Source organism: Emys orbicularis, chromosome 25, assembly GCF_028017835.1.
Source record: "Emys orbicularis isolate rEmyOrb1 chromosome 25, rEmyOrb1.hap1, whole genome shotgun sequence".
Lineage (NCBI taxonomy): Eukaryota > Metazoa > Chordata > Testudines > Emydidae > Emys > Emys orbicularis.
The window spans coordinates 4,326,112-4,467,802 of NC_088707.1; the positions used below are offsets into that span (position 1 = coordinate 4,326,112).

At 45.8% G+C, this 141,691-nt stretch overlaps 6 protein-coding genes and 4 non-coding genes across 11 annotated transcripts; 8 read left to right on the forward strand and 2 right to left on the reverse strand.

The window, feature by feature from the left end:
• The first annotated feature begins 6,775 nt into the window (after window positions 1-6,775).
• Window positions 6,776-11,338, forward strand: RPL23 (ribosomal protein L23). Its single transcript, XM_065422429.1, has 5 exons — window positions 6,776-6,873; window positions 8,459-8,542; window positions 9,192-9,320; window positions 10,792-10,905; window positions 11,206-11,338. Exons 1-5 carry the CDS (start codon window positions 6,861-6,863, stop codon window positions 11,286-11,288), a joined length of 423 nt encoding a protein of 140 aa, XP_065278501.1. The 5' UTR covers window positions 6,776-6,860; the 3' UTR covers window positions 11,289-11,338.
• LOC135894723 (small nucleolar RNA SNORA21) lies at window positions 8,996-9,128 on the forward strand. The gene has a single exon (XR_010562387.1). It is a non-coding gene; the product is annotated as a small nucleolar RNA SNORA21 (small nucleolar RNA).
• Window positions 11,339-14,326: 2,988 nt separating the features above from the next.
• SPMAP1 (sperm microtubule associated protein 1) lies at window positions 14,327-18,317 on the forward strand. The gene is made up of 3 exons (XM_065422466.1): window positions 14,327-14,533; window positions 16,993-17,092; window positions 18,160-18,317. The coding sequence occupies exons 1-3, from the start codon at window positions 14,327-14,329 to the stop codon at window positions 18,315-18,317; spliced, it is 465 nt and encodes a 154-aa protein (XP_065278538.1).
• A 2,243-nt stretch (window positions 18,318-20,560) lies between these two features.
• Window positions 20,561-20,632, forward strand: TRNAC-GCA (transfer RNA cysteine (anticodon GCA)). The gene has a single exon. It is a non-coding gene; the product is annotated as a tRNA-Cys (tRNA).
• A 268-nt stretch (window positions 20,633-20,900) lies between these two features.
• TRNAC-ACA (transfer RNA cysteine (anticodon ACA)) lies at window positions 20,901-20,972 on the forward strand. The gene has a single exon. It is a non-coding gene; the product is annotated as a tRNA-Cys (tRNA).
• A 3,551-nt stretch (window positions 20,973-24,523) lies between these two features.
• Window positions 24,524-36,666, forward strand: CWC25 (CWC25 spliceosome associated protein homolog). The gene is made up of 10 exons (XM_065422437.1): window positions 24,524-24,607; window positions 26,088-26,260; window positions 26,965-27,201; window positions 28,948-29,017; window positions 29,937-30,061; window positions 31,098-31,161; window positions 32,091-32,287; window positions 33,872-33,967; window positions 34,773-34,934; window positions 36,403-36,666. The coding sequence occupies exons 1-10, from the start codon at window positions 24,590-24,592 to the stop codon at window positions 36,515-36,517; spliced, it is 1,257 nt and encodes a 418-aa protein (XP_065278509.1). The 5' UTR covers window positions 24,524-24,589; the 3' UTR covers window positions 36,518-36,666.
• A 247-nt stretch (window positions 36,667-36,913) lies between these two features.
• PIP4K2B (phosphatidylinositol-5-phosphate 4-kinase type 2 beta) lies at window positions 36,914-67,358 on the forward strand. 2 transcript variants are annotated; one of them, XM_065422439.1, is made up of 11 exons: window positions 36,914-36,954; window positions 39,340-39,448; window positions 51,123-51,220; window positions 53,460-53,556; window positions 60,235-60,387; window positions 61,020-61,166; window positions 62,388-62,426; window positions 64,169-64,282; window positions 65,574-65,832; window positions 66,239-66,342; window positions 67,278-67,358. In XM_065422439.1, exons 1-11 carry the CDS (start codon window positions 36,923-36,925, stop codon window positions 67,356-67,358), a joined length of 1,233 nt encoding a protein of 410 aa, XP_065278511.1. In that variant the 5' UTR covers window positions 36,914-36,922. The 2 variants fall into 2 exon arrangements, with proteins under 2 accessions (XP_065278511.1, XP_065278510.1); XM_065422438.1 differs by lacking the exon at window positions 36,914-36,954 and having other exon boundaries at window positions 39,272-39,448.
• Window positions 67,359-72,476: 5,118 nt separating this feature from the next.
• Window positions 72,477-79,309, reverse strand: PSMB3 (proteasome 20S subunit beta 3). Its single transcript, XM_065422607.1, has 6 exons — window positions 79,200-79,309; window positions 76,726-76,910; window positions 76,089-76,196; window positions 74,657-74,834; window positions 74,035-74,129; window positions 72,477-72,598 (listed from the first exon to the last, which is right to left on the reverse strand). The coding sequence occupies exons 1-6, from the start codon at window positions 79,200-79,202 to the stop codon at window positions 72,550-72,552; spliced, it is 618 nt and encodes a 205-aa protein (XP_065278679.1). The 5' UTR covers window positions 79,203-79,309; the 3' UTR covers window positions 72,477-72,549.
• An 11,220-nt stretch (window positions 79,310-90,529) lies between these two features.
• On the reverse strand, window positions 90,530-90,603 carry TRNAN-GUU (transfer RNA asparagine (anticodon GUU)). The gene has a single exon. It is a non-coding gene; the product is annotated as a tRNA-Asn (tRNA).
• Window positions 90,604-121,017: 30,414 nt separating this feature from the next.
• Window positions 121,018-137,457, forward strand: PCGF2 (polycomb group ring finger 2). Its single transcript, XM_065422674.1, has 9 exons — window positions 121,018-121,129; window positions 122,195-122,291; window positions 125,933-125,988; window positions 126,775-126,825; window positions 126,951-127,059; window positions 127,845-127,893; window positions 129,685-129,780; window positions 131,196-131,276; window positions 136,944-137,457. The coding sequence occupies exons 1-9, from the start codon at window positions 121,018-121,020 to the stop codon at window positions 137,286-137,288; spliced, it is 996 nt and encodes a 331-aa protein (XP_065278746.1). The 3' UTR covers window positions 137,289-137,457.
• Window positions 137,458-141,691: the final 4,234 nt, after the last annotated feature.

Here is a 141,691-nt window from a genome sequence, read left to right on the forward strand (position 1 = left end):
GTAATAATTTAGTTATATATTATAGACTTAGAGAAAGAGACCTTCTAAAAATGTTTAAATGTATGACTGGCACGTGAAACCTTAAATTAGAGTGAATAAATGAAGACTCGGCACACCACTTCTGAAAGGTTGCCGACCCCTGTATTACACTCAGTATCACTTGTATTTCCATCCTGAAATTAGGTTTAGACACTCCCAGAATAAATTAAAATAATTTACTGCCACTAGATGAAAATGTCTTTCACATTGTGGCTCAATTGCTTTGAGATTCACAAAACCACTAGGGCTGAAATATAATAATATTAAGGGGAAAAAATGCACACGAGTTAATCCATTCTGATGACCACACAAGGATTAATTAAAAAGTTCAGGCACAACCCTCCTTGTCTTTTCAGCCCCAAATTGACTAGTGATTTTTGGATCCCTTTAAAAAAGGCTCAGGGGGGTATCTGGAGTTGAACCAAAGACTGCTTGATCTGCAGTCAAATGTTCCACCACCAGGTATACCTCTCCAGCTTGGAGAAGAGGGGGTTCCATGGAAAAAAAATTCCAACCAGGAACTGTGATATTCTGGGCCTAATAATTCATATATTGCAAATATGCTGCATCCAGCATGTAGCAGTGAAGAAATCAAAATAAAAAACAACTATTTATTGTTATGAATCCTGGCTTACTGGAGGTGCCCCTTATGGCTAAACCTGTGAAATGCTTCTAACATCAGCACCTCTCTGTGCATGCGGGATGCTTCTTAACGGCTCTCTTCTCTCTTCTGGGCTTGTCTCTGACCAAAAAGGTGGGTTTTTTACTGTGGGATAATCCACCTGTATTAGCTGTCTTGCTGTAAAAAAAAAAAAAAAAAAAAAAAAAACACCGGGGAGGCAAGGGGCTCTAGTTTTCTTGCAAGGTAAACGAGGCGAGAAAACCCCCAGGAGAGGGTATAACCGCTGGGGTTGCCTAGCTACCTCATAGGATCCTCACGCTTTTTACCACACATTGAACCCCCCACACACACCCTTTTAAGCAGCAAAAGACAGAGTCTGCAGCACCACAAGTGCCTTGTCTCCATGTAGGATTTCACAGTGAGCCTGGCTGGAAGACAGAGCCCCAGGGGGCAAGCCGCAGATCCCCCTGATGAGCCTCCTGCTCCAAGCGGCTCCTTCTCTCCCAGAAGGCCCCCCACGCACCCACCCAGGACATATGGTCATATACAAAGATCAGATCATGCTCCCCCTGCTGGACACTCATCAGGCTGTAGTGTTTGGCTCACATACTGAGCTCTTCTAAGCCCACTGAGTCTGAGCAGCATGTAGGTTCTCCCTCTGGCCTCTCGGGCTCACTCCTTGGATAGATTCCCTGTCTAGTACTCCTCAGAAGTGAGACCCTGTGGTCCAGGTGGTCTCTGCCCCCAGATCTGTACTAACCCTACAAGTTTCCCCAGCCTGCCTTTTCCCAGCACTCCCCCCAAAAAGCTGCTCTGGTTTACAGTCTAACCCTCTGGGGCAGTGGTTCTCAACCTAGTTACCACTGTGGGCCGCATATGCAGCTCTCTGTGTGTTATGTGGGCCGCATCCATACAATATATATACTGCCCATATGGTTCTGAGGATGTCACATGGGTCACAGCTGTGTGCTGACTGGGCCGCAAGCAGGCCGCAGGTTGAGAACCACTGCTCTGGGGACATGTGGCTGTTACAACAAGGAACTCAGAGGCTTTGCAAAGTAACTTCTTAAACACACCCACACGTTATTAATAAAGAACACATAAAACCCTTCCAGCTCTATGCACAAATCCGCATTCAAACCACTCCCCCAGTGTCCTCACAACACCAAGAACCCTGTGGGTTTTGATCAGTCCTTTGAGGGTCCCAAGACCCTTCTCTTCTTCTGCTCAGCCTTTAGGCCTTGTCTTCTTAGTGTGTTCAGGTCCCATGGTCAAAAGTCTCCCCTTGGGTCAGAGATTTTTGTACAGTAGCTTCGAACATCTCTCCTCTTGTTCTTCTGGGGCATTTCCACAGCCCTCCGGCGGACACTATGGGAAGAAGAAACAGTTTCCAATCTCTTTAGCATAGCCACTGTATTGCCAGGGCAGTTATTCCCACTTAACACCTCCTTTGATTGTTTGCAGTGTTGTTGTAGCCATTTTGGTCCCAAGTTATGAGAGATGCAGTGGGGGAGGTGATAGCTTTTTATTGGGCCAACTTCTGCTGGTGGAAGAGAAAAGCTTGGAAGCTTGTGAAACAGAAGTTGGTCCAGTAAAAGACATTACCTCACCCACCTTGTCTCTCTCGACATCTTTGATTGTCCTGTAGCTGCTTCCAGACAGGGTGTGTGAAATGTGACATGGTCCCTCCCGGTCAGCACATGATGGATTCAAGACACACCGAGGATTAGAGTTATACATAGCAATAGCGTTCATGAAATCAGTCAGAATTCGTAAGTTTTATAAAGGCCAAAAGGAACCATTAGATCATCCCATCTCACCTCCTCTATGTCACAGGCCGTTAATTTCCACCCAGTCCCAGACACCCAAAGACTTTAGTTAGACCAAAGCATTTCAGTCCCTAGGAAACAAAAGTGTATTTGAGGAAGAGAACAACAAAGAGACCCTTAGCCTTGAACTAGGGACTACTACTTAAATTGAAATCACAGGTTCTACCTCCTCTGTATAAACAGATCACTGCCAAAACTGTCACAACATATACTCACTCTTTCCCTCCTATTGCCATCCTGGGGCCTGTTTTCTCTCCACCCCTCCCCCTCCCCCTTCCCATACAACATCAATAATTCTGTTAACCTTGATGACAGCTACTTGTATTCTGCCAGGGAAGAATCAGGCCCAGACATCAGGCTGGCCTATATGAGGGACATTGTGCAGAGTTATCCCACTGGGGTTAGCAATATTGGGAAACCAAGTGTAGATGGAGCATCTACATGTTAAGCACTGTACTGCTTAGACCTGCCCTGCATGGGGTTAGACAATATGATGCTGGTAGCTTGGCCCCATGTCTTCACTGCCTTGCAACAGTAGAGCTAAAGGGAGGCAGATTATCTATTGAAGACCATCCTCCCATTATCTTCCCATTTTGGGGATAAGCATGTGCATTGTCGCTCTCCTTTCATTTGACAAAAACAACGAGGAGTCCTTGTGGTACCTTAGAGAGTAACAAATTTATTTGGGCATAACCTTTTGTGGGCTACAGCCCACTTTATCAGATGCATGAAGTGAAAAATACAGGAGCAGGTATTTTTCACTTCATGCATCTGATGAAGTGGGTTCTAGCCCACGAAAGATTATGTCCAAATAAATGTATTTGTCTCTAAGGTGCCACAAGGACTCCTCATTGTTTTTGCTGATACAGACTAACACGGCTACCCCTCTGAAACCTTTCATTTGACACACTCCCACTCTTCATCCACCAAACCCACCCACTTTGTTACTGAAGGCGAACATCTCTCTGCCGCTCTCACAATGAATAGCAATGAAACAGCCCTTACTGTGAGACTAAAGTAAAACAATGATTAAAAGGGATTCATTACTGTCACTCTTTCCCTTGTTAATTTCAATGAAAGATAAAATACAGCATGGAGAGACTGTTAATGAACTCGAGTGACTTTGCAAGGGAATGCTGCTCTTATTTACTATTAAGCTACATTTATTTAGTCTTTCTAAATCACACTGCAATTTGCAACAAGGTAGCACCCACCCAGGTGGCAAGAAACCTTTTGAGCTACACACATACTCTATCACTGACATACAGTCCCGCTGAAAGAGCTAATGTGAGGTATGCTGCCCAAACCCTACTTGTTAGAGCTTGTATGTTACTTCTCGCACTTTTCTCTGCTCAAATTACAGAATCTGTGATTCTACATGAGCAAATCAAAATCCATAGTTAGGGTTAGTGGAAAAAGAGCAAAAAAAAAAATCTAATTGATATGAATTGTAAAAAAGAATTATAATCTTAATTTGAATTTTTTCCCCCACCAGGCCCAACAGTGGATTTCGGTTTGGTTGTGAGTATTCACAGCAATGGGGACCTAAATCAAATGTGCCGATTTTGTAATGGAAAAAATTCAAAGAAAATGAACATTATTGTTTAGTTTTGAACTGAAAAATGTAATTTCAGTTTTTCAGGGTTTTTTATCTTAATTTTTAAATGATTGTTTTAAGGCGGATGGTTTGGGTTCTGCTTCCCACACAAACTTTCTCTCCTTTGTTTTTTTTTGAAAGCACCACTTTGTGTCACTTGGTTTTTGTTTGTTTGTTTTGTCTTTTCTTCCAGTGGGGGAAACATGGACACAAAACCCTTTTTTAAAAGAATTTTTGCCAAAAACCCCAAACATTTCCTTTCAACATTTTTTCACTGAAAAAAAAAGAAAGAAAAAATTTCAACCAAAGCAAAAACTGTGAACATTTGTTGTTGTTGAAAAAGTCATTTTTCATCATCTCTGCTGAAAAGAGGATTTCATGTATAGCTCTGTCTTCTAACTCCTATTGGGGCTGCAGAGTTACAATAACCCGATTCTAGCTTTTTCAAGTGTTTTCAGATGCTTATACTGGTGAAGAAGAGAGATCTTACCTCACCTGGGAGTGGGAGACTATCAGGAATCATTCCTGCCCCTCTTTATTTTCATTTCTTTTTCAGGTTCTAACCAATATTGTAGAATTTTCCTCCAAAGTTAAATCCCAATCTAGTTAGTATTTACTTAATGCCGGTGATTTTATAAAGACTGTTAAAAAAATAGCCCTGGTGCTAGGGCTGCCTGGGGCTGGGACTTGGGGCTGCTGGGGCCAGTGCTCGCACTGCTCGGTGCTCCAGGGCTGGCGGGCGCGCTGGGGCTGGGGGCGCTGGGGCCAGAGAGGCTGGGGCTGTGCCGCCCACACAGCGTTCTGGGGTTGGGGGCACTCGGGTGACCCGGGACTGGGGTTGGGGGGCTGGTGGTCATGGTGAGGGGGCTCTGGGCTCCGATGGGGGAGGGGAGGGGCAGGGCCTTGGCCAGAAGGGGTGGGGCCAGAGGCTAGCCTCCTCCAATGGGCGGTTCACGCGCTGCTCATGTGCGGCTGCCACCTTTGTAAAGTGCTTTGAGATCTGCTGAAGAAAAGTGCTATATAAGTCAAAAAAATATATTATTACTTGAACCCATAGCAAAGTCAAAGCCCTGTGTTTATGACCTTGCTGCCTGCTAGCGTGGCCACTCACACAGTCCCAGAAGACTGGACATTCCAGGAACTTCAGGCAACAGTGTGGACCTGCCCCCACTGGCATGCCTCATGTACCATTTAGAAGAATGCGCCGCTCTGACCCTGCCGGCGTGACATTATCCACACCGTGTGTGCAACATCATGCCAGCGCAGGTGGACCAGTGTGCTCTTCAAAATGGCACCCCCCATCAAATACCGGTTTTGTCACTGTACTAGAAGGGGACAAACCTTAGAAAAGCAGGACTGACTGTTTGAAAACATGAAGGACCTGCATCCTGCCTTAGAACTGAATGAGAGGTTACAAATTCCGCATTGTTACTTCACTCAACAGGCTTCTGGATGGGAAGATGCGATTGGAGGAGGCAGGGCTGGGAAGAGAAAAGGCGTCTTTCAAAACAAATCTATTTGATAATTAACAAAACTGCAAAGTGAATTCTGAAAACCCCCAAAAAGGGCTTCTTTACAATCTGTCATCCCTAAGTATATTGCAGTTATTTAGGGCCAGATTTCATCCAGATCCTGCAATACAAAAGTCTGCATTGTGGAAAAAAATCTGTTTTTCTGAGCTGCTGACATTTCACTCTGCAGGAACCAAATGTAGTTTCAATTGTATCTAGTCTCAGTTTTGATGCTCTGATAAATGTCATTTTTCCCCCTGTGATTATTTACCTTCTTTGGCAAGAGTCTCTATTTTCTCTCTGAGGTTTTAATTTAAGTCTGCTCCAGTTAATTTCCAACTCATATCCTGCAAGAGAAGTGCCACGGCCTTAGCTGTGACCTTCTCAAAATTGGGTTGAAATCGTAAGGCATGCAGATCTGCTGCACTTGATTAGGCCAGCAACACAGATGCTGAAACAAGTAGTGCTGCATGGCGTGATTTAATAGGCAGAGCCTTGAAAGAATACAAAATTTGTATCCGCATCCAATCCGCAAACATGGTCGACGATATAAAGCGGATATCCGCAGATTTGCAGGGTTCTATTAATAGGGTGGGTGCCTGCCTCTGAACTGATGCCCAGAGGGAATTGGGAGAGGGAGGTTTTTCTGTCGTTACACCGGCATTGGATGAAGGTAGGGTGACCAGATGTCCTGATTTTATAGGGACAGTCCCGATATTTGGGGCTTTTTCTTATATAGGTGCCTATTACCCCCCACCTCTGTCCTGATTTTTCACCCTTGCTATCTGGTCACCCTAGATGAAGGGGTGTTTGGATCTGGGAATAAAACTGAGGTCCTGCCCACCCCAAAGCACTTTATATCAGAGCAAGGTTGTTACCCCAGGTGCCCTGGCCAAACTCCAATGCAGGGAGGATTTTCCTTTGCAAATGCCCCCCTTCTCCATCAACCTACCACCAACCCTTCCTCCCTCTAGTGCCTGTGCCACGTGTGCTTGGTGGGTTAAGGATTTTACATAAATAGGCTGCAGTTCCCCACTTGCCTCCATAGGTGGCACTGTGGTGCACTGAGACTACCAGCGACGGCAGAGACCAGAGCGCCATTCCTTATCACGTGATGAGGGACTAGGGCGTAACTGCGTCACGTGTCGAGGGAGGTCATCGCCTCCGTGTCGTCGTGTGACGTAGTAGGCCTTGCGCCGTGCGGGAACTAATATCCCGGCATCCTTTGCGCCGCCCTTTCTCTTTTTTTTTTTGGCCCCAAGATGTCCAAGCGAGGTGAGGCCTTGCGAGAGCGGCTCCCACTCGGGGCGGGGAGAATCCGTCGCCATCCTCCGGCCCCACGGGTCACGCGGCTCCGGGACCCGGGGGGATGGAATAGGGGGAGCCCGGACTCCCTTCGGGGCCGGGTCTGAGGGAGGGAGAGAAGCGGGGATAGGCCCGCTGGGGACGGGGACTGGCGGGTCCCGCTGAAGGGGTGGAGGAGCCCGGGCCTTGGAGGGGGTGCGGAGGTTTGAGGCTGTGAAGGAGCGGGAGGGCCTAGAGGCACTTGGGGGGGAGATCGGTGGCCAGAAGGGGGCGTTGGACGGTCCATAGCGGGGGTGGGGGGGCTTTCAGGGTGAGGCCTTAGCTTGGAACGGGGAGTGCTGAGGCCCATGTGGATGAGAAATTAGGGTCGAAATAAGATCCTAGGTGCAGGGCCAATTTGGGGGGCGTGCGCGGGGGAGCTCAGGACCTGGGATTGTCCCATGGCTGGAAACTGCTCCTTGCACCTCGGCATGCGAGAGAAGGAACAAGCCCTGTAAGTAAGAGAAGGAAAAGTAGCTGAGAGATAGGGTGCTTTCCTTGGGTTGAGTAATGTGTTTGATGCCTAGAATCTACAGGCATGGGCAGGTTAAAAATACATTGGCCTGAGTGGAGCGTTTTAAATCGCATGTTTTAAAATAGCCGGTTTAAATAGGGTTTGGGACTGTTTGGATAATTGTGCTATTGCAATTTTAGATTAAAATTTATAGCAAATGGAGAGATCAGTCAGTGCTCTTTTTAATAATGCCCCTGCTGGTAGGGTATTTGATTTGAATTACGGTGTGATATAGGCAAAAAACAAAATATTGCCGGTGACGACCCTGGTGCTGCAAATATTTAAATAGATGTGTAACTTTATTCACATATAAGCATTTATAGCCTCAGAGACTAGAATGGTATATTCATTAAAAACTTCTCTTCCTGTAAAATCTGTCATTTCAAAACAAGACTGTATCATTGTTAACAGTGAAGATTTATTTAGCGTTTCAGTACATTAACAAAGTTGTTGTGAATTTTCTCATATGCCGTGGGCCAGAATTTTCAAAAATAGCTCCAAATTAGATGCAAATGTAAGCACTTGTAGTTGGGGTTTTCAGAAGTGCTTAATTTATTTAGTAGCACAAGTCTTCCAGTGCAGCAGAAGATGGTATGGGTTGCAAACATGGCACTGGCTATTTGCTTATCAATTTTGTGTTTGAGTTTGTGTTCTCCTAGTAAGGATGTTAATGTGAGACCTGAGCTTGTCTCTTTCAGTAGATATGAACAGCTTTCAGGGCAAAACTTATAGGAACAAAACCTATGTCATTTCCACATAAATGTCACTAACACTAACAACAGTTAGGAAACTAAAGAACCACCAGAAAACATCCACTTTAGATTGTAAATTGGGGGGAGGAGGGAGTAAAGAACTAGTAATACAAGTAAAAATGTGTTTCGGGTTCTAAAAATCACTTTAGATAAAATTATAGTTTAAATAAAATGTATTATTTTTAATCATGATTCATATCATCCCTGACATAGGAAAGAGGTTACAAATACTCTTCTTTTTAACCTACAGGACGTGGTGGTTCGTCCGGTGCGAAATTCCGTATTTCCCTCGGTCTCCCCGTGGGAGCTGTGATTAACTGTGCAGATAACACAGGTGAGTCTGTCTGGCTCCCTTCTGGAGTCAACATCACTTGTTTCTGCTTCGGCAGCCCTTCTGCCTTGTCTGTTTATCTGGTTAGGGTTTGTGTAGGTAACTGACTAAAGGAAGTTGAAGCCAGGCAAATTCGCACTAGAAATTAAGGTGCTAGTTTTTAACAGTGAGGGTAATTAACTATTGGAACAACTGGGTGGGCTCTCAATCACTTGGAATCTTTAAATCAAGGCTGGATACCTCGCTGAGAGAGATGCTGCTTAAAGTCAAACTGAAATTATGGGCTTGACAAAGAAATTACTGGGTTATGCCAGGAATCAGGCTAGATGATCATAATGGTTCCTTCTGGCCTTAACATCTGGGTATCTGTTAATCTGCTTCTGTAGAATTTAAACTTATCGCTCAATAATGATGCTAAAAAATGCATCCTACCTCAGAAGCAACAACAGCAGCTTCCCCCTTCCGAAAAGCACTTGCTGGGTCTGTGGTCAGTGACTCAGTGAGTTGTCGTGGAAGGGCATAAAAAAGGCATCGCTTTTGGGTGAGGTGGCGGCATGTGCTGTTAACTTCAATGAGCGGTGTGACAGAGATCCGTGAGGGGACATCTATTATGTGATGAGTTGGCTAATTCAAAATGTTTTTTTCCATGTAGGTGCCAAGAACCTGTACATCATCTCTGTGAAGGGGATTAAGGGGCGCCTGAACAGGCTGCCAGCTGCTGGTGTAGGCGACATGGTCATGGCTACTGTCAAGAAGGGCAAACCCGAGCTCAGGAAGAAGGGTGAGTGTTGGAAGTATCCCATGGGCTGTTCTGTAAGTGTCTGCTACAGACATGCTGTCCTGTAGGTTTAAGACCTTATGTGCCCAGATTTCCCACAAGGCAGTGCTACAAACATGATTTGTTTCTTTGGGGAGGGAGGTGGGAGTACTGTCTGGACACAACTGAGTTGTGTTTGTCACCAGGTATAACACAAACCAGACACACAAACATGGTTGTGCATGTAGAGTATGCTGGGTCTAACCTTGATGTAAGATGATCGCAGCATTGCAGCTCATACCCCAGACAGAACTAGAACTGACATAACAGCATGAGCTCATCAGGCCTCCATCTGCTGCTGGACTTCCTAGTCCCTCGCAGATTGCCCTTCCTCTGGGAGATGGAAAGGCAGCCCTTCCACATGGGAGGAGCAAAGCAGTTTCAACATACCAACAATGATGCTAGAAGTAGGCAGCCTTCTCTGAAGCAGCAGCTTCCCCCTTCTAAAAAGCACTTGCTGGGTCTGTGCTCAGTGGCTCCGTGAGTTGTCGTGGAAGGGGATAGCAAAACCTCACTTTTGGGTGAGGTTAGCAGCAGCATGTGCTGTTAACTTCAATGAGTGGCGTGACAGTCCTGAAAGTTCACATTCTGGTTTGATTATTAGTATATATATATATATTTTTTTTCAATTAGTCTTAAGTGTTTGGGGAAGGGTTTTCCCTGCTGGATGTCTCTGTGGGGAGTGACCTTGCGTCTGGAAATGTGGCCAGGTTTACCTTACAAAAGGCTGTTTGAGCACTGGATTAGAACATGAATGGTATTGAGTCACTCTGGTGTAGATTCAAGTGTAATATTGCATTGGACTAGTTTTTATTTTAATGGATATATACACACACACACGCAAAGCTGGGTTTTCCTTCTGAACCAGCGCACTGAATGCGTGCTCAGCAGAGAAGCGGTCTTAGCCCTTGTGAAACTAAATATCAAAGACTTTCAATCAGAGTAAATGGGTGGAGCAGTGTTTAGGGTGGAAACCTGCTTTAAATACTTGTCATAAATGTAGTTCCGCTGAAAGGCTTTGGCTTGACAGGCTGGGAAACTGCAGACCCCTTTGCTCACAGAGCAGACAGTAGGCAGGAGGACTGCTCCCACCTCAACCCTACTCTTCACGGTTTCTGTAGCCCATCCAGTCCTTGGCTTCTCAGATGAAGCTATCAACAAAAAACATTTTGTGACATGGATGCTTGGTGGTATCAGTCCCAGAGGCCACTGATGGTAATAACTTTGGTGGCAATCCCCGTACAACAGGAAACCTTTACTGGGACCAAAATCCCATATGCCCATCCAGTTGCCTATTGAGGCCTTGCAAGGGTAGGGCTCAGAAGAAGACACTTAGTGTTGAGCACAGCATTGCACCTGGGTGATTCCTTTTGAGTTTCTGCTGTTGGGCTGTACTTGGAAATTTAGGATCCTGAGCTTGCCTTTCTCCCTGCAGTGCACCCAGCAGTGGTAATTCGGCAGCGGAAATCGTACCGGAGAAAAGACGGGGTGTTCCTCTATTTTGAAGACAACGCGGGAGTGATAGTAAATAACAAAGGGGAAATGAAAGGTACAGACGGCAATCTATTGCACTGGACAAGAGCAAACTCATAAAGAATAGTGCAGCACAAATGTCTGCATTCCTGGCCCAAGGAGAGTACCACTGTCTTCAGGCAAAAGGACCAATCTATTTTTAGTGCCATGAAAAGTGGGTATCTTGGATGCTCCTGCAGAGAAATACTGATGGCTCTGTTGTTAACATGCTACATGCTGCCTGAACAGCACTCGCAGAAGAGGGATGTGGTCGGAGTGTAGAACATAAGCTCTGACTAGTTCTTAACTTCTCCTTTTCCTTCCCCCACTTTTACAGGCTCAGCAATCACAGGCCCCGTGGCTAAGGAATGCGCAGATCTGTGGCCCAGGATAGCCTCCAATGCTGGCAGCATCGCATAAACCTGCTCCATCCTCGTTGTAAAGATAAAATAAAAGTGGTTGCACCAAAATTCCTAATGTCTGTGTTGATACTGTAAAGCTTGGAATATTACCTCCCTGACAAACCTGGCTAAGGTGCTCCTAGCATGAGGGCTTGGCTGCCTAGGGAGAGTTTACCTTTACAGCTTTAGTCATATAGGTATAATACCCTGTGTGGATACACTTAAAAGTATGACTTTTTTTGTTGAGCTTAAACTCCTTCCCAAGCAACACAAACTGAACGACAATAAGGCTCTCTAATACCAGAATAAGAGTCTCCAGAAAGGGGTTCTGGGGGTATAACAATATCTGTTTAAAATCACCCCTACGGTTATACCAAAATGTCTTTCTTGTGTAGACAAGGCCTGAGGCTCCAATAGGAATATGGCAACTTGGCTTTAAAAGCTGCGACCCCTATGCACCAGGAGACAGATCTTCATGAAATAACCCATGACAGAATAATTTCCTTCGTATTGCAACTCTACCTGATATTTTTACATTTGGTACTACAGTAGAACCTCCGCTATGAACACAAGAGTTACGAACTGACCAGTCAACTCACACCCCTCATTTGGAATCGGAAGTACGCAATCAGGCAGCAGCAGAGTTAAAAGGAAAAAAATAAAAACATGTACAGTACTGTATTAAATGTAAACTACTAAAAAATAAAGGGAAAGTTTAAAAAAAAAAAAAAGTTTGACAAGGTAAGGAAATTTCTGTGCTTGTTTCATTTAAATTAAGATGGTTAAAAGCAGCATTTTTCTTCTGCATAGTAAAGTTTGAACATAGTATGACATGACAGTATTAAATCAATGTTCATTTGTGAACTTTTGAAAGAACAAATGTTTTGTTCAGGGTTGTGAACTCTTCAGAGTTACAACCTCCATTCCTGAGGTGTTCCTTCATAACTCTGAGGTTCTACTGTATAAGATGCTCATGACAGACAAGCTTTGTGAGAAAAGCACTGTTTGAGTTTGAACGACAGCACTGGTCGTTATTGGGTCTCGTGCGGTAGAGTTAAGCTCTCTCAGGAAAGGAACTTTCTTATTGAGAACTTGCTTAATGTGGCCCAAGGGCATAGCAGAGCCCACCGCTGCTGGAGGAGGCGATGGCTGCAGCATGTACTACTAAGCCCTAGGAATGGTGAAACAAGCTTGAAGGTGAACTAAGATGCGCTTCCTTTGACAAATAATGCCACATCACAAACTGATATGTGCAGACTTGAATTCCAAATACCTTGTAAGGATGAGCTGATGGGCTCTCTTTAACTTTTTAAGACCAGAGTTACAGCATTTAGGGTAAAACATTGCAAAAGGTGATAGTACAGGCTGCTACATAGTGCAAAAAGCTGCAGTCCTTCTGCTGTGATGGGGCATATCTTATCCCCAACCTTTTTTTTTTTTTTTTTTTGCTAAGTGCAGAATTGTGGATGTGAGACTGAATGGAATTGCAAATAAATCCATTTTCCTTCTTACCACGGTGTCAGTTAAGGGTGTGGGGGGTTTAACCAATATGCTTACACAACCCCTAACTTTCAAGACCTTAGGGTATGTCAACACTTATGGAGCAGACACCAACAAGTGGTTTTTTGGTCAGTATTGGAACACCACTTCCACAAAAATATTAACTATGGTTATGTCTACACTGCAAAGTTATCCACAAAACTTTTGTCTTTCACAGGTACTTAATAAAAGCCCCCCCTCAACCTCCCGAAAGACAAAAGTTTTGCCGACACAAGTGGCAGTGTGAACGTGGCTTTGTCGCTCCTGCTGACAGCTAATACCGCTCACGGGGCTGGAAGTATTTTGTCTGCAAAAGTGCCGACAAAGAGCATTTACACACGCTGACTTAGTGACAAGGCTATGTCGAGACACTAAAAGCTGCGTGGTGTAGACAAGCCCTATAAATGTTGAATGAAGCACTCTTCTGTCGACATAACTGCATCTACAGTGGGGGTTATGTCCACGTAGCTGCTTGATTATGGGTGTGATTGTCAAACCCCTGACTCTTAGTTATGCTGATGTAACTTTTCAGCATACAGGAGCTGGCCTGCTGGGAGCATGCATGGGGGGGGGGGGTTCCTCATGAAGTGTTAAGGGCTCCACATCTGGATCTTTACCATAGCCTGTGTGGGAGTGGAAAAGTCCTTCAGTCAAGTTAAACCCTACAATAATACTGTATGCTGAAAGTTTGGCTTTTGTAGAGCTTTGTAGGTTCAGCCCTTGTCAAACTCCCTTCCTGGTGCAGCCATTCACTGCACTCCCTGCAAGGTGTGGAAATAAATCCCTGATTCTGTTTTAATTTGCTTCTAGGGGCTGTCAGTTTCGGATTGTGCTAAACAGTTTGAGTGGCTCTGACTAGACCACTTCCCTACTGGGCGCAGTGCGGGGTTTAAAGCACCTCCATGCGACCTAACTGCTTTGCTTGGAGCAGAGCTTAGCCCCTTGCTGCCCCTCTCCAAAGGAAGCTTGGACTCCAAGGTGCAGGCACAGGGGAGGGTCCGGCCCTGATTTTCTGGATGGCTTGAGGTGAGCATGAGGGACCAGTTTACAGAGGTGCCCAGGTGCTGGACAGGGCAGCAGGAGGTAGGTTAGACTAGCCCCCCCGTGAGCTATGGACGAAAAGGGGAGCGGGGAGGCAGAGCCTCGCCCCGTGTTGCTTTAATCTGCCCCTCAAACAAACCGGCCGCCTCTGCTGGGGCTGGTACCTGGTAACACCCCCTCCCGCAGCCATCTGCGGCTGGCTAACAGCTGACTCCATCCCAGCCCCACGTGGCGTGATGGAGCGACTGGGCTGGGAGCCGGCCTTGCGGGGGCTGGTGATGGGAAGGCCTGTGCCCCCCCCTCCTCCTTTCCCAGCCGGGGAGGGCAGCTGCCCTGCAGCTGGCTCTGGGGAGCCTCCCAGGGGCGGCGCCCGAACGTAACAATGCAGGGAGCCGGGGGAGGGAGGCGGCGGCCGGGGCCTGGGGCTCACAAGGAGCCGGGGCTGGGGCCGGGGCGGGGGTCCTGTCTTTGCTCGCCATGGCTTGTCTCAGCAGGCGGTGTCTGCAGCGGCAGAAGGGCTTTATCCTGGACGGGGTGGCCGTGGACACGCTGGCCGGCAGCTACGCGCACATCCCGCCCAAGCTGTGGTCCGCCTTGCCCCCGTACAACGCCCAGCTGGATGGCCACGCCGCCAGCTACTTCGCGTCCCCCGGGGTCAAGTCCCTGCTGAAGAACACGGAGCAGGTACAGTGGCTGCCCGTAGCGACAGCCCGGCTCGCCGAGCCCCGGGCCTGGGAATTTCAGGGCTCTGGCTGGCAAGTAGAACTGGTTAGCTTAGCTCGCCTGAGTGCTGAAATGAATGAACCGCAGGGGGAGCCAGTGGCCATGTGATCATCCTGCTTCTGTCCCTGGTGGGTTGTGTAGCTACCATCTTAGTTCATGATTCTGTGTCTGTGACAAAAAATGGTTTTATTTGTAAGGGCAAAAACCGTGTCTGGCTCTTAGGTGGCTCAAAGGAGACAGAATTTTACACAGTCCATTAATGTCTATTAGCCAGGATGGGTAAGGAATGGTGTCCCTAGCCTCTGTTTGTCAGAGGGTGGAGATGGCTGGCAGGAGAGAGATCACTTGATCATTACCTGTTAGGTTCACTCCCTCTGGGGCACCTGGCGTTGGCCACTGTCGGTAGACAGGACACTGGGCTGGATGGACCTTTGGTCTGACCCAGTACGGCCGTTCTTATGTACACAGTTCTCATCCAAAGCAGGCAGCCTGCGGATCAAAAATGTGGACTATCCGGGAGCTGTTTGGTGAAAAGATGGTTCGTTTCTTTGTGGAAAGATTAAGAAATCCCACCATCGCAGCTTGCCGTTGCATATTCAATTGACAAATTTCTAACCAAATTCTGAACTAAAAACTAAATGTACCTTAGACTGTAAACTATTTGGATTCAGGGATTGTCTCTGTGTTCTGTTTGTACCATCCAGGCCATGACAGGGTTCCCAGGCAATACAAATAATAATAAAATGACCTGTAATTAACTTTATTAGAAGTCCATCCCTTCCCCCCCCTCAAATTTCATCTTTTCCTCTGCTTAGATTTTTGAGATCCTTGCTGTTTCTGACCTCACCATGGTTCTTGTGTCATTTTCAGTGAACTGTGATGTCAGAATGAAAACACCATACATGGTCAAACCAGCAAGCGGGAAAGGGAGAAGGAAAGTAATAGATTAGCAAAAATTAGCCATTTAAAGAGAAAACAGAACCATAGATGGACAAATTGATCTGGGTCCTGAAAATGACGCAGTTGATAAAATGTTGATGTCCAGATTTTGGTAGAATAACAGGCAGATCTGTGGCATGTTGGGTTATAACACTGTGGTTATAATTCAAAGAATGATGTGGTATTACCTCAGCCAATAGTGGACAGCAGTCTACAGCATAATTCCCTCTCACTCCTCTTCCCTAGCATAGTGTTCTCTCTGCTTAAGAATGATAGCTGCATCTACTTTAGAATTCCAGCTGAAGGTGGGTGTGGGAAAGAGAGAATCTCTAAATAATGGTGATTTTGTGGTTCTTTATGCAGCTGGGATCTTTTCTTGGTTGCTTAATATCAGATCAGTTTAAAAAAATAATGATTTTTGAAATGTTTTGGTCAAAAAGTGAACGACTGTTGCAGTCTGCGTGAAATTTATTTTTTAAAGAAAAATATACAGGGCAAGCTATCATAGTCACACATGATCCACCTGCGCTGACCTTGTCCTCTTGCTATCTGCTTTCTGTGCTGCTTACCGAAGCTCAGTGCTACCCAAGCCATGGTGAGAAAGCGAGATATAATGCTCATTCATATTCTTTTCAGCTAACTGAAATCGCATTTCATCTCAATTTACTGTTTAAAATCTCACTGATGCTTCATAGAAAACTTTTGAAATAATAATCCTTTGCATTTGTATGCACTGCATTAAAGAGCTTAACAAAGAGAAGGTTAAGGGGGAATTTGGTCACAGTTTATAAGTACCTATGTGAGGAACAAAAAGTTTGATAATGGGCTCTTCAGTCCGGCAGATAAAGATATAGCAAGATCCAATGGCTGGAAGCTGAAGCTAAACAAATTCAGATTCAGGAGGGCAGAGTAGATGATCACAGTGATCCCTTCAGGCTTTAGAATATATGAAAATAATGCCCATTGTGTCTTTCATTGTGCTTTGTACAATGACAAACACTGTTGGTGCTTAATAAATAACTTAGACCTGGTTCCTGCAGTCAGATCTGCTAGCATGGACACTTGAGTTACTTCAGTGATGAATCTGGCTCTGTCTCTTTAGAGGGAATTCTCTGGATATAGCCGATATTTTATGTATTTCATCTCATTAGGTATTATTGATTAAAGATATTTTCACAGCAGCAGGACTGCATAGCTTCAGACTCTGGAACAATAAAGCTCCTGTTTTCATGCACCCCAGATACATTATGAGTGCATACCCAGAGCTGTTTCTAAATGCAGTGCATTTTCACACTGTGTCCATGTGTCTTTAGAGACAGAACAAAGTCAGGTAGCTGGTTTGTTAGGTCCTGATCCGATGCTACTGAAGTGAATGGGAACTTTGCCCTTGACATCAACAAGACTCTTCATGCTGGGATTTAGGGATGAGCCAAAAATCTGGCTTTGCTCTGAGTTTTTGTTCTTTCTCTGACTTGCCCCAGCACCGAGGTGGTACATCCAGGGATGGTTGGATAGTGGATTATTTCCACATCTATGGGCCAGAGCAGAGGTACCTGAACAGGAGGAACTGGGCAGGTGCAGGTAAGACTCCCTTCAATAAGCTCTTCTCCAATCATCAGTTACTCTATGTATCACCTATTGGGTTAAGAATCATGAGATTTTAAAAGAATAATAAATATTGGGTTCTTTTTTTTTTTTATTGACATGCTTTCTGGTTTCATAGAATTTGGGGTAAAGGTGTCAAGTTTTCAAGCTTTTCTCCTCAATCATAAGGCTACAAACTTACATTCCTTTTAAAGGAAAGCTGATTTTTTTGTATAATCACTTGATTCCAGGAGCTGGGGCTTTATGCAAAAATCCCAGATGATAAAATTGTAAGAGTCGACAATGCTGCATTCCACAGCATCACTTGGTAAAAATTCCTTACTGTTAAATAAATATAATAGCATCTTTAACACACTTCACAAAGGAGGTTGCTATCATTTACCCCCATTTTACAAATGGGAAACTGAGGTAGAGAGACAGGACATGACTTGCCCAAGGTTACGCAGCAGCAGAGCTGGGAATAGAACCTAGGTCTTATAAGTTACAGGCTGGTGCTGTAGCCAGAGAGTACAGAAGTCATAAACAACTCACAAGGGGATGGCAGAGAATGCCCTTGGTGTGGGATGTGGGCCCTGCTTCGGGCCTTCATAGGTGGCACTACTCTGGTCCCCAGTCCCCACTCCACAAGTTATGGGTCTTGGGAAAACTATTGTAACTTAGGGCAACCCCCCCAGGCTAAGTGACACTAGGGCCCCAGACAGCACCAAGCTGACTTTGCCCGTCTTTCCTTTGAATTGCACCTCCATAGAATCTAAGCCTGTGTCACCTCACACTTAGGGCAGGTCAAATCGACACGTTGCTCTAACTGTCGCCAGCAGCCACTGGCCTGGACCCACCAGGACTCCCAGTTGCTAATAGCAGAGCTGAACGGGTTGTGGGGGATTTTTACTAAGTTTTCCCTAGCATCGACAAGGCTGCCGAGCTTGTGTGTAGCTTGCCCACCAGTCCAAGTTCGCTCAGTGGCCTGGGTGAATCGCTAGATGGAGCAGAACTGGAAAGGAAGGAGCTATAAAGATTGATGGGGCCAACTCTCTTCCCCACAGGCCACTCTTCTGAGCAGGTGGGCGGCCACTACAGCTTCCTGGCAGACGTGAAACCCATGAAGGGCTACAACGGGCGCTTTGGCTATCGTCGCAACACCCCGGACCTGCGGGTGAATTCGTCCTGCTTCGGCGAAGTCAGTGTGTTCCCGCTCCACTGATGCCGAACGAGCGGCTTCTCACATACCCCCGATGCCAGCCCCTCCGGGTGCCATGGAAACCTGGAGACACTGATTAGGAGTAAGAAACGGGAGCTACAATAAAATATTTGTTCTCGCTTGTTCTATTTTAACAGCTTGTTGTTACGGGTGATTTATTCGCCTAGGATACGCACTGTTGATGCAGCATCTGGGCTCCTGCTTTTACCAGCTGCTCTGGAACTAGGCTGACTGATGCCAGGTGATAGCGCAGGATGACTAGCTCATGCATGGGCTTCCCCAGGTGTTCAGAAGAGAATCTGTGGGACAGCCCAGACCTTCATCCCCAGGGAGACGGGGAAGATACTACCTGTAATACAAGGAGCTTTAATCTCTATCTATAGAAGAGCCTAGATAGATAATAAAACAGATGTATTTGACAACAGATCTTCATGTATACAGAGCATTAAAGGAGGAGAAAAATGGGAAAATATATTGTTCCTATTTGGCCAGGTGGATGACAACTAGTGGGCTCAAGTCCTGGGGAGAAGAAGCAGTTAATATTTTTATAGAACCCAGAGAGATGAAGACAGGGCCCCTACCTGGAATACCCTTTGAGTGGTTGCCTCGTGTTTGTTGAGTTGTTTTGGTTTGGGGTTTTTTGCTCTCTGTCCCCCCCGCACATGCAATGACATGGGCAGGCTTTTGAGCGAGTCAGCAGCAGGGTGAGGTGGTGGGAATACAGTGCTGAAAAGCTTTAAGGCTGGCCCAATGGAGTGCTCTAATCTAGTTCCATGTAGGGCACTAGAGCTGTTAACACAGGCCTCCAGTAAGCAGCAGGATGTAGTCTCACTTGGGGCTCCGTAGACTCTGAAGCTACCCCAGGGCAGATCTGGACTCCCCAGAGGTTCTAAGTTGTGTTACGCATGTTGCAAAGCTGGGCAAGGCCTAATTAGGCGATGCTATGGTTTCTTGTATAGCATGAGAACAAGGCCAGGGATTATATGGGCCTTGTCTATGCTAGCATGGGGGGGGGGGGGGGGGGTGTCTCCCACTATCACCACTGCGAGCACCAGTATAGACATTTTGACCGTCTCAGACCTGAAGTTCTGTGAAAATAAAACAGCCCTTGCTGCTAATTAGAGAGGTCACACCCAGAGAAAAAGCCCGGTTGTTTGGCTGGCATGAGGGAGCTGCACAGAGACATCTAGCCAGGAGTCACAGCTGGTCACCTGTCGGGCCCTGATCCTGCAGCTACAGCAAGATGGGCAGAACCCTGCAGTTGTATAGATCCCCATTAACTGCCCTGGGGCTCCATGTAGGCAGATGCAGCTGCAGCTGCGGGCTCAGGGTCTGGTATTATAAAGGGAGCTGGAAGAAATGAACTGATCCAAATGACATCTGGTAAATTTCAACCAGACAGTGCTTCCGGGTGGGGGAATGTGGGCCCCACTGCAATGGAAGAAAAAGTAAGCAGAGGCCTCTGTCAAAGTCAGGAACCCCTAGAGCCAAGCGTTGTACAAATCCCTGCCCTCAAGGAACTTGCAACAAATGATATATGAAGTAGAGGGGTATTTTAGCTTTTATAATAATCATAATTGTGATTCTCATCTCCCCCTTCCTTTGCTTTATTCTATTTGACTCATTACATTCTGCTCCACTAAACTCCTTTTTCATCCACATCACCTTCTTCATTTCCTTGCTGTAAGTTTACCTGAGGTTATTTTTGTGGTGTATAACCGCCAGCATGTTCTGCCCCAGAAATAGCTGCATTTCCATCACTCAGGTTGCTACAGAAGTAGATATTATAGTGGGTGTAATCACAGGCAAAGGATTCTTGGAGGCGGGTGATTTGCCAGCTCATTAAATATGGCTTGTGTGGTTTCAAGGTGTGCTGGCCATGAGAAAGCAAACGCACACAAGCCATTGAAAAGAAGAGAGATTTTTGTCATGTCATTGGTTTAAAGAAACAGAACTCATAGAGAATTAGAGCTAGAACTTTATTACCTCGGCCCAAGTGAACCCAATTCAAACTGCAGTGAGACTTTTTTTGGGGGGGGGGGGAGGGGGGAGTTAAATGCAAAACAAAAACTAATTATAGTTTGTATGGGCAGTATGAGAAATAATTACAGGTGCAGTGAGTCTGAGAAATAGCTACTGGCACAATGAGTATAATGAACCTATTACAAGAAATAGTGAAGAATAATAATGTGACAGAACCAGTATCTGTAACTAGAATTACCTGTCACCTTTTTTTTTCAGCAGGTGGGGGTATAGCTCAGGGGTAGAGCATTTGACTGCAGATCAAGAGGTCCCTGGTTCAAATCCGGGTGCCCCCTCATTTTAATCAAAATAAAGACTTATTAGTTAAATATTTACTTTTGTATGCAGTCACTGTGGACTGATTTTCTTTTATTAGGTTTCAGCCAGTGACAAAGATATAGACCACTAGTGGAAAGTGGAGTAACAATCTGGGACTCCTTAATGGAAACATGGACATTAATTAAAGTGTATTTCATACTGCAGAACTGAATTATATGGCTTCAGAGTCCGTGGGACCACTCATTAATATGAAATGATTTCCATCAAATTAATACTAAAGATAAAGGGGGTATAGCTCAGTGGTAGAGCATTTGACTACAGATCAAATAGTTCCTGGTTCAAATCCAGGTACCCCCTCTCTTTTATTTATCTACTTCTGAAAAACAAAAAAAGACAATGGGTCTGTAACTAGCACTGTTTTAGTAGGTTCACATTTTGCACAGAATTACAAAATTTAACCTCAAGATACCCACACCTGTTCATATCCATGATCAAAACGACCCATTATTTGTTTAAAATCACAAACTAAACAACAAAACTATGAATTTCTGGGCAATATTAGTACTTCTACTGAATGGAAAACTGCAGGAATTTGACATTGGGTAGTTAAGCACCTACTTAAAAATATGTTTTAAAAATGCCACTGGTACAATGGGGCCCTGATGTTCTTGGTCTTAAACCTCTAGGTGCTATTGTAATAATAATTAATTGAATAATTAATACACAGCTCCAGAACAGTAGATGATGTACATGGGCTGATGGTTGAAAATGATGTTTTACTCACATTCTTCATCAGGAGATTCACTGTAAGACGTAGGTTGGGACAAGGTAAGTTAGAAGGCTTTGGGGGGGATTCAGTAACATATCATTTGATTTTTTGTAGAATACTTTTTTAGTGTAGGTGGAGGAACATCAAGAATGAACTCTGAAGGGTCAGAAAAAGAACTGGGGTCACCCAGATTTGGGCTGGGGAGCCTCTTGATCTTCAGTCAAATGCTGTACCCCAGAGCTATACCCACACCAGTAAACATGCTATTGACTAAGAGCTAAAAGAGATTTTTATGTGGACAGCCTAGTTAAGAATAATGAGTTTTAAGAATAATTTGTGGTTACAAAAATAGAAGCAAATAGAATAATCAACTGGAACTTATTACAATAGCTCCTTAAATATATTGGGTGAAATCCTGGCTCCATTGAAGGCAATAACAAATCTCTAATTGACTTCAATGGAGTCAGGATAGCATCCACTGTATTTACGAAAAACCCGTATCTTCTTAAGTCACCTTGCATTAAAATGAACCAAAGCACGTCATCTTTCACGCAACCCTCTATACATGGGAAGATCATTTTGAGCTCGTCTGCTGTCCTGGCCACATGTAAGTCCCCTTTTAAAGTCCTACCCCATCCTGCCTATACTGGGAGCTGATTGATTTGTATGAGTTGCCTGTTGTTATTCCTCTTCCCTGACATCTGTTGTTAGACTGGAAGCTCTTTGGAGCAAGAGCTGTTTGGAAAGCAACCAGCATAAAGTGGGTGTTAGCACAAATAAATACATTTAATAATAAAAATTAAAATGATTCAGGGATGATCACCATAAATAAGATCACCGGTTCCTATCTACCATTGGCAAAGGGGGGTATAGTTCAGTCATGAGGCATTTAATATCAGAGTAAGAGGTCACTCATTCAAACGCATAGGTGCCCCCCGAACAAAGACTGCTTTTTCCGATCTTCTGCAGAAGTCTCAGATACAAAGAAAGGTGAATGTATTAGGTCTCGGGTTCAAATACAGTGCTATATTTCTGACCATTCCAGTGTGTTCAGGAGTTGCTCAAAATGGCAATGCTTAAAATGAACGTAAAGATACAAGACACCTTAGTAACTCTGGGCTGTGCCTCTTTAAGATTGTGATGCTACAATCTGATGAGTCCATGGAACAACCAACTGGAAGTTATTAAAAGCTCCTTCTTAAATATGTTCGATTTATTAGATTTATTCTGAAAAACCAGCATCTGACTAATGTATCTTTTATTCAAATCAATGGAGACAATTTGTAGTACCTAGACATAAGGCACACATTTTTAATAGTGAGAGTAATTAACAATTGGAACAACTTGCATAGGGTTGTGGTGGATTCTCCATCAGTGAACATAAGACTGGCCATATTGGGTCAGATCAATGGTCCATCTAGCCCAGCATCCTGTCTTCCAATAGTGCCCAATACCAGATGTCATCCAGTCTCAGGTTCTAGCTGTCAAAGGTTTAAGGACACCCAGAGCATGGAATTACATCCCCGACCATCTTGGCTAACAGCCATTGATGGATCTATTCTATATAAAGGTAGCTAATTCTTTTTTGAATCCAGTTATACTTTTTGACCTTCACAAAATCCCCTTGCAATGAGTTCCACAGGTTGACTGTGAATTGTGTGAAGAAATACTTCTTTCTATTTCTTTAACTCACATCTAATTATTTTACTGTTTATTAAAATGAACAAAGACCATTCGTAGTAGCTCCTTTTGACATTTTTTCTTACTGTCCCCTTTAGTGAATGATGGTATCAGTTCTACTAAATTGGAGTCCTAGACAGATAATGGACTTGCACTGTAATCTCTGGGAGAAAGATAGAGACCACATCTGCAGCAAAACATCAGTTTGTAGGCCCAGAGCCGAACAGTAGGGCTAGCCATACTGTAGTAATAAATCATCCAAGGCTTTGTCTTCACTACACTGTTAGCTCGAAATATAACTTGAGTGTTAGCCTAAACCCGACTCCCGTCTTCCACTGATGGTTCACGGCATCATTACCAGGCCGATGAGCCAGCAGAGCCACACCTGTTCCCCAGCTTGGTTTTCCTCTCATATCACCTGAGGATTCTTCTTGTGGTCCCCTGATCGCCCCCTCTGCTACTGTTTCTTAGGCCCTAAGCCCTAGCTCCTACTTCCCAGGCCCATAGCCCCCCCCCCCCACTGGTTCCCCTCCCAAAGCCATTCCCCCCACACTTCCCAGGCCCACAGCCCCTCACTAGGTCCCCTCCCCAGACCTGTCCCCCACACTTCCTAGGCCCATAGCCCACCGCTGGGTCCCCTCCCCAAAACTGCCCCCCACATTTCCCAGACCCATAGCCAGCCCCCCACCAGGCCCATTCCCAAACTTGCCCCCCACACACACTTCCTAGGCCCATAGCCCACCTCTGGGTCCCCTCCCCAAAACTGCCCCCCACATTTCCCAGAGCCACAGCCCCCCCACTGGGTCCACTCCCCAAAACTGCCCCCCACATTCCCCAGATCCACAGCCCCCCCACTGGGTCCCCATCCCAAACCTTGCTCCCCACTGGGTCCCCTCCCCAAACCTGCCCCTCACACTGCCCAGGCCCACAGCCTTCACTGGGTCCCCTCCCCAAAACTGCCCCCCACACTTCCCAGCCCCCCACCAGGCCCATCCCCAAACTTGCCCCCCCCCCACTTCCTAGGTCCATAGCCCACCACTGGGTGCCCTCCCCAAAACTTCCCCCCACACTTCCCAGACCCATAGCCCCCCACTGGGTCACCTCCCCAAACCGCCCCCCACTGGGTCACCTCCCTAAACCTGCCCCCCACACTTCCCAGACCCATAGCCAGCCCCCCACTGGGTCTCCTCCCCCCCCCAAACCCTACCCCCCACTGGGTCTCCTCCCCAAACCTGCCCCCACACTTCCCAGACCCATAGCCCCTCCCCAAACCCTGCCCCCCCACACTTCCTAGGGACACAGCCCCCCATTAGTTCCCCTCCCCAAACCCCGCCCCTCCTTCTTGGGCCCAAACCGCGAACCCCAACACGCCCCCAGGCGCCGGGCCTCCCCTTTGGCCGGGCCGGGGCGGGGCGCAGGAAGTGGCGCCATCAGCCGGGGCCCCGCGGGGAAGGACTCGACGCCGGGAGCTGACGCGCGGCCGGGCCCGGTAGCGGTAGCGGGGCGAGCTCGAGTCTCCGCCGCCATGGGGGGAGGAGACCTGGTGAGGGGCCGGGGCCGGGGGGGTGAGGGGGAGAGCGGGGCCCCTGGGGCGGGGGATATGGGGCTTGGCCCCTGGGAGCCCCCCGGGGTTTTGGAGCCGGATCCCCCTAGAGTTTGCTTGGGCGGATTGGGGGGTGCAGGGTTAAATTGGGGGGGGATCTCCAGCCCTGGGGAGAGGGGCGTTGTTTGAGATGGGGGGGTTGTATTTTGAAAAGCCGTTGCCATTATGGTGCATCTCCCCCCCCCCCCTTTGTTGGTAATGACTAAAGCCATGGAGAGAGTCCCCGGGTAACTCGGGGATGCTCCGCTGCATGGCAGTGGCCTCTTTTCATCGCTTTGCTATCCAGGCCCGAAAGCGACTGTTCAACGAGAGCCCAGCTCCCACCCCCATCTCGCCAAGTGTTCGCGCCGGGGCGTAACTTGAACCAAGCGAGTTGCCCCGGAGCAGGGGGCTTGAATTTAACCGTAAACACACGCATACGTGTTTGCAGGATCAGGGCCCAACTTTGGTTGTGTGGGGCAAAAGTGAGAGGAAAGGGCTTGCGACACGTTGTAATCTCTTCGAGTGTAATCTCTTTGGGGCAGGGACTGTCGTTTTGCTCTGTGTTTGTCAGGCCCTGGTCCACAGCTGGGACCCTGAGGTGCTACCACACCTTCAGATAATAAATAATTATTCGGTTTGAGCATTGGCCTGCTAAACCCAGGGTTGTGAGCTCAATCCTTGAGGGGGCTACTTAGGGATCTGGGGCAAAATCAGTACTTGGTCCTGCTAGTGAAGGCAGGGGGCTGGACTCGATGACCTTTCAAGGTCCCTTCCAGTTCTAGGAAATGGGATATCTCCATTAATTTAATTTAATTTAATTCCCTAACCCTCTGCCTAAAACACAAACCAACCCTCCCTTTGTTAAATTGAGGTGGTAAACAAATACCAGTGCCTTGGAGAAAAGGGACTCTGGAAGAACACAGCAGTTTTACAAAACCCCAAAGGTAGAATGCAAAGTTAAACCCGCACTTTGATGTTTAAACCTTTGGGATTTTTTTCAGCTGATTTAAAATCTGTGTCTTGTTTGCTGCTCAGGCACTTCAAGCGCTGGTTTAGGTGAAAGTGAAACTGTTTTGTCTGTTTTTATTGGCCAATCTGATTGATTCCCCCCCCCCCCCCCCCAACCCCCAGGTAAAGACCTAAGCCTGCTTTCCTTGCACGATTACAGCTCCCACTGAAGTCGGGGGAGTTGAGAGGGTGTGTGGAATGCAGGAGCAGTCCTTAACTTTGCTCGCTAACCTGCCTTCAATATTAATAATCGAAAGCATTCAGAAAGTAGATGAGGAAATATTTGTTAAAATATGACTTCTGTGCCCCTTTGATTCATCCTCCTGGCGCCCCTTGTGAGAAGCTTGTGTTCCCGTTTCGCAGAGAGACTTTGTGGGTCTGGGATATTAGCTTTCTAAAAACTGCTTGTACTGGTTCCTCTTCTCTGTAGAATCTGAAGAAGAGCTGGCATCCCCAGACTCTGCGCAATGTGGAGAAGGTGTGGAAGGCAGAGCAGAAACATGAAGCCGAGCGGAAGAAGATTGAGGAGCTGCAGCGGGAGCTGCGGGAGGAGCGAGCCCGGGAGGAGATGCAGCGCTATGCGGAGGATGTGGGAGCAGTCAAGTAAGAGTTAGGGGGTGTGTGGTTTTGTCCCTTGAAAATCCTGTGTGCATCATTTGTACTTGAAGTACTTTGTCACCAGGAGGAATTTCTGAATGGGGACGTTCTAGTAACACATTTCTTTTAGGACTTGAGTCACAGCTACCAAATAACTAACTTTCCTGGCTGTCACATTATAAACTGTAGGTGCCATAAGAAAATGAAGATGCTTGTTATAATGGGCCAATAATTACTACTTCTGGTTGATTAGAATAGAGCTCTCCATGTATCTTAGAGCTGGGAGATAATTCCATACTGGGAGAAATTTCCTAGCAATGAGATCAATTACCCTGTGGAATTATCTCCAGTTGTCATTTAATAATGGACAAGGGCTGGAGTGTAGAGAATAATCCTGCTGTGACAGAGAGATAGATAAGACTTAGTCCTAATAGGTCCCTTCCATCTAATTTCTAAGGCCCTAATCCTGTAAAAAATTTACCATAGGCATTTAACTTTCCACCCTGTGAATGGTCCTGTTGACATCAGTGGGATTATTTGCTGCATGTAAAGTTCAGCACCTGCGTAGGTTTTTGCAGGATCAGCGCCAAAGATAGGGGGTTAAGGTCGGCTTACTCTAAAGCATTTTTGCTCGTCTTTGCAGAGAAAAGTGAAACTTTAGAGCTGCTTGGAAGGAAAACAAAGTAACATGGAGTTTTTGCTTGAAACAGGAAAAAAGAAGAGAAGTTGGACTGGATGTACCAGGGTCCCGGGGGTATGGTGAACAGAGAAGAGTATCTGATGGGCCGCCCTGTGGATAAATATGTCTTTGAGAAGATGGAAGACAAAGAGGCAGGTTGTTCCACTGAAACAGGACTTCTCCCAGGCTCCATTTTTGCCCCCACAGGTGCCAATTCTGTCCTAGACATGGCAAGCAAAATCCGGGAGGATCCACTTTTCATGATAAGGTACTAAATGGGATATTGACAGGGACAATTAACCTAGGCAGGTAGTAAGTTGTGATCACTGCTTGATGATTGGCCAAGAACTGGGGGAGGGATAGATCAGTGGTTTGAGCATTGGCCTGCTAAACCCAGGGTTGTGAGTTCAATCCTTGCAGGCGCCACTTAGGGATCTGGGGCAAAATCAGTACTTGGTCCTGCTAGTGAAGGCAGGGGGCTGGACTCAATGACCTTTCAAGGTCCCTTCCAGTTCTAGGAGATCGGATATCTCCATTAAATATTAAATATAATATAAACTGCACATAGCTCATCTGTTTTAAGACTCATATTCTGTTTGTCACCCCGTATGTCCCCTGACCACTTGTTTCCTTTATCAACCTGTTGTGTCTTGTCTTTCAGACTAGAAGCTATTTGGGGCAGAGACTGTCATTGACTATATATTTGTACAGTACAATAGGGACCTGGTTGAGACTGCAAAGTACTTCTGCAATACTAATATTTGATCTGATTGGCCTGCAACTGTTTAGATTTCTCTGCTGACTCTCAGAGATGTTGCATGCTATGATTTGGAGTCTTTTTTTGTGTTTTCTTGCTGTATTCTGTTAAGCAAGAGGATTTGAGCAAGGCACAATTTGACGTATGGTTTTTCCAGAAACTGAAGATTGTCTAGAGATCTTTTTGGTTCCTTTTTCCTAAATGTTACACTATTAAACACACACAGACACACACACACACACATCCAAGCTTCCCTTTGTGGTTTGGTTTTGTTTATTTCAAACTTGTAAATACCAAGCACTCATTTGCTTTCCAGGATAAGAGCCAGATCCTGCAAACACTTAAGCATGTGAGTAACTTTGCATGTCTGAATGGTCCCATTGAGGTCTGTGAGACCACCCGCATCCAGACAGTTACTTGTGGGCTTAGGTGTTTGCAGGATGGGGGCCCAAGCTGTATCCTGCTGCCCATGCTGTAGCCCGATGTGAATGGGATTTTAAGCAGTTGATGCCCTCCAATAAGAAGGTGTAAATTCTAAATCCTTCAGTAGGAAAAAGAGGCTGCATTTTCTACAAGGCTGTAATTTTACATCTAGCTCTGGTGTAAATGATTGTATCAGAGTTGCATAGAATTAAATCCTGTAGCTGGATTTTGAAAGAGACTGGATAATTTTATGACCAATAATCATAGTTATGCCTGCAAAGGAGTGCTGTATCTCATGCTGCAGGTTGTAAACTGATTGCTCTGTGACTCTAGAAGGAATTTTACTTCCCATGGGCAAGACTTCGCAATTGTCTGGTTGCATTACATATATATTGCTCTTGGCTGAGGTATCAGACATTCACCAGTGTCTCAGCCAGGATGGATGGCATCGGGACAAGTCAGTTCCTTAGACAGGACATGATGGAACCATGGAGCCAATATACACAGGGATATAAAACAGTTTCTTGATTGACCTTGCTAGTCAGCATTTCAAGTTGGAAAAAAAAAAACCCCAAAGGCCCCGATCCTACAGTTGGATCTGTATGGTCGCACTTACAAAGTCTGCCGTAAGCCCTAGTCCAGCCAATACACACATGCATAACTTTACTGCCTCGAATAGCCCCGTTGATTTCAATGAGACAACTCCTGGTACTAAAGTTAACTATGTGCATAAGTGTTTGCAGAATCAGGCCTTGATTTGTGCTTTGAATTAATATTTCATCTTTGATGTTATTAATGTTCTTTGAAAACCCCAATGTTGCTTATTTTTGTTAGGAAAAGAGAGGAAGAGAAAAAAAGGGAAGTTTTGAATAATCCTGTAAAAATGAAGAAAATCAAAGAACTGGTATGTATTCTTTCACAGAAATCAGAAGCAGAATTTGCATTGAATTGAGTGAGAGCAGAATTGGGGTCCAGAAGAAACACTCTTTAGAGTAGTGGCTCTCAACCTTTCCAGACTACTGTACCCCTTTAAGGAGTCTGATTTGTCTTGTGTACCCCCAAGTTTCACCTCACTTAAAAACTACTTGCTTACAAAATCAGACATAAAAATACAAAAGTGTCACAGCCACGCTAGTACTGAAAAGTTGCTGACTTTCTCATTTTTACCATATAATTATAAAATAAATCAATTGGACTATAAATATTGTACTTACATTTCAGTGTACAGTATATAGAGCAGTATAAACAAGTCACTGTATGAAATTTTAGTTGGTACTGACTTTGCTAGTGCTTTTTATGTAGCCTGTTGTAAAACTAGGCAACTATCTAGCTGAGTTGATGTACCCCATGGAAGACCTCTGCGTACCCCCAGGGGTAAATGTTCCCCTGGTTGAGAACCACTGCTTTAGAGAGAGGAATTTTTTTATTCCCTGCCTCCTTTTGGATAAGAACAAAATAAGCTCTTTCATATAGAAAGTCTCTCAGCAACTGTTTAAAAAAAAACCCAACCCATGGGCCATGTTATCTTTCCCCTTTCACTTATTTGTTACATTATTGTAACAAATTATTTTCATTCTAGATTCTCTTGTCACAGATCAGCTATGCCAAGTCACAAAGACAGTGAGGAGGACTCAGTTGGGCTCCATAGTAAAAGTCCCTTGCCCCTTCATAAGAGATTTTGCAAAGTGTGTGTTGTCCTGAGACTCTTTCCATACAGAATCTAATCTTTGTGCAGCCACCCATGATGGTGACTGTCTAACGACCGTGCGAGCTACAATGATCAGCACTGATTTTTTTTTTTTTTTTTTTTTTTTGCATTATAGTTGCAAAGCAGCTTGGAAAGAAAGGAAAAAAAGAAGAAGGAGAAGAAAAAGAAGCACAAGAAACGCAGACATCAAAGTTCTAGCAGTGAAAGCACCAGCAGTGACGACGGGCAAAGCAGAGCGAGGTACGTTTGGGGGCTGTGTTTTTTTAAAAATCTCTACCCAGCCCGTTGGGTTTGCATATAATATAGGAGGGAAGAGAGTTCACTCTGTGACTCTTAAGGTCCCTAAGGCGGCTTGCTGTGCTGCAGTTGACTGCACAGTCATGTGCGTTTGGGCAGAGTTGAACGTAAACCGCAACCTAATCCTGATTCCTCCGCGTCTTGTTTTAACAGGAGTAGTTGGTATATTGTAGTTTCCCTCCCTTTTTGCTATGCCAGCCCCAGGTGCCATTAACGATAAAGATCACTGTTAGCACAAGATGAAAATTGCTAACCAAAATGTTACTGCTGAAATCCTCTTCTTCACCCTGCATTCTCATCCCATCACCCCAGTCCTTTGAATCCCTGCTCGGCAGTATCCCCATCTTACCGAAAGCCCATTCAAGCACCTTACCCTGGCCCTGCACAGTTTTGCCGCCGCCTACATCTCTGCTCTCACTTCCTATACTTTTACTTGTACCTAATACCTATACAATCCTCTTGTTTTATGACTCCATTCACCTCTCTTGTTGCTCTCATGCTGCCCCTATACTTGGAATTATTTCCTTCTAATCTGTCAGCCCCCCCCCTTTTCAAATTCCGTTTTAAACCCCATTTTTATGAATCTGATATTTTTCATCAGTCTCTGCACAACTGACCCTCCCATCCCTGGCCTGCTGTCTCATTTCTTGTGCTTTTCATTTACCTTCTCTTTCCCTGTCCCAAAGAGCTTATCATTTAAGAATGTCTTATTCTGCTTTTGTAAACCACTCGGATCATGTTGTGGTCCTGTGTTATCTTTAGTTATAACATGGTGATTTGGGGGGATGATACACGAACCGCCAGTATCATTGAGGGGACTACATTTTATTATTTTTAATATTTTATGTAGGGGAAAAACAAATTGGGAAAACACACTCCAGATACATACCTGTCATGTTAGACTGTTGGATAAACTCTGAAAGGTTTAATGGCTACAGTGGATAGAAGCCAAAGACCGTACTTTAATTTTTGTGTTTAGATCCAAGAAGATGGATAGTTCTTGGGAACCTGTTCATCCCAAAGTCCCAGGGTACGGCTTACAGGTAGGCACACGTGCTTCTCACAACGTACTGTCTGTAGAGTGTGCCCATGTAGCTGTTAGGAAAGCATGGCTCTAGAGATGACGTAGTGGTTTTAGGCTCTGGAAGAGGACAGTGAGAAAGGAGGTGGTTTTGTGGGTAAGCTCCCATTGGGACCAGAGATTCAAGTCCCATCAAGGATTTTGTCCTTCCAACATAGGTGCTGGAACTGGGGGTGCTGTCGCACTCCCTGGCTTGAAGTGGTTTCCATCATATACAGGGTTTACAGTTTTGGTTCAATGGCTCTCAGCCCCCGCACTATACAAGCTGTTCCAGCGCCCCTGCCTTTCCAGGTGGATAAGTCAAGTTCCATTCCATTTACTGTGCCAGGGTCATATGTTTGTCTGACTTTATATCATGCTATTTAAGCACCTGGGGTGATATAGTGGCTCCATTGAAGACAAGGATAAAACTCCCATTGACTTCACTGGATCCAGGATTTCACCCCTTGTCTTCCAGAAAAGGCCTTAACAACCTAGTTCTTATGTGCCCGCTAAAGATCTAGTGGGGCTTTTCACAAGAGCAAGGATTTGCCCCAGTTTTTTTGGCAAAACGTTCTTGTCCCCTTACTGTTCTGGTTAGCTGCTGCACGCCACACCAGAAGTGGCTGTATTTTTGGTGCTCTATGTGTGTAGTAGTAAGTGCGTTGGGATGCAAGGCCCTATAGAAATATATGTTTAATCTGTCTAAAACCACTGCAGTGGACTATGTACAGAGAGACCTTCTTGTGAATGGATGGAGTTGTAGATGATGCCTTTAGCCTCTGTCCCATACATATGCATGCACTTTGCCTAGCCTAGCTCTTTCTGCCTAACCAGCACCATGCCGGGGCTCCCATGACTGTTGTGCATTTAATTGCTCTCTTTTGAATGATGTTCTCTTCCTAATTCCAGAGTAGAGACCCTGACCACAGTCACCGGCCTCGGCGCTCTCCAGCTGCTGGCCAGGAAAGAGCCACCCACAAACACCGAGACCGCGCTAGGTCAAGGAGCCGGTCCGGATCTCCTAAGAGAGACACTGGCAAGAAGAGTACAGAGGAGGAAGAGTCTGAGCACAGGAGGTCAAGATCTCCTCCTAGACATGGTGAACAGTGAGTGTGAAACCTTCACTTTGAAACAGATTAAAATAAAGGGCATGCATGGCTTCTCTCAGGGGAGGAGTTCTCAGAAGTCCGTTGAATGCTCAGCAGCAAAATTCCTCCTATTACCCCAACAGCCTGCTTGTAACTCTTTCCTAATGTTTCTGCAGCGTTAATTTCTCACATCACTTTATCCCAATGACTTGAAATTAAAGCTGGTGGAACTACGGATGGCTGGCTTTGCATCAAGTTCAAGGGGTTGCCTTTGTAGCTGTTGTACAGATCTCCCAAACCACAAACAGGGCTTGGGAAGCATTTGATTTTATTTAGTAAATAAATTGTAATCCTTGAATTATCTCTTTATCCCAGAAATGAACAAGGAGAGACAGGGTAGGGTGAGACTAGGGTGACCAGATAGCAAGTGTGAAAAATCGGGACAGGGGGTCGGGGGTAATAGGAGCCCATATAAAAAGAAGCCCCCAACTCGGGACTGTCTCTATAAAATTGGGACATTTGGTCACCTTAGGTGAGACACACCATGCAGAGAGAAGTTGTTTAAATTTAATCATTCTTATGGTGGAAAGTTTTTCCAAATATTCTCACATCACTGACACTCCCTTCTACTTCTAAATCCCTATCAACCCTTCCCCCAAAAAAGGAAGTTTAATAAAATCTTCATCAAAATTCCTACCCCAAACAGGGTTGTGATCCCATAGAGGAAGAACTACCAGAGACTCCATGAAATCCACTAAGGACTTTGCTCTTGTTATCAGTTTTACATGGAAGGAGCTCAGATACAAAGATGATGGGTGACCGTATAAAACCCTAAAATAGATTGTTAAAGGGACATTGACAATTTGGAATCTGGTCAGTTTTTTTATAAAATCGTTGCAGCCCCTGGTCTCCTTGCCACTCCTTGTATTCTTTAAAACTTTTTTTCTTTCCTGTTGCTGTGAATAAAAATGACCCATACAAACAAGCAAAAGGGGAGAGCAACTATTTGGGAAATCAGTGAAAGCAAGTTTACTCAAAGTGCAGCCAAATGCACAAAATAAACGAGCGGAGGAATTTTTTTCCCCTCTTGAATCTCTTTCAATTATAGTCATTTTAGGGGCTTTTTGTTTTAAAAAAAAAAAAAAAAAAATTCAGGCAGTGTGATTTTTTTTTTTAAGTTGATAGTGTCCCTTTTAAGTATTGTTTGAGGGTTAATATGATGTCACTGGCCTTAACAAAATATTTGGTACCGCGAGATGCTCTGAAAAATGATATATGAAGCAATTATTGTTATGAATCTTTACTTCCACAGTCATTAAGTGTTGATAAACCTTGGATACTAGTTATTCCCTGCCGGTGCAAAAACTTGAATTGGGTAAAAATAAAACGATAAAACCATGAAAATAAACTAAGTATAAACATTAATTTTTAAAAACAACATCCATTCTGCTGAAAGTGACAGATAATGCACTTGGAACTATAGGAGAGCTCTTATTTCAAAACGCCAGCAATAGTCCTTGTGATCTGATTGATACAGGAAGGGGTTATAGGTATGTTGATATTATGTGCATGTGGTGTTAAAAATTCTTTCCTGGGTTACAGGTACAGCACCAAGGTGGACAGGAAAGAAAAGGAAAGAGCTAGGAGCCCTTCCCCTAAAAAAGGATACCGACGACAGCATGCTTCAGGGTATACTAGGTAGGCAAAATGTTGCACATGTGGCACCTTCATAAGGAAGCTGCCCATGCTGATCCTAAAATAATAGGCAGTGAGTAATGCAAAAACAGAATTCTATTAACTAGAATGGACCAAAGGTGAATGGAATGAACCACAGCAGGACAGGTGAACAGTCCGAACAGTGTTTGATATTTCCGAGTGTGTTGTATTTTACCATCTTGAACTGCTTCCCATTGCGATGGATGTTCTCTTCCTGGCTACCAGTTGTTCACATGCCATGTACCAGCCTGCGGGGGCGAACGTGAAGTCATTTTATCCCACAGACTGGTAGCTAGAAGCATTCTATATCAAGGCCATCAGGATAATGTGATGCCCCTGTTGATGTCCTCTTACCAAACAGTTTAAAAAACAAAAAGGCTTGGATCTCATTGGGCCATGGAGGGAAGGAGAATAGTGAAGATCAAAACACAAAAGACATTCCACTTAAGTATGTGCTTAAGCACTTAGTTGAATCAAGGCCCGAAAGAAAGCTGTGTCAGAAATGCCAAGAACTTGAGGCTCAAACAGCTGTTATGGAAAACATCCAGGAGATGGGTGGCTATGTTGCCCGTTTCTGTCTTATAAGGAATGAGGGACCTTCTTGAGTATGTTCATACTTCAGAGCCTCAGCAAACAAGGAAGTTCTCCTATGGGATTGCTGTGTTCAATAATGTAGTGGATTGTGTCCTTGCTATGAATAACTTCTGCAGTAGAGTTTGGGGATGGGAGAGGCAAGGGGGAGGGGGAAGCTATCCTAATTAACAGCGCTGTTTCTGCCTCTCAACAGAAAGCTCTCCGCAGAGGAGCTAGAGCGTAAGCGTCAGGAAATGTTGGAAAACGCCAAGTGGCGGGAAGAGGAGAGAGCAAACAATGTCAGGAGACACCGAAAGGAGGAGGAGCGGGAACGAGAACTGGAGAAACTCAGCTCCCGAGATGGGAAATTCCTACAGTGAGTGTCTTGCTAGCCCACTCCTCTAGACGAGTTAAACGCAGGGAATAGTCTCCCAAGGGAATGGGTGAGACAGCAGATGAGACATTTAAAATTAGACTCGACAAAGACACTGTAGAGAATAATCCTGCACTGGCTGCAGGATGGGATGAGGTAGAACCTGATGGAGCTTCTCCATCTCTACTGTCTGATTCCATGTTGTACAGTAGAACTAAGGAGGTTTAAATGTGTGTTTTTTTTTTTTAATCTAACTCTCTAAAAAAGAGTGATCAAGACTTTCATGGCTGCCTAGTCATTCAGTGCAAGTTATTTGTGGAGCACTATAGAATCGCATGGTGCTTTACAAGCAGATAAAGAAAAATTCCCTGTTCTCAGAACAGGCAATATCAAGGCCTGATCCCACAAATTCCCTGTACACAGACCTCCAATGGGAGTCTATGTGCAGAGGGCTTGTGTGATTGGGCCCTAACTAGATCAAGAAATAACAGACCATGCAGGGTAAGGGGTGTTATGAGAGAGGGGCATCTGTGAACACAAGGGGTGAGATCCTCCCCCCCCCTGCTCCAGGCTCTTTATGCTGGGTAAGAATTGGAGTGTTGGAAAGTGGCTAGAAAGCCCCATATCGGGCTGGGGAAGGATTCTCCCAGCGTGGAAGCTGAGGAAGACAGCTGTGTAGGTGTTTTCTGAGGACCCGCTCACAGACCTGGGCATAGGGGGTGTGGCAGGAGTGGTGTATAAGGCAGGGCTACTGTATACAGTGCTGTAGCCCAAGGAGCCCCTATGAACTGTCTGAATTATGCTGGAGGCTGTTCTAGCCCCTGGAGCAGCAGAATTGGGAAGGTACAAAGTAGCTTAAAATCACCATAGACAATCCTCCTGGGCAGAATCCAAAGGAGGAGGGTGGATTCCTCCTTCCCCCTCTCAGAGCAGACGAGTTGACAAATTTGGCATTTTGTGCGTGACTTGAGGGCGTGAGAGGAGCACAGGATATTGTTTAATAATGTGGCTTGAGTCTTAAAGGTAATACGTCAGGGATCACAATTATCCCTTCTTGTCTGTTGCTAACATCGCAATTTACAGCATGAGCGGTAGCATTTGAGTTCCCAGAGGAGCACTGCCCTGGTTTGGGGACAGATTGCTTTTCCCTCTTGCATGCTTCTCAGAAAGCAGCAGACTCTCCTGTGACAGATGCATTGGTAATTAACAGTTCTGTTTGAAGGTTGAGGAGTAATTGGGAACCTCTTAAAATCTATACAGAGAAACACTGACCCTGCATATATGTTATTTAGTCTGTCACAGGCTAAACTGTAGTCGTTCAAATGTTCCAATGCAGACTGCATTAGGAAGCAGCAGCCTATTTCCTATTCTAGCTCATGCATGAGAGTCCAGGAACAATGAAGCTTTACTGGAAAGCCAGTAAAATTTAGACGGATGATCTGATTTTCTTTCTCATTCAATTCTTCTGCAGCCACATAAAACTGGAGAGTGCGTCCACTTCCTCTGTAGAGGATCGGGTCAAACGCAACATCCATTCCATCCAGAGAACACCAGCTGCCCTGGAAAAAAACTTTATGCAGAGATGAAACTTGCTCTCCTCCTGCTGATGTGCTGGCTCACGAGGGCTCTTTCAGAACAGTTCACAGGACACTTCTTCTCAGAGGGCAGCTGCCCCATGCACAGAGGGATCCTCCAACAACCTACACAGATTCCTGCAATGATACTTACTCTGTGAAAGGGAGCTGGACTTCTCTATATCAGCACAGAGTTCCTTGGCCTTCTAGCTTTGTGAAGGCATTTATACCTAGAGTATTACATTGCAACAAGCTGTTTGCTGGAGTCACCCTCCACCCTTGTATTCTGTTTTTAACACTTTGCCAGATCCTGCTTCCTGTTGCCCACCTAAACCAGCATCCATTTTTAATACTGTTCTCAGACACAAATTTCTGGTAACTAATTACCAGACTAACTGGGCAAGTTGACCTTTTTCGATGCTTGAGAAAGGATCTATTTTATCAATGCTGTAGAATCGGCCATGGGTACAAATTCATCTGTGGCATAACTCTGCTAACTTCTGTGAAGTGACACCAGAGACAGACTTAGCTTGTTTAGTATTCAGTATCACAGTTTGGGAATAGGCAAGGAGGGTGTATGGAGTTAGTTTCAGACGTATCTGATCTGTGAAATATCTGTAGAAATATGCCAAGTTGCTCACAAGTTTGAATGATGTGTGTCAGCAAGGCAGAGACTTGAGTGAAAGGAAGAATAAACTGAAACAAAACTCAAACAAGATGCAGGTAATAGAATAAAATATTTCTCTGGGATTTTGTACATATACATGGAGTAATGGGCTTAAGTACAGGGGTGTATCTGACTAGGCTTTTTTTTTAAAGTACTTTTAAAAAAATCTCTGACTCATTTCCAGAAAAGAGGGTTAGATTCTAATTGCAGGGAGCACTGTCAATTCATCATTTAGGGCCAATTAGCAATTAGTGCAATAGGTTACAGCAGCCTTGGAAAACCGTCATAAAAATGTCCCCTCCCCACATTATGATGAAAATGAGTATTGCATTCAAAAATAAAACTGTTGTGTTGATAAGCAGGCAAAAAAAATTTGCAATGCTGAGTAACAAAATTCTGTTTGCTCATGTGTAGAAGGGGGAGGGGGTCATTATTTGGAGGCTGAGGGTAGGAATGTGAGAGACTGAATTGGGGATTTCTCCATTTTATGAGGGGTCAGGCAAATGTACTTTGTAGCTCAGAGAGCAAATTTTCATGGCAGTTTTGCAAAGCTGATTGAAGTACTCTCTTTGAATTGACCACGCTGTATAAAATGTTTTCCTTTGGCAGATGATTATTGCTCTATAGTAGCTTACTGCTGGGTTATTCTAAAATTAGTGCAAATGGGAGTCAGAAATGAACCCATTTACTTTAAGCAACTTTTAAAAATTATATCTAAAAGACAGTATTTCTCATACCCGCCTTTGTATATTAGCACCGTGAATCCTTTATCCTTGTTGTGTTACAGCAATGGGTTTTATTAAATGTTGTGTGGCCTGTTTTACAACTGTGTGTTCGGTCTCATAGCTCATAACCACTTTTGTCACAGAAACAACAGGAGGCACTAGCAGAAAAAGCTCTACTGCGAGAGACAGAATTAGAATTGCACAGAGTGATTGGAAAAGGCCATACCAAAACATTCTAGGTCTCCTCAAGCATAAATGAGATTTACACTAAATGAGTAGCCAGCAACCTTAAATCCTTATAGCCAGGTAAGGAAATAAACCAACCAGCTGCCATTATTAAATAATCAGAGCTGGCTAACAAACTACAGATGTGTCCATCCTTGTAGTTGCTATGATGGCACCCTGTCCTAAGAGAAAGCCTGGGCTCACCCTCTGCCTCTCTGGAAAAGCCACGGGTATTTTGCCCGTTGGCCCCTGTCATTTGGGGGGTGGGAGGGGAAAGAGAGCCTCCCCTGGGGAAAGTGACATGCTCCCCTCCGTGTAGGCTGGAGTGGGAGGAGAGTGGCAGCTCCTAGGTCTCCCCCTTCCAAGGCGGGGATCTTGGAGGAGGAGCTAGGGGGGCCCCTAGTGCGGCACGTGGAAGATGAGGAGGGAGGAAGCTGCCAAGCGCCACCCCCCATGTGCAGCTGTGCCCCTTTCGCTCGCCCTTTAAGAGTGTGTGTGTGACATAGATAGCAGGCCATTCATAATTCCAGGCGCTTCGCTGCTTATTGGCTACAGCCGGGCGGGGCGGGGCCTGACGTAATACGTCACTCAAATTGGGCGAGACCATCACTGGCGAGAGAAGGAGGGAGGTATTTTTTCCGTCCCCTTTCTCTACCTCGCCCCTTCTAGCGGTTCCCCCATCAGCCCAGCATGTCGGATGTACCCTTAGGGTTTCCTAGGGGAACTCGTCTGGGACTAACCCTGGACCAGGCAGTGGCTCCCCCTCTTACACTCCTGCTCTCAGTACCCCTTGCCAGTGTGGGGAATGGTACATCCCACTCCCCTCCTTCTCAGGCCTCCGCCATCTTGGCGCCTCCTCAGTGCAGGAGCCGGAGCGGGCTCGGCCGGCTATAGCGGCTCCTCCTTAGCGGTGGAGCGAACCACTGCAGGGACGGGCAGGAGGGGCAGCTAGCGGGGCGGACGGAACCATTGTGGGGAGAGGGAGGAGCGAACGGGCCGGACCGAGCTGGCAGCAGCGGACGGCTCCATCGGGCGGAGGGTGTAGGGGTTCGGGCGGAACCACTGTTTTGGGGGGAAAGGGAGGTGTAACGGGCCGGGGCGGAACCATGCGGAGGCGCTGCTAGGGAAGGGGGGGGGGGCGGATCCGCCATGGCCTCGAACTGCGCGGGGGGCTCGTCGGCGGGGGGCGCCGGGGCGGCGCTGGGGGCCGCGCTCAGCGCCAGCAAGACCAAGACCAAGAAGAAGCACTTCGTGTGTCAGAAGGTGAAGCTGTTCCGGGCCTCGGAGCCGCTGCTCAGCGTCCTCATGTGGGGGGCCAACCACACGGTGAGGCGAGCCCGGGATCGGGGCCCCCATCCATCCCCTCGGGGACCCCCCCAGTGAGGAGACCTCAGCCACCCCGCCCTGGGGACAGCCCCCCTCCTTGGGACCCCCCCCATAGCCTGGGCTCTTCCCGCAGTGCCCCTATGGGGGGGGGAGCTATATCGTGAGGAGACCCTGCTATTGGGGTTGGGGGCGTTTCCCCATCCCTCTGAGAGTACCCCGCCTTCCCCAGGACACCCTCATCCTGGGGGGCAGCCCCACGGTGAGGGGATCCCAGGCACCTCCCTGCCTCAGGGATGTCTTCCATCCCTTGGGATCAGGGCTCCCACCCCGGACACTCCCACCCCATCCCCCTGGGGATCCCTGCACCCCAGGAACCCCCCTTTTTCCTTGGGCATCTATGGCTCAGGTCTCGGCGCTCATCCCGTTGTTTTCCTCATCCCCTCAGGGCTCTGACGCCTCACAGCCCAAGGACAGGGCCCCCCATCTCCCTGGAACCAGGAGGTCCTGCTTGGGGGGGGGGTAACAACATGGTGGAAAAACCCAGAGCGCCCCCCCCCGATATCACCCTGGGATCCCCATCCTCTCTGTGAGAGGCCAACTACACAGTGAGATCCTAGGAGACCCTGTGTCTCTGGCCCTCCCATTCGCAAAGATCCTCCTGCCCCTCCACATCCTTATGTGGGAATCTACCCTCATGTGGTTAGCCAGAAAGGACTCTTGGCCCCTCCCCTCTACTCACACACACATTGGAGATTCCCTAATGCTAAGAAACCACAGAGCCAGCCTTAGCATCCTCATGGTAGGGTCAGATGCACAATGAGGAGATGCCAGGATCCGGTTCCCATTCATTCTTCCCATGGAAACCCTCACCCCAAACCTTGGAGCCTGTGCTGAATGTTGACAATCTGTGGGCCATGTCCCAGGTGAGATCCCAGGGCACTGGGGGCCATAGATTTCCCATGGGGATGGAGTGACACCTACCTCAGGTGGAAGCTGTGGGGGTTGACATGAATATCTGTGAAGCGCTCGGAGCTCCTCACCTGTTGCAGTCTCCTTTGGATCCTGCTTCTGACAGCTTCATACCTTACTCAGTAAACTTCTTCCCCCAGCTGCTGTGATTGCACCCAAAATCTTGCACCGTTCTCCTCATATACCCAGATGGGCTGGATTGGAAATGACTGCCTCATGGCTGTAGCAGATAAACTGCCATGGGAGCAGTTAAAGATCTGAAATCCATCATCCTAGTAGAATATTCTTCTGATCATGGTGTCAAGTATCAGAGGGGTAGCCGTGTTAGTCTGGATCTGTAAAAAAACGACCGAGTCCTGTGGCACCTTATAGACTAACAGAGGTATTGGAGCATAAGCTTTCGTGGGTGCCACAGGACTCTGTCGCTTCTGATCATGCAATTCCAGAAACCTTTCTCTCCTCCCGTCCTCACTTCAAATTTAATGTACTCCTTTTCAGGGCTGGGAAAACATTATTCCTTCCCATGGAGTGAAAGGGCCTAAGCTATCCATTCCTGCAGAACTTAATTTGCTGATTATTATTATTTATAAAGCTTTCTAGCTCATATGGTGGTGAAGAAAACCTCCCAAATATGACTGGATACATGTTGTCTTCCTGAGTCAAAAGATGCTCAGGTGTTTCTGCTGCTGCTCAGAACTTTGCCAAGAAGCAGTCTAATGAAATTAACAAGACTTCCCTCAGCTTCCTGCCTCCATTAGAAGCAGTGAAATTAACAAGATTCTTATCAGTTTCACTTGCTGCCTCATAGTCACTGGAGCAGTTGCCACTTGGAACTTCTTGGTGGCCCTGGTCCTTTTTTTATTGGCCCTTGGCTATTATAATGAAACTGCTGCCAGAAACTGCAAAGCTGCATCCTGTAGAGCCAGCAAAGGGTTTGGAAAATATCAGTTGTGACCCTCCTCATCCCCACCCACTGACAAACATCTGTGATTTCCTAATGAATTGTTGTCAGTTAATTTTGATTTTACTTTGTTGCCACTGGCCTTGTTGCTGAGAAGGCATTTAGGTGAGGCTAAAACAGTTGGAGCCCAGTTCCACCATTGTGTAAAGCAGATCATAGTCTACATTATTTTTATTTGCTTTACTAATGAGCAGTTGCTCATGCAAGCCTGTGTTTGAGGAGTCCTCAGAATAGGGCATCACAGAGTTATTTGTATATGAGGTGGAATCACTTATGTGCTACAAACAAATGAATTAGGCCAATTCTTTTCATGCAGCAACTGTCTGTAAACAAGGCCCATTGCAAATGAAAAAGAACAGTTGAACCTGTTTTACAATTGGCCAGCCCTGAACAAATATTGACAGGAAAGCACCTTTTTTACTTTACAATTAGAAAAGAAATCTGCCCAGCTCTTAGGATGACAAATAACAGAAGCTGGAGTGAGGGAAGTGCTTTGAGAGAGTCTTGTCACTGCCCAGCGCATGGACTAGCCCAATTGGGCTTACTGAGAGTTCCTGAAACTAGATAGTGAGGCATATAGTTATGAGTTTTATTGGTCACGTCCACTGCCTGTGTATTTATGCCACAGTTCTACCTCAAGTTCCAAAGCCCTGTCCCAGCCTGAACTGGGCATGGTATAATATGTAGGAAGGATTCTCTGCAACCCAGTCTCTCCTTTGGTTGTTCCAAAGGCTTGGTTAGAAATCTGAAGGGATTGTCCCCAGGAAGTTATAGGTCACGCATGGAGTCCTATCTTCCTATCCAAAGGTATTGAAACAGACTTAGTGTTTGAATATACAGTACTAGGTTTGCATCCAAGCACAGCAGTTGTCCAGGATGCCTTACTGGGCACTGGTTGTACTGGTTGGTAAGCTATCTCCGCTTCTGCTGAATCGATCCAGTACGAACAGGAAGCCACAAGCATGGCTGCATGAGGACAGCTGCAAATCTTCTTAATTCCATCCTATGATGCATTGTCTCTCATCTGACAATGTACCCGAAGCTCCTGCTCATAGGCAAGGCCCCATAATATGGCAAGCAGAATCTTGGTCTCTGAACCACTGTAGAGGAAATTCTGCAACAACTCCAGATGTTTGGGGGTTTTTTTTAAAGAGATTTTTATGAAATATAAAAATGAATAATATTGTTCCAGTAGCCCTGTGGCATTTATTTTGCAACTGTGGAATAAAAATAAATAGCTGGAGGTTTGCTTCAGTGGTCAGCAGTGAGAGTGTTAACGGTGTTGGCAATGTCACTGCCATCTGTAGGTTTCAGAGTTAACTGCTTCTTGCGATGAATGAGGTGGGTCACACCTAGGGTGACCAGACAGCAAGTGTGAAAAATCGGGACAGAGGGTGGGGGGTAATAGGAGCCTATATAAGAAAAAGCCCCAAATATCGGGACTGTCCCTATAAAATCAGGACATCTGGTCACCCTAGTCACACCTCACCACTCCTATTCAGGCTGTGTGCTCTCTAAAGTTTAAGTATATTTTCAACGTTATCTTTGCAACTATAAGGGCTAGAGACATTTTTTTAGAAGCTTACATTCTGGAGCTGCAAAGGATGAACTCGGTAGCTATATAATACACGGCCCTATCGGATAAACCCTTTGGGAGTGCCCGAATGTGTTGGTACAATCGTGATTGTGAGGGTTGTGTCAAAAATAGTTGGGCCAAACTGTTCCATGGACAAATCAGACAAACAACCATTTTATGCAATCCGTCTGCTTGTTTTGTAAAGATGCACCCTGGGGTCCATTAACTTATTCTGGTAACAGCTAGGCCTCCCTTGGGTTTAAACAGGCTTGCTGGCAGCTGATGCAAATACAGTGCATGGTGGGCAAAAGTAGATGATGTGTCTGGAGATGTTAGTGCATGGAGATTGGGAGTTATTTTTTACACCAGTTCAGGCTATAATTCTCTCTAACACGGTCTGTCTTCATCCATACTGACTGTGCTAAACCACATTTAAATTGAGTGAGTCTGAACTGGTTTTTGATTGTATTTTGATACTTTGTGGCCCTGTGTAGACAGGACCAACAGTAATGATGGTTGGCAGCTGAATCTTTGAACCTGACAGCTGCAGTGGGGGGAGGAAGCTTGTTTTTGCCTCCCTTCCTCCCCCCACCCCCCAAAAGAAGTGTGAGAAGTTATGCAAATAGGAGAAAGAGAGAGAGCTGGAAAGATTCTGAGTCCCATTTGTGAATGGCTCGTGAGTTGCATTGAAGAATTAAACCATTTTAAAGATGGCATCCTTTGGAGGCTGGCCACAGATGCTGTTGTCATGGCTTTTGGGGGAGATCAGAAGATTTAGGCTTTTCATTGCTGGCTTTACATTTAGTGTCCCTCCCGCACATCACTTCATAGCCTGATTGAAAGTGTTTGTGTAAGGGGTGGAGGAGAGGAACACCAAGACGGGAGGTGAAAATGTTAAATTGTGATGAGATTCTTGGAGGGGATAACTACACTTCATGAAGCAACAGTGTTCTGTGCAAGTGGTGAGACCATAGTTCTCATTGTAAGGTATTGGTTGTACCAGATGACAGGATTCTAGTGTTTGCCAGTGGTGGTGAGTGTCTCTCCCTGTTTCTACATGTTGAACAGCCATGTCTGTGCAGCTCAAGTTAGCCTTTGTTCAGCGAGATGGTAGCTGTAGATCTGTGGCGTTTGGTGGGAACAAAGGGCTGGCTTCTGATCTGGTGTAAGCGGGTGCACCTCCATTTAAATCTGTATATTCATGATGCTGTCTCTGTGGATCTTGCAAATGGCAGCATTCTCTCGTCTTGAATCTCCATTTATTGAATGAAGCACCACCCAATCTCACAGGATTACTGGGATTTTGTGCTCAGCCAGTACACAAGGCAGCTCTTTGGTATTCAATCCAAATAGTAAAACTTGGATTTGCAACATACTGTTGTTTTTGGCGTGCCATATAAACTCTGGCCACAGAGATGCATCTGCTATATACTGTTTTGAAGTCCACTAAACTGATGCACTCAACCTACCATATGCCAATATTCATCACATCCCTAATGTTGATTGTTTCTTCCCGGGCTGTAATTGACCTTTAGGAAGTGCGGTGTATGGCAACAGGATTGATAACCAGCATCAACGATCTTTGCCATACTGTGACCCCATGTTGCAACAGAATGTATTTTGGAACCTTCTCTTGAGATAATGAGGGGAGAAATAGTCCAGTGGGCTGGATACTGTGAAAGTAGAATGAATTATATTGTTAAAATAGAATGGATTAAAGAAATGCTGTATGTTCCTTTAAGCAGGAATAAGGAATGTTGAAATATAGTTGTCAGGAAGAGAAACATTAAGGTATGAAACAATGGGTCCACTTAAGCTAATGGTGGGACATTAACAGGAGATCGGTAATAGTTAGTAAGGAAATAAGATATGTATATCTAGCCCCAGGTAAACTTATCAGTTCTGCTTCCTTTTGTTATCTTGTTACGTTCGTGCCCTTTTATCTGTATAAATAAGATAGTTTGAGTCTTGCATGGTGCTCACATTATCTGGGTGTATTAGCAGAGCGTTTTGCTAATAAACAGAGTGGTCTGACAAATTGTGAGTCCTGAGTCTGACTTTGACAATACTGACCACGGTTCTGCTCCTCGCTCTGCCACAGATTGACTTTGTGACCTTTGGTAAGTCACTTAGTCTTTCTGTGCTTCAGTTCTCTGTCTATAATAATAGCACTTACCTGTTTCACAGGGGTCCTGAGAGGATAAATACGTTAAAGACTGTGAGACAGTTACTGTGATTGGGGCCATATAAGTACCTAAAATACATCAGAAAAACTCGACTGGGTGATCTCATGGCCTGCAACCCTAGCATATTGGGCTGCGATTCCATCACAGCTCACAAGCTATTCAAGATTGGGCCAGGTCAGTGGAGATCTCTGAGGTGCTTCAGGAAGGGGTTTGTTCAGTGTCACTAGGAGATGCTCGTCCCTTAATCAAACAATATCCAAGGGTGGTGCTAGGGGCTGTTTTCCTGCAGGAGGTTCCATCTCTGGCATGAGCTGTAGAACCAAAACTTACTGCTAATGGTTACGAAGAGTTCCATGGCATAATCTGTCTAATTAATCACACTTCAGCTCAGGAAAACTATTTTCTCAAACCAGCCCACACTTAGGGTTTCAGTTATGTACAGTATTCTTCTTCACTTTCTGTCCTAAACCATTGCACCGTATTGCGGTCTGCAGTTGAGCGGTTGTATTCTGCTCCAGATGTGGTCAGATCTCAGTGCTGATGAAAGTGATCCCTACGTATATCCTTTACCTACCTCATGAGGGTGTTGTGGAGCTTGATTAATGCTTGCAAAGCAGTTTGTGTTCCCTGGCTGAAAGGCACTAGAAGGGAACAAAGTATTTTTTTATTTTCTGAGCAAATTCCTGCTCTAAAGAATTCTGGAGAATAGACTTGGATACGCCGTCATTTAGATCTTGTTTGTAAACAAATTGCGTTGTCCCATCAATTTACTAATGGTAATTGCCACTTTGAGGCTAGAGTCAGGTTTTGAAATGAAATTCTGCTTTTCCTGTTTATCCTGAGAACAGCTGGCCCTGAACTGCACAGAATATTGATGTGTCTTATTGAATAAGAAATCACCCTTGCTAATAAGGATGAGTTACCCACTGCAAATAAACCTAGAATCCTATTGATTACTGCTGCCCAAGAAGTCAAGGCACTGAAGAGCACCACAGCTTGCCCTGCCTGTGTATTTACAGAGCAACACGAGCTGTTTTTATTTTATCTCGTACAAAGGAGGAAATTACATGTCCTAGTTAGTGGTATTGTGCTTGCACTCAGGTGAAACCAGAAGCGTTCGCTCCTTGTTGCGGTGACTTTGCCGTTTGAGACATCGTCAAATAGTTCGATCTAAAGTGTGACCTACTGCTAAATTCTGTAATCTGCCCTCCAGATTCTCATGTATCTGGTGGGTTTTGTTTTAAATTGATCATGATGATGACTGGCATGTGTCATCCTATTTAAATCAGAATTCTGGGGAAGGGGATCGATGCCAGATTGACTAAACCCCGGCAAAAATGCAACAGACCAGGTACAGAATGGGCAGCAGCAGCATATGCCCCTCTTACTGGCACTCCTTTACTGACCAGAGCTGGGGGGGTTGAGTGTCCCATTTGAGTCTTTACTTTGCTGTGGTCTCGCCTGGAATGAGAATAGAAAGTCCAATGGCAATTTAAAAAGGCATAATGGGCCCTGTAAAGTGACAGTTTATTTTTCAAGACCGCCCAAGAACTGATTTCTTCTAAAAGGTCTTTTTTGGTGGGAGGAGATGGGGGGAGGAGAATGGTTGGAAACAACTTGTAGAGGGCCAACAGTGTGCCAGGCATTTTACAGACAGGGATGAAGGCATCCCTGCCCTGAGTGCTTATGGTCTAGGACAGTAGCTAACATGTATCGATGGGATTAGATTAGTCAGCAAATGCACTGACTGAAAGGTGAATCTCAGTGTCTCTTTAGTGAACATAAGAACGGCCATACGGGGTCAGACCAGAGGTCCATCTAGCCCAGTATCCTGTCTTCTGACAGTGGCCAATGCCAGGTGCCCCAGAGGGAATGAACAGAACAGGGAATCATCAAGTGATCCACCCCGTCGCCCATTCCCAGCTTCTGGCAAACCGGCTAGGGACACCATGCTACGGCCAGCACATCAAATCTGTCCCCTTCTCCCTCCACTGGCTTCCCACAGAATATTGAGTCAGGTTCAAAGTCTTGGTTCTCATCTCCATGGCGTGGGCCCAGGGTATCTAAAAGATTGCCTAAAACTCTGAGATAAAAGAGTGTGGCTGATAACGTCACTCCTCTGGCACAAAGGGAGCTTCTACAATAAGGGTAAAGCTCGTCCGTGCAGGAGACAACTTTCTCGGGGGTTGGCCCAAAACACTAGAATGGACTGCCCCAGGAGACAGGGACCATCACAAACCTCGCCACCTTCTGTGCCAAGCGCGCAGTTCTTTGATTTTGCTTTCTCTAACATAAATTCATAGTAACGTGCGTCTGCACACACTCCTCTCCTTGGGGAGCGGATGAAAGAACAGACACGACAGATGTTAGTCACCTTGCTTAATGCACTGTTGGAAGGCACTCAGGTACTATGGTGATGAGAGCAGTATAAATACGTACGTACTATAGCATGCCTTTGTAGTTCCACTTTTATTTGGCCAAGATTTAACATCTAGTGTCTCACTCCTCTGAGAGGACTATGCTTAACAGGCCCTTTGGTTGGTCTTTTTAGGGGGGACTTTTAGAGTTCAGTGGCTATTAGCCAGGATGGTCGGGGTGCAAGTCCGTGCTCAAGGTGACCCTAAACCTCTGACTGCCAGAAGCTGGGAGTGGAAGACTGGGTGGATCGCTCTATAGTTGCCCTGTTCTAGACACTCCCCCTGAAGCTTTGGTGCAGGCCGCTGCCAGAGACAGTATCTTGGGCAAGATGGACCTTGATCTGACCCAGCAGGTCCGTTCTTATGTTCTTATGACTTGGTGGGAAAAGATGGATGCACTGAAAACCAGTAGTAATGGTTCTGACTTGAGCTTTCAAAGGCAATGTGAGGCCAATAGGTTTATTTCCTGTCCTTCAAATCCTAAAAAAGGATGTAAAATATGGCAGCTATCTGTTCTAGTAACAAGGTGTGCGGGTTCCACTAGTCAAAGGTCTGGGATTTGCTATATTCAATCCTGGACTGCTGCCAAGAATGAGGGACCAGTGGAGACCTGACATAGTTTCAGAGGCAAATAGCTTGTGAACAGCCGGGACTAAAAACACCTGGTCAGCTCTTTATTCTGTTGATCACTTTGTAAGGTAATGATCCTCTGATGGCCCTGTCATCTCAGGGCAAGTCACTGCCCATGTTCAGTATGGGATTGTAATACCCTCCTTTCAAGGGAGCTATGAAGCATAAGTAACTCAAGAGCTTTGAGATCCCTAGAAGGAGCTATAAAAAAATGAGTGGGAGGGGAGTGTTAGCGAGGCACCAGGAGGGTCTTAGGATCTTTAACGCAGACCAGCGTAAATGGGGGAAGGTGCTTGGGTTTAAACATCCAATCCAAAGAGCAATGCTTATAATAATGCAACACCCCAGTACAGCACCTACCCTCTCAATCCTGGATGTCAGGAGTTCACAGAGGGCAGCGTGAAATACCGGTGTCTAAATGTCTGACCACATCATTCTGATGCCTTTAGAGGTGGTGCCGTGCTACTCACGGTGTGACCGCCTGGCGCTCATGAATGGTTGAGCTGTGCTCCAATGCCTTCCAGAATAAAATCACACCCCGGTAACGGCTAGTGGCTGTTCTCCGCTGACCCTCAATTCAGTGTCCAAAAGCTGGTAGCGGGGTCCAGTGAATGCAGCTGGCTTGGCGAGGAGGCTGCCAGCGAAGGATTTTTCCCTTGGACGTTGACGCTCTGTCCTGTGGGGCAGGGCGTGCTTTGAATGAGCATTGGAGTAGCCCCGGTGCAAATCACACCTGTCAGTCGAAAGGACTGTACCAGGTAAAGCCACTGTGGCAGTAGCCAGGAGAGACAAAGGTCAGGCTGAAATCTTTTTGCCTCCCATCAGGGAGCAGTTCATACATAAATCTTCGCCATCTCCAAATTCCCTTTTCCTCGCAGCCATTGGCTTTGGATACCTCTGTGGCTCTGAAGAGCACTGTAATGTTGCCTTTGGCGCTCTTTCCGAGATCTGTTCTAGAACAGGCAGATTATGACTTGCCAGCTCTCACCATGGCGCAGGATAAAAAAGGGCTGAAAATGGGTATGTCTCAGGAGAGGCGATTTAGTAGTTCCCTCCTACTAGGCAGGATAACTTGGAAGCTGCAAGCAGCACCTCTTATTAATGCAGAATTGAGGGTCTGCCACACCTCCCACCTGGGCCATCTCCTTTCACTTTGCACTTCTACACACAGCCCTCGGTATCTGCCTTGTCCGGGATCAGGCTTTCAGGAAATGCAGTGAGAGTCTCCGTCTCTTCGCTCCATTGCAATTTACAAATGATAGGCAGCGTGTAACATTATTTATTCATTCATCTGTACGGTACAACAAAGCACTTTATGTAAGTGGGTACCATCCCCTGATGCTGCTACAGAGTAAATACTGGGCAGTGCTTTAAAGAGCTTCTGCTTTCAAATTTTAACCAGACAATGGCCCTTTTACTTTCTTCCCTCATTGCTGATTCCCAGGGTTTTTCTCTTTAATAGTTCTCTTTTCCCTTGGTAACACACCTGATTTTGCAGTGAAAATGCAGTCCAGTGTTTGATCCCCCAGTTCTTTATGTGCATTTCTTTCATGGGCAACAATGGGAACAGAGATGTGAAAAATACTTGTCTGTTCAGTGATTGTGTGCTAAGATATTAGAACGGTTTAGATAATCCCCTGGCCATCTCTCTAGTGCCTTCCATCAGCAGATCTCCATGTTCTTTGCAAACAATGAATTAAACCTTGCAGTCTCCCCAAGAGGTAGAGATATATCACCCCCATTTTACACATGGGGAAACTGAGGCACCCTGAAGTTAAGTGACTTATCCAAGGACTCTGAAAGAGTCAGGATCAGAACCCAGGTCTTCTGACTCCCAGCCCACTGCTTTAACTACAAGGGCAGGCTGCTTCTCTTCAAGTATTACCGGATTGTTGCAGGCACATTTTAAAATAACAATGGTAATTGAATTGCGGTGGAATTACTTTGTAAATCCACTGTGTTAATACCAGATCAGTGAGTTGGGACTGATGTGGCCACTGTGTCTTCCAAATTAACGAATAACGATTGGACTTGTCGTAGTCTGAGCAAACTTTGGGGTTTAGGTAAAGCTGAAATGGAGGGCATTGCTTAGCGAGCCATGCTTGCGAAGAATGCTTCAATGCGTCACTGAGGACAGTCACACTTTGATATTTCTTATCACATTGGTTCATTTAGCATATTATAGCCACATTTAGCCCCCCCGTTGTTTTACTACAGGCTGTTTCAGTCCCTGGTGCAACAGACTGAATGTTCATACATGGCTTTCTCCAAAGTCGCTGTTCTGCAGTGTGGCAGCTGAATACCCAATCGCCTGATTCCAGATATTCCTGTGGTTGCCACACATGAACAGAGAGCCGATGGAGTGATTCATTCTTTGGGGGAGTGTGGGATAAGAACTACAAGAGACAGCCAAGGAAGGAGCTGGTATCGCTGAGACAGCTGTATTGGCTAGAGAGAAGCAGTCCAGAACCTCCGTCACTGTCCAACCCATTATTTATAACAGTGAGAACTAGTTATGGAGTTTGTTGCCAGTGCGGCTTTTGACCTAAAGAGAGAAGAGTGTAAAAATAGAAAATCTGAGTGATGCCTTGCAGGACATGGTTAAATCTTCGTTCTCGAATCCCATCATGGGTGATCAATAGAAGGTTAACAAATTGTAGCTGCCTTAGAATAATGCAGAGCAGAGGTTGGCTGGAAACGCACTTGCCACGTCATTGTATAATGCCCTTTTAAACTTGAAACCACAGTACTTTCCAAGATCTGTTCAGCACAGAAATATGCTATAAAAGTTGAATGAATTGTATCGCTTCCAAATCCGTTTCTAGCAAGTATTCAACAACATCCATAGGTTTCCGGGGTCACCAGTAAACCCACTGATAATGACAGGGGATCATGATTCAAGTTTGAGTCTTGTTGGTTTTCCTTTCTCTTACAGATCAATGAGCTAAGCAATGTCCCTGTCCCTGTCATGTTAATGCCGGATGACTTTAAAGCCTACAGTAAGATTAAGGTGGACAATCATCTTTTCAACAAGTAAGTAGGTGTGGTTTCACCTCCCCCACCCCTCGCTGTTCATTGTCTGTAAAGAGCTTCTGCTCTCCCTGAGGATTGGCAGTGACCAGTTCAGATGTTTCCATGTGGAGAGAATGTGGCATGATTTGAAATATGCTCACCTATGTGACATGCCAAACCTGCGAAGCGGGGAAGTGGGTATTCTGACTGTCAGTGGCATGCTGTCTTGTGGTTTGGCCTTGGTCACTTACTTGGTGATGCAGAGGTGCAGTCAGTGCTGTGATAAAGAAAAGCTATCGTTGTAATCACAGAGGGGTAGTTGCTGGATTGGGTTGAATTTGTTTTAGTGCTCGTGGAGGGCTGTTAATCCCAAGGCTGAAGTTCTCTCTCCTCCTCCCACCCTGCCTGACCTGTCTGCCTCAAACCTGCCCCAGAGAGACTACCTCTAGGAGAGTATGTGTGGGGGGTTCATTCTGCACGATCCCTTGGGTTCTTTGCCTCTCTGCTGAGGTTGCTGACACGGGAGCCAGTTGCTCTGGGGGGCTTTGTGATGTGGACTCTTGTCCTTGGGAACTGGACGGAGACCACCAAAGATTCTGTGTTTGGAAGTGCTCCGAACCAATAGATGGAACTGATATCGGGAGTGGCAATATGTTACCTGGCTCTGAGCCTCCCGTGATGCCTCAATTGAGGGAGAGGGATGTGCGAGAGAATCTTGCATTATGCATTAAGAGGAGCAAGACTGGAGCAGATTCATCCACTCTCCTTTGTCTCCTGACCATTAACCACTTGCCAGCGACTGACCTCCTCCTTACCTTGCTTTATAAGTCCCGAAGATCTGTTCTGAAACTAGAGGACTGGTTTCCCCAGCTTTTCATCTTAAACAGTCATGATGTATTACAGGGTACCTCTGCCCAAATTCGCCTCCGGGGACCAACTGGTTTCTCTAGACACATCTCGGACTGTACGTTCCGTTGCTTGAAAACTTTGTTCTGGATTAAGGAAGCTGTGCTGTGCAATGGTTAAGGCACGGAAACAGAAGTACGAGACCTGGATCACTCACTGTGCCCATGAACAAGTCATTCCACAACTCCATGCGCCAGTTCCCTTCCCTGCAGAATGGTGAAAACGATGCACGCAGCTTCTAAAGCACTGAGAACCGAAGTGCATTGTGCTGTTGATTGGAAGTGCCACAATACAGTTGGGAATGTGGACTCTGAGCTTTTGTGTGAGACTTTTTTTTTTTGTGGCCTTTGAATACAATCCTACTATGTTTTTCGATTAGGCTTTCATAATCATAGAATCATAGGACTGGAAGGGCCCTCGAGAGGTCATCTAGTCCAGTCCCCTGCACTCATGACAGGACTAAGTATTATCTAGACCATCCCTGACAGGTGTTGGTCTAACCTGCTCTTAAAAATCCCCAATGATGGAGATTCCACAACCTCCCCAGGCAATTTATTCCAGTGCTTAACCACCCTGACAGTTAGGAAGTTTTTCCTAATGTCCAACGGAAACCTCCCTTGATGCAATTTAAGCCCATTGCTTCTTGTCCTATCCTCAGAGGTTAAGAACAACAATTCTTCTCCCTCCTCCTTGTAGCAACCCTTTATGTACTTGAAAACTGTTACCATGTCCCCTCTAGTCTTCTCTTCTCCAGACTAAACAAACTCAATTTTTTCAATCTTCCCTCTTAGGTCATGTTTTCTAGACCTTTAATCATTTTTGTTGCTCTTCTCTGGACTTTCTCCAATTTGTCCACATCTTTCCTGAAATGTGGCACCCAGAACCGGACACAATACTCCAGTTGAGGCCTAATCAGCGCGGAGTAGAGCAGATGATAATGATTGATAAAAGCACACATCATTGTGAATTTACACAGTCCTTCGCAACCATGTAAGACATACACCCTCTCCCAAAGAGCTTGCAAACTAAGGACCAGATCCTGAAAACACTTACCTACATTAGTAACTTTTCATGAGTTATTATTTATTATATGTATTATCATAGTGCCTAAAACCTACAGAATTGAATATGACCAGTTGCATAGTACAGGTAAGTGTTTGCAGAATGAGGCTATTAGGGAACACGCAGAACAATAATTCATGAAAACACAAAGCTGAGAATGGAGGAGAAATGAGTAATTGAAACACATCCGGGGCTAGTGGTGAAGTAGTAGGAGCTTAGAGCAGGAAAATAGCTTTGAAAATTGTACTACAGAGTTTGCTGTGCCTGAATAACGTCTTGCTGTCTGTCCTAGGGAAAACTTGCCAAGTCGTTTTAAATTTAAGGAGTACTGCCCCATGGTGTTCCGAAACCTCCGCGAAAGATTTGGGATTGACGATCAAGATTATCAGGTACGGGGGGAAAAAAACCACTTGTGGAGATTGCAAGAGTTTAGATATTTGCAGCGTTTGGTTTTGCAGGTTTCTGAAAGAGCCGCAGTGGAAAGGAGGCGTGTCCCGTTTGCAGGTTTGGGGGCCTCTTCAACAAAGTGACTGCGCTGAGTAATTATTTTTGCACTAGGGTTTTATCAAGATGCTCTGTGTTTGGGACCTGTCCTAACAGCACAGCTGTGACCATTCAGACCTGTCTGAGATGTGGGGGCAGGGAGGGGAACGGCCCATTGTGTCCTGCAGTTTGGCTTAAATCCAGTTGTCAGAGTGGTTGCAACTCACTGGGATGTAATGGAGCCTCCCTTCTTATTTGTAGTTTTTAGCTCTAAAGAGGTAGCAGATACTTAACAGGCAGGGAGATAAGAGGCCACTTAAATTAGATAAAACAGATTAAAAAAAGGAAGGCTTTGATTGCAGCCTGACCTTTAGCAGTATGAATGTCAGGTAATTAAAACATCTTATCTGTGCAGCAGTGGATAACTGTTGGCATCGTGCCAGCAATGGTCTGCTGATGCGTATCTACATATTCTTTGAAACCTGCAGCATTGGAACAATGTATTGATTAAGCCTGATATTTGAGTGTGTTTTCGTGTATATGATCTCCTTGTAAAAATTCTCTCTCCCCCAGCACTTCACCCACTTAATGTTTTCTGGCATCCTGGCAATATTTTTCAGAAAGATCATCCCAATTCTCTCTCATTATGTCTCAGTTCTCACCCACCCTCCTCCGGCGAGTGTCGAGGCTAGTGTAATGAGATTTGTTTTCTCACCCCAGACAGCATTGGAAGCAAAGGTGCAATTGCTGCTATTATTCCTCCGGATGACAGCGCAGGGCTCATCAGGAGGGGGATTGCGAGCTACTCAGTCCAGTTTCTAGTCTCCTACTTCAGGGGCCCGGAGGGAAGCATATGTCAGTAAAACGCACACTTGGTGCTGCTCTGATCCATTGTTGCCGGCATCACCAAGAGATCACGCATCGAACGGGCCATGGAAACGGAATACCCCTGTAGAATGGATCTGTCCAGATTTGAGTTGATATATTGCCCGTGGGCATCCTGGTGGAGGTCTGAGCTGCTTGTATTGTAGCTGTCCTTAGTCCTTCAGTCTTCAGAGCTGTCAATCCAGCATCTTTCCTTAGCCTTACATTGGTTAATTTGTTTAAAGGTTTTCCCAGTTATTTTTCTATTGTACGAGTCAGGTCTCGTTTCTACAGCAAGGTAGCTTCATGTCCTGTAAGCCTTATTAGGAGCATGTTGAGAAGAGAGACAAAGTGGTTACAGCATGAGACTAGGAGCCAGGGGAGCATGCGTTCTGCTTGTCACTCTGCTACTGTCTTGCTGTGACCCTGGGCTTGTCACTTAACCCCTCTGCCTTAATTTCTTCACCTGTAGAATGAGGTCTGTGGAGCACACTGAGATCTCTGGATGAAAAAGGCTGTGTAAGCGCAATTCCCTCCTCTTAGGAGCATGATGGGGCTCTTGATGAACTTTATTTTGAGGGTTTTTTTCTGTAACTATATTTCAGTAGAAGCCTCTTTCCCGATACCCTTCCCCCCACTTGTTAGACTCCCTTCTAGTCTGCTGCCTTATTGCACACCCAGTCAGAATGGACACACACAGGATGTTTTCACAGAGCAGAGCAGATTTCCTATGGCAGAAGCAACAGTTTTCTTTGCTTCTCTTCTGCAAGAGACTGTTCATCACAGTGAGAAATAAACAGTGGCTGCAGTTCCATGGCCACATTTCACCCTGCTAGCTCTTGTGACAGCCCATCTGCTGCTTTGGAGATGGAGCAGAGGTGACTATAAAGAGCGATCCTGTTGGAGGATGAGGAGAGGGGTGGGTGTGTGTGTGTGTGTGTACACGCACGCACATGTACAAGGAGCACACTGGATACTTCACAGCTACAGCTGAATGATTAACTCTGCTGCACACACAATCTCCGCTGGAAGTTGCTTGTGATGGAAAATTCCTTTCATCTTATCTCCTGGACATTGTGTTTTTCCGGTGCACGTGCTTTCTTGAGTTTTGGCCCTTAGGAGAGTAGACTGGGACTTAGGAGATCGACGTTCTATTTCTGGTGCTGCCATTGGCCTGCTGGGTGACCTTGGGCAAGTCACCTCACTGCCCCGTGCCTCAGTTTCCCCATCTTTAAAACAGTGGGGTAATAATACTACCCACCTTTGCTAAAGCACTTCAAGAACATCAGAGTGGCCACACTGGGTCAGACCAATGGTCCATCTAGCCCAGCATCCTCTCTTTCGACAGTGGCTGGTGCCAGATGCTTCAGAGGGAATGAGCAGAACAGGTTAATTATTGCATGATCCATCCCTCATCACCCAGTCCCAGCGTCTGGCAGTTGGAGGTTTAGGGACACCCGAAGTTTGGAGCTTTGAGATTCACTGATGAAAAGTGCTCTACAGTAGACGCTTGTTTGCAGCAGCACCTGGGAAGAGCAACCGCCGCTTACGAGCAACGTTTCCCCGGGGAACGTTTTCCCTACTGCGAATTGTCGACACTCCCCATAACAGCAAGAGCCGTTTAGGAGCGACACAGCAAAAGGCATTGATATGTTGCTACTAATGAGCATCTAGTGTATCGGTTACACTTGGTTCCATCACAAATAAGGAATTTCTCTAACAAGGTGCTGTTGGGTATTTTTCATAACTTTTTATTTAATATGATAAGCTCTGAAAAGGCTTGCAACAGAATCCTTTCCCCACACCCTGTGCCCCCACTCTGCTCGCACTTCATCTCTTGCCTGCACATTGGTATGAGAAGCAATGGAGTCAGGAGTAAAAGGCAGGTCTCCTGCACTCAAATCTCCGCTCTGCCACAGATTCACCGTGTGAACAGGAATTCTTACGTACATCTTAGTTTCCCCATTGATAAAAATGCGGATATTCTCAAACCACCCAATGAAATCCCTTAATGTTGATAAGGAATTTTGAGATCATCCAGTGAAAAGCAGAATATGTGTAAAGTGTCCAGGAATCCTGGGCTACTGGTATTACAAAACCAAGTGGAAAAAATTGTGCTAAGGTCGTTGACGTTGCTTTTTAAATACTAAAGATGGAAATGCCCTAGTGCGTGTCTGCGCGCTCATACTGGTCACAACTGCCTGTCGTCGTACTGCTAACGGATCCACGTCCGCTGCAGTGTTTGGGGGCTGTGTACTCGGAGCAGGAGGATCGGAGTTCTCTCCCTGAAGTCACTGTGAAGGTCTGAGTGGCTGTGATGTGCAGCCTAGTGATGGGGTCAATAGGCCATTGATTTGTTACAGTATCATCTTTGGAATCTCGGTGACATCTGGAGAGAACCCACATAAGCCAGTCACTAGAGATGACTAGTCCCTCCTTTCAATGGTATGGTCTACGCCAGCCTTTATTTTTTTCCCTCCTGCTGTCAGACATTCTCTGTACAGTGATTGCCTTGTACTGGCAGAGGAAGTGCCGCTGTCGCCCAGCCTGTTGGCATGATTTCATGCCAGGCTTTATCCAGATCTTGAGGCGGAAGGTTAGACAAAGCTATCCTAACTCTAGCTGAGGTGTAGCGGGTTGGCTGTAAGAAATAACTGTGTGGGTGTTGGTTTCACACAATTCAATGTGCCTCTTACATCTGTTTATGTGAAAGTTGTTAGCTGCTTTCTCTCTGTCGTTATTTTTGTCCTCTGGCTAATCTGCCTTAGCATGTTTTTATGTAGCCTAGATGCTCTTTTCTTAGGAAGTGATTCTGAGTCATACAGCGTAACCTATCTGGCAACATCATTATTGCGTCACTTTCCTCTCTTGCCTAATCTGTCATTTATGTAGTGTCTGTCACTCTGCAAGAACCATTTCTCCCATCTCTGGGGTGGGACAGCGTCAGCTGTTTAACAGCACTCCGTTGGACTGAGGCTGTGTAGGACAGGAAGTAAAGAATGCTGCATTCAGCAGAAATGTCAGTGGCGTTCCAGGCAGGTAGAATGTAATTATTTGAGTGGGAATTTGGCCAGGAAGCTCTATTTTATCATCCCTACTCCATGGGGGAGAGAGAATAAAGTAAATCGGAGCGTCACGACAGGATCTCTAAATGACCACAAATGGTCAGGATTTCGGCTTCCTGTCTCCTCTAGAAGAAGGGAAGTCGGCTTGATGGTGGCAACTGCTCGGGTTTTGAGATGATGCGTGTTGGCCCACACAGCACCTACTAAGCTGCAAATGTCAGCAAGAAGCAATTCCCCCATGTCCCTCTCCCTCCCCCCACCCCCGCTTTCCCTGATGGTTTCTAGGCCATTGGCAGGAAGTGAGTTTTTCCCCTTCTGCATTAAAGTGAGGTGCATTTAAATGCTTCCTTCTAAAATGAAAACTCTCTCCTCAGCTTATTTTTTAGTTTGCAACTGGAAACCCCCCTAGTTCGCAGCAGGCTCTGTTTGCCTACATGTCCCATGCTCCACAGGAGCAGAAAAGCAGGCTCCCTCTGCTGGTATGCTTTCAAAAAGCTCCGTGAATGGAGAAGAGAGAGCAGTAGTAATTACTGGCGTAAAAATATGTGGTGGTGATGTGTGTAACCGGGATCCAGAAAAGCACACGTACGTTTGGCGACATAGCATCCTTCATCCTGATGTGCATTTTGAAGCACACGCACAGGTGTAAGGATTAGCTTGTGTGGGTAGATATAAGGAAATAGCAACATAAAATGGAATGCTTCAGAGTCTAGTAAAATGATGATTTTGCTCATATCCATAAAACTATGTCCAGGGCTGCGGAGGGAAGGAAAAGAGTTGAACTTTAAAAGCGGAAGGATGGCCTTGTAGCTAGGAGAGAGATCAGAATTCAGTTCCTGATTTTGCCACAGAATCTCTGTTGGACCTTGGGCAAGTCACTTCATCGCTCTGTGCCTGAACTGCCCAGCTTGTGAAATGGGGAGGACAATCCCTTCCCACTCTAAGTATCAAGTTCTGTGGGTCTTGTCCAGTCTCTTCCTGTGTGTGTGTGCAGCACCCAGCACGTACACAGGGTATGGTAATAGAAGCGGGAAAGGTGCAAACCAGCTGTTCTTGCAGAGCGGCTGCAGTAATGGGTAAGGGCAAAGTGACAAACGCTTGTTATGTTAGTTCGTTATGGATTGAGGAGGATGTCGGTCTGACAGCTTAGACCAAATGCTCAGCTACAGGCGTGCAGCAAAGAGGGATGGGGAAAGAACAGAAGCTGACAATCAGTTCCCTGCCAAAGTTGCTTAGACTGCAAGTTCTTTGGGGCAAGGGCTGTCTCTATTTGTGTTGGTTTAGTGCCTCACAGGATGGGGCTTGGGCCTTTGATGATTTAATATTGTGGTAGCACCTTATAGTAAAGACACCAAAGAAGCTTTTTCTAAAAAGGTTTGACTACACTAAACTTCTAAAAATGTCCCACTGGTACAGTAGTGGTGAAAGTGCTAATGTAGACCATCCGCTGGCATTTTGACCACCACATTATATAACCCTGCTTTCCGTGTATAGATGACCTGATGATTAAAACTCTGGCAGCCACCAGAACCCTGGCTGTCCCAGAGCTGTCCCCCACCTCGGCTATCACCAGCAAAACTGGACTAAGATCACAATGGTGGGAATCCTTAAGGGGTAGGGAAAACAGTCTAGAATAGATACGTCTTCTGTGGCTACTACGTAAATTGCAGTTGCCACATTTCTAGCACTCCACTGTATTGTCTTTCCTCAGGACTTGAGGCTGTTTATTAAGTGGTGTGGTCAAAGGATGAAACAACTTAATTGCAGCCTTGTCGCAGAACATTATTGTCACGGATTACTCTACTCGGCAGTTCCGTTTGGATTTTCCAGTCTTGCTGTGAGGATTGAGAGAAGCGGCTGCGTCTTGTTCCGAAGGGTGGGGACAGGAATATAAAGGAGAGCTCCTCTTGCATGTTGGAAGAACAATCCGTATTTCTGTTCTCTGGGCCCTTTGGTCAAACTCAAGAACAAGAATAGCAGAGAACGGCTTTGGGTTCCAAGGTGACCTGCCGAGGATTTCTAAGCAGTTAGGTGTGTGCCAGTTGTTGCTGCTTTACGATGGATCGAGAGAGAGTGACCTTTTAAAAATTCCTTTAATCCTACTTGTTTTTATACCCTGGACGTATCAGGAATGTCCAATCTGTCCTTGGTTTTGCTGGAGAAACTTGAAGGCGTCTCTGACCATGTGTATTGTGAGACCTTGCATCATCACTGAAGGGGTGAGAGATGATGAATCTTTAGGGAAGACTTCCTTGCTTCAAAATGTGTGTTAATCACTGGCATTAAATGTGTGTTAACAAATTGATGGGCAAGCTTTTTAAAGATGGAGGCCTAAAATCAGGGTGCTGGATCCCAGATCTAGGCACCCAAATAAGTGGCCTTGCCTTCAAAAGCGTTGAGCATCTAATAGCTCCCATTATTTGTATTACCGTAGAGTCTAGGAGGTCCAGTCACGGACCAGAATATTAAGTACTAAGTGCCGAGGTGCTGTACAAACACAGAATACAAAGGCAGTCCCACTGAAATCTGGTTATCCTGGTGAGAAGATAGAGAACTGCTGGACCTGTTGAGCTGATGCCTTGGCTTTAAAAGGGGGGGCCTGCAGCTCGTTCCCCTCTCCTCTGATAAAATCACACCTCTTCTCTCCCCCTTCAGAACTCCGTAACACGAAGCGCCCCAGTGAACAGCGACAGCCAAGGGCGATGCGGGGCCCGTTTCCTGACCACCTACGACAGGAGGTTTGTCATTAAGGCAGTGTCGAGCGAAGACGTAGCAGAGATGCACAACATACTAAAGAAGTACCATCAGGTACGGTGAGTCTAGAACCCTGAGGAGAGGGTGGCAGATAACGCCTTAGGGGCTCGTCTGATGCATGGCAGTGGGAGCCTGATGAGTTGAGACTAGTCCTTGGATTCAAGTGGAACGGCCATAGCTTCAGCTACAGCGCGGGGCAGCTTTTGCGCGGGGGAGGTTGTATGGTTAGAAACTGGATGTTGCCAGTGGCTCCAGGTTGTCTTCTGTTCTTTTGGGAGCACAGTGGGATTTTTAACTTCACCTCTCCCCCAAAGGCCTGGCCCTCCTAACAGTGTAAATATCCCTGCTCTGCAGGCTTGCCAATGCTCGAAAGCTATAAACCGAGACCTCTTCCTAAGGTTCCACGTTGGATTAGGAAAGCTTTCCAGATGGATAAGGAGGGGAAAATGCTATTTTGCAGAGGGGGAAAAAAGTAATCCGGGTCAGCTGCCGTGCATAGAAATGGCTGCTCCATTCTGCTGCTCTGCTGTGTTTTAATGTGTCCTTTTGCCTCCCTTGAGCAGAGATATAGGATGGCCATTAAAAAGCCCCATTCTCAGTTGGAGCTAGACGCTTCGCTTCTCTTTGACATTGTGCACTACCTGTAGTGTGACTTCCTCTTTTTCCCTCCCTCCTCACCCTTTCAGTTTATAGTGGAATGCCATGGGAACACCCTTCTCCCTCAGTTCCTAGGCATGTACAGACTCACCGTGGATGGAGTGGAAACCTACATGGTAGTCACCAGGAATGTATTTAGTCACAGGCTGACTGTGCATCGGAAGTATGATCTGAAGGTAAGGGTTTGAAAGCGGCCAGTCCGTACATGGTCAGTACCTCTCCCTGTATAGGAGCCCCTTCCTGTTTCTTTATGGAGCGTTCTTAAATTGTTTTTCACACTAGATCAACAAGGTCCTGACTTTCTTTTTTGCTGAAGGACTTTGTCAAGCTTTGGTGGACCTGGATGGGGACACCTCTTGAGGCTGAAACATGAGTGGCATCTGTGCCAGCCCCTAGTTGAAGAGGGAAGAGATACTGAATAAGTCCCATAACTCAGATCCAGGACCTTCCTATTCCGCTAAAGCTTGACAGCCCTTCAGCTCCAGCAGTGCAGCAGGGACCTGGTACTTCTAATAAAGAGCCTGATGGTTGATTTCTGTAGCTGCTGAGGCTAGGAAGTTCTAGGCACAATGTGTTTTATCTCCTACAGCTTGTGGCCAAGACGGGATTACCTTAAGGGCCAAACAACACTGAACCAAAGTATTCACTTTCCTTTTGTTCGCATGTCACTTGGGTTCATTGTGTTTCTTTTCATCCTGCCTTGTCTGCACTAGGAGAGATGCATATTAGTGAGCTGAAATCCCCTTCTTCATAGTGTAGCGGGGGAGCTGCCTTTCATCAAGCAAAGGTCGGAAGCTTTTTGCACCTGTGTAGTTCCTGGAGGTGCTAATGCAGAGAGAAACCATGTGGTCCATTGTCATGGACGTGAGGAAGTTGAGCCTTGAAAGTGTGGAAGCACAAGTCTGGCTCAGGGGGTTTTGCCATTGACTTCAATGGGGGGCAGGATTTCATCCTCACTGTTCAAAGCGTGGGTCGTAGTGAGAGACGGGTTCACGTAGGGATTCAGGTATTGGGCCATCTAGCCCAGATTCCGGTCTCCTATAATAGCCAGGACCAGACGATTCAGAGGAAGGTGCAGGTCTCTCTCCTCTCGATCAGGTATATTTTTAAAATCAGGGCAACACATTGCATTGCTCAAATTACTGGATGTAGTAGAGAGAGACTGCGAACGAGGGAAAAGGGAACGCAGTCTCCAACCAGCTCACACCATTGTCTGACGCCTTTATATTGTGTGTTTTTAAAATATATTTTGGTGAGGTTACCTCTTCATCAGGAGCAAAGAAGCATTTTAAAAAAATAAACTGAGTCTTGTACGTTTACCCCTAGTGATGGTCAATTTAAATTCTGCCGATGGCTGCTCCTGGTGAATTATGTCCAACTTCTTTTGTTCTTATCAGGGCTCAACAGTCTCCAGGGAAGCGAGTGACAAAGAAAAGGTATGAATGATACTGCTACTTTGCCTGTCCAGGAACAACATTTCGTTCCCTGTGGTGCTTACCAGGAGTCTAGGCAGCTAATTGTGTCTCCGTACCAAAGGGTTAACGAACCGTGAAACCTGGTGACAAGCTAAACTGCTGGTTCAGTAGAACGCTCCCCTTGTCTGTACCAAATTCCCCATTATAGCAATTGTGTGTTAAGCCACTGCACAACCTTTTGGGGACTAAAGTATTAACAAAAAAGCAAAGGGCTTGCCTGACAGTCTAGGTGTGGTACAACCTGGTCCCCTTGTTTGCCAGGCTACTGGCGCTGCCAGAGAAGTTACCTAATAATAACTTCACATAGGGTACATTTTCGGAAGTGCCTAAGTCCCACTGAAAGTCAGTGTGACGTAGGCTCTTCCAGAAATGTTGCCCATTAATGCCCACAGCATGCCAGGTATCTCGTAGACTAATCTGAAGCCAAAGGGCCAGATTGGGAGTTAGACACCGAACTGGGATAGGCACTTTGGTAAATCCCACTAAGCACTTACCTACATCTTTGGGTGTCTAAATCCCTTTGTAAATCTAGTCCAGATTCCCTTCTCTAAAGAGTTTCCAACCTAAGGCTCCAGTCCTGCAAACCCCTGTGCCCATGCTTAACGTTACTGCCATAAATAGTACTAGTGAAATCAACGGACTTACTCATGGTAGTAAACTGAAGCACATGCGTAAGGCTTTGCAGTAAGTATAGTCCAGGGGGATGAGACATAACAAACAGCAAAACCACTTAGTAGAGCTGAGCACACCTTGTTAAGGCCACGCTTTTTTTGTTTCAATTTTTTGGAGCTGTCATGATGATCTAAGGAGCAGCACTTCACTCCCGCAGGAAGGCTGGGCCGGAAGGCTGGATTGGTTGCTGACAGGGTCTTTGAGTGGAGAAATTGGAGGGATCCTGGAAGGTTTCCTCTCCTCGCTACACACTAGCCTCCCAAAAAGTTACAGATCTCTCGCACAAGCCATAGAGAATTCCCTTTTCATAATTAAATCTCCAATACCTGGGCATAATCTAACCCCACTTTACAATTGCCCCGTTGTGCCTGGTTATGTGGGGTTACTCCCTATGATTTCTTGTCTGACACCACATAATATTTATATAAATTGCCGTGGATTGCCATGCCATTCTAAGGATGAAAGCATGCAATTCCCAGCTGTACATGCAAAGGGTTTGTGAAACTTAATTTCTTTAATATCCATGAGAAGCACTTACATTGCAGAAACACTTGGTCCCCACTACAAAGTCCTCAAAATGCAGTGGATTGATTTTCATGTAATGGCTGGGGGAGGGGAGCACTTGTCTCAAGATTTTCTAATCTGAAAACAACCACATGGATTTTCCTTCTATTTGTGGGGTTGGCTAGCCCCTCCTTGGCTGAGACTGTTTATCGAGCTTTCAGCCTGAAGCAACTATTTTTGGCAGCCTTTGAAATGAGCTGCTAACGGTATCTCTGTTGCCGCCTCCTCCCCCAGCTGGAGCCAAGCAAACGGACTTGCTGATAAATGCAGGTGTTTTGCTCCATGCCATTTGCAGGCGTATGGGAATGAGCGAATCTCTTTGCTTTAGAAAATTGAGTCAATGCAGCTTCCTCTGTTTCCCATTGCCATGTTGATCCAGTTGATATTTTGCAAAAGAATGAAACCACCAATAGCTGTGGCCATTGGCATTAGGCTCAGGACACCTAACGCAGTCCTCTCTCTCATAGGCCAAGGATTTGCCAACGTTCAAAGACAACGACTTCTTGAACGAAGGCCAGAAGCTCCACGTTGGAGAAGAGAGTAAAAAGCACTTCCTCGAAAAGCTAAAGCGGGACGTGGAGGTAGAATTGAAATGGGGCTCAGATTGTTGCCATGAACAGGTCTCCGACAGCTGGGCTTTGTGACCCCACAGTCCCGTCCGTCTCCCCTCCTCCCCCGCACCCTCTCGGCCAAATGGTACAGTAGCTGCATTATTTTTGAAGTATCCATCCTCTATTGCAATTGCTATGGAGGAGACTGGGAAATGACGAGGAAGAACAGGGCAGAGAGAATCTCTTGTCTCCTCCCAATCGGAATGCATTGGAAAACACCTTAGTGAATACATGGGGTGCTTTAGGAATACTCATCTGACCCAGTAGCCCAAGGCCTGTGGTTCAGCTATTTTGTTATCCTGTCTCTCACGGTGTCCAGCACTAGGTGGGCCTCTTGGCTCATACAGCATCGCCCCAACTCTGTGTGCGTTTGTGTATCAAACGCTGGCCGCCTACTGGATGCAAATGTTTCAGCAACCTCTCTGGAGTTCCACCTTAGAAGGCCCCACTGGCTGATTCCACGTTGGTTAGCTGGCTTAGCTCTACCCACTGTTACATCTTTTCTGTCATGATCCTCTCCCCATCCTGATGTTTTCTTCCTTCCTTTCTAAACTGGCAACACCCCTCAGTCCCTCTGGCTCGCTATAGGTAACCAAGCGCCTGTATCACACATTGCAAACATTTGGACTGATTTCCTGCCAGATGGAAGCAAGTGCAGCATCTATCCCCTGAGTGTCTGAGAGATGAGAGACTGACTGTATTTGATCTCGGTCTTTCAGATGGCCCTGAACAGACACAGCAGGCCATTCCCGGTGCTGCAGTCCTTTGATCAAACACACTGTGATGGTCACTGGCTGTCTCTGCTCAGAGTGCAGAGGTGTTTTCTCCTCTCCATGTTGATGATGCCGCCAGTTGGTTTTATTGCAGTTGGGTATCTTGATGGGATCACGTTTATATAGACACACTGCTAACACCCTTCTCCAGCTGCAGTAGCACTTCTATAACCCCTTTCCAGGCAAGGCCTTCAAACCAACGAAATGTTAAGCATTCACAACCGAGCTAGAAATGGTCAGAGCAGGGGACTGAGAGTCAGGATTCCTGGGTTCTGTTCCCAGCCCTACTGCCAGCCGCTATATGTCCTTGGAACAAGTCTCACGTCATCCCAAAGCCAGATCTAGAACCAGACTCTCCCCTCTCTGCTCTAGTCACAAGACCATGCTCGCTGGAGGCAGCACTTGCTGAGGTTTAGGTAGCGTTGGCTCATGAGATGTGCCTTAGCCAATTGAAATGTCCCTATGCTTTTGTTGCTCCCTCCTCCCAGTTTTTAGCTCAACTGAAGATCATGGACTACAGCCTGCTGGTGGGCATTCATGACGTCGACCGGGCAGAGCAGGAGGAGATGGACGTGGAGGATCGGGCCGAGGACGAGGAGTGTGAGAACGATGGCATTGGCGGGAATCCTATTGGCTCTTATGGGACCCCACCTGACAGCCCCGGCAACCTCCTCAACTTCCCGCGGTTCTTCGGGCCTGGGGAGTTTGACCCTTCAGTCGACGTATATGCCATGAAAAGCCATGACAGTGAGTGAGGAGGGGTCTTGTTATTTGGAGGGGCAGGAGTGTGTCCTGTTGTGGGTGGAGTATGTCCAACGAGAACTAACCCAGACCCCCTCCTGGGAACCAGTCCACTTGGATGTTCAGTTCCCTTGTTGTAAATGGTAAATGTTTAAACTCCATGGAAACAAGACTTTCAGTGTGGGGTGTAGATGTTTCTAGAGGGTATGTGGGTCTCTGCTCTGATGTTCCCAGTAGTTCCTCTGTTCTATCCCTTACAATCTCCAACCATTTACAATCTGCTTCTCCCACCTGCCTGTTAATTACATTAAAGCAGATTTATATACCCTATTAATAGAGGTGGCTGCAGGTGGCTTTTCAAGTGCTGCTGATGTAGCTTGGGGGTATGTTAGAGACTTTTGTGTCTTCTCAGGTGCCCCTAAGAAGGAGGTGTATTTCATGGCCATTATAGATATTCTTACACCATACGATGCAAAGAAGAAAGCTGCACATGCTGCCAAAACAGTGAAACATGGGGTAAGCAGGTCTCTCCTCTGACAAGTCCGGGTCGCTCTCGTTTTGTTTGTGGTGCTGACTTTTGAATAATTGCTAAAACCAGTTTTTCAGGGGCCTGGAAATTCCCCCACTGCCCATGAGATCCTTCCATCTGCAACAGAACTGATCCTTAACCTGGTGGTATCCCTCATTAATCTGTTCACCAGGGCTGAGCCTCCTGTCCCGTTGTCTCTGACTCAAGGAGCAAGGGCTCAGGTCTCCCCCTCTTAGCAATACAAACAACAGACACTAAGCTACTGGGCCAGACCACTGAGGGAAACTTTCATTAGCCAGATCTCCTGCTCTTTTCCGCAAGTGACTAGTGCTGGGCAAGGTGCCAGCTTGCCGGCCCTGAGGATTGCAGTCTTCCATCCCCAGAACAGTTACAGAACAGCCAACATGCCTCAGAGTTGACCTGGATAGAACCGCCTCTAGGATGAGAGGAGAGATCAAGCTCCTTGGCCGATTGGCTTCTCCCTCTCTGCTCAGACTACCAACATGTGGGCCTGCTGCAGTGGTGCCTGGTGACCCTGAACCACTAGAAAGTGGACTGACACCCAGCAACTTGCTTTGCCTAGGTCACCAAACAGCCATCAGGCAATAACTTTAGGTCACTACCAAAGAGGGCTTGAAAGGAGCTGGCAAGTGGGTAGGATATGGAGCCTTTCCACGCATTCATCTCCTGAGTAGAGCCCCAGACTTAGACTTAAAGCAAATTCCTTCAGGAGTCCAGTTGTCATGGAGCTTGGAACCCAGGTAACTTGTGGATTCTTGTTTGTGTGATTCTTGGTGCTTAGCTGTGCTGGTACAGTAACCTCCTGCTGTCTCCTCACTCCCCGGGGCTTAGCCTGCAGTTATGAACAGTCCCCTGCAGCTGCCGCAGTGCTGCCTTGTAATCTGTCCTTTGTGCATTGCAGGCCGGGGCGGAGATCTCCACGGTGAATCCGGAGCAGTACTCTAAACGCTTCAATGAATTTATGTCCAATATCCTGACATAGTCACCTTCTACCTTGAGCCAGAAAGGAAGAGAAGAGGGGCTACTTCCAAGCAGAGAACACAGCCTGTGACACTAAAACAGACACTGTAGCAGCACGTGGGGTATGAGTGAGTGTGAGCGTGTGGCACTGTATGATTTACAGGAAACTAATCTAGGTGCATTCTCAAATATTCCACTTGACCCAGGTGGAAAAGTGGCTTTTTTCCTTTTGTTACAGAAATGCCCAAATAGAGATTTGAGGCTTTTTTAAAAAAGAGAATCGAATTGCTGCAGCAATGCTGTTCATAATGACATTTTCTCCTCTCTGATCAAGAGACGCCAGTAAGGATACCACGAATGGCTGTTGAAAAGGGGGAGCTCTAACCTGTAGCTTGTGTTAAATAAGAGGAGAAGCAACACCTAATTCCACAAACTGCTGTTCTTTTTAATGGACAGTTTTTTTTAACAGAAAGCCGTACAAACCCTTTTATTTCCTTCTTGGTAGGAGTCGGGGGGGAAAAAGTAGTCTGCCATTTCAAGGATGAAAATGTTGAGGAGCTGCTGAACCTTAACTAGGTAAATTCAGGCTGGGAACCTTTCTTTTGGGGGGTGTTAAAAATTTCTTTTACTTGAGAAATTAACGTCACAAGAAAGACGAGGGAAATGAACATCTACCAAAGATGGTCACTTAAGGCATAACTCATAGAAGCTAAAAAAGTAGTATGAAAAATACTGGATAGCCACAGAACCATCATGCTTAGGATAGGCGGCCTGGGAAGATTCCATTGAAGAAGAAAATCACGTTAACTTATTCTGCAGGTTTTGGGTTACATTTGGCTGTCTAGAAAAAATGACAATTGTTAAATCTCCCTGCCTCTAAAATAGAGCTGACGCATGACAGTTCTGCCAGTGTTAATCTAGCTAATGTTCAGAGTCTTCCTAACTCATCCAATCCTGTTACAAGTACTTGAACTGTTGCCTGAGAGAGGTTTAAAAAACCAACCAACCAACCAAGTCAACATGAAGTGCATCTTGAGAAATGTAAATTGCTGTCAGTTTGGAGTGTTGGTAGTTGTGACTGTGTCCCCAGTTCCACTGCTCAAGAGGACTCCGAACTTGAGCCGTATTTGTCTACGCTCCGCTCTGCTCCAGGTCCATAACTCTAGCTGGTAGAGTGAGTCAATGGGCATAAATGACTGAACACTTCCTCCAGATATTTTTCCCCCTAAGGAATCTGAACTGATTTGCGTGATTGAATTATGTCCTATTTGTCTCCAGACTGCTTGTAATATTTTTCACAGCCAAGCTTGTCGAACTTGCTGTAAGTTTAATTAGTTCTGCTGCAGAACAGTTGTCTGTTTTTTTTTTAAGCAGGATTTAGCCGTTTTGAAGAGATACCTTGCAGTTGACATAAGTTGCTTATCTGCCTTGAAACTGTTTTCACAAATGCCTTTGTTTCAGGAATAAGCTGTTAGAATGTTTGTGTCCTGTGCTATAACATGTGCTAGTTTGCTCTGTCGATTCGGTCCTGTGTGAGAGATAGGTGGTACTCATCGTGTCCTGGTAACTAACTAGACTAATGCTAGCTGTGATTGGATTCTGAATGCGGGATGACTTTTTTTTTTTTTAAATCCACGTTCCTGAGTGATTCCACAGCTCTTAGCATAGGGGATGACGGGGGATTTGTCAAGACTGAAAACTAGGCTTAGAAGAGTACATTGTAAATATTGTTTAAAAAAGGTCTAAAACAAATCATTGGTTTTAATGGGACATGAAACTTTTTGTTCATTCATGGGTCATTCCCTTTGATGGGGGACAAATTTTTTTATGCCATTGTAATCCATTGTCTTTGTGTAAATTTGGGGAACTAACATGCTATTGTCTGACACCCTGGTAAGATTCTCACACATCTTAGGGTGTTTGGCTGACAATACCACAAATCAAGTGCAGATAAGAGAAAACGTAGAGGGGTGAAGAAGGATATTGGTTGCTTTCCTCTAAACAAAAAATGCACTTATGTCTGTTGTGAAATAGGAATTAAATACCGATCGCGTTTTACTCTTGACAGTTTAAAAAGTCCTGACCCTACAATTTTGGCCGAGTAAGTTTGCCACTCTCCTTGTGGGAAATTAGTTGAAACTTTAGTGTGCTAGACTTATACATATGCAATTTTTTTTTTAATTATGGTAAATAGGGAAGTAAACTGCAGCGGGATATTTTTAAGTGGGCAACCCAAGGACCGTCAAAGGATGACGTTTATGTAACTTGGGGCAAAAAACGGATTCACTGGAACTTGGTAAACAGCTGAAATCAAAACGAGTAGTTCTTGCAGCCAATGTTACAAAACACATGACGCTAAGGATTTAAGATCTAGTGATTTCTTTTCCCACTCTAGATAGGGAGCAAAGAATCCTCTGTTAGACCCCCATTTGGTTGTCTCAATGCCTCGAGTGGTATAAAAGCCCTAAAAATATCTATTCACTTTAGCACTTACCCCATTTTGCCATTTTTGTTGCCATACTGTGTGTGTATATATATAAAAAATAACTAAATGCAATTTTATCATTTAAAGATGTATTACCCAGGTATAACTTTGTTTAACATAAGCAGTTTGTATATTGTTTACATTTTGAGAGGTAGCATTATGTTAAAAATGCTAATTTTGTTTCTAGACAGTATTTTTTTGTTACTATAAGAGGTGAAGCTGCAAATATTTGATTTGTTTTTAAAAGGGACTTTTGCTTTTGTTTGTTTTAATCTTGATACAGAATTCCTTTATTCTCGAGTTCAAGTATTTAACTCCCCTTCCCCTCCCCCCCCAATCCTGATTTTTTTTTTTTTTACAACTGCCTGCAATAGCTTAATTTAGTTTGTCTGACTGTGTTCGAGGTTGCTGAATGTCGATATACTTCTGCCTGTAGCATGTGCCCTCCCAAATCACTTCACACTGAAGTGCATTGCAATTAAAACCATAGCTCATGTGGAAAACGATGCAGTCTTCAGAGCTGTAGAATAAACTCTAATAGCAGGTCACTTAAGAAACTCCAGCCAAATGGCAGGAAAGTCTCTTTGCTAACATGCTATATCTTTTTCTAGAGAATGCTGGGGAAAAGGAAAAAAAGCTAGGGTGGAGCTGGAAGATAGTGGGGGGTGTGCTGGAAGTGAGAACATTCCCTAACTTTAGGAAAAATTAATCAGGGCAGGAGCATTTCTCTCTCTCTTGCTGCACTGGGCCTAACCTTACCTGGCCAGTCTCTGGTTTCTTTTGTGTACAGACTGATTGTCCTGGTCATACACCTACAAGAGTGGCAAGCAGGGGTGGTTATGGAATTCACTTCTCAAAGAAGACGTGTGTGTGTATGATTCTGTTTCCTCCCTCACTATCAAATCTTTTCTACTTATCACTTAATACAGTGCCTCTAATGATGCCCTAGTTTTGATTGTAGTTGCTTTAGCTAATTATGAAGCTCTAGGGGGTGGGAGTGTACTTTAAAAAGGTCAACTGGTGTTTGACTTAATCCCAGAGGGGTCAAATAGCCTTGGAATTTTCAGCTGAAAATACTGGATAGGACCAAGGACGTTATGAAAATATTCAACATGTTGCCATTTGTTTAAATATGAGATGGCATGCAATTTTCTTTATGTAAAACAATGCACTTTTGAGGTGGATACAGACTTTATAGCATGATGAAGGGCCTGCTCTTCCACTTCCAGGAAAGCTAACTTGATTTAATTTTTACTGACAGTAAAAATTAAAAGTGTGTTTTTAATAATGAGGGGTGCTTGCTGTTTGCCCGTCTGGGCAAAGAATGACTGCTTTTCCTGCCAGTGGCTATCGGAACTGCCTTCAACTGTTCTAAACCCAGTAAAACTAGAGGCATAAAATTGTAGTGTGACTAATTATGGAGAAAAAGTCTTTTGCTGGGTGATTTATATTCTGGCTTAAACCTATGAAGGACTCCCTATCCTATACTTACTGTGCAGAGGTGCCCCACTTGTTGCTGTAGAAAGGTTGGAGTTTTTTTTAAACTTGAGGTGGTATAAACAAACATTTCAAAGCTCAAGGTGTGTGCGCTGAAACTTTGTTGCACCATCCTATAACTAATGATTCAAAACATTGTTATAATAATTGGAAAACATTGCAATACCCTCCCCTCCTGCTTTTCAATGCACCATTTCCAACTTGCCTACCAGTTTCTGTTGTCCTCGTAGAGCTTATTTTCAATTAGCCATGACTGACTTTCCTTGACAGGTGTAATTAATTCTTGTGTAATAGCACCAGTAAAAGTAGGGGAAACCCAGCTTTTGGTCATCTATGATTAGAGTGGTTTAAGTTTACCACTCAAATCTTGTGCTGTTCTTTGTTTAGATGTATGATACTAAATGCAATTGGATTGAGCTGTGTTAAATGAGCCTATTACACACAGGTCCGGGGTGGGGCTAATCAGTGCAACTGAAAAAATGTGAATAAATTAAATCTAAAACTAAGAAAAATGGAGCATTCTAGATTTTCACTGCTGTTTCAGTTTTTTTAAATAGGAATCAAGTCCTCTGTGCTTGTCTGTTTGCTAGGAGCAATTTGAGAAACTTACTGTTTTGAAATGCATGCATGTTACAAGATGAGTCTCAGCCAGAAAAAAATAAAATTAAAAGTTTGTGTACATCATTGTCTAATAAGTTCTGATCTTCCTGGTGTGCCTGTTTTTACTGTAGCCAAGCTGTGCAAAATCAGATTCCTATCCTCTGCTGCAATTCCAAGTACAGTTTTACAGGTATAATCCCAGTTCAAGTAAATACTGTTTTCTTCTGAGCAGGCCCCTACTAGCTGTTTTGTAAGAATCTCACTTTGAATGTATGCACAGCTGGCAAATGGGACATGAAACTAACACTGCTGCCTACCCTAAAAAGCAACAGCTTCAGCAGTTTACCACTACTCTTAGTATTCTCCAGCTTGGATGATAGCGAACTCTGTTCCAACCATACAGCTAAAAACCAAGCCTTCTCATTGTGGTGAGGGGTATTGCAGAGTGAATAAATCCAGATTCTCCTGTTCTGTAGTTAATTTGTAATAAGTGTACTTGTTACATGAGGCCTGCATTCTCTACCTAGAGTGTATTGACTCAAGAACAAGCGAGCCCCATACAATAATGGAGAGAGTTTATTTAAAAAATTCAAAATAGCCTGGCATGTGAAACAAGCACAAACTTCTGAGGCTAGTCCATGCGTGCTTTCAGTGTCCTGGTGGTGATCTTGTCTTTTTCACTGCAAAAGAGAGGAGAGACAAACTACCACTTCATCCTTCCAAAAATGAGGTGGAATGTTTCTATGTAATGCAGTAACTCATCAACACCCCCTTCTGATCAATTCTAAATTTCAGGAAATGTTCTGGGTGTTAAGAGGTGAGAACCCTATTGATCTGGAGAAGAATGGAGCCCTTGCCAGCTATTTCACACAGCCCAAGCTTCAAGCAGCTCTGCCGTTAACTACTGGTTGATAGCACCCATTATTGCCTTCCAGCGTAATACCTCATCTCTGCTCATACTCCCAAAAAGAGTTTAACGTGTCAACACCCTGACTCTTGTCTGGGGGGATAAGAATGGTTCGGAAGGGTGAGGGGAAGCTGGCACCCAGGGAGCTTGGAGGGAGACAGAGAGGGATGCAAGAAGCCCCTGCTGTATGCAGTGAGCTTGGCCTACAGCTGCTACGAGATGGATTTTAAGGTCAAAAGGCATCATTGTGATCATCTAATCTGACCTCCTGCACATTGCATGCCCCAGAACCTCACCCACTCCTGTAACAGACCCCTAACCTCTGCTTGAGGACTTCAGTAACTCAGATAATGATTTAAAGACTTCAAGTTACAGAGACTCTGCCATTTGCAGTAGTTTAAACCTGCGAGTGACCCAAGCCCTATGCTGTGGAGGAAGGCAAAAACCCAAGGGTGTCTGCCAATTGTACCTGGGGGGAAATTCCATCCTGACCCCAAATATGGTGGTCAATTCGACCCTGAGCATGTGCAATGCCCTAGTTTTAGAGGTCTCCCTACTTATCGGAGACCATGTAGATTGGCTGCTAGATGTTCATGAATAAATGGCTCCCTATCACGCATCCTAGCACTAACACCTGTGCAGAGAGACGGGTTTGAAATAGGTCACTGACACTTCATTCTCCTCCAGAACCTGCAGGGGTGAGCCTGAGCCACATCTCCCACTACAGTTTCAGATGGAGCTCTAAACAAGTCCCTCCCTTCATTCGCTGCTTAACAAAACTAGTTTTATTTCCTAACACAATGGCTGGGACACTGCTGAGGACGCAGTAGGGAGACACTACTGAACATAAGGGTTGGCTGACCCAGCAACAAGGCAGCTTTTAGTCCTGTGTGGAAATCTTGAGTTCCACGGTGGCATCTCATTTCATCTCAGTGTGAAGTAGTAGCACTTCCTGGGTGCAAATAATCATGACTGAAGGAGGGAATGCTGCTAACAGCAGCTATGCTAAACTCTTAATTTATTATCACTGGTGCTGCTGCAGCAAGGTAGGTTAGCAATCATGGGAAATGTAAAGATCTAGTGTAGACAAGACGTCACTAAAGAACGGCAGAGGTCAGGCCTGGTAGTCATTCCTTGACTGACTTAAGGCTCTGTGTTTAACTCTGCCACTTCTCTCCATGGGAAAGAGACTGTGTGAGCTGTACTTACATGATATGCACTACCACACCCATGCCAGACACCGCATCTCTGTCCACTGCATTCAGCATAGCTTGTGAGATAGTTTCAAAGAGGTGGTCTGGCTCCTGAAAAAAGAGGAAGGGAAACTCTTTTAGTTGGCTTCTATAGCTGAGCTACTAGGGGTTGGGGCAGTTCACCTAACTAACAATCTGACCCTCTCCATGCCCAAGAGAAACTTGACTCGGGATCTCGCATAGTTCTGCCAGAACTTACCGTAAAACTTTTACTATTGTCCATCAGGGGGGTTAGGGCACTGGCCCAGCACATGGGAGACCCAGTTTCTATTCTTCACTCCACTCCAGACTGCTTGTGTAACTGTGGACAAGTCACTTAGCCTCCCTGTGCCTTAGTTCCCTCTATGTTAAAATAATGCTTCCCTACCTCACAGGGGTGTTTGTGAACATAAGTACGTTAAAGATTATATAGGGGTTTTCATCAGTAGTCTCAAAGCACTTCACAAGGTAGAGGCATTATTATATAACAGGAGTAGCCTGAATTCCCTGTGTCCAATTTAACAGCAAAGGATTCCAAAAAATCCAAGAATCACTTGGAAGTTAAACAACTACACAGATCTTGCCACCTCCTCACTCACCATGTCAGGCTCCCAGAGAGACTCACACATGCCATACATCTGCTCTGAGCAGGTGCCACTGACAACAAAGTCATCTGTTATCATGGGACAACCAATCAGGTCCAGAGAGCAGATGAAAGGTTCGTAAGTTACGGGGTCCAGTCCAGCAATAACTGGCTCTGTGTAATAGGGTCCAAACCTGTGAACAGCAAGGCTAACGTTAGAACAGCCTAAGGATGCAAAAATTTGAAGTAACAGCAGAATTCTAACTCAGTAGGTATTTAAGGAAAGTGTTTATTCCATCTCAGGTGTTAGTAGGAGTCTTTCAAATTAGTTTGGAATTACCCAATTACTGTGTTAGTACCTCCTAACTGTGAATGGACTTTTATTTCAGCAATATTTCAGTGACAAAAAGACACACTGAAATAATCTGCTTCCCCATTGAAGTCAAAGTTTCAAAAACTTTACGATTTCCAGATTCTGGTGTTTAGGCAAATCAATAATTGTAGGAACAAACAGTTTTGATCTGGGTTCAGGAAAAAGTAAGTGGTCCTTGTATTTCAAAAGCAGGTGTCCTCTGCATCCATGAGCACATAACCATCATGTTTTGATGTTTTAAGTGGTGGGGGAGAATCTTTAGATCCCACTGGCCTGCCTCCAAACAGCCTTCAGCAATAGAAATGTGGTACAATTGGAACTGAGTGTTATTTATAAATATCTTACATTTGTTCTGCTGGGGGTTGATCTAGAAGAGAATTCCAGGTCATTTCAGCACATTAGAGAATTTGCCTAACTCAGAATGCCTGATCTACGAATCAGAGTTTACTTAACTTAACTCCCTGATAATATTCTATGCGAAAGGCGATTGTCAGGAACACTTTGATTCAAGATAGCAGCTTCCTGTTTATTAATTGTCACTCAGTGTGCAACTCTTCTTTGTAATAGTAAGAATCTAGAAACAACCGAGCTTTCCTTAAACATTGGACCCAAACTGAAACCAATTCCAGGGACACAATTTCATTCCAAAAACTCTTCCCCTCTATGCTGTTAACTATCCATCTCTCTAGTGAATGCTTCAGTGACCTAGCTCTTAAGTCTTTGGTGTACGACACCCATACAATAGTTATGTCTCCATTAAGGTTTCCCATTACTGATAACTGGTGCTGCCGAAGATGGCTTACTCCTGTCTACACATGTAGTAAAACTATGTTCAGCACCATTTCAGAAACTGGCGGAACTATATGGTTTATTCACAGTCTGAGTCCATCTATACGTGGAGTTCAGCAGTGTTCATCTCCAGTTCAGCTACCACAGTCAACGTAGGTAAATTGTCTTTGCCGACACTAGGAAAATTAACATGCCTCTCGACTCCTCAAGAGTCGTAATTTAACTCCATTAACCATGCTCTGATTTCAGTGATATTTGTAGAATGGCTCAGCTGTTTGATATTTACCGTTTCTCATAGAGTAGGTTGGCCACCATACTCATGAGAGTTTGGGGCTTGATCTGTCTGCCTTCCTTCAGTTCATAGAGATTCAGCCTGAACTTCAGCCGCTGGGCACTGCAGATGAGATCAGAATCCGTATTAAAATCACATGCATCAAGACCTCTTCCATCCTCCCAATGGCTAATATTTGCTACTAGAGATTAACATCTGATGGACACATGATGCAGACACGTATTTAGAATGCATGCACATATGCATTTCAAATGTGGACATCTGGTTCTCACTTGCCATGTGCTCTTAAGAAATCAGACACAGCTTTGATTTTGGAACACAGTGGATTTTTTTTTTCTTTTAAGCAGGGCACAATTAGCCAACAACCAATGTTGCTAGTCTTTGGCACTGTGGAGAAAGCATGTTTTCAAAGACTTTTGGGATGGTTCAAGAATAACCCCAACAGGACTGACTGGAGTGGGGTTCAGAGAAGGTAAGTCTTGGTATTCCGGCAGCCCACACCTGGATGAATAGACAAAGATACTACCTAAACATCTGTGTGTAACATATGTTGTGTCTTTATAGATATACAACAAACTCCCTTCCTACAGGCCAGGAATATCAAGTGTTCACAAGAGAAGATTCCACTTACACTGTCTGCACATCTGTGGCAAGCCCAGCCAGGCCGATATATAGTCTATCTCCCATAGGGAAAATCTTCTGAAAGTCTGTGGTCACCATCTGAGCCTGAATTCCAAACCGTCTGTCCGATGCAATGGCCACACAGTTTTTCCCCTTCATGGCCATTACAGCCCCTCCATTATAGGACATAATAGACTATAAAAGAAAAAAAAGAAAAAGATAATTTTAGGGTTCAGTGGACATTTATAGTACACTCATTAACTATACTACAAGAACTAGCATCAATAGAGCCATGCAGCTTAGCCAAGACACACAGATCAGATAACACGGCTGGAAGGGATCCCCTGAATCAGTTACACTCTCTTACACTGCATTTGCTTAGGTCTGTCTTGTACAGTCTGTGCTAAATCTTCAGATCGTTTGGTCAAGTACCTTCTAGAAATACCTGCAGGTCCTCCCAGAGCAAAGTTAGCCATTATCTAGCTGGCCTCACTGCTACAGAAAAGCATCAAATATCTCATTTCCTTTAACAAATGCCAGTTATACTGATCATAAATAATTAATTCCTCATTTGAAGTCATTTTCTCGCTGGCACCGTATTTTAACCATAATATTAGGTTCTCCAATTTTTAATTCTTATTTTCGACTGCAATAAGGCTTACTGCAGTACCAACTTAATTACCTGATCACCTCATGCACATGCTGTATGCACTTTCTATGTATAAACAAGATATTCCTGAGACTGAATCTGTGGCTATAAAGGAAGCTTCATGTCCGGGACCACAGATAAGCTCTCCTCACCATTCAGAATACCAAATAAACTCCGAGGGCAAAGCCCTTCTCTCCTGCTCCCCCTCTCTAAAACATTCTGTTGCATGCAAGGCCTAATTCTCCTTGATGACATTGCAGAATGTGTTGTATCCAGCACACCTAGTCTGCTGTCCATCTGATTAACAGAGAAGTGGTAAGTATCATTATTTCCATTTTCAACAAAAAAACTTCCCCAGCAGACTTAATATTGGCTTATTAAAGCAATATTTTAAGCAATCCATCTAATGCAGGGGTTCTCAAACTGTGGGGCAGGATCCTATTTAAATGGGGTCACCAAGGCTGGTGTTGGCCTTGGGCCCCAGCAAGTCTGAAGTCCAAGCCCTACCACCCAAGGCAGAAACCCTTGGGCTTCAGCTTTGTCGGGCAGGCTCCGTCTTCGGTCCCCCGTCCCGGGGTCGTGTAGTAATTTTTTTTTTTTTGTCAGAAGGGGGTCAGGATAAAATGAAGTTTGAGAACCACTGATCTAATGTAACAAAGCATAAAACTCTCCGGTGCTTTGGGGCCAACCATCACAATTGAAACAGCATCAATGAAAAAGTTTAAGTATCCTCCTAACTGAGGACATGCAGTAGGAAGACGGGAGACAGTTATTGGTGTGTAACAAAACACAGCGGCCTGAACTTCACTGTGCTATGCGCTCTGTGAACACAGAATAAGAGGCAGTCCCCTGCCCCCAAAGACCAGTCCTCGGTATAAGCAAACACAGCCCTATTGTAGCAGAAAGTAACAAGTGCTGCAGGGTTCTACACACTAGTTTTGCTGTAGCACCATCCAGCCAAGAATCTCAATGCAATTTACAAACAGCAGGCCCCTCGGTCATCTGCTAAGCACTGAGCAGGGAAGCATCATCTCCACCTAAAAAGGGGTAAAGCGACGTGCCCAAGGGCCAAGACAGAAAAAGAACCCAGGACTCCCTGATTACAGCTCATATCACATGGCCACTAAACACCCCAGGGGGGCCACCATCCCCAAGCAGCCACTAGGGTCTCATCCTCCCCCACACCCAGACAGGGCCACCACCTAGATCTTCACCCCACCTCGCCAGGCCAGCCCCGTCCCCAAAGCCCCCCAGCCTCCCTCCCAGCAGCAGATGCCCAGACCTCCCCGGCTTCCAATCCTAGGTGTCCCTGCCCGCCTCGGGTCCCCCCAGACTCCAGCCCCGGGTCCCCCAGCCCCCCCGCCCCCCCAGACTCCAGCCCCCCCGGGTCCCCCCAACCCCCCCGCCCCCCAGACTCCAGCTCCCCCCAGTCCCCCCAAACCCCAGCCCCGGGTCCCCCAGCCCCCCAGTCCCCAGCGCCGGGTCATCCCCCCGATCCCCCCCAGACTCCAGCCCCGGGTCCCCCAGCCCCCCCAGACTCCAGCCCCCCCGCCCCCCCAGCCCCGGATCCCCCGCCCCCCCCCCACCCCCCAGACTCCAGCCCCCACCAGCCCCGGGTCCCCCGGGTCCCCCGCCCCCAGCGCCGGGTCATCCCCCCGATCCCCCCCAGACCCAAGACCCGGGTCCCCCCAGACTCCAGACCCGGGTCCCCCAGCCCCCCCCAGACCCCGGTCCCCCCAGCCCCGGGTCATCCCCCCCGGTCCCCCCGGACTCCCCTCCGACCTCCAGTCCCGGGTCCCCCCCCAAGACTCGGGTCCCGGTCCCCCAGGCCTCACCATGGCGCCGGTTGACGAGAACACCACCAACGGCAACGATTCTGCCCCACCACCGACTCCTTCCTGGCTGCCGCGCTGCGCACCCGAACCCGCTACCGCTCCGAGACACGCCTCCCGCTCTTCCCATTGGCGGGCAGCGCCAGTCCCCGGGACCGCTGCCTGTTGGAATTGGCGGACCTGCGCCATCAGTCACGGGGCGGGGCGGGGCCAGGCCTGGGGTTAAGGTTAAGGTTGGTTGAGAAGAGAAAGGGGCGGTGTGAAAGCGAGAAAAAATGAAGAGTCATAGCGAGCGGCGCCCGCTGGGGCACGATGGGATCGTGGCGGACTCGGCTGAGCCTGCAAGGGCGGGCGCACGCGCAGCTGGCTGCATGCATTGAAGGCTGCATGGCTGCATTGCACATGTATGTGGCGCGCCACATCTGGCTGGCTGGCTACATGCCTTGGTGCTTGCGCATCAGACTGGGCAAGTCACAGGCTGGCCAACCGCAAATGCTCAAAAATCACGAGGCAGCACCCCCCCCCCATTCTTCCCCCCCCCCCCCCGCCAAAAAAAAGATGGACTTAAAAATCATGAGATTTTTAACATGATATGCAGGGTTCCTTTCCTTTGCCTTCAGGGGTCTCAGCTTTTGAGGTGCGTTTGCTTCACATTTGCAAGTTTTTCTCTGCAACTGTAAGGGCTAGATGCAAGGCCTAATTCTCCTTGATGACATTGCAGAATGTGTTGTATCCAGCACACCTAGTCTGCTGTCCATCTGCTTTCAAATAAAAGCTGAGATTCTCACATAACCCACTCAACTCCAGGAGCTGCCATTTGAAGAAAAACACTAAAATTCACGAGACTCACAATACAAGCATGTTTCAGAGGGTAGCCGTGTTAGTCTGTATCAGCAACACCCATTTTTTCATGTTCTCTGTGTATATATATCTTCCTACTGTATTTTCCACTCAGTGCGTCTGATGAAGTGGGTTTTAGCCCATGAAAGCTTATGCTCAAATAAATTTGTTAGTCTCTAAGATGCCACAAGTACTCCTCATTTTTTTAAATAAAATCATGAGTTGTGAATGCTGCATTTACGCATCACTGCCTGTATGATGCAGTATAGCTGGCGATGCAGCTGGCTAACTATGTGCATTGTTTGCTGCTGACTGCTTCATATATTGCTGTATGATTGGCAGGATAGAGGTCAGGTCCTCTTATATCTGGAGGTTGCATAAAGAATCCAGAAATATCTGAGAGAGATTTCACTTAGTCTGCTAAAATGAAAGGCCAGGACCCAAAGAATTACATTGTGATAACTGTAAGAAGGGAGACAGATAAACAACACCCAAACCTTTACAGCCAGAGATCTACAGTTATATGGGTTCCATTGGGTTGTACAAACAAATTCAATTAGCTACTAAAATAAACATTTAATATAAATGCAGAAGCAAGAGAAAAGGAGTCTCTGGATAAATACAGGTGTCTTTCTATGGCTGTTTATTATTTATGTGACAAATAAGCATATTTTTCTTCACTTGGACTTGATCCTGGAGACCTTCCTCAGTCAATATTCCCCTTGAAGGCTGGGCCTGGGAATATATTCAACCCTTGATGGTACGTTCTTATCTTTCAACTATGTGATTTTGTTAACAGCATTCAAACTGAAGGGGCGATGGGGAAGGCTTCTCTGTCTCTGATGCAGTTTATACCCTTCTCCACATTTTTGGATTCTGCTAAATCTACCTTTTCCAAGGTGTCTTTTGCCTCTTGCCTCTTCTGATGAGCAAAGTAGCTGCCTTTGGGATGCACCAGATTATTTTAAACAGTAAGTATTTTTTTAAAGAAAGAAAGAAAGAAAGAAAGAAAGAAAGAAAGAAAGAAAGAAAGAAAGAAAGAAAACAAGCGTATTTCAGAGAAGGAGTCCCTAAGATCCTCCTAAAAAGATATTGGCCCAGATCCTCAAGGTATTTAGGTCAGTGACTAACTCCTATTGACTTCAACATGATGAGCATTAGGCACCCAAATTGCTTTGAAGATCTGGGCCTTTAACCTCACTCTGTGCATCATTTACTTCAAAGGCTGTTTGGATTCACAAGGGGTTTGGAATACAGTTTATTTGGTGACCTTGAAATACAGTGAATTAGATGGGGGTAACATTGAGCCAGAACTTGCATAACCTCTCTAGGATCCAGATTTTCTCGTGACGGCCCTAAACCACAACTTCACAAAATCTTTGGAAACTTATTAGTGATAACTTCTCCAGCTGCTCCTGCACCTCATATTTCATGTACCTATGCTGCTTCACACCACCTTTTGAGCCTGCTGCTGTGGGAACACTTGGAAACATTTGAGTTGGAGCTTTTGTTTAAAAAAAGAGACTCTTGTTACTATTGAAGTGTGGCATGGAGATACAGAGAGCAGCTTTGTTGGAGACTAAACAGAAAACACTATTTCTGACCCTATGACTGCACTGTTTTCCTTTTCATGTCAGCATCTATTAAACTGCAGGCAAAATGTGTGGGTTTTAAAACATTTCTCATGTAGAATTTCCCCTCTCCCTCTCTCGCCTCTGGCATTTCCTAGTGGCTTGAATTCCTGCTATTCCAACACTAACTCTCTGTGGCTTTACGCAAGTAACTTGGGGGCATACTTTCAAAAGAACTTAGCTCCCCTGAAGGATATGTCTACATTTGAGCAGGGAGGTGTGATTTCCAGGTCATAGAGATGTACCTGCACTAGTTCTGCTCCAGCTAGCACCTAAAAATAGCATTGTACTCATGGCAGTAGGGGTGGCAGTTTGGCCTAGCTGCTCCGAGTACGTACCCAAGGCGTTGGGCAGGATTGTACTGGGGGCAGCTTGCCCAAGGGCTATTTTTAGGCACCAGCTCTGCTCGAGCTACTGTGAGTACATCTCTGTGAGCTGGGAACTGCACCTCACAGCTCAGAGGTAGATGTAGCTTTAGACACCCAGATAAATGGTCAGATTTTCACCAGTGCTCAGATCCTGTTTAGGCACCTAACCAAAGTGGCTGGATTTGCACAAATGCTCAGTGCTCTGCGGCTCGCAGTGAGAACAGGGAGAGGTACTGTGTGCTGAACATGAGTGCACATGCAGCTGTTTCATCTAGGTGCCTGAACAGGATCCGCACATGTTCAAGAATCCGTCCCTTGGTCCTTCTCGCTTCTCCCATCTGTAAAACCCGAATCCTTCCTGCACATCAGATGTAACTTAAGGGCACAAACTAGACTTTGCCATGCCTGTCCGTCATGCTTCTTGCCGGAATGGCTACCTTGTTGTGTCCCGATAATGCACTGCTTTTTGTCTGCACCTGTCCAGCTTGGGTAGCCCTCCTGGCAGTTAAAACACCCAGTGGCATCACTCCTGAGGACATTGGAACAAACAAACCTTCCCACCACATCAAGGTGCAGACTTCCGGGAAGGATCTGTAAACCAGGGGTAATCATAACAACCCATCTCACAAGGGGTTGTGAGCGTTAATCAACCACAGTAAAGCTGGAAAGTTGCTAAATATGAGCAGTACTTCAGGATCCTTCCTCAGCCCACAACTAGTGATGCTCATTATTTAACGCCAGCAAGGATAATCTCTGTACACCCTTCTACTTCCAGTTGTGTCGGAAGAGTCATCAAGACTGTATTGATTTGGATTCTCACATGCCATGACAGCCCGGCGCTGTGGGAAGCAGGGGCCAAACAGAACACTTGGCCCCTCCAAACAATCTTTAAGGACCTACAAATTATTGTCAGAAAGGCCAAAGTTTGTACAAAGTTACTCTATATTATGCAGTGAAACAGCAGCAGATTGGTGAGGCATCATCCTTTATATAAACGATAAATCACAGCAAAATACTGTGATGCATGCATCCGACAAAGTGGGGATTCACCCACGAAAGCTTATGCTCCAATACATCTGTTAGTCTATAAGGTGCCACAGGACTCTTTGTCGCTTTTTACAGATCCAGACTAACACGGCTACCCCTCTGATACTTGACAGCAAAATACTGATGCAGTAGCCAACTTTTCCTTTGTAAAAACTCTTCAAAATCCAAGATTTTCCCAGGGGGTCTAACTAGCTCCTGGAAGGTTATTTGATTTTTCAAATAGCAATATCCAGGGGCCCCAAAATACCCACTCACACCCCCCCCCCCCAGTCATGGGATCCTGCACCAGACTGACCCTATAAGGCATGGAATGCTTTATGTAGTTACACACATGGGCTCAGATGAAGGATTGTTTGGATGGCTTCCTGCTTCTCCTGAACCTCATACCTGAGCTCTTGGTTATGTAGGCTGGATATTCGTCTTTCCACCACCGGGAGGCAGCAGCAGCAGTCCTTGCTCCCAAGCTCAAGCGACACTGCTGGGGGCTAAGGGGTTGGCTGTTGCCATGGCGTTTTGCCTATTGGATGGAACAGGGTTTTGTTTGCATCAAGGCTCTTCTTGTCCAGATGACATATGTTCACTCTGTCTGCCCCCCCCCCCCAAAGGCGAGATTTATTGATCAGCTCGCAGACACGAGGCGGTAATAAAGTCAAATACTGGAGGGGGTGGAGGGAAACCAAGGCGCGGCCTGGAGCAGTAAGGGAAACAGACAACCTTGCAAAACAAGGGGAGGGGAAAGGGACCTTCACTTTCCGTTGCATGAGCGAAACCGCAAAGAAAATGCCAACCAACCCGTGCAATTATTGATGAGCGGTGCAATTAAATTATTGCAATACAAATAGTCTGCTCTGCTGTGAAATGATACCCGAGAGGGGCTGGCTCCTGCAGGCTCTGAACACTTTGCCCCCCCCCCCGCACCCCCTCTTCCAGCAAAGCACTGAAGCACAGGCTTCATTTTAGGCTCGTCTCCAAGGCAAGTTTTGCTGGATTGGGGCCAGAGCGCAGAGCTCTCTTGAGGATGGAGAGACCTGGCTGAATCGAAACGTAAAGAAAAGCGGAAGGGTTCTTCCCCAACGAATCTGTCTTTCACCTTGATTTAACGTAGTTCCCCCTCGTTTATTAGTTATCATTATTACTGTTTCATCCTTATGTGTAAACATTGCCCTGCATGCAAGATCCCGCACAACCGCTCAACACACGGATGTACATCAAACGTGCCTTTGGTCTATTTCAGGCTGCTACTTAATACCATCGGAGGTAGGCATTTATTTCAGGCTGCTACTTAATACCATCGGAGGTAGGCATTTTTCGGTCATTGAAATGTACAAGTGTATGTGTTTCATTTAAAGCCTGAACAAATGTATGCACCTTCTTGGGGAGGAAGTTTCCTACCCAGCTATGCTGATATGTCAATCAGACAAAAACGACAGCATTTTTTTCTCCTAAACGAAGGCTTTTGTTTGTAAAGTGCAAAACTACCGCCATGGGATAAATCTGACTTCTCTTTATATACCTAGTCTGACAGAAAATATGGATGTAAGATCTGGGACCATTATCCAGCGATTTTATATAAAATCATTAATCTAGTCTATTTATCGATCCCCCATACACACTCATCTATCTATCTATCTATCTATCTATCTATCGATCGATCTATCTATCTCCATACACAGCCCACTATCTATCTATCGATCTATCTATCTCCATACACAGCCCACTATCTATCTATCTATCTATCTATCTATCTATCTCCATACACAGCCCACTATCTAATCTAATCTATCTTTCTATCTATCTAGTTATAGAGCCTCTTGTTTTACCAGATCTGACTTTTTGGGTCAATATTTTTGGGGAGGATCGGGCTAGGTATATGAGAAGTCAGTTTTGTTGAACTATTTGATCAAATCGCTGGATAATGCACCTAGATCTTATATTCTTGACCTCCAGGGCTTTCCCCCGCCCCAATAGGTGGTGAAATTAGCATCATATTATTTTCTTTGCCATTTATGCAGTGAATATTTGCCTCTCTAAATACCTAGTCTACAAACGGGGCGGATACTGCAGTCGGCATTGGGGTAGATTTTGTGGCTTGATCTAGGATTCATCGATGGATGGAAGAAATTCCAGTAATGGTTTTAGGGGATGTGATTCTTAGCACTGAATCCAGATTCCCAGGGAGGGGGCTCGCTGAGCCGGTTTCATCATGCTGGGAATACCGTTGATTTCACGCCACTTCCTTTGCATCTCTCGAGTGTGTCAATCCGTGGCTTAGATTCTCAAGGGTGCCCCGGCTATCAGGGAAGAAATGTGGTTTGGAGTTATCCCCTGGGCCCGGAGCGGCGCGGCTTGAACCCAAGAGAAGAGCTCGGCGTCTCTGATCTTTTGTGCCTTCGCTGGCAGCGGGGTGCGAAGGCTGGAAATGAGGCTGGACTGGCTGGAGCTCAGGTTCAAGGTTTTAGTGGGATTTTGCAGCAAACAAACTTCACGCAGGCGCGTAGGAGAGGGACAATACTGAGTATCCGGGCCGTGTCTTTTATGAATGAATGGGAGCGCGATGGGTTCTAACTGTCGCTTCCTTTAAAAAAACAACAACCCGAGTTCCAGGTTCTAATTCTCACCAGAGGGTAAAAACAATTAGAACAAATGTCCTCTGAGCTCCTTCTGCCTGGAAGGAGACCTGAGGCGAGAGGGGACGGAAATGCAATGATATAATCTATGATTTGATATATTTAATTCAATCCTGTCCTTTCGGGGGAGGGGGGGGAGGAGAGGACATTGAATTAAATGAACCAACAATGGTATTTATTTATTTTTTACAAAGCAGCTGAGAAAAGGGGAGTTTGCGCTCAAAGCCCCCAGAAAGTTCGGATGAGAGAAGATGGCAGAAAATACATTTCCAGGAGGGAAAAAAAAGAGTGTCAAGCTAAAAATAGTCTTCATTTTAAAGAAGGAGTACTGGATAATGTCAGTGTCATTCTCTCAGAAATGTATTGTGCCACAAAGGGACATAGCTAGCTAGCTAGATAGATATTGGGGGTGTGTATGGGGATAGATAGATAGATAGATAGATAGATAGATAGATAGATAGATAGATATGGGGGTGTATGGGGATAGATAGATAGATAGATAGATAGATAGATAGATAGATAGATATGGGGGTGTATGGGGATAGATAGATAGATAGATAGATAGATAGATAGATAGATAGATAGATAGATATGGGGGTGTATGGGGATAGATAGATAGATAGATAGATAGATAGATAGATAGATAGATAGATATGGGGGTGTATGGGGATAGATAGATAGATAGATAGATAGATAGATATGGGGGTGTATGGGGATAGATAGATAGATAGATAGATAGATAGATATGGGGGTGTATGGGGATAGATAGATAGATAGATAGATAGATAGATAGATAGATAGATAGATAGATATGGGGGTGTATGGGGATAGATAGATAGATAGATAGATAGATAGATAGATAGATAGATAGATAGATAGATATTGGGGTGTGTATGGAGATAGATAGATAGATAGATAGATAGATAGATAGATAGATAGATAGATAGATAGATAGATAGAGTTAAAGGATTGGGAAATAGCAAATGCACAGCGAAAGAAAGGAATCCCAGCAAGAGAAATATAGAAACCTAAAAGAGACTCCGAGACAAATGAAGAGATGGGTGGGTATGTACAGACCACGCATGGGGCCTGATCCGAAGCCCAGTGAAACCAGTGGCAAGATTCCCCTTGACTTCAATGAGTTTTGGATCGAGCCCTTAGTAACAAATCAGCAGAGGTAGAGAGGAAAAGTGGCGGAGAGAGCGCAAACAAAGAAACGTGTCTATAGGAGGGAGGGGAGGGCAGATCAAAGGAAGCTGGATAACAGAAAAAAGTAAAGTCCCCGGGGGGAGAAATACCAGATTATTTAACTCTACGTTGATAAACCCACCCTGTAAAAATAGGACTGACCCAGCCCTGAGCAGAGAAACGGGTTCAAAATAGTCCAGAACCTGGATACAACTCTCATTGGGAGCCTTAAAGAGCCCCGGATCGGGCCAATTGGATGCCCTTATATATGTCATGCCTGTGTGTGTTTGCATAGGGGTATGATTGGCGCTAGACACCCACGGATCCCTGCACGGGCGAGGTGGGGGGGGGGGGGCAGGGATGGCCGCAGAGTGGACAAAGAGAAGGACAACATAAGAAATAGCAGCTAGGTCTAAGGGCCCGATCCTGCCTCCCCCCGGGGGATCTCAATGGGAGTTTTGACTGAGCAAGGATTGGCAGGCTGAGTAGCTGTAGATAGGGGAAAGGGAGACTTGAGAGGCAGACAGGAGGCTGGGAGGATGATGGAAACAATGGGGGGGCGGGGGGAGAGATGGTCAGGAACAGGGAAGACAAAGGGAAAATTCAAATGATCTCTGTTCCAACAGAATCTTATGGAGCCAACAAGGTGTCTATCCCATAGGGTATGCAGGGGCTGGGGATTATACCAAGATCACCTATGGGCAGAATGTCTGTATTACTGTGACCCTAGGGGCTATGAGGATCTCCTCCAAGACATTCATCTTTCTTTCTTCTTCTTTTTTTCTCTTGCTCCCCTCTGTTTCTTTCCTTTCTACGTATTTTTTCCTCTTTTATTTTCCCTTTCTTTCCTTTTCTCTCTCTGTCTTTCCTTGACTCCTCTCTGTTTGTGTGTGTACCTAAGTGGCTACTCCAAATATAACCTTAGGTCCCCATCCTGCAAACGACCCTACATGTGCTTTCAAATTTACTACAATGAAGCTCCTGAATCCTGGCAAGTATCGGGGGTAGCTGTGTTAGTCTGTATCCACAAAAACAACAAGGAGTCTGGTGGCACCTTAAAGACTATCAGATTTATTTGGGCGTAAGCTTTCGTGGGTAAAAAAACTCATGCATCTGAAGAAGTGAGATTTTTTACCCACAAAAGCTTACACCTGAATTCTGGCAGTCAAGTGTTTGCAGGATGGGGACCCTCACATTCAAAACCAAGGGTTAAAATCCCCTTCCATGTGAAAGCCTGCAGGCCTCTGCCATGGGAAAATAGTTGTCTTAAAAAAAAAAAAAAAAAAACCTCCTTGGAAAACAAATGCACAATAATATGCATTTTAAAACAATAAGCCACAGACCACTGAGGGGATAAAAAAAATCCTTGTAAATGATGCTGCCGGATTTCTTTTAATGCACAAGTTAAAGAGAAATTTGCTTCTCTAAAGGGTATTGGGTTTCTTTATCCTCCCCCCTCCCCCCAGCTCTCCAGTGTTCTGTAGGAGACAGGATTAAATGTTTAATATAGAGGAGTGATGTTGTGCCAAACGGAAAAGGATCCATGTGTATAAAACTACCTCAAAATGCACAACAGATTAGGCAGCTTGGTTTAAATGAAAACTTCAGGCTTGTTTATGTTCACACTGCTGAAAGGGACAACTCTCTTAAAGGGACAGCCCCCCCCCACATCTTTTCTTTTCTTTTCTTTTTCAAAGCAGGTATGTAAAGTGTTTCCCACTTTAAAGTGTAGCTCTCAGACTGTAATCTAAAGGCCACAGTGTATCTGGGACTGGGAGGAAACCTCATACCTTAATGCAGTTCACTGAGAAGAGGAAAAGCATCAAACGCAGAAGCAGCTAGATGGAAATATTTTGTAAAGCCAGACCTAAGCAGTCCCATTGTTCCTCCCTTTTGCATATTACTGGGCCTCTCTGTAGGAAAATATTCCATGCTGTAAACTGAAGAAATAAACAGACATTGTGATTCTCTTCCTGGGGAGTTGCTTTTCTCTTTGCTTTGTGAACAATATTTCATAGATCCTGAAGTCAGAAGGGACCATTCTGATCATCTAGTCTGACCTCTTGGATAACACAGAATTTCACTCATTAATTCTGACAATAGAATGAATTATGCCTTCTTGCTTTAAAATATTAGTTTTGGATTTTTAATAGCTTTATTTCTTCCTTCTTCCAAAACAACAGAGATTCCCCCTGAAAGGACATTGCTGTATTTCAGGCCCTTCATTAAAACACAAATCTTGCCCTATTAGTTTCAATAGTAAAAAACAAATCAAGTGAGGGCAGAGGTTGGTTTGTTTTAAACGGGCTTTAGGGGGGAAAAAAGATGTTTTCAAAATAGGGCACTCGAATTAGATAAGGTTGGAAGTTCCGTAGCCTCTGCTCCTTTTTTCTTTTATTAGAATAGTTATTGCTTTCAGGTCTCTGATCATTTTATTTTTAATATCCTGCCACTCATATTTTCTTCTTCTTTGCAGATGGAGATGCTTATTTTGAGGGAACCACATGTTTGTATTACACGTTAAATGGTCTCCAGAGACCAGATTTCCAAGCACTCAACGCCTACAACCAGGGCCAGATTTTCCAAAGAGCTCAGCTCCCAATCCTGCAAACACTTCAGGATGTGTGTAACATTACCCACATGCAGGGTCCCATTGACTGCTGTGGGTCTTCCCCAGGCCCAATCCGGCGCACACGCTCCACTTTAATCCCAGCCGTAGACCTGCTGACATTACAGCAAAGCACAGGTATAAATGCTGGCAGGATTGGCTCTAAATGGGAGCTGAGCTCATTAGAAAATCTGCCCCTGACTGTGGATTTTGGCAAATTTAGGCCCAGATTCAAAAAAGTCTTTAGGCACCTCTCTTCCACTGATTTCAAAGTTAAGAGCCTAAATATCTTTGTGGATCTCAGCCCTAACCCCGTCTCCTAGCAGGCCTGAAAACCACTGCAGTTAGATTTTTTGGTGAAGTCCTCCCTCCCCCAATTTTGTTATTTTCTGGAGGGGGGGGGGGTTGATCATAAATTCAGGGGGGTTGAACGTGGTAAAAGGAACCTGAACAGCAAGGCTAATCTCTGTGACAGCCTTTCCTTCCCTTCTCTGGTAAGGAAGGGGCACCCTTGATACTCTTAGGCACAGGAAGTGCCATTAATATTGACCAGAGTCACCTGGGACTAATCGCTGCTCAGAACTCCCCAGCTCCCCTCCTTTCCTGGGGGTATGGTGGCAGCTAAAAGAAAACCATCTGCAGCCCCTCAACAACTCTGCACACACCAGCTTCCCAGCCCCCTCTGAGAATTGCATTCATTCATCTTCCTCCTTATAGCTTCTGGGGCTCAGGTTCCTACAAGGATTCAGCACCCATTGATTTCAGCCTAAATACCTTGGAGCTTCCGGACCTGGATGTTTGAGACCTTCTGTCCCCACCCCATTACACAAGGGGTACCTTGAACTCACTCATCTCCCCGCAATCCCTGCTCTCTCTAGCTGCGTAGCTGCTTACAGGGCGAATCCGGTTTGCAAACGCGGTTCCCTACTCCGCGTCCTTTCAATGCAACGCAAATAAAATCAACCCCCAAACGGGAGCCAAGACTGTAAAAAAAAAAAAAAAAAAAAGGACTGCTTCCCTTCCCCGTCCCTGGGTGGGCTCGAACCACCAACCTTTCGGTTAACAGCCGAACGCGCTAACCGATTGCGCCACAGAGACTGGGACGGGAGCGGGCTTGGCGGCCAGCAGAGTCAAGCCCTAGCAACGCTGCCGGTGGCCACTGGGGGCAGGAGAGACAGTCACCCCTTCCACGTCTGCACTGTCCCAGGGGGAAAGAGAGGGACAGAGAATCGCAAGACACAGGGTAGATGTTTTACAAGACGGATTCCTACCGAGATTTAGGCTGCGTTTCAGTGGCATATGCTGCTGGCCTGGGCATCTTCGAAAGGTCTTGCTAGACACCCTCTAATTTTACACCTCAGAAATCTCTCTCTTGACTTTCCTGGAAGAGAGCTCTGCCTTTGGCTGGGATTCTGTCCTTTCCCGACTCGAGCTGAGTGAAAAGGTTGGTTTCAGGCAGAACCCTCGGTTGCAGTTTGAATGGGTTACCTCTGTCTGCATTCATAAAGTCCAGAATTACACCACTATGTTGTGCCACTGAGTAATAAGCAAGAACTCCCCACTGAAGTCAATGGAGGAGCTCTGCTTAAAAAGAGGGGGCTTGATAAAAACCCATGGAATCATTTGGAGACAGTCGATTAGATCTTTTAACTCAGGATGCGTCTGACGAAGTGGGGATTCACCCACGAAAGCTTATGCTCCAATACATCTGTTAGTCTTAAAGGTGCCACGGGACTCTCTATTGCTTTTAACTCAGGATGGGCTCCCTATATTATCCTACCCAGCTTCGTCCAGTCCAGTCCAAACCCGCAGGCTGTTTCCTAGAGTAGAGCACAGAAGTATGGGCAAACTGAGGAGGCAGGCAGCCAACCAATCCCTTTATGATTGCTTCTGGGTTAGAATCAATCCATCGAATGTAATTAGGTTGCTTTACAAATAGCCCAGCGTTGCGGGAGGAAAGGGGAGTGTGATAAGCCTTTTATAAAAGCCCTAGATAGATGTTCTCCAAAGAAACTTGAGGCCGGATGATTTTAGATCTTGGCTTGTCCTCGGTGTCAAAATATTAGTGATCACATCAAAGCAAGCTCTTCAGGAGAGAAGCGCCCTTAAAACCGAGCTCACTGATGTTTTGGGGGTAAAAATAGCTAATTCCATGGGATTTTCAGAAGAGCTCAGTTGTTCTTTAAGCACCAATTTTTGAAAAGCTCAGTACATTGGGGCCTGAATGCTGTTGAGCTGCTTTGAAAATCTGACCCCTCAACGGTGGGTGATGAGAACTTGAAAAATAGGACTCTGGACTCTGTCCTGCAGGCCACAGCCTTTTAAATAAAATCATTTGCAAATTATGACTGGGCAAATTATGATTTAGTGGGCCACCAAATTCCATTGTGAAAGAGAGAGAGCAAACCAGTCTGAAACCTGTAACATACTCAGCTAGTTTTCTCTATATTGTGTTAAAAAAAAAAAAATGTGGTTCTGGGTTGTAGACTTCTACTAAATCCAAAGTTACTTGTTGTGACCCTCTGCAAACTGGAGCTCAAAACGGAAAAATGATGAATAAATATTAAAAACAAATACCTAATCATTCTCAACACTAACATGACACTTTTCATCCTGAGATCTCAAAGCTCCTGGTAAGGATTAATTGGCTAAACCTCACAGCGCTCTTTTGAAACGGGGAAGTACAGTGGTATAATCTCCATTAGGCTGAGAGGGAAACTGAGGCATGGAATTACTCCGTGAATTGGGTCAAGATTACAGAGCTGCGGTAAAAAGTATTACTCCCGGGTCTCAAAAAGCCGCTGCCGTTAGGATTCGTACGCCTGACCCCCGGGGGGAATTCGATTTGTAAATAAGAAAATCAAGATTTGTTTTGATCTGAATTGACTCCCCTTACTCACATTCAATTAGACATAACAACACTCTAGTCCATCTAATCTCATTCCTGGAACAATTAGATACCCTCAGTCCTATTGGGACATACCTGAGGATGGGCCAGTTTGTGCGATTTTTAATCAAGCTCAGCTCCTTTTCAAGACAGAGGACTGGCCTGGTGGTTAATTCTGTTAATTCTAGAGTCCTCTGATTTTCCTATTTAAACGGGGGATCACTCTCCAGTTACACAATGCAGGGCATTCACTTCCCTGGGCATATTTCATGTATGCAGCGTAGGTGTGACATTTCAACACACTGAATATAAACCAGTCTTCTGTTATTATGTATTAGCATAAGCACACTCATCTCACCCCTGCTCCTTATTAAACCAACAAAAATACATGGTACATCATTGACTATCCCTTTGCAAGACAAGTAACACCACAGCCCCGCTCTTTTTCTTATTGCCACTTTGCACGTTTTATTTTTTTCTTACCATGGGAAGATTGAGTAGAATTAGAGGCCATTTAAATGCACGTTTGGTGCTTAAAGCCTGTTCCCATTGAAGTCAAAGGAAAAGTCCCATTGCTTTCAATACTGCCCCTCGTCAGAACCCTACATGGGGAGGGTCTCTTCCATTCTCTCATGACCTGCCAGATGAAGGCTGCTTGGTTTTCATGGTTCCATTGGACAGTTTCAGAGCAGATCATTGCACAGCGGTACATAATTGCACCCTAATTTAAGAACTCTAAGTCACCTGCAGACAAGTTGTTAACAAGTTTGTTAAAATTTCCAATTCAGGAATACAGAGATTGCTGTTGATCTATCATAATCAATCATATCAATTCTCAATCCACACACACAGAAATACCACATGTATGCATAGATACAGAGAGCTAGAAAGACTGATAGATATGTGTATGTAGGTAGATACCTATATGAGCACATATTGTATATACAATCACACACATGTATAGAAGGAGAAAAAAATATGCATATTTCTATACTCCCAGCTAAATTCTTCAACACGCATAGATAGGTGATTATTTGACTGAAGATCTGTTTTACATGTCCTTATATCTATAGCGATCTAATTAAGATTAATTAAGATTAAGAGCTAATTAAGATTAGCAACAACTCCTGTGTTCTCTAGATGCAAATTACCCGGGGGGGGGGGGTGTGAACCAAGCAACAGAAACTATCTTTCTTTGGTTCACCTAATTCATATTAATTTGAGTTACAGTATTTTATTTAAAAAGCAACAGAGGGTCCTGTGGCACCTTTAAGACTAACAGAAGTATTGGGAGCATAAGCTTTCGTGGGTAAGAACCTCACTTCTTCAGAGGCAAGTATTTTATTTGCAACTCAGGAGCTCGGGACCAATATCAGTTTTAGATCGATCGATCTGAAATTGAGATTAGTTCTGAGTTCTTGATCGATCTGTCCTTCTAGCCAAGTGTCTGTGCAAATATCTGCAGTGGACTAGATAGATTCCATAACAAATATGTCCATGTCTATGGGCATGTATAGTTTGCTATGCACACAGTGTGCGGACGAATAAAGCAACTCTTTGATTCACCCTTTAGAATTGCTCTGTATATTTTCCTAGCAGGAGGCTCCAGCAGAGAGCCTCCGGTTCCCATTCCACCAGGGCCCAAGAGGAGTGACTAGCCCCATGGCCTCGAGACGAATGGAGCGTGTTTCCAATCAAATGCTCTTTGCCTGCGCCCGCGCCCGCGCTTAGTTATTCCTCAGGCAATTTTTTTATTTCAGAGCGTGGGTGAAATTAAAAAAAAAAAAAAAAAAGTAGAAAGCAATGCGTGTACCTTCACTGTGTTACATTTGGATTCTCCTGGTGCCTTTAGTATGGATCCTGGTTGCAGAATGGGACTGGCACAAGGGATTTAGGCTCTGATATATGTTTGCACACTTACGCACGTGCTTAACTTTACTCGCAGTGGTAAACTTAAGCACGTGCGTAAAGGTTTGCAGGATCGGGGCTTTAGACAGTATGTAGAAAACGTGTTTATGTGCTCAGAGCACACACACATATCTATCTACCTGGATAACTCACTCTGTTTGGGAGACAGACTGCAATAACACGAGATGACAGATCCCTTTTTTCGTCTGGGCTTTATTTCCTGGATATGTTGCTCCCTATTTAGAGTAATTTCGACCTCGGTGCTTTCTTATATAAGGATTTCTTTCTCTTTCAATTCGCCTGCTCCTGGAACCTTACCCAGATTCCGTACTGACTGAAACATATTATGGGCCCGATCCTGAAATCCTGATTCAGAGAAAAACTCCCACGGAATTTTGCCTGGATATGAACTGAGAAATGGAGCCCCTAATTAAACATAATTAAGAGCCCTTTTTATTTATCAAGTAGATTCAGTTCTATCCAATTTATCCCTCCAGAGGGAGCGGTCAGAGAGAGATCAGGGAGGAGATATAAGTACATTACAATATTTTTTCAATTAAATAAACACACACACACACACGATGAAGGAAGTATATAGAAATGTATGATTTTCCCCCATACAGAATGGGAAGTGTGATATAGAAGCAAATAACAAAGGTTTATTTAAAATTGAGTTTGACAGAATAATTATTTGTAGATACAAGATGAAGATGGGACAAGGTGAATGATCTCTTGTTCCTATGAGGAACCAGATCTCTCTGTCATTTACCCACACCTCTCCAGGTTGAGTGAAATCCTTGCACCAGTTAAGTAAGTGGGAAAATCTCCCACTGACTTCAGTGGGTCAGGATTTCAACCCTAGTGTTTGTTTCCACGGTGTTAGTAGCCCCTCTTTCCACAGATCAGACTAGGGGCAAATCCAAATCTTGTCTTCTCTCACATCGGTGTCAATCCGGAGCACTGTAAGGAAAGCTGGAAGAATCTGTCTCAGAGAAATTGGCAAATTCTCCTCCTGCTTGTGGTAAACAGGATATGAAAGAAATGGCCCGATGCTCATCCTGGAGACCGTATGGTAAATATTTCCGAGACAATCCTTGAAAACTAATTCCTGGGAGAACCTTGAACAATTGAATGCACACACTCACAAGGACACACACGCACATAAAACACCAACACACACAAATCATCGACCCTGATAGACAGCCCATAAAACACACACACAAACATACACAAAACACCTCACAAACACAGACACAGAAATATACACACAGAACAAACACACACACAAACATACACAAAACACCTCACAAACACAGACACAGAAATATACACACAGAACAAACACACACACACAAACACACAAAACACCTCACAAACACAGACAGAAATATACACACAGAACAAACACACACACACAAACATACACAAAACACCTCACAAACACAGACACAGAAATATACACACAGAACAAACACACACACACACACAGAAACATACACAAAACACCTCACAAACACAGACACAGAAATATACACACAGAACAAACACACACACACAAACACACAAAACACCTCACAAACACAGACAGAAATATACACACAGAACAAACACACACACACAAACATACACAAAACACCTCACAAACACAGACAGAAATATACACACAGAACAAACACACACACACAAACACACAAAACACCTCACAAACACAGACAGAAATATACACACAGAACAAACACACACACACAAACATACACAAAACACCTCACAAACACAGACACAGAAATATACACACAGAACAAACACAAACACACACCCAGAAACATACACAAAACACCTCACAAACACAGACACAGAAATATACACACAGAACAAACACACACCCAGAAACATACACAAAACACCTCACAAACACAGACACAGAAATATACACACAGAACACAGAAACACAAACACACACACATAAAATCCCACACAACACAACACCATACCCCCACTCCTCCCATCACACACACTATTAAGAAAGTCTCCTCAAAGTCAGGAATGAGACCCCTTGATTGTATTGGACTCTTTGAGACTCGGTGGGAAAATCTGGAGAAGGATCTTGAGTGGCTTTTCTTGCTTTTGAGAGCTGAAGCATCGAAGTCATGAATTCTTCATCCACTGTCCTTATTGTTTCCCTCCCAAATGAAGAGAGAGATCAAATAGACCCGCCTCTTACTGTCCACCTTACTGGGTTGTTTTTAAAATTAATACGTTCTTTCTTTTCAGCCAGCAGGCAGCAGGAGTGAGGAACAAAGCAGACCCCGCACCAGCCACTCGCCTTACAAAAATAGAGCCATATTTAGTCAGAGGAAGGGCCGGTTCCAAGAGGTGCCAGCTCTTGGACCCTGATTGGGTGGAAGACTGCATCAGCGATCTAAATGCAGCCAATGGGCTCCTGCGATTGAATGCGCATTTTGCCAGCAAATAGGGAAATCACGGGCAGAGAGATTAGGGAACCGAACAAAAAGCAGTTCTGCTAATTTATGATGTTTTTTTAGTGACTGACAGAGCCACAACAGGAATTATTTGGGGGGAGGGGGGAGAGAGGCAAAAATTATGCATATAGATACACAAAGATGTGTTAAGTATATTATATTGTGTCTCATGTAATCTGAGCTAGCTTTCTGTATAGACCAATACATAGCTAGATAATGTTATATACACAGATACATACACTTGACTTGTGTACTTAGATAAATATATGTTTGATAGATAGATAGGTGTGTGTACTTAGATAAATATATGTATGATAGATAGATATGTGTGTGTACTTAGATAAATATATGTATGATAGATAGATAAATACATATGATGCACACACACATTCCTTTTCTATATATGTGTGTATGTATAATAATGTACTCTATATTGTAGACATCAGTGAAAGCAACTGAGAATCTTGAAGATCCATTTGCAAACATTTGTGTGTGCATAGGCATAGTGAGATGATTATAGACAAGCAAACATGTTATAACATGTATTCATGTAATTGTCTAATTGTAGCTATTTGTCCATCTAGCTAGACTGGATTGGAAAACAATTATGTACATAGATACACAAAGATGTGTGTGCGTGGACATTATAAATATAGTTGTGTCTCATGTAATCTGAGCTTGCTTTCTGTGTAGACAGATATAGAGCAAGATAATGTTATATACACAGATACATATATGTAGTGTGTATAGATAGATATGATATATGTGTACAGATAAATATGCATGATGTATATACACACGCACCTTTTCTATATATCATGTGTATATCATATATACACACATCACATATCATATTTAGCTAAGTACACACACATCAATTATATGTATCTGTGTATATAACATTATCTAGCTATATATCCATCTATACAGAAAGCTAGCTCAGATTACATGAGACAATATATTTAACTTGTGTGTGCATAGCTAGATGGATAGTTATGATGTGTGTGTGAGTACAGTCACAGAAACACACACACTCCCTTTCTATATATGTGTGTATATAATAATGTGCTATATACAACATACAATATATAATATATACCAGCACCAATGAAAGCAACCAAGGAAGCTTGAAGATCCATCTGTAAACTTTGATATGTGCATAGGTATAATGAGATGATTATATATAAACTCACGTGTATAAAACGTGTTTATATCATTGTCTAGTTCTATCTATTTGTCCATCAAACTGGATTAGATTAGATCACACCCACACCCCTCAGCTTCCTGAAAAATGATTGCTATTCAGAAGCTGAAGGAGAGCATTAACAAGGAGACTGGCTGGGTGGGTGACTTTCCTTGCAGGCTGTCTCTGCCAGTTTGCAGTGATGGGCATAGATCGATGAGGCCGACTTGCCAGAAGCCACCAAAAATGTCGAGTTGGCAACTGAGTGGAACCCTACCAGTCTCTTAGGAGGAAGGACCGGTTTGAATGGATCCTTAATCCATTTCGCAGCAGGCCACCTGCAGGTGCCAGTGTCTTTGAGATATGACCTCGCGAGTGTATGTGGATATGTGTGTAACAGAGAGAGAAAGGTGTGTGTGTGTGTGTGTGTGTGTGTGTGTGTGTGTGTGTGTGTGTGTGTGTGTGTGTGAGAGAGAGAGAGAGAGAGAGAGAGAATTTTAAAGATTTCTGTCACCAGATCAGGAAACCCTTGTTTTTCATTTTCTCTCTGTGTTTTCCGTAAGACTTTTTAAAAGAGTCATTAGGTTTCGTTCCCTTGTCAGATGGTGAACACTGACAGGGGGACACTCTCCCAAGCAGTTGGTATAACACTCCATGGTGCTCGGGATAAGCCACTGAGAAGGTTTTCATTTCCCATTTGGAGCCACGGGTCCAGAAGAAAGAGGGCCTCGATCCTGCACCCATTGAAGCCAATGAGGGCTTTGTCATTTACTTCAATGGGAGCAGGATCTGGCCCGGATATTTGCAGATTGGGCGGTTGCTTTATTTCGATTTGCCTCCTAAACAGGCAGCTGGTGCCCTAAAAGAACTAGAACATGAGAAGCAGCAGCATTCTGTTCAGATGCCACCCGGAAAGGGCTCAGGATTACCCGTAAAAAGAACAGGAGGACTTGTGGCACCTTGGAGACTAAAAAATGTATTTGAGCATAAGCGTCCGTGGGCTAAAACCCACTTCATCGGATGCATAGAATGGAATATATAATAAGAGTATATATATATATATATATACACACATACAGAGAAGATGCCATACCAGCTCTAAGAGGCTAATTAATGAAGATGACCTATTATCAGCAAGAAAAAAAACCTTTTGTAGTGATAATCAGGATGGCCAATTACAGACAGTTGACCATCTTGATTATCACCACAAAAGTTTTTTTCCTGCTGATAATAGGTCATCTTCATTAATATACTCTTATTATATGTTCCATTCTATGCATCCGATGAAGTGAGCTGTAGCCCATGAAAGCTTATGCTCAAATAAATTTGTTAGTCTCTAAGGTGCCACAAGTCCTCCTGTTCTTTTTACGGATACAGACTAACACGGCTGCTACTCTAAAAAGGATTACCTGTGACACCACCCTCCCCATGTTCATGCCCCCCACCCAAAGCCTTCTTGCCAGCCACCTTTTTGCTGAGTCTGGGGCGTTCCTGTCTGTCCCGCTGATTTTCTTGATGTTCGCAGGCTGAGTCCAGGTGCATTGTGGGCGGATCTGAACTGTGGGCTTGAACCAAAATCAGACGGGGCTGGGTAGTACTTGTGTATGTGTTAAACATCCGGTCTGCACAGGGAAATATCTGTTCTCAATGAGGATCCTTTAAAAGGTATCACACCATCGAGGAAAGTAGACTCCAAAGACCGTGTCTCGGCAAGGATCCCAGACAGAGCTTTAGTTCAAACAGCCCCATGCTCACCTGTACACTAATCTGTTTCCAAACAGCCCTGTCATTAAACCAGGATGCCCTTTAACAACTTTATGGGGCAACAGCGTTGGGCTGTGTTTCCTGTCCCCACGTGTACCGTGGTTTAGAACTATAATCTAACCGGTTTAACTAGGTCAGTAAAGAAAGAAAAACAAACCACTGCCTATAAATTGGGGAGTTGATACTTGGTCGCTTTAGCAAGAGGTAAGGAATGTGTGTGCGTGGTATGTTTACGATTGTGTGATGACGCCTATATATTTATATATTATGGACACAGGTTCGTGTACACCCAGATACAGCCCTGCTCTATGAAATATTCATAGAGGAATCAAGGGAAAATAGTATCGTTAGGCTTATCTCTCCTCTCACTCCCCGCTCCCTCCGACCAGCCTCCGACCCCTGTTTTCGGAGTGACAGCAGAGGAGGAGAACAGCTGTCACCTAACTAAGATGTTTAGATGTTTGTTTCCTTGCTTGTTTATTTCATTGAATTTGTTTATTTCATACAAACTCTCTGGGTTTGCCTCAGTGGAAAGTTCAGGGTTGGTTGGGGGCAACCAACCACCACTTTGTCCCGCAGCTCCTGCTTCTCTTCGCGGACATCTGGCCAAATGCCTTTTGCAGATCTCGCTCTCTCTCTCCCCCCCCCCCACTCCCTCCCCCCATGCATCGCATCCCAGCACCTCTCCCTGGAGGAAGACATCACAGAGTCGCTTTACGTGCAGTTTCCCATCTCAGGGCACCAGCTCCTCAAACTGGGGAGAAATTACGTGGACAGCAGGACCGAGACTAAAACCTTAGTTCTTGGCTTCTTTCCTGTGCCCAGGGTCTCTGTGTGTGGCGGGGGAAGATGAGATATCTGGGGATCTTAGCACCTCTCCAAAGTATGGATGGAGTTAAGACAATAGTAAACTATTTAAAAAGCGACTCGCGTTGCTGACCAATGCCCCCAGGATTCTGGGCTCCCGGCACCCCAGAGAGCAGGAGGGGAACCGGCAGATGTGGGAGTCTGCTGCCTCTGACTGGGTCTGGTGCGGTCTGAACTCACCCCGTTTACCAATCTCCCTTTGAAAAGATAGTTTGTCCCGAGCGATTTATACTATATGGATGTAATTTAATCTATGAGAGAGAGCGAGAATAGACAGTTCCCACATGAGGGGAAATTAATACATTTAGCGATGTTAGGAAAGAAAAGAAAGAAAGATACATGGGGGTGGATGGGGATGGAGAGAGAGAGAGAGATTCACTACAAACATGCAAAGCAACCTTTGGTTAGATCCTCAGCGGGTAAGAAAAAAAATGTTATGCCCGTTTACACTAGCTGTGCAGCAGATGGGGTGCCTACTCCCCCGTCCTAAAAACGGTGTTGTTTGAAATCAACCTGCAACACGTGCAGGGTAGTTTGGGTCTCTTGGAGATGGGTCTGCCCCAAGCCTGGCGCCTCCCGCAGACTAAGGAGATGGACACCGACTGCAGAGCCCGCTTCGCTTCCTGAGCCTTCTCTGGGTCTTTCCTTGGAACCGATTTCCATTCGGTTCCCCATCCGCAGCGGGGATCCCGCACCCGAACGCCAATCGCCCACCGCAGTTTGTGCTTGGAAGGAAGCGAACGCCCTAAAGCCCAGTTAAATACCGTGTTATGTTTTGCTAATTGTGGCGGGGCTGTTAATTGAGATAATGGCCAATCAAGGAATTTCATTGTAAGCGGAGCCCGACTGAATCCCATGGAGCCTCCGAATTACAACCCCCTCCCCGACATACACGCGTGACTGCATCCCACGCCAGCTATTTCCCTGGACTCGAGAGCTGACTCTGCTAAGACCTCCTAGAGCCCCCTCCCTTTCCCCAGCAGCCATTGATGGGGACGGAGGGATGAGTCTAGACAGGCAACAACGGATGAGGAAGACCCAGAGCCTCACGTCTATATATAATCATAATAAAAAAAACCCAGACACAGCTTTGGCCAGAGCTCTCAAGGAACCATCCAGCGAGGCAAAAGGAAACAGTTTTCTGTAGCCCGGGCAGGCTGTGAACAATAAATCATACAGTTAGAGTTTTATTGCCTTTATTTTATATCTACAGACCGTCGCGCCAACAAGCAGCCTCTGGGGGGGGGGGGGGGGGAGAGAAAGCTGTGGCTTTAAATTGCAGTAAGGGCTTCTTTACATACAGGTCAGGTGGGTACCCCAAGCCGCTTGCACGTGGACAACGCACGTGGCAGGCAAGGCCAGTGGCTGAGTGCTCCCAAGGAGTGGTGGGGTTGTATTTGCAGGGTCTCTGTAGCCCGGTAATGAAACCGGCACAGATTTCGACGTCAAGGGCGCGTTTGCCAGTAGAGCATGGGCGTGCGTCTGGGGAAGCGGCTGTGAGACAAAACACTAGCTAGAAGAAGGATTCTGCGTTTCATGAAACGGTAAAGACACACCCAGAGAGTCAATGTATTAAAGAAGCATCCATTAAATGTGCAGCTCCCACTGTGTGGAGAACCGCCCCCCCCCCAAAAAAAGAGAGAAAGACTCCACCCCAATAATGCATCCTGTGGATACAGCCGAGAAAGTGAACATGACGAGATCTGTATCTTTCTCCGCACGTCTCTATTCTGGCAACCCCTAGAGACGCACATGATTTCCCTCTCTCTCCCCCACATACTAATGACAATAATAAAAGCTGCTTACAGCAGACGCCAGTCTGTGGCTTACCTTGTTTTTTTCAATCCCACAAGAGATTAATGCTAAAAAAAATAACCGACAGTGTCTCTGTTTACTGGGGTGACGCTAACTTTCTGCAGTCCTGTGACCAAAAAATAAAAAAAAGTGTTCTCTTCTATAGTGAGCTGCACATATATATGTAAACGGCGAGAGAGAAATACATTGGCTTGTTGGTCTCATTAGATAGACAAATGCAAGAGAAAACTGACGAGAGGGAAAAAGCACCTTTCCTTTAGAAAATCAACAAGGAGTCCAGTTTTTGTGGATACAGACTAATACGGCTACCCCCTGATACCCTTGCCTTTAGGTCACCCATCAGAGCTTAAATGATAACACAGCTGAATCTAACGACCAGATCTGCAAACCAATGGTAAGTTTTAGAAATCAAATAAGAGGAATGCACAGTGTATACTACAGATCTGACACAGAGTTCTGATTACAATAGATCAGTGGTTCTCAAACTTTTGTACTGGTGACCCCTTTCACACAGCAAGCCTCGGAGGGCGACCCCCCTTATAAATTAAAAACACTTTAAAAAACATTTAACACTATTATAAATGCCGGAGGTGAAGCGGGATTTTGGGTGGAGGCTGACAGCTCGCGACCCCCCAGGTAATAATCTCGCGACCCCCTGGGGGGGTCACGACCCCCAGTTTGAGAACCCCTGCAATAGATTTTCATTTAGCCTGCTTATTAAAATGTCATCTTTATGCTGGCACTAGCTTGCTCGTCCTCTCCCTAAACGCATGTGACGTCAATATGTAAATTCCTTTACAAAGATCCTAAAAAAATCCATCCCACTAATCAGGTGCCCTGCCATGATTATTTGTACGCGGGGCTAATTTGACAAATGAATTATATTTCCCCCCTTTTCAAGAGAAAGAAAGTAGAAGCTGTGGGCTAAAGTAGTTTAGATACTGTTTTGATATAATTGTTGCCTCGGCATATTATTTCTCTCTGTCATAAGTAAAAACACGAGAGAATAAAATAAAATAGATGGGAACCAGTTACTTTTATGTTATAAAGCTTATTAAAGAGTTAGCAACAAATGTATAATCATATGCAAGTTACTAAACTGGTGGTTTTGGCCAACCAGAAAAAAAATCCTTTGTTATGGAAGTGACCTTAATTAAAAAAATATGAGTTTTATTCTCGTCCAGAATATGTTCAGGAAAAGGACACAATGCTAGATTCTGGTGCTAGATTCTGCAGTCAATTGGGACGTGTCGTTCTAATTTTGCCAACAAAAACTTCCCAGCTCGTAAAATGTTAAAATGTACTCGTGTCAATTTCTTTTTTAGGAGTCATGGGGAGAGGAGTTTGGGGTGGTGGTGGTGGGGGGTAGACTTTATTTTCTGAATCTTTGCTTTTGGACAGTGTCCACTTAGCCAAAAGAGGTCCCTGTTGTTTGCAATCACTTCATGCGTGTGGCTTCATTGCCTCTTGGAAATATACTCCCCCGAACGAATCAATTTTTCCTTCCTCCCACTTTTTTTTTCTCTTTTAGGTGAGTTTCTTTTTTAAAGTCTTCTCCCGTCTGAGAGCACCTTGAAGTGCAGAAGAGACTCGATCAAGAGCAACATCAGCAACAGCTGTTGACGTAAAGAAAACCTGGCTGCTCACATGAAAAAAAAAAAGAAGAAGAAGAAGGAACAACAGAGAGAACTTTTGAGGTTTTAAGAGGCAAGATAAAGTTACCGCAAGGCCCAGAAATACACTTATCCAGCATTTGGCGCCTCCTCACAGCAAACTTCCGCTGATTACAGCTGCAAAATAGAAACCGATGATGCCTTCTGGTTTAAGATCGAAAACCAAACACCCCATCTGACAGCACAGGAGTAACTGACAAGGAGCGGCAAATAACCATGGGAAGTCTAGAGCCAATAAACAGGGACAAGTGATACTTTTTGATGCAGTGGGAATCACATAAAAATGTAGCAAGACAATAGGCTGAAAGGAGTATCCTGGTCATCATAGGCACTTAATGTTTGCGGGTTTAAATACATATCGTCGACACGTGTTATGTGTATACATCTTTGTGAGTGTGTGTAATTCTAGAGCTTGATTCAGTTCTGCCCTTCGCCTCACGCCTTCATTTAAACCCCCACCACATGTACAGTCCCTTCGCACTCCTGTCAATGAAGACACGAGGTAGAGAACAAGGCTAAAACTGACCCCGACGGCTTGGGGCGCAAACAGGGATGGGAATGAAATTGACAAGGCAAGTCGAAGTCCTGCTTCCCCTTGGATGACCCGCTCCCCCTCGCTCCCTTTGGCAAAGGAGAAAATGAAAGGAGAAATAAAGGAGTGGAAAGGTCTTTAGAAAACCCACCACGAGGCAGATCTAACAAAACGAAGCGAATGGGAATATTTGAAAATCTGGTATCGAACACAGGGATGGTCGCATGGTAGTAAGAATTATAAAGGGTAACAGTGAAAAGGGGCACGGGGGGGAGGAGAAAATCTAAAGTCCTGCCTCTGTGGTTTAAAAACAAATGCAGGGAAGGAGACGGGTTATTTGTCTCTGAAGGCTGGACTTTCCCAAACTTCAAGATCGTCTCCAAAGAAATCACACGAAGTTGTCGACAGCGGGTCTTTGTGCTTGGAACTTAATGCGTTGGGTTTGAATCAAAATGTTCGGGGGGAGGGGGGCGAGAATAAAGCCACGTCCTTTCACAACAAATCCCTCAAATTGTCTCATTTCATCCCTGGCTCCTTTGCTTTATTTGATTTGATTCTTTTTATTCGTGAGCCTGTTTCTTGTTTTAAGAGAGACCGCAACAGTCGTCTGGGAGGGAGAATAAAGACGTGTGGGGTGTGTGTGTGTGTGTGCAGAACTGGACAATCTGGAATATCCCCGTGTCTCTGCCTTCTAGGATATGTCACCGCCTTTTAAATCTATTTCCCTTCATGGTGTACTCTAAGCAATGCCTGGCTGGTCTGTGAATGGATACAAAGCGGAGAGCAAGGGGGAGAAATATATATACACACACGCATATATTTTTCCTTGTGCAAAAAAAAAATCGTTTGCTTCGAGATTGTAACGAAACAGAACATAACTTGCTATGACACTAGATTATCTGCTATTTTTTTTCACCTTCCCCAGACATGAACGGCAAAATCCGGGAGCAGAAGGGCCGGGTCTCATCAGCGACCCCTCCCTCCCACCGATTTCTTCCCGCTTATGATTCCGATTGATTGCCAGCCCCCTGCCCCTCTTTCCCCCCCACCCCCATGGAGGGAAAAGCGTAGCTGCTTTTGTTCCGATTGGAACCTCATGTTTCGTAGCTTTCCCAGGTTTCACGACTGCGGCTGGGTCTCTGGGCTGGGGTTTGCCTCGGCGGATGCTGCCGGTTGTGTATTGTCAGGATGCTCCGGGGGGCGGATGCCTAAGGGGGGGAAAACAAATCTCAGTTTTTGTCTCCCCCCGCTTGCACCTCAGCCCCTTTGCAAACACCCTAAAGGAATGAGATCACGTGAGGCAAAAGGGGGCGGGGCCAAGCTCTTGTCTGGAAGGAAAAAAAAGCCATTTTGTGCCCCCCCCCCTCCCATCAGATCCCATCAGCAGCTACACAGACGCGTTTCTTCCAGCTCCGCCGCTTTGGCACAAAAAAAAAGGAAAGGAAAGAAAGGGGGGGTTTGGGGGAGCTCGCTGTTTTCACAACCCTGCTCGTCCCCCCCCCCGAAAAGATCCGGGATCAGGTAGGGACGCACCTCCCCCTACAATCCCTTTTGCCCTGTGGGGTGTTGGGGGGTGGAGGGGGAGGGAATAGATCTCTCCCTCCCGCCCCCCTCCAGGGAAGGACTCGAGTCTGCGGGCCATGCTGCAAGCTCCCTGCCTCGGCTTCTGTGACATCCTCTGTCTTTCGGGGGTTGGTTTTAGTTCCTTCCTTTTCTATTTTTCCGCTCTCTCTCTCTCTCTGCTTTCAAGATGGCCGATCGGTTTATTTGCTATCCATCTCCTGCCTGGCTTCCTATCTTTCTCTTTGTGCTGCTGCTGCTGGTTTTCTGGCAGGGTCGGGGGGGGGGGAATTTGCATGAGATCCCTTCCCCGCCCCAGACATGGCAGTTCACCCCCCTCCTCCCCCAACCTCTCCACTCTCTCCCCCAGCCGGGGAGGGTGTCTGCTCCCCCGTGCCCGCTCGCTTGGCTTCTTCCTCCGGCGGCTGGCTCTTGGCAGCGGCCGCTGATCTCGCCTCCTTCTCGCTCTCCAATTGGCACGCCTAACTTTTTGGATCCCTTCTCTCCCCCCCCTTTTTTTCTTTGGCCCCAACGCAGGGAGGCTGGCAGCCGGGCGGGGGCTGCCCCGCTATGTGGGGGACAAGGGAGACGGGGGTCTGTGGAGAGGGAACCGGCTTTGACAGCACCCTGCCAAGCCCGACCCCCCCCCCCCAAGAGCCCCCAGGAACTACCCCACCCTGGGGATCGCCACATTGTAGGCGCGCAAAGGGCAAGGGGCGCGCAAGACATGCCCAAGGGCGCATGGACGTGGGTGGCTGGGGGGGGGGTGTCTTAGGAACGGAGATGTTAGAGCAATATGGCGCGGTTTCTCCACGGTTGGACAGAAAATGAATGTGGGGAAGGTTTTGTGTGTGTGTGTGTGGGGAAGGCCCCCAAGTTTACTAGACAGCGATTGTACTGTGCCGATGCGCCCCCCTCGGGCTGGGTGGGGATTCCAGGGTCTGGGATCCAACCCCAGAGGGGACCGACAGAGAGAAGAGGGGTGTGTGTGTGTGTGTGTGTGTGGAGAGGAAGGGGGTCCTTGTTATTCTGTCATTCCCGAAGTCATCTGGGTCCCATCCGCTCGTGTGAAAACAAATACATAGAAAGCAAAATAATGTGCCACCCCCACCGCTCCAAAATAAAATAGAGGTGGCCACCAGGGGTTTGCCAGGAGACCCTCGTGGGGGAGGGGGTGGGAGTGAAGTCGTTGCAACAGAGTCAAGGGGAGCTGCTGGGGGGGGGGGGGGGCATCTTTCATTTGGTTTTAATTGTCGCGATGTTTTGCGAATCAATATGGAAGTCCAACGAAGCTATGTGAATGGGGCTCAGTTTCCTACATCAGAAAGATTTTAATTCCTACCTCAAAGGAGAGGTAGGAATTAAAATCCACTTTGCAATTCATCTCACCCGCGACCCCCCCCCCCCCAAGCAAACAAACAAACAAACAAAAACCCATTTAGATCCCGTCAGGGTCTTTTTTTCTTTTCTGTCTTTCTCCCTCCCCAACTACGTGTGGACACCTCGCAGTTAATTAGCGCGGATCGCCCCTCCATGCCTGATGAATAATAGATTGCAATAGAATATCAAAATGAGCCCACAGCTCGGCTTAGGGGGGGGGGGTTGGCAGGAAAGTGGCTCTCCCTCCCCCCCGCTTTCCATTTCGCCTTTTTTCATTAAAGGGGGCCATTCTTCTTACTTTGGGACAGAATAAATAAACAAATAAAATAAAGAATTCCCAACCCCTCCAAGATTCAAAGAGAAAAAGCCTCTCTTGCTATACCTTTCCCTCCAGAATTCAAGGAGGGAGTTCTTGTGTATGGATACATTTATCTATATTCCCCTTCCCATTAAAGAGTTACTTTCTCTTTGTCTATGGAACTCTTTCTGGGGGGCATATATATATTTTTGGGAGGGGAATGTGTGGGATAGAGGGAAGGTTTATAATTATGGAGGTCCCTTTCTCCTTCTCCAGTTTAGCCATCACCTCTTCCATAGAGCTGTGTGTTGGAAATATTCCTCCCTCACCCCAGATTGTATTATCATCATTATTATGGAGCGTCTGCGCACAAAGCCTGCTTTGTTCGGAGAAAAAGATGCATGAAATAACCCTTGTGTAACCAAAAAAAAAAAAAAAAAAAAAATCACTGCAAAGGGGATTGATGTTCTGTTTGATATTGATGAGGTAGGAAGGGGAGAAATCTCGTGTCGAGGAAGCTTTGGTAGTAGTGAGCCAATTCTTGAGGGGAATGGACTGGTTTTGCCCTTGGAAATCGGAGCCCTGAGTTCTAGGTTCGCCATCCTTTGCAGAGTGTCCCAGGAGTCGTGCTCGCGTGGCTGGTCTTTAGGCGGGATGGATCCAAGTTGTGAATGGAAGGAACCCCGTTCCATTGGAGAACGTTGGGACCGTTTCTAGTGGCCGGGGAGGTGTCGGTGTATTTGTGCTTCCTCTGCGGAGAGGACAACCCACGGGGCTTTTCTCGCGTGGGTTCGAGGGTTGTCTTAGGACCCAGGATGGCTCCATACAGGGAGCTGAGAACGGACCTGGGAACCTCCCTTCACCCCCTTGCGTACACTGGAGTCTGGAGAGGGGGTGGTGCAGGAGGATATAAACTTCCACAAACCAAGTCCTAGTAGCGTTTTGTACCGGCGATCGATCCCTTTGTTTACATGTACCGACAAGTCCCTGCGAGCTCCCTGAGTGGGGGCTGGGGGGTAGGGAAGAGAGAGCATGTATGAGCCAGCGAGCTCCGCTTCTTTGCGAACAGCAGGTTTGCACCTCGGTTGGTTGTTCGCAAGGTTGATCTTGAGCAGTGAGCGCTGCTTCGCAGCTTGAGGTGTTGTGTGAGTGTGTGTCTTGTGTCTGGGGGATTCCTCCTGCCTTGGGGGAGGGCTTCCCGGCTTCCTGGACAAGTTTTAGAATGACATGCAAACGGAGGGACATGGGGGTTATTTCTTAGCTGGGGCAGAGAGGAATGAGGGGGTGACAGCTGTCTAGAAGTTATGGGGGGCTTTGAAATGTCCTCCTGCTCCCCGCAGATTCGGTCTCCTTTCTCTGCAACGGCTAGGAGTGGCGAACCGCTGCCCCGGCGAGCTTGGGAGCAGGGGGAAAGAACTCCCGGGAATGTGAGATTCACCCCTTGGGTTGATGTGCCTAGACCACCTTCCCCTGCCTTCGGGTGGTGCGAATTGCCATCTGGGAATATAGACTCACCTTCCCTTGCGCTCCTCCTTTCGGATGCTGGCCAACCACACACCTGAACCCTGTCCCCAATCGCCCCTTTCCAATGTGTATTGGGAACAATTTCAACAAAAGAACCCGTAAAGTGTCTCTAATTCTCAAGGCCCAGTGGCTGGAACAGTCCCACTAGGGTGGTGCTTTCATTCCCAGGCCTAGCCGACTCCTGCCTTCAGACCTCCTGGTCTGTTAATAATGATTAACTATGCTGCGTGGAAAGACAAAACAAACAAATAACATCATATCACAAATAAGCCAAGATCAGACCTGGAAATTCCAAATTCCTTTTTACCTCCACGGAGGCGCTTCATTTTTAAACGATCATCATTAGAAAAGTTCTCCCGGACTAGGAACCTCCCCGTGAAACCCACGAAAAGCTAGCCCACCGCTAAAAATGGATTGAAAAGTGACAGCAGCCCATTGGGGAGAGATTGAGCAGCTACTGAGAGCACTAAGAGGGGTGGTTCCCTGCTACCACTGAAGCGCAGAGCAGAGCTTTGCCATCGTCTTCCATTGGAGCATCACTTCCTCCCCGTCCATGTCTTCCAAAATAAAAAGCGAGTTTACTCCAGATACCTGTATCTACCCTCACTGCACCACTAGCCTGGACTGAGCGCACTGCGCCAGATTTTCAAAAGAACTCTGCTCTCATGGAGGCACCAAAATAAGCGGCCAAATTGTCATGCTGGGTGCTGGACCTCCCCCCCCCCTTTTGTTGTTGTTTTTGAAAATCTTGCCTTTATTAAGATGCCTAAAGTTGAGCTGGGCTCTTTGGAAAATCTGGTGCTGAGCACTTGAAAATCAGGACCCCTCATCACCTCTTTTGAAAATTTGGCACCACTTCTCTGCATGCCAGTGATTTACATAGGCAGATGGACTGTGGGAATTTGCTGTCACGTCATTGATTGTGGTGTCTAACACAACTCAGCCTCCAAACCTCTCCAGACTGTTGCAGCCAATATGCTTGTCACCAACAGATGTGATGCCAAGGGTTTTTCACTGGAAAAATACTTAATTACTAACAAATACATGTTGCCCTGGATTCCCACAACTGTTTCTGGCAGGGCCAGATTCTGTAGCAAGTCCTCTTCTGGGGCAGGAGAAACCTGCAGCAGTCAGATGAGATTTTTTATTGATTCTGTCCTGTTCTGCTCTGTTGAGTAAATTAAGCACTTAAAAGGGAAAAGGGGGAAAAAGTAAAAGAAAGAAAGAAAAGGAAAATGACACCTCCTCCCTTCAACCGCTAAGCTCAAGGGCTGCAAAAAAGATCCAGTTTGATCTCTTGGATTTTTTAATACAAATTCCTTGGAAGAACTTTAGAGAAAAAATGTGAAGAATAAAACAACCCCCAAACAGCATTTTAAAAAGCCATAGTGAGGGGGCCCGATCCTATCTGGGCTAAGCTGGAGAAGTCAATCGAAGTTTTGTCTGAGGACATGATGGAGAATGGGGCTCGCTGGTTCTGACAAAGTTCCCGCTGCCTTAGAATTCACCACTGGGGTTTTCTGACAGCATTTCCACGGGCTGCTCTTAAGTCTTAACTTTTGCATGTTGTGGACAAACACTAATTATCCAGATACATGGACACTCTAATATCAGGGGTTTCTGAGCTGCCGCCTGGTCCCTGAAATATAGAAAAGCTCAATTCTATTCCTCCAAATCTCTAGCAACTTCATTGACTGGCTCTGCGTTGAGACATGGGTAAATTAGAGCAGAATCAGGCCCTTTGTATATAATTGCTAAGTACTAACTGCCCCTCCATTCGCCCTGAAGGACAAGGGATGGTTAACCTACCATGGAGTGTTCTGTTCAGCTGCGTAGGGGTACTTGGTGGCTGGTTTATTTTTTATTTATAGCTCCGAGAAAGCAAGGACTAGCAGGCTAATGCTGCCCTGACTGGCTTTTCCACTCAATTACTCACTGTTTCCTCTCCCTCCCCCCCCTCCTCAAATCCAGTTTTGGGGCCCGTCTGTGGAAAGGCGTCTCTTCGCCTGCATAAAGCTGCATTCATGGTCAGATGCTGTCTTGAATGTTTCCATAGGAGATAAAAATTGTCCACAGTTGCAGTGAATTTGGGATGTGTGTGTGTGTGTGAGAGAGAGAGAGAGGGAGGGAGAGAAAAGATCAGCCACCAATGTTTTGGTTACATCTGTACAAATATTTTCCTGATTTTGAGGAAGGGGGCCGCACCCGCGTCTGCTTAATTCTCTGAATGACCCCATCGTGGGGGAAGGGGGAATACCTTAAAGCTGCCCTTAACATTGAGAAGTTGGTTCACGGGTCACTGGTAGGTCCAGAGGCAAAGATCTATCTAATTTCAACTCTCATGTTATGGAGGTCGGACTAGTTCTAAAGGTTCCAGGCGCCCCTCTCACATGTGAAAACCATCTCAGACTGGAGTCTTCTGGTTTATTAATTAATTAATTAATGGTCGTTGTTGTTGCTATTATTAATCTGAGGGGGAAAGCCCCAGAGAACATCATTTCTGATTTGACACAGGGGGAATGAAGGATCTTGAAATATATAGACTCCGACCTGAGGGGCAGACAGAGAGAAAGGGGTTTAGACGTTGCTTTTTTAGGGATACTGCAGAATGGACTCTGGCCTTTTGGCAAAAAGTTTTGGGGTTTTTAGAAAAAAAGAAATTAGGAGGATGTTCAGTCCAAAAGTCCCTGGTCGTGTGAAGACTTCTTGACTCCATACTGACTTTAACTGAGATTTTCAAGTGGTTTTGGGTGCCTGACTTGAGATACCTTAAAAGGGTCTGATATTCAGAAAGTGCTGGGACACCCCCAAAATTAAAGCACCCCAAATCTCCAAGCATTTTTGAGATTCTTAACTTGTATTTTCTTGGGAGGATTTGAGCTTCCTCTCTACATTTTAAAAGCTCTGATGCATCTTCTTCTAAAACCAAATCAAATGTCAGGGTAAAAGATCAGAACAATTCATTCTTCCCCTCCCCCTCCAAATCTGTTTTAAAAATTGAAAAATATGTGTCATGTCTTCTGTTCATAGAGAGTGTGGAAACTTTTTTTTAAAAAAGGCAGCAGGATATATGTGTGTATATAATAGCAAGATGCATAACCCACAGCGTTTTGCAGGAAATCAACATGCAAAATAATTTATTTCCATGGGAGGAATAATCTGTGTCTCGGAATTGTTGTCTGCTTTTAATATGTTTTTCTCATCCCTTTCAAACTGGGATGGTTGCACTGCAGACCTGTTATCGCCTTCTTGCGAGGCAACGGCAACAAAGCAAAAATTGTTTGGTAATAGCAAGAGAAAACTTTGGTGATCTGGAAAGATAACGTGTCCTAGGCACAGACTGAGGGAGGCTGAGAGAGAGAGAGATTGGGGAAAAAGGGCGATTCTGGAGCCTTTTAAATCCAGACCCACATCTGAGGTCATGTGCCCTCTTGCTTTGTGTAAACCCTCTTCTCGCTCGCTCCCACTGTACTTTGCCAACCCGAAAGGAGAATTTCCTGTTGTCGGGATCTGATGCCTACTGTACCTGCTAGCAAAGGCTACATTAACCCAACACGTCGCGGGCGTCTCTTTGTGAAATGCAAGCGTGTCTATTTTGCAAATATATATATATATATGGCATTAATTATTATTATTATTATTATTTATTATTTATTATTATTTTCTAATGAGCGTTTGGGAGCCCGCATAACCAGCTGTGCATATCTTGTCTGGTGATAAATGGTGCCTCTCTGATATTGCCAATCGATATATTGTTTTCCTGCCCACACCCGTGGAGTCAGGAGTTGGAAATATCTGGATCTTTCTGCTCAGAAAACTTGCCCAAGAGGTGGCGAAACTAGCTAAACTGTTAGGGAAGGTAGCAGGAGGGGAAGTGGTGACTCCTGGGTGTTCTGCGAAGGAGTGGGGTATCCGTTTGGATTTCTGGTGACTGTGTCCTGGAGGGAGAGACACCTCCAACAATTCCAACCCCGATGCCTTTAATCAGACAATAAAGCAACGCGCTCCACTTTGATATAACGCTTTCAACCAGAGGATCAAGGAGGAGCCCATTACAAATGTGAAATGACTCAAGCTTTGCAGCAGCCCTGCCAGGTGGGGGAAGGCATCATTCCTCTAATTTCGCAGGTGGGGGGGAAACTGAGGCAGCAGAGAAGGAAGGCACCTTGCCCAAGGTCATTGCCAGAGCGGGAGTGGGGGGGAGGAAGCAGATCGCTAATCTCCCAGTTCCATCACAGACCATCCTCTTTCAAGCCCCTAAGGAGTAAATATTTTAAAGGGAACAGGGTGCCTCTGCAGAATTAAGCCCAAAGGGGGCAGTTTAAAGGTAATCAACTCTTGGTTTGGTGTAGAAGGGGAAAGATGCATCCGAGCTGTTTAAATAGGTTTTTTTTTAAGGGGGGCATAGACAGGGAGGGAGGTGGGGGGTGGATGGATGCCGGGAGTGGAGGAGGATTGAGTTTATTTATTTTCTGGGGGTGGGGGTGGGGAAAAGGTCAGGGCGGTGGAGGGTGTTTTGGGGGTGGGGGCGGGGGGGTGTTTTAAAAGGAGACTAGCGCCAGCCCCCATTCTGAATCATGAAATCATAATGATTATCGTCCGTTTTACTAAAACCGGTTTTTGCTGGCGTCTCGGGCTCTCCCTCCCCTCCACCTTCCCTCTCCTTTAGAGACCCATGACGCCATTTGCTAGACTGGAAGGATAACATAAAAAATACAAGAGTCTTGCAGGGAGCAGGGGACCTGCAGAACTCATTGCCCGGCGAGAGCCCAAGTCACTGGAGGGGGATTGGATTTCAGGTGCACCAAGCAGGCCAAAGCTCCCCCCCCCCCTTCGCTTGGCTGTTGGTGTTGGCATCTTGCCAGCTGTTACCCTGCAGGTAACTATAGAAACCAGCGCACAGGGAGCCTATCAGCAGCCCCAACGTCACCTGCGACTTGTAAAGGGGTCTGGGGGGCACTTCACTCTGGAGAGCTACCTTGATGATGCTGAGGCTTGAAGGGGGCGGGGGGAGGGAGACGTGCTGCTATTAAGTGTAATCAAGGGGTGTGTGTGTGGGGGGGGAATGGAAGCAAACAAGCCAAGAGGACCCCAAAGGGGTGTGATCCGTGCTTTTGTCTTGGGAATCTACAAAGGGAAATGGGGCTGGGAGAAAGGTGTGTTTGTGGGGCGGCGGCGGCGGGGGGGGGAAATGACCCAATCCAGTCCAGAAAGCAGAACGGGCGTTTCCAAAAAACCCGCGTGTCTCTTTCTGACCCGCATCTATTGTGGTGTTGGCTTGTTTGCAAACCACCCCACAAATGCTTCCCAGCGGGCAGGCGCTAATGCTGGGTGCCAAACCAGGGAGTGGTGGCTTTAGCCACTACCTAGAGCAGGATACTCCCAATTTCTCCTCGGCCCCCCTTCCCCTTAGACACACCCACCTCTGTGCTTAAGTTTTGTCCCACAGTCTCACCTCTGTTGCTTGTCTACTGAGGCTGGGGGGGGGGCACCTTTGCCTTGAAGTTTGATCAGTCACTGTACCGATGGAAAAAGCAACAGAGGGTCCTGTGGCACCTTTAAGACTAACAGAAGTATTGGGAGCATAAGCTTTCGCGGGTAAGAACCTCACTTCTTCAGACGCAAGTAATGGAAATTTCCAGAGGCAGGTATAAATCAGTATGGAGATAACGAGGTTAGTTCAATCAGGGAGGGTGAGGTGCTCTGCTAGCAGTTGAGGTGCGAACACCAAGGGAGGAGAAACTGCTTCTGTAGTTGGATAGCCATTCACAGTCTTTGTTTAATCCTGATCTGATGATGTCAAATTTGCAAATGAACTGGAGCTCAGCAGTTTCTCTTTGGAGTCTGGTCCTGAAGTTTTTTTGCTGTAAGATGGCTACCTTTACATCTGCTATTGTGTGGCCAGGGAAGTTGAAGTGTTCTCCTAAAGGTTTTTGTATATTGCCATTCCTGATATCTGACTTGTGTCCATTTATCCTCTTGCGTAGTGACTGTCCAGTTTGGCCAATGTACATAGCAGAGAGGCATTGCTGGCACATGATGGCATATATAACATTGGTGGACGTGCAGGTGAATGAGCCCGTGATGTTGTAGCTGATCTGGTTAGGTCCTGTGATGGTGTTGTTGGTGTAGATATGTGGGCAGAGTTGGCATCGAGGTTTGTTGCATGGGTTGGTTCCTGAGTTAGAGTTGTTATGGTGTGGTGCGTGGTTGCTGGTGAGAATATGCTTAAGGTTGGCGGGTTGTCTGTGGGCGAGGACTGGCCTGCCTCCCAAGGTCTGTGAAAGTGAGGGATCATTGTCCAGGATGGGTTGTAGATCACTGATGATGCGTTGGAGAGGTTTAAGCTGAGGACTGTAGGTGATGGCCAGTGGAGTTCTGTTGGTTTCTTTTTTGGGCCTGTCTTGTAGCAGGAGGCTTCTGGGTACACGTCTGGCTCTGTTGATTTGTTTCTTTATTTCCTTGTGTGGGTATCGTAGTTTTGAGAATGCTTGGTGAAGATCTTGTAGGTGTTGGTCTCTGTCTGAGGGATTGGAGCAGATGCGGTTGTACCTCAGTGCTTGGCTGTAGATGGTGGATCGTGTGGTGTGTCCAGGGTAGAAGCTGGAGGCATGAAGGTAGGCATAGCAGTCGGTGGGTTTTCGGTATAGGGTGGTGTTAACGTGGACATCGCTTATTTGTACTGTGGTGTCTAGGAAGTGGACCTCCCGTGTAGATTGGTCCAGGCTGAGGTTGATGGTGGGGTGGAAGCTGTTGAAATCATGGTGGAATTCTTCCAGGGTCTCCTTCCCATGGGTCCAGATGATGAAGATGTCATCAATGTAGCGTAGGTAGAGAAGGGGCGTGAGTGGACGAGAGCTGAGGAAGCGTTGTTCCAGGTCAGCCATAAAAATGTTGGCATATTGTGGGGCCATGCGGGTGCCCATAGCGGTGCCACTGGTCTGGAGGTATATATTGTGTACCGATGGGGGATTCTTTGATTGGTACAGTATTGTGTACAGCTTTTATGAATGTTAAACGCTTTCCCCAGCATGTGTGTGTGTGTGTACACACTTCTGCACCTCTCCTTTATTACAATGGTTCTCCATCCCAAGGGTAACCCCCTCTCCCAGGTTGCTCTGAGGAGTTTGCTGCACTCTATCTGATATAGATTAACGCCAGGTCTGGATTATAATAGGTAGATAAGCTTCCATTTTTTCAAATCAATCCCCTCCATGCCCAGCATGTGGAGAACTTGTCAAGAAGCAGCTCATTTGGACTAGCCACAAGAGGGTGGGTGTTTTGTTTTTTAATTCAATAACAAGGGTTTTACATAAAATAAAATAAAAAATACCCAGCGAATGGCTTGTAAGGGGACTGAATCTCTCTCTCTCTCTCTCTGTGTGTGTGTGTGTGTGTGTGTGTGTGTTCCTAACAGTCTGGCCTCCGACTGACGTCACGCACAAACTCATTTGCACAGAAATAGATTTTAGTTCAGTCCCCCCCCTCCCCTCCACCTCGGATGGTTGTAATAATATTCTGGCTCCTCGCCAAGTATAGGAGTTACCATAGAAACAATAAAACTCCAGCGATTCAGGGCCCCAGCTAGAACGTCTCCTATAGTAAATATTAAAGTAACGGGGAAGGGGGAAGGGGAAGAGGAAGGGGCTGGGGGGGGGGCAGCAATTACATTGACATCTGCGACTTTCTGCATCTCTCTGCACTTGATTGCATCGACGGGTGATGTATTTCCCAGAGGGACTCGATTGTAACCCCACTTTACTTAGTGCTGCAAACGTCCTGCTCAGAGTCTCAAACTCGGGATAAAATGTTGGCAAAACCCTTTGTTTTTCCTTTCCACGTTGCCTTCTTTCGTGTGGGGGTGGGGGAGGTGGGGAGGGAACTGAACCTTGCAGACAAATTATGTTTTCCCGCGTGCTTATCTTTGTGCCTAGCCCTGGAGTTTTTACTTCAATCATCTTCTGCTTTCCAAGCAAATATGCCACTCTCTCTCACCTGGGGCGGGCATAGGTAGACACACGAACTGCCCCCTGCCACCCCCCGCCGCAAAGCAAATCTAGTCATTCTAGCAAAGGCGAGCTATTGTTTTTCTCTCTCTCTCTATTTGGGTGCCTGGCTGTGAAAAGCCAAAGCGCGTCCCAGATTTGAAAACACCACCACCACCACAAAATTCACGCGCGTGCCCGCGAATCCAGGTCCAATTGTTAAATTCATCTCCTGTCTTAATGAGGTGTGTGGCCGTGTGGCTTCTGCCCCGGGCAAGGAACCAGCAGCCGGCTCTGGAGTCTCTATAGAAACCACGGGGCACGAGCGGAAAATGCCTTTGACCATAAAACAAAATGCGCTCGTATTAAAACATATAAATACCCGAAGGGGGGCAGGGAGGCAGACAAAAGGCTGAGTTCCCATTCACACCAGTTGAGGCTTGGGGAGAGGGGCGATGGGAGCGGTTTAGGAGACATCTCAGCAGGGACGGTCTCAATCCAGATTTCTTTTACTGGCGGGGGGAGACATACCAGAAGTCCAGGAGACCCCCTACACGCACGCCCCCTTTCCTTGCTTTCGACAGCGATTTAGGGGAGGCAGTTCATCGCTGTGGGTTTAGGGCCCGATCCCACTGCCTACAAATCCACACCCACGCCGGCAGAACAACCAGGCGATGAACGGCCCTCGCCCATCGGCCTGGAGGCGAGTGGATCCAGATTTTTATTAATTTTTTTAGCTGGCACCAATCGCTCCCTTCCCCTTCCTAGATTTCCCCGGAGGCAGAGCCTGTCCCTTTAAATGCGGTCCCTCAGTCTATTCCCCACCGAGCCATATATATCCATCTATTTAAATACCCCCCCCTCCGGGGGTCGGGGGCACTGCCCCCTCGCGGGTGTCGGTGGCGCTGATTGGGGGGCGAGGGGGGCTGGTTTGCATGCATGCAGGAAGGCATTGGGAAGGGGCGGCGCTGCGCTTAGGCAGGCGGAGAAGGAGCCGCGGGGGAGACAAAGGTGCCGCTTCGCACCTTTGCCAGGCTGGCCAGCCTCTCCGAGCCTCCGTTTTCCGCTCTCCCCGCCCGGAGCCTGGGCTGTCAGGCGGGTGAAAGGCAATCGGAGGACCCGGAGCCTGGTAGTCCGCCCCCCCCCCCCTCGGGTTCCGGCTGGGAGATCGGAGTGGTGAAGGACAAGAAGGAAACTGTGGGTCGGGGGGCGCTGAGGGTTTCTTGTCTGGGCACCTTTCGATCCGTGCCGGGGAATCATTGTCTGCGGTATGTGCCCACGCTGCGCCACGGGGCACAGGGAATGGAGGGGGTGGGGTATTTGTGTGCCTGAATTTGGCTGCAATGAAACGACCCCACAATGTGTGTCTAGGCCTGGGGAGGGCAGTAGATGTGATCTAGAGACGCGGTAGAGATCATCGGAGACTGTTTCGGGTGGGTGTGGCATGACCTGACAATGCCGTGCGTGGGTGTGGACGGGTGCTCTCTATTCTTCCATGTGCTAATATGGGGGACAGATTATGGCCGGCTTTTATGCGTTATTAAATGGGCCTCCTAGGCCACTGCGTTGTGTTTGTAGATGGAGGTGTATTTGCAGGCTACATGCTGCCATATGTGTGTGTGTGTATTGCAGTTATACATCCGTTTACATCTTCAAAGTACTGTACCAATATGATAATGTAAGCGCCCATGAAATAAAATATAGACACACACTGATTACAAAATAAGGCATAAAGAACATAATTGTCGTGTATCCATCCTCGGTATGGGTGGACAGACGCACACTATGAATGTGTATGTCATGGAGGTTACACTATGCCTGTGTGTATAATATTACAGTGCTTTGAAGATGTAAACTTCTGTATGAGCGCAGATGATTCAGATGCACCCAGACACGCCCATTGGATGTGCATTGGGTGGTGTCTATTCTCTGCATATTGTTTATGTGCCTTTGTAGTGTTAATTGAGAAATGCATGTGTGATGTGTGTCATAGAGTCTGACACGCCTGTCCTTCCGGTCTGTACGCGCAGGTACCCATAGGTCGCGTAAAGCAATCCTCAGCCGAGCTTCTCACGTCTGGCTTTCGCTGGGCTTGTGCGTTTAATGAATTGCATGTTAATGTTCAATTAGACCATTTATCTGATTTGTTCCGGACCATTGCCTTGCTGGAGGGAGGGGGGGGGCTGGGAGTGGGTGTGGGGCGTGGTGGAGGGGGATGGGGATTGGGGGCAAGACCACGAAAGTGGAATCTCCCCTCGGCTTTGTTATCTGGTGTCAGCAGCAGGCTGGGGAAGAATTAAAGAGGACATGTGGATAGCCAGAAGCCAAGGTGAAGCTGTTGCAGCTCCTAGCTGGCTAGGATTGAAATGTGATCCTTCTCCTCACAGGCTGCAGACTTTGCTCGTCTTTTCTTCTTCTTCTCCCGTTCCTTGAGGTTTGCCCAAGTAGCACACACAAAAGGAGGGCTTGCTTTGGCCATAATTTGATTACAGATGATCCTGTAATGGGCTACAGCTGAGGGAGAAAGAGGCAGGGAGGGAGGTAGTGTGTGTCCAGACTTTGGTGGCAGAGCTCCACTTGGAGGAAGAGACTATTGGGGATGGAGGAGTTTATTGTTAGCTAATGATGAGCAACGAGGCTCTCGATTTTTATTTTTGTTTAAATATATAATTTAGAGGGGTTTGGGGGCATTCCCTGTTAAGGGTCTCCATTTAATAAAAAAGTGTTCCTATAATAATCTCCATCCTTGCATCTACAAAACGTGCATAATCCAGAGTGGAAAAACTGGGCTGTGTGTGTTTCAAAGCTGGGCAGAAATAATAGGGCTAAACCTAAGGAAGCAGCTATAAAACCTGAAACCTGCATGGTGTGTCGGTTTCTTACCTCCTTTACTACCCAAATCTATTCAGATGTACTAGGCACATCACTTCTTTAGACTCCGCTGTGCTGCCTGTTGTTTTCTCTGAACTGATTTGTCTCCATTAAAAAAAATAAAACCACATTACTAAATAAATTCTTTATCTGGTATGTGTTTTGGTCAGGATTTGGGAGTAAAAAGAGAGATTCGTTATATAATGTAAGCTGTAGGATCACTATGGGCCAGATTGTAATACTCTAGGTGAGTTATATCTTCCCCCAGGAGTATTATTATTTTCTTACATTTATACTGTGGTAGCACCCAAACACCACAACCAGTTCTGGGCCCCTATGTGCTAGGCACTGTGCAAACCCATAACCAGTTAGGCTCATCAACAAGATTACATTTGGAAAGGGTGCTACCCATCCCAGTCGGACTCTATGGGGGCTGAAAAAGAGGTGTTTTGTTTTGTTAAAATACAAATACTCAGTCCTCCATCCCGCTCTCTGGATTATTGCAATTTCAGACGCTTTGCAAGGCCTGACCACAAAACCCAGATTACAAGGTGTGTGTGTGTGGGGGGGAGGGGGAATAAATCCTAAAACCAGAGACTCCTGTGGTTTGTAACCTACTGAGCCATTTGCTTCTGGAATGTTGCCTTCACTAGCTCCAGCTGATGACTTGGTTCTGGTTGCTGTAATATTCCAGGAGGGGTGATGACCCTGTAGATGCCGCTAACTTGATCCTCTGGGTGTGTGTGTTTGTTTCCAGAGAGGATCTGCTGAGGCCCGGATCCAAAATGCACAGAACCACCAGGATAAAGATCACTGAGCTGAATCCCCACTTGATGTGTGCTTTGTGTGGCGGCTACTTCATAGATGCAACCACCATAGTGGAATGTTTACACTCCTGTAAGTTTCCTCTGTACCTGGGGGGAGAAAGAAGGAGAAATCCGCTGTTCCCAATGAAATGCTCTTTTCTTTCATTCCACCAGGCAGATCTCCTTTTTGGGTGTTAAGATCAGAAGCCAGCTGGTGGTGATGAGAGAGTCCCCAGCTGCTCACCTGAATATAACTCCATGGGCCAAGCTTTTTCCAAAGTGGCTGGTGATTTTTGGGTGCCTAACTTGAGATACCTTAAAGAGGCCTGATGCTAGTTTTTCAGGAAGAGCAGAGCTCTCCCTTTCTGGAAACCAGGGCCTCCTTGTCATGTGAGACACCCCCAAATTGGAAGCACCCCAAACCCTTAGTCACTCTTGGCCTCGGATTACTCGCTCAATAATTTTGAGGTGAATTGGGGAGGGGGTGGTGAAGCTAGAATCCTACCATATTTCTTATACAGGGCTTAAGGCAATCTCTCACGATTAGAGATCAGAATGAGAGCTATGTGTGTGTGAGGCGGATAATCCCATATCTGCCTACTTTTGGGTTCTTCTACCTTCCTCTAAAGCATCTAGTTCCAGCCACTGTTCAAAGACAAGGTCCTAGACTAGCTGGACCCAGGGTCTGCTCCAATCTAGCAATTCCTCTAATATACCTGCAGAGAGAAGCAAGGTGTAAGGGAAACCATGCCTTGATAAGAGGGGAATGTGGAATAGCCCCTACTGGTGGGATCCCCCTCTCATTGATACATGGCTGCTAACAGGTGGATTAAATGGAAGCAGTCACAGATTACTTTCCAATCAGTGAGGGTAAAAAATTATCTTGCCCAGAATGTCTAAGCAGCTGCCTGTTCACTGTGGGTCAAAGCCAGCCCTGTACAGAGGGCCAGGGCAAGTGATGCACCACTTATATCCTGCGTTGGCACCATTTATGTCCCTCTTAAGCAGGATATAAATGGAGCTGAAGTGAGACTTAATACCTTGTGCTTAAGTGGCGCCTAGGCCTTGTGCTGACCCTTTGCCCAGGGGTGATAGTCACCCCGTGAGTCTGTATGTTGATTTCACCCTATTTATTTTTCTTTCTTTCTTTTTTTAGTCTGTAAAACCTGCATCGTCCGCTACCTGGAGACCAACAAATACTGTCCCATGTGTGATGTCCAGGTGCATAAAACCAGGCCCCTGCTCAGCATCAGGTGAGGGATCTCACTGTTCTGGTTCTTGCCCTACAGCCCCGATAACACAGAAGTTGGGAAGCATCAGGCTCTGGATTTCGGCTGTAGCATGTCACCGAGCCTCACTGTCACAGGAAATTCTCCTCCCTGCTTTGCTGCAGTTGGGAGATGGATATTTTGGCCTAACTTTTCCAGAGCCACTAATAGTGATTTTGGGTGCATCTATTACTTTTTTTTTGAGAGGGGCGGCAACTTGGGATGCCTGAAGGGGCCCTGATTTCCAGAAGGTGGATGCACAGAATTAACAAATAACGAGGTCCCTTTTTAAAGTCCCCCAAACTGGGCACCAAACTACTATTTGCTTTGGAAAACTGAGGTCTCTGTATGTAATTCTGACCCTTATTCAGCAAGGTATGTTCCTAACCATCGGCATGTGAGTAATCCATTGTCTCCAATGGGACTAATTTACTTAAAGTTAGGCATGGGTGTGGGACTCAGGAGATCTGGATCAAATTCCCAGCTCTGCCACAGACTTCCTGTGTCTGGGCACTTAGGCCCAGAGCCTCAAAGGCCTCCACCCAATGGAGTTACGCACCTATCTACCTTTGAGGATCCAGGCCTTAGTCTGTATGTGACTCAGTTTCCCATCTCTCCAGTGGAGACAACAGCACTTCCCCACCTCACAGGGATGTTTTGAGGATAAATCCATTAAAGATGGTGAGGGGCTCACATACTACTGACATGGGCACCAGACAACTACCTTAGTGTGCTGACTCCGGGCATACGCAGCAGAGAATCATAGACGTTTGTGTTGGGAAAGACCTCTTGTGGTTTTCTTCCTTCAGCCACTGCAGTGGATGGTCTATAAGATCAAGAGCGTTATTTTCTACTAAAAAGAGTAAGTATCTTCTGTTGAAGCCAAGTGAAATCTGCTGCCCCGGAAGAACAGGATTTGCACTCTGCAGTTTTACGCCTTATAGCATAGGTGCTGGAACTGGGGGTGCTGCCGCACCCCCTGGCTTGAAGTGGATTCCATTATATCCAGGATTTACAGTTTGGTTCAATGGGTCTCAGCACCCCCACTGTACAAATTGTTCCAGCACCCCTGCCTTAGTTTACTAGAATAGCCTACTAGACTATATCTGACACCTTATAGTCTACTGTATGTAGGTTATTTGAATGTTGACCCAAAGTCTCTCCTATCTCCTTGAATGCTTGCAGGGGAGGAGAGGAAGGAATGATCAGAACCAGAGCATCCTAACTTTCATTTTTCTCATAACAGCTGCACGGGCTAGGGAATTCTGTACCCGGTCATTATTTTGTGTTTGATGTCATCATGGGCATTCCTGGGGAGTTTGACATCATAAGCAAAGCCCCAGCAGGGCTGTGATGTCAAGATAGTCCCACCTCAACAGCTTCCAGTGTCCAGATGCAGCGCCTAATGTAATGGGGCCCCACTCTCTGTGTTGTATAATATCAATGAGATCCGAGCCGGAAGGGCAGACGACAAGTGTCATGATGTGACAGACAGGACCAGGAGCGTCTCTGAATTTTCCAGCCCCCTTTAAGGATGTTGTAAAGAGATTGGGATGATTAATTAGCAGGGAAAGGCACAATGTGAGTTACATCCTCTGTCAGTTTGGACTGAGTACCTGAGGTCATCTTTAGACAGTGCCCGGACCGCAGCCGTCAGGCTTTGAAGCCACGACAAGAGAAATTTAACCTGAACCCGCTTGTGGTTTATAATTCATTGATCCATTTGCCTTGGAACGATGCGTTCTTCTCCCAGTGGAGGGTTATTCTATGTGAGCGTGCGGCTGGCTGTGTCTCAGCCGCTACTATTGTGGGTGGGTGGGTGGGTGGTTTCCAGACCCCTGTTCCATGCCCAGAACCACTAGGATCAAACTAATGCAGTCAAACCCCCACGCTTGGTGCATGCTTTATGCCGGCTTCGCTCCTTCCCTATTCGTCTGGGTTTGGGGAAGCCAGACATGTCTTGTCAGTTGTAGAATTAGCTCTGCAGGTGGTTGGCATAGAAACCGTTAAGGCTTCAATACATCACTAGGGGCTTTTTTTAGCTCTTCCATGTAAATCCATTTCCGTAGTAACACTTCTTTATTTTTTTTTTCTTGGTTCCCTGTGAAATATTTACACTCTAACTCCCACAGACCTTTCTGTTAAATATCTCTGAATGTGTGCACAGACCCAGACGGAGATGCACTCTGCCAACATACAGACAGACACAAAGCAGCAGGCTAGAATTGCACCGATCTTCCAAGCTCTGAGATATCACCCAGACCTTACTTTATAATTTGCATTGCAGTAGCTACTAGTTACAGACAACCCCTCCGTCTCCTGCCATTATGCTAGCCACTCTACCACCATATCTTTGCATCCTTGTCCGATCAGACCCCAATTTTCATTGGCACTAGGGCCCCTTTACACCACTTTAGCAGCGGCAAGGGGCCTGGATTGTGAATGAGAATCAAATCCACAGTCTTCTCTCTATTTTTATCAGAGTCGGGTAGTTGAGGCATAGACTTGGGAATCAGAAGGGTGTGGGAAATCTGTGTCAGCGTCTGGAAGAAAACTTGTTCAAGTCATGTGGGTAACCTAACTCCTATTGAAATCAATGCAAATTAGACACCTAAATACCTTTGAGGATCTGGGCCTTAGACCAAACATTTCTAGGGTGGATCCCTAAACTACTTCTTAAACAAGGTGGCTGAACTTTTCCCAGAGGTGCCCACATCTCTCACTGCATGTCAGTCGAAGTCTATGTTTAGGCACACAAACTTAAAATTTAGCCATAATCTCTTTCTCCCTTGGCTTCCCCATCTGTAAAGTGGGAATACTGATCTCAGCTTGCCTCACATGAAGGTCTTGGGAGATTTGATTCACAAAGGTTAGCAAAGCATGTTGAGAGCTTCAGATGGAAGGGGCTAAAGATGAAAAGCCCTATATCTGAGCGAGGTATCTTTTATTATATTATAGAAATAATTTTGATATATGATCAGTGACCCTGATGTTCCCATTTGTTCTTGGAACTAGAGACATAGCCCTTCTTTTTGGGCCAGATCCAAAGTCCTCATGTCTTCCCTGTTTGACTTCATTGGGTTTTGGAGCAGACTCTGAATTTGCATGGTTAGTCATTTTCCTTTCTCTTTTGCTTCCCCCTCCATCTGAGTTGCATAATACCCAGCTGTGTTGTCAGAAATGTCAGTCATGGACATATTAAGGACTATGGGTTCAATCCTGCCAGGTGCTTGGCACCATTCAGCACCAAGTTTCGGGATACCAATAATATGCAATGGGGTTATGACTTCCCAAAGGCTACTTGCAACCTGTGTCCACATACATCAAAGTCAATAGGAGTTTTACCAGCAATATTCAAATTGGCGCAGAGCCGGTACAACGTGGTCTTGAATTCATCCGACTGTGTTCCTTTGCAAAGGACCCGTGCAATGTCTGTGCGCTATTTAAGTCCCACGTAAGCCCTGTTTTGAGGGCTTAAATGGTGCATAAGCCTTGTGACGGTCTTTTGCCCAGGAGTGGAAGGTGCTCTCTTTTGGTGTGGCTGGAGAACGCAGACAGGTGACTGGAATGGATTCGGAAATAACTACACTCACCCTCCCTGATTAATTCTTATTTGTGTCTTTCAGGTCTGACAAAACCTTACAAGACATAGTGTACAAACTAGTCCCTGGGCTTTTCAAAGGTACAGATACAGACAGCAATAATCAAATCAAGTAATAACGGGGATGATTTGGGTGTGATGCTCTGTGTTGGCCCAACTCTGCTCCTGTTGAAGTCGATCCCCTTACATCATTGGAAGTGGGGTTAAAGGGCTTGTGAAATTGCCACCCTTACGCCCAGTGCAAACACAGAAGTTGCACCCCTTTCACTATACCTGGTTAGTTACAGGGGTACAACCTGCTTTAGTGTGGACGCAGTTATATCGGGATAAAGGTGCTTATACTGGTGTAGCTATTTCCGTAGGGGGAATAAGCTATCCAGGGCTAGGTCTACACTGGGGGGGGAGAGGGGGGATTGATTTAAGATACGCAAATTCAGCTACGCGAATAGCATAGCTGAATTCGACGTATCCTATTCGACTTACCCCGCTGTGAGGACGGCGGCAAATCGACCGTTGCGGCTCCCCCGTCGACGGCGCTTACTCCTCCTGACGAGGTGGGAGTAAGCGCGTCGATTCGGGGATCAATTTATCCGTCTAGATGAGACGCGATAAATCGATCCCCGAGAGATCGATTTCTACCCGCCGATCCGGGCGGGTAGTGTAGACTAGCCCCTAGTATAGGACACATTCAAACCAGTATCGCTGCATCCACATGAAGGCTTATACTGGTATGACTGTATTGGTAAAACATCACACTCCCAACTGGGCATAAAAATGGTGTAGACTAGGACTCGATCTTCTATTCTCCCTCTCTTTTCATTCTTTCTTTCTCACCACTTCCTTGCTTTGATTGATCTTCTCTTGCAGATGAAATGAAGAGACGGCGTGACTTCTATGCAGCCTATCCCATGGCAGACGGTAAGTGTCTGCAAACAGGAATAGCCGCGCAGTGTCTCTTCCTTTCTGTTCTCTTCTCCTCTCTGTCTCGATGCTAAATACATTTTGGGAGGGGTTTAACGTCTCTCTTCCTGCTCCTTGTGTAGTTCCCAATGGGTCTAATGAGGATCGTGGGGAAGTTTCCGAACAAGACAAAGGGAACCTGACAGATGATGAAATTGTCAGCTTATCCATAGAGTTTTACGAAGGAATGAGGTAAGATTTTGTTGCTGTTGCTAAACTCCTTCTGTTCTGAGTCAAAATCCTGCCCTTTCTGGCTACCTCTAAGATCTTATTTGCGGGAACGGATCGAATCCTGAAGACTGTTCTCAGCTAGGGTGACCAGACAGCAAGTGTGAAAAAGACCGAGAACGCTTAGCTACGTGAATAACGTAGCTGAAGGCGACGTACTTAGATCGACTTACCGTGGTGTCTTCACCACAATGAGTCGACTGCTGCCGCTCCCCCGTCGACTCCGCCTGCACCTCTAGTGGCGCTGGAGTACAGGAGTCGACGGGAGAGCGCTCAGGGGTTGATTTATCGCGTCTAGACTAGATGCGATAAATCGATCCCCGCTGGATTGATCGCTGCCCGCCAATCCGGCGGGTAGTGTAGACATACCCTTAAAAGTGGCTGTGTACAGACTAGAGAGCCTCAGGTGTGTTGTGGATGTGCAGGGGCTAATTAAGCTTATGAATGGAGGGCTCGTCATGTGACCTGAAGTCAGCCGCGTGGAGCATTGTAGCTGCAATACACAAGCTAAAACAAAGCCCTGAGTAGAGCATATTGCAGTCGCGAAGCCTTTTATCCACTGGCTCTATGGCTTAGCTGGAGATGATTAGATGGTACATGCCTCTTCACCACCGCATATCCAGAGAGAAATTAACCCTTGTGTCACGACTGCCTTGGCGAGGTTAATATCCCCTCTCCGTGGTTAAGGGGGTGACTCTATTTTCGGTTACTTTTTTACAAAAATGCTCATTCTGTCCCTTCTTCCCTAGAGATGAAAAGAAAGGGACGATTGAAAACGGGGATGCGGAGAAGGAAAAAGTAAGTGCTGCCAGGCTGATCGCTTAAAGAGACCTGCAGGTAAACAAAAGAGGTCCCAGTCAGTGCGTTGTTATTACACTAGGGACTGGGAAGGCGGTAGCGGAAGGCACCTGATGCTTCCTGCACTGGGGCAGCTCCGCTAGTGCTTGCACTAGGGTCTGTGCAAGTTCCAAAGAGCTTGAAGTGGAAGCCACATTTTGTTTCTTTTGGCAGGGGGTATGAGACAGCAACAGATGATCAATTCTTTCCCCTGGCCTTTGAGCTGCTGCTCCCCTGGCCCCAGTAATCCTGTCTCCAGCCCTCCCCCTGGTTTTACACATGGATCCAAATAAAGAATCAAACTCACTCCAAGAAATGGCTTTTTACAAAGGTTGGGTGCGGTGCAAAGGCCTAGGGTTAGGGCCTTTGCGTTGGGGCAGATAAGTAGGAACTATTCGTCTCATGGTACGGGTGGAAAATCTGAGGGGCAGAAATTAAGGTCCACTTTTTTAAAGGGGGCCAGTGACTTTGGGTGTTTCAAATTTTGGATGCCCAACTCTTGATGGACTTTTTGCCCAGATCTTCAAAAGGTATTTAGATGCCTCCCTCCCAGTGATTTCAATCTGAGGATCTGGATTTGACTTTCAGAGGGACTGAGGCCCTGTAGCTTTTATTGATTTCAACTACAATGTGGGGTGGTCTTTGCTATTCACACAACAATCAAGGAACCACACAGACACAAATTCTCCAGCCTGTATTATACAGGAGGTCAGACTAGATGCCATAATGGTCCCATCTGGCCTTAAAATCTATTCATCTAAATAATGATGTTTGCTGTATATACACCCCATGCAAGGATTAGCTATATAGACGCTGTGGTGCTTACTGGGTTCTGGCAGCTACTAAAACACTACACAGTAAGCATCACTAGAGATCTCACAAACTATTTAAAAGGATACCATCCTATTCCTATGCACCGCAAGCACCCTCTGGAAGGCAGGCCCAAGATGTCTTAAACTGGACATCCAAAAATCAGTGGCCACTTTAGGAAATTTAGGCTACCAGTCCCACAAAGCACATCTGTAACTTTAAGGACAATTAGTTCTAATTCTTTGTTAGGCCAGGGCCTGAGTGAACCTTGCCCCAGGGCCATAAACAGCGTGCTGGATGAGGTTAGAACTCAAGATTTCCTGGCTCCCAGCTCTGTGCTTAGAGCAAATGATCTGAGAGAATTTTTTTTTCTAGAGTTTGGCACTATTAATCCCGAGAATTTCAATTTGAGCTCATCTTTCTTCTGAAATATTAGTAAGGAGGAAATCAACACAGACACACGTGTAGAATATGTTTGTCTCTGTATAAATATATAAAGACACTGTTGGTTCTCTGGTTATCTCATAAGGGCTTTTCTGCTTACTTTGTGCAGCCCTTGAGAGATCGAATGATCTGATTTGTAGTCTAACCAGTTAGCAAGATATTTATTTTGGTCCTTTTTAATGGGGTGTGAGTCATTTATGTCCCAGAGGCCTCCGAGTTAAAAATCAGTCGAAGGCATTTTTCTGCTGCTGCTGTTTTCTCTGTGAGGCGCTCTAGCCCCTGCTCCCCACCCTTGCCTTGCAAAACCAGAACAGTATAGATTGCAGCAGAGCCCTTTGCGTGTGACCTGCAGGTCTTTCATGCTCTGTTTGTGTACGATAGATTTACAGCTGCTCCTGTACGTATTTCATCCCCTCTCCCGTTCCAGCTGCTCAGCTCTCAGTAACGCTCTTCTCTTCCCCTCCTCCCCCTGCCTTCCCTCTGGTCTGGCCCCAGAAGAACGGTGTAAGGTTCCTCCGGTGTCCTGCTGCCATGACAGTCATGCATCTGGCTAAATTTCTCCGCAATAAGATGGATGTTCCCAGCAAGTACAAAGTGAGTAGCGAGCGACCGGCAACTGGTCCTAGGTCACTGCTTGATCTGCTGACCTCTGTCAAGGTCCCATGCAGTGCGTGCCCACGGGTGCAGCACCCGTTAGGCCGGTTGTATTTGGACGGTCGTTTATTACATCCATGGAAGGTGTATGAGCATTTAAACGTTGTCCCTGGGGCCTGCTGGCTTTGGACAGTCCCTTCTTACACCCCTCATTCTAAATACAAACTGGGGTCCTTGCTGGGTTCAAAAACTGCATGTCCCCATTCTCCTTTCAATGTCGTTATTGTTGGTTATACTTAGCTATTAAGCTCTTTAGGCCAGACCCCTGTTTGTTACGTTTGCACAGCACCTTGCACAACAGGATCCTGACTGAGGCACTATTGCAATACAAAGCTATATTCTATCTGATGGGCATTATAGTAGCACCTCAGGACCCCAACCAAGATTGCGACCCACCGTTGCCTAGCACAATGGGGCCAGAGGAACAGCTGGCATCAAGTTGCATTACTCCATTTGAAGTCAACGGCCTTGATTTGCACCGGCAGAGGCGCTGCCCCCGTCCGTTTCAGAAGAAGAGCGTATCTCAGAGAACCTCCTCCCTCCGCCTTTCCCCCCAAATAAAACCAAACACATTCTTGACAGCCCCGCACCAGTGCTGGAAATTCCAATCTCAAAGACCTCCCCAGATTTTCCAAAGATTTATTATGTGTTTCTCTTATTGAAAACACACACTTGTTTAAAGACTTGGCAGTTGTCATAATACTACTTAGCACTTATTCACCCTGCCGTACAAACATTTGCTAATTAAGTCTTGCAGCCCTCTTTTAAATAAGCATCCGCCTCCTCATTCTGTACCCAGGGGGAAGCTAGACTTGCCCAGAGCTATTCAGCAAGCTAGCACAAGGGTCAGAACTCAGTCCACCAGACCACCCTCACCTATCCAGTCTACCTAACAGGGCCTTCTTCAGAATGATTCTGACACTGATTCCTACCAGGAGGAGACCTGACACAGGGACATTGGACCTGATTCACTGCATTTTGTATAGAGTCACTCTGATTTGGTAGCATGTTTACATTCATTTTGCTGGGCAAAGTGTGGAGCAATGGTTAATTCCACCCCCGACTGCCCAATGTTCAAAAGAAGCTTAGAGCCCACTTCGGCACCAAAGTAAGTGGCCAGATTTTCAAAAGAACGCAGCTCGGTTGGTGTTGGGCTCTTAGGAAAATCTGGTCTAAAGTGGGAATGGGGCACCATGGAGATTATTTAGATGCCTAAATGGGAGCTGAGCTCTGTGGAAGAGGAAATCTGACCCCTTCTGTCCAACCATGGATTGGGAAACAAGTTATTTTATTTTGTCCTTGGGACCCCTGGGTCACTGGAGGGGGAAAGATTCACTGTGGTCTGTATTTGTCAGGTGGAAGTTCTCTACGAAGACGAACCTTTAAAGGAATATTACACGCTTATGGACATCGCCTATATCTATCCTTGGAGAAGGGTGAGTAAGAAACTCCCTCTTCTGTGCTGGAAGTATCTTTGTCATTTATTGAGAAGCAGCGTGGTCCAGTGGGCAGGGCAATCGCCTGGGATCTAGGAGACACGGGTGCCAGCCCTGGCTTCGTGGGTCACTTCCCTTCCCTGTTCTGTTTCCCCTCCCACCATTTGTCCACTTGGTGTCCCATCTCCAAAGCTTAAAGTCTAGAGCAGAAGGCCTCTGAGTGACTACAGAGAATTCTTTCCCCGGCGGCTGGCTGGCGGGTCTCGCCCACATGCTCAGGGTCTAACTGATCACTCTAATTGGGGTCAGGAAGAAATGTTTTCCCCCTGGCAGATTTGGCACAGACTCTGGGGGGGGGGGGGGTTTCCACCTTCCTCTGCAGCGTGGGGGCACAGGTCACTTTTTGGTTTGAACTAGTGCAAATGGTGGATTCTCTGCAACTTGAAGTCTTTATATCAAGATTTGAGGACGCCAGTAACTCAGCCAGAGGTTATGGGCCTATTGCTGCAGTGGGTGGGTGAGGGTCTGTGGCCTGCAATGTGTAGGAGATCAGACTAGATGATCATGATGGTCCCTTCTGACCTTAAGTCTGAGTCTTCAGTACTGGGTTTCTCTCTCTATGTTCGTACAGCACCTAGCGTAAGGGAGCCCTGATCTCTGAAGTCCATAGATGCTACTGCAAGACTCCTAATGATTAATATCAGTTAATCAATACTAATTTTCAGGCAATAACTCAGCTCCTTTTCAAATGAAATCTTTTTGTGATGAGTGGGTGTTTTTTCAGTGGTGGATAATAATAGTTAGGGGAAAGGTTTCAGAAGGAGAGGTTTATTCTTCCAAAAATATCTTGGACCTCAATTTTCTAGACATGCTGGGCACCCACTACTCCAGCTGCAGCTAATGGGAGCTGCAGGGTGCTAAGAATCTTGCCAATTCTCATGATTTTATAAAATGATTCGGTCTAAATGAGCTGTTACCGCTCAAGAAAGAGATCTTGGAGTCATTGCGGATAGTTCTCTGAAAACATCCACTCAGTGTGCAGCGGCAGTCAAAAAAGCTAATGGGATGTTGGGAATCATTAAGAAAGGGATAAAAAATATGACAGAAAATATCATATTGCCTCTATATAAATCCATGGTATGCCCACATCTTGAATACTGCGTGCAGATGTGGTCGTCCCATTTCAAAAAAGACATATTGGAATTGGAAAAGGTTCAGAAAAGGGCAATAAAAATGTTTAGGGGTATGGAACGACTTCCATATGAGGAGAGATTAATAAACTGGGAATTTTCAGCTTGGAAAAGACACGACTAAGGGGGGGATATGATTGAGGTCTATAAAATCATACTGGTGTGGAGAAAGTAAATAAGGAAGTGTTGTTTACTCCTTCTCATAGCACAAAAACTAGGGGTCACCTGATTAAATTAATAGGCATCAGGTCTAAAACAAACAAAAGGAAGAATTTCTTCACACGCCACAGTCAACTTGTGGAACTCTTTGCCAGAGGACGTTGTGAACTCTGTTATAGTCTTGGCCTTCAAAAAAGAACGAGATAAATTCATGGAAGGATAGATCCATTAGTGGCTAATAGCCCAGATGGGCAGGGATGGTGTCCCTCGCCTCTGTTTGCCAAAAGCTGGGACTGGGCGACAACGGATGGATCACTCGATGATTCCCTGTTCTGTTCATTCCCTCTGGGGCACCTGGCATTGGCCACTGTCGGAAGACAGGACACTGGGCTAGATGGACCATTGGTCTGACCCAGTCTGGCCGTTCTTATGTAGAGGGACCATTGTGAGTCTGACCTCCTCTATAACATGGGCCATAGAACATGGTTGTGGATAAAAGCTTGAAAATGTGACCATGAAAGGCAAAAAAATCAGAAGGCAAATTAAAAAACAAACAAACAAAATCCAGTTTATAAAAATCTCATGATTTGGGGGGCTTGACTTGCGATTTTTGACACTCCCCCTCCCCCCAGTGTTGGCAATACTGTGTTCAGCAACTCTGGAAAAAAACCCAGGTCCCGACTATTACCCGCTGCCCCCACACCTGGAACGGGGGTGTTGCTGGCACTTCCGAAAGGGCATCGGAAGGAGGGAAAGTGCCGGGTTTGAAAACCGAGATCCATCCAAAACCATGTTTCCCTTGTTGACGCTTTCTCTGCTAGAGCGTTTAATTAGAACCAGGTGCTCCGAAGAGCCTTGATTCACTCTCCCAGCCTGCGGTGGGGCACAGGGGCGAACTTTCAACAACCACCCTCTTCCTAGCCAGACATAGCTGCCCTGCACAAATCAACTGTTGTTTGTTTGTTTTTTAAAGGGGAAAAGGGTTTAACGTTACCCTTCTTAGTGATCATTGCAAATGAACTCCAGCAGCTCTAGATTTCCCCTTTTGTGGCTCGAGTCTTTAAAGCACTTCAGTTCCAATTCAGGAAAGCTCAGAAGGACCCAGATGAATGGGAGTTAGGCACCCAAATACCAATGAGGATCTGGGTTAAAAGTACTGTTGAAGTCAATGGGACTTCATCACATGGTTAAGCTCCTCTGTATCTAAGGTACTTATCTGGCCCATATCACTGTGATAGCTGGGTCTCACAATCTTTAATGGATTTATTCTCAGCAGCCCTGGTAGGGAAGTAGTTATTCCCCTTTTACAGATAGGGAACTGAGGCACAGATGTACAAAGGTATTTCGGTGCCTCGCTACCACTGAATCGCCATTTGAGGATCTGGACTTAGGCACCTAAATACCTTTGTAAATCTGGCCCAGAGAGATTAAATGTCTTGCTCAAGGTCACACACAAAGTCTGTGGCAGAGCAGGGTCTTGAACCTGGGTCCTAGGTTTGCGGTCTAACATCTGGAACATCCTTTTTCTCCTAACATAGACTCATTAGATTGGCCACAGATCTAATCTAGTCCAATATCCTTTCTCTGACAGCAGTCAGTAGGACATGCTTTAGAAGAACAAAATTCCCCTAATTGCTAGGAGTTAGAGATTGGTTTAAATCCTGATGCATTTAAGCCCTTCTTAATGTTAATATATATTTTGGAAGAGAAACTACCTACTTATTTTATCTGTTCTTGTTATCTATATAAACATCTAGTCCTTGTTTGAATCTTGCTAAGTTTTTAACCACCATGACATCATGTGGCAATGAGTTCCGCTGTTTGGTTGTGAAAAGATTTCCTTTCATCAGTTTTGAATTTGCCATCTTCTAATTTTATTGAATTGTTCAAGTGCTTTCCAGAATAGGAACACATTTTGAATATGTGCGCATTTCGTGAAGTGGGGGCTTAAGCACATGCTTAACTTTAAGCAAACGGGGAGTCTCATTGAACTCAATAGGTAAGCATGTGAGTCTAAGGGCTGTGCTAGACCAGTGCGCAACAGTTCACATGATAAAGCCCTGGCTCCTTGAGAGACCAGCTAGGAAATTTTAAATGGTTTTCAGTAGGATATTTTTCACATTGCCACTTGCTAGTGGGTGGGTTTTAAGATGCATCTCATTTGAATTCCTGAATCCTTCATCACTTTTTTCTGGAAGGCAGCCTGAAAATCTTTTCCAGAAACTAGCTTTTAATCTTTCATGAACATCTAAATTCTTGAGCCAACTGGCTCAGTTCCTGGAAAGACATCTCAGAACTTGAAATTTTACAGGTGTGCCTGGAAAGAGCCACTGGAAATTCATATGAAAATAAAACAAAACAATAAATCCTATAGCCAAAGGATTGTGCACTTGCACAATGGGGCCTGAATCATCAGTGCCCTGCACCTTGTGTAGCCATTCATACTAGTGGGTGTTGAACACCACGATTCTGGTGTAAAAGGCTACACAAAGTGCAGTCAAGGGAAACTGTGACTGTAAGATTCAATCCATTTCCCACTGAGAAACCAAATGGCAAATCTCCCATTACAGCCAGTGAAAGCATGTTGGTGCCCATAATTTAATATTTCACTCATTCTGCCCTTCACTATTATATCCAAGTACTGAGATTTTATTTGAGACAAATATTTTCAGACTCTTTCAGTCCTGTGTTTTCTCTCTAGCTTCATTCTTAGATCGTAGTTTGGATATCCAGCTAGCCTGTGGGACGCAATGGATTGTGTATTATGGAGAAAGAACATAACGTCCTATAACAAACCATTTAAATGGTTAAAAGAACGAGGGGTCCTTGTGGCACCTTAGAGACTAACAAATGTATTTATTAATTTATTTGTTAGTCTCTAAGGTGCCACAAGGAATCCTCATTCTTTTTGCTGATACAGAGTAACACAACTACCACTCAGAAACCTGCCACCATTTAAATGGTTAGTTAATGAGACAATGCCACAGTCCTTTGGTAGAACTTTTTAACCCCCATCAGTATTACCTCAAAACTTTGTCAGGCAAGATATTTTGAAAATGTTTGTCAGAACTGAGAACCTACCTGTTTGCAGATGTTTCTTAATAATACTTAGTGCTTTTAATCCCTAGATCTCAAAGCATTTTATAGATGGATGGCAATGTTTTAAAATTACATTGTCACATAGTTTTAGGTCATGAAAGGGGAAAGTTTTAAACAGACTAATATTAATAGAAATAGTCTATGCCTGAATTAAAAACAAAACATGAAACAGATCTGGGTTAGATGTTGAACATACCCTGCTACTCTCCCAAAGCATTCTGCAACCAGAACTTGGGTTTTGTTCCAGAGCTTGAGAACTCCTAAAGTTAAACTGATAAGGAGAATTGAAACTGACCAGTCAACTTACACTGCTGAAGCAGAGTGGAATATAAGAGGGGGGGAAAGGAAACACATTCATAAATGATAAAGTAAATAAAAATTCATATAGTTTTAATAATGAGGTATTATTAGCAGCACAGGTAAGGACATGCATTTGGTTTAAGTAGGATTTTTAAACTGATACTGTTCCTTTTAAAAATATTGTATCTCCATTCCTCTCTTATGTATACGTCTATCTTGAGAAGACGCTAGCATGAACAATTTAGATAATACTTAAACTTCATATTTTGTTTCGATGTTTGCCATTTTGAGACTTTTACAACATAAGCTTGTGGTACAAAGTTCAGTTAATTCAGGAGAATTAAACTTAACTCGGGAGTCACAACAGCAAGGCCATAATAAAACTGGGCTTTAGACGATCATTGTATTGAATTGAGCCCTGATCTAGCAGAGTTCTTGGGACAGATTTAAGCCTGTGTTTTGTTGAATTGGGGCCCTGGCTGAGTTTTTAAACATGAAGTTAAATGCTAGGCCATAGCACGCTCTGGTGTCAAGTCAGTTTATTTACACTGATGATTTTAGGGGCGACGTTCCCAGGAACAAATGGCAGTCAGATGCATAACTCTTGTTGGCAGCTAATGGGAATTAGGCCCCTTGGCTACCCCTTTATACATTTGAATCTCTCCCCCTTTAGCTTCACTTCTGAGTCCCAAACTGCTGTCCCAGACCTGAAGAAGAGCTCGTGTGGCTCAAAAGCTTGTCTCTGTCATCAACAGAAGCTGGTCCAATAAGATATTATCCCACCCACCCTGTTTCTTTAATATCCTGAGACCAACAGCTACAGCTACCCTATGTCCAGATTAATTGGTGTAGATATCAGTGTGATCGTCTCTAAAAACACCCATGTGAACATCTTTTGTCTCCCTTCTCCCCGCTGTAGAATGGGCCTCTCCCTTTGAAATACCGAGTGCAGCCAGCTTGCAAGAGACTAAAACTGTCCCAGCCTGCAAACTCTGAATGCACCAACACCAGCGGAGCATCCGAGTGCGAATCCGTCAGCGACAAAGCCAACAGCCCAGCCACCTTGCCCGCCACCTCCTCGTCCCTGCCAAGCCCTGCCACACCTTCCCACGGGTCGCCCAGCTCCAACACCACCACGATAAGCATCCCTGCCAACCCCGGCACCATACTCAATGGCACCTCGAACTGCCACCAAATGCCACACTCCTCCAGCAGGGGGCGCAAAATGACTGTGAATGGCAGCACAGCATCCGCCTTGACCTAGAAGGGACCCCTGGGGCATGACTTTCCATTTTATATATAAATATATATGTGTATATAGGGAAAAAAATTATACATACTTATTTTCTATTGATTGACCAGATTAATTTAAAATGCAAACAACAGACACAAAATGTGGTTGAGTATTTTTTAATGATTTTTTTTTTTTTTGTCTTCAACTTTATGGAACTTGCATGCCATGAGCCCACGTTTAGGTAAAAGCGGCAGCCCCTTCATTTTCTAAACCTTCGCTCACCCAAGGAGCTAATGGGACTCCGTAGTAACGGATACACAGGTAATGGCAAAGCACATGGACTGAAAGCCTCAATCCTCGGTGTAAATGCATTTGTGGTGCTGTCACTTTCTTCCAAAAGGATGAGGCTTGTCCAGGCATTTCTTAAGCGCCACATCTGATGTCATGCTTGTGTCTGCCTCCCCCACCCCCTTTCCTGACTGGTTTAGGGATGAAGAACCTAAAAGCAGGTGTTGAGTCTTTTGTGCGTATGGACAGGCAGGAAGTGGGTCTTAGAGCTTTGTAAATCCTGCAATTCTTCCACTACCCAAACTCTCATGGACTTTAAGCCAGAAGCTTGCCTGGAGTTAGGGCCATTGGCTAAAATTTTCAGAAGTACCTAAATGATTTAGGAGCCCCAGTTCCATTGAAAGACAATGACCTATGTGATTTAGGAGCCCAAATCACTGTGGTGCTTTTGAACATGTTACCCATAGGGTGTTATGTCCAGAGCAGCCTAGGGGATTTAGACACACCTTCCATTAATTTAAAGGGAAGAGTTTGGTCTGATTCCTCCCCCACCCCCAAGACTGCATACAGCCCCAGCGGAAGCCAGCAAGAGCTGCAGGTGTTGTGCACCTCTGAAAATCAGGTCCCATGAGTCACATTTTTCAAAAGAAGTCAGGGCCAGATTTCTGGGAACATGCTGAAGTGTGTTGTTTCCCCCCCCTAAATCTTGCCCTAAATCATTCCCTAGCCTGCTTTAAATTTCTCAGCCAGAGGCTCCTTCCCTGGCTCCCTTTAGAATGACAGCTTTTCCCACTACCTTGTTGCAATGTCTTATCTGATCATTTTAATCACTGGGTAGTCTCCAAGGAGAATTTCCATCCCTCTGTAAATACATCCTTGCTCCTGTCTTCACTTCATAATGATGTTCCCCCTACATTTCTGTGCAGTGGGGCAGGAAGGGGGAGAGATCTCAGCTTTAAGGGCCACCAAAGCACATTCCATTTGGAGGTGGACTTGGCGAAGGGATCTAAAGAACCCAGGAACTGGTTTTGCAAAAGGATGTGGCTTCGTCTCCCCCATGTAAATTGTCTTCTCCTTTGCAGAGTAGCTTTCTAATGACTATTTGAGGCTTCGATCCTGCAAAGATTTAAGCATGTGCTTGACACACTCCAAGCAGTTCCATTCATTAAGCACATGCCTTAAGGGTGGAATCTTCAGGAGAATCTAGGCAATTTAAGAGCACAAGTCATTGATTTCCCCCCCCCCCCCCCAATGGAGGCCGAGGGATCTAGCCCTTCAGGTCAACAGAAGTTGGGAACCTCTCCTGGGCTCCTTAGTCATTAAGGGCTCTTTTGAAAATCCCACTCTAAGACTTTGCAGGATGGGGGCTTCAAGTAATGAATACCACCTTCAAAACAGGTAGTGCTCACTCATTGGACCCATAGCAGCATTTCACGTAGCCTCAACATTCATGAGCTTGAAATAACCTGCCTGGGTGGGAAAGGAAGAGAGTTAGGGCCCATCCCACCCAGGAAACCAGCATTTCAGTCCTTCCACGGTGGTGATGGTTACCAGGAGTGTGGTTTCTTTGGTGGGGTGGCCAGAGATGATGCTAAAACGAAGAACCAATGTATTTCCCCATCAAACACTCTGCTCTCCATTTCTTCCTCCTCAATAGCTCCTTGCTTGCTAAAAAGTTTAAATTCAGCATTTCAAAGCTTCATTTTAGTTCTACCCTGTCCCACCATCTCCCCTTCATCCTCCTCATGCAGGATTTAAAAAAAACAAACAGTGCCTTTAGAAAGGTGGTTTATTTGTGAAGGGGACAGGGTAAAAAAAAAATAAAGGGGGGGGGGTTTACTGTGTTTTCTTTAAAAAGGCATGTTGCTTTATAGTATGTGGTGCTGCATTTTGCTTACATCTTGTGTTATGAAATTGTCCCCATGCAGGGGGGGGGGGGAAAGCGCACAGGTCCCATTGCAGAGAATTCTCTTGCATCATCCGCTAAAGATTTCCTTCCAAGCCGCAGTGATACTTTTCCTTTAAGGTAGGGGTGTGAGTGTGAGTTAGAGAGCATGGGGTGGGGGAGAAGGGGAAGGGAAGGAGTGGCTGCATTCTCAGAAGCACATGTTCTCTTGGGCCTCAAGAAACTTATTCCCCTTATTTATTTATTAATTCATTCCACCATGAATGAATAAGTGCCTGCAGATCCCAGGAACAGGAAAATTCCTGCAGGGGACAGGAAAGAGTCAAGCTGCTAGAAAGGAGCTGGGGTTTTCTCTGCAGGGGCCACGGGTAGAGTGGGGGCGGGGGGGGGGAATCCTGAAGGCATACTGAAACCGACAGGAGTGGGGAAGGGAACTGCGTATACAGAGCCTGACTCCAAAAGGTCAGCAAACATGGATTTAAAAACAAAACACTAAAGTATTCTCCCAAAGAACTGAGAGGTGTCTTTGCTGGGAAGAGCCAGCCTGAGCAGAGAGCCCTCTGTGCAAGTCATTCGTGGTAAGGCTCTAGGAAGCTGGGTACAGGTTACGGTTAAAGGACTTTCTTCCTCAGAATGCTGCATAGGGTGAGGTCTCCACCGGGAGTTCAGCGTAGGGTGAACTGGTTAACGCTGAATTAGGCGGGGCTTGGGACCGTAACTTCTTAGAAACCTTTGAGAACGTTATCCCCAGCAAGAATGAGGGATCTAATGGGCGAAGATACACTTTTTTTTGGAGGTGGAGGGTGGGTGGGTGGGCCATCCGAATTTCCCATGGAAGCAGCCAAAGTGGGTAGAACGCATCTTCGGTTGGGTCATGGGGGGCAGGTGTGTGTGTGGGAAATCGGGGGCAATTTGCATGTATTGAAGATGGCTCCCTTCTGCCCTGCATTGTCTCATGGGAGGAGAAGGCAGCCAGGTCGACTGCAGGGGAAAGACACATAAAGCTGCCATTGTTCTATTAGTCTTTCCCATTTCTGTTTCTTCCCCTGCTATTGGCTAGGGCTGGACTGCGAGCTCAATAGTGTTTCACGGGGCTTCATGGGTTGAAAATATTCACTGGACTTTGGTATCCCTTCTCCTTGTACATAGGCCAAAATGGACTAAATGGGGCACTTCCACTGCCTCAATTTGGGGGGTTGGTTCCCCCCCCCCCCAATATGGTACAAACCAAATTGCTCTGTATGTTTGCATCCTGTATGATGTTTTAATGTCCAGTAATATATTTGGATATTCATATATCGTTATTGGTTAAACATTTGTATAACTATACAGCTTTGTAAATGTAATAAATGCTGCAGATTGTCCTTCAACTTGTCTGTGTGTGCAGATCTAGCCATCAGCCTGCCTAGCCTTTCATCCGGCCTATATATGTCCATCTACCAGCCTGTCCATCAATCTGTGTATATCCATCTGCCATCCTATCCTTCCCCCATCAATCTGCTCTGTACATCAGCCTGCCTATTCTTCTACCTAGCATCCATCCAGCCTCTCTCTCGCTCATATGCAATCCATTAAGCCTCGTCTATATATAGACTTCACCCATGCATCTGAGATGCAGTGAGGTTTGACACATTCATGTTCTTTTAAGATTTAGTCACTTCAGGTGCTTAAAGTTACCCCTCGCTCCCATCCTCCCAGGTCAGTAGAAAATAGGGTGACCTGATAGCATATGTGAAAAATCAGGACAGGGGGTGGGGGTGGGGAGTAATAGGCGCCTATATAAGAAAAAGACCTGAATATCAGGACTGTCCATATAAAATCGGACCATCTGGTCACCCTAATAGAAAAAAAAAATAATGCTACTCTTCCCTGTTCTCCCCTTCCGCTCAGCATGTTAACAAGCTCTCCCCTTTTCTGGTGGCCATTTTGACCTGGTTTATCACACCTCCTTTATTCAGCATTGCAAAGCCAGAGCTCAGTGGCTTTGTCTTAACTAGGGAAAAGGTTATTTAGGGAGGCAAGATGGGTTAGTGGTGTGGCAGAGCTCCGACCTTGTCCCTGTGGGTCCCGCGCTGCCAGGCGGTTTATGCTAGCCTCAGAGGCTCACTGCGACCCTCCACGTAGCCCTTCTCTCTCTAGGGCCAGGGTACAGTCTACTGAGCCCTGTCCATCATATGCCAGCATGGAAGTTGGTAAGAAAACTCCCCTAGTCTCTGTTGTCCCTACAGGCTTATTCAAG

Excerpts from the sequence above, each read along its gene's own strand:
- RPL23 (XM_065422429.1), top strand. Across the intron at positions 9,321-10,791 it reads ACCCGAGCTCAGGAAGAAGG|TGCACCCAGCAGTGGTAATT; the intron begins GTGAGTGTTGGA and ends TTCTCCCTGCAG. Across the intron at positions 10,906-11,205 it reads TAACAAAGGGGAAATGAAAG|GCTCAGCAATCACAGGCCCC; the intron begins GTACAGACGGCA and ends CCACTTTTACAG.
- SPMAP1 (XM_065422466.1), top strand. The coding sequence starts at position 14,327 with ATGGCTTGTCTCAGCAGGCGGTGTCTGCAGCGGCAGAAGGGCTTTATC. Across the intron at positions 14,534-16,992 it reads TGCTGAAGAACACGGAGCAG|CACCGAGGTGGTACATCCAG; the intron begins GTACAGTGGCTG and ends GACTTGCCCCAG. Across the intron at positions 17,093-18,159 it reads GAGGAACTGGGCAGGTGCAG|GCCACTCTTCTGAGCAGGTG; the intron begins GTAAGACTCCCT and ends TCTTCCCCACAG.
- CWC25 (XM_065422437.1), top strand. Across the intron at positions 31,162-32,090 it reads TCCCAGGGTACGGCTTACAG|AGTAGAGACCCTGACCACAG; the intron begins GTAGGCACACGT and ends TCCTAATTCCAG. Across the intron at positions 34,935-36,402 it reads CGAGATGGGAAATTCCTACA|CCACATAAAACTGGAGAGTG; the intron begins GTGAGTGTCTTG and ends ATTCTTCTGCAG.
- PIP4K2B (XM_065422438.1), top strand. The coding sequence starts at position 39,272 with ATGGCCTCGAACTGCGCGGGGGGCTCGTCGGCGGGGGGCGCCGGGGCG. Across the intron at positions 51,221-53,459 it reads GACAATCATCTTTTCAACAA|GGAAAACTTGCCAAGTCGTT; the intron begins GTAAGTAGGTGT and ends TGTCTGTCCTAG. Across the intron at positions 66,343-67,277 it reads CCAAAACAGTGAAACATGGG|GCCGGGGCGGAGATCTCCAC; the intron begins GTAAGCAGGTCT and ends TGTGCATTGCAG.
- PSMB3 (XM_065422607.1), bottom strand. Across the intron at positions 74,835-76,088 it reads AACCTACTCTATGAGAAACG|GTTTGGACCCTATTACACAG; the intron begins GTAAATATCAAA and ends TGCTGTTCACAG. Across the intron at positions 72,599-74,034 it reads GGTGTGGTAGTGCATATCAT|TGAAAAAGACAAGATCACCA; the intron begins GTAAGTACAGCT and ends TCTCTTTTGCAG.
- PCGF2 (XM_065422674.1), top strand. The coding sequence starts at position 121,018 with ATGCACAGAACCACCAGGATAAAGATCACTGAGCTGAATCCCCACTTG. Across the intron at positions 127,060-127,844 it reads GAGTTTTACGAAGGAATGAG|AGATGAAAAGAAAGGGACGA; the intron begins GTAAGATTTTGT and ends CTTCTTCCCTAG. Across the intron at positions 131,277-136,943 it reads ATATCTATCCTTGGAGAAGG|AATGGGCCTCTCCCTTTGAA; the intron begins GTGAGTAAGAAA and ends TCCCCGCTGTAG.